Source organism: Bos javanicus, chromosome 13 (assembly GCF_032452875.1).
Source record: "Bos javanicus breed banteng chromosome 13, ARS-OSU_banteng_1.0, whole genome shotgun sequence".
NCBI classification, from domain to species: Eukaryota; Metazoa; Chordata; class Mammalia; order Artiodactyla; family Bovidae; genus Bos; species Bos javanicus.
Window position 1 is genome coordinate 5207460 of NC_083880.1, and position 144179 is coordinate 5351638.

Here is a 144179-nt window from a genome sequence, read left to right on the forward strand (position 1 = left end):
CACAATAACACCAAGATAGATTTGGAGGAGAGAAGCAAAGGAGTTAGATCTCCTTTGGTAAAATCCTAGGTGTTCAGTGAGAGCCTGAGATGGAAAAGGAAGCAGATTGTCTGGACAACTGACCCTGATTGACGTCACAACAGCCCTGCCTTCAACACTGACATTGTTGGGTCTCTGTAGAATGCCTCCAGTATGGCATGACAATAGTGAAGGGATTCACATAGACCCCTCAGGCTGCCCACTGCTGTGGCCCAGCAGGCCTGAGGTGGGGGAGAGCGGGTCCCCTCTGCGATCTTTACAGACAGATCTTAGGACTGTGCAGCAGTAGTCTATAGAACCAAAGATGAGAAGCAAGGTGAAGGATGGCTCAACAGATGCAGACACAGCAGAGGACTCTGTATCCCTGGTGCCACACCACTCAAGCCATGGCACAGTGAAAGCCCTGGGGCTGACATCCAGTCCCAAGAAAGCACGGGGAAATCCTGAAATAATTAAAATCAAATTTGTACTTCATTGTGGCATAGAGGCTCATCATAGAAATTAACTACAGTTACAGGAAATAAAAAGAGCTGACTTTCTTACACACCTAAGTTTGTGAACTTGGATTACTACCTGCCGCACTTTGACTGGATGGGAAAATCAACTTCTGAAAACATACCTACTTTCAGGGCTCTTTTTGGGTTTGTTGTACAATTTGCCATATCAGGCAGAAAGCGCACGCCTGCTGCTTCCAAGGGTCAGCTGATAATAGGCTGTATTGATTGAACTAGAGATTATGACAGTGGCAGTCCCTAAGTGCTCCCGGGCTTTCAAGGGACAATCCTCTGAAAACATAAAAGGGTATTATTAGCATTTTCATGTCATGTCTAATGTCTGGGAAACATTCTTATGCCAGGACAAAGTCTGTGAGGCACCGACACACTTGAAGAAACCTGTATTTTTCCTTCTCTCTGTATTTGGAAGACTATTATTTTTACAAATATTCACTGCCCTTCTGTGATAGAGTATTCTATTTCCCTATTGCGTTGGCATCAGGAAAACAGAAGGCCGCATGACTTACTCTGACAAAGAAACATGGGAGAAGCGATGTGTGTCACTTGTAAGAAAATATTTCCTATGTTCACTACTTTTTTGACCAGCAATGCTCTAGATTTTAGAACACTGATGGCAAAAATGATTCCAACTCTTCATCGCGCCCTACATAATGTGTGATTTTGGAGCAACTTCCATCAAGGGCAGAGTTCCTCTTTCCTGGAATCTGGGCTGGCCCATGACTTGGTTGGCCAATAGAATGTGGAAGAAGCTATGATGTGCTATTTCATAATCTAATTGGCAGGAACCCAGATACTGTCACATGAACAAGTCTGGCTTAGCCTATTGAAGAATGAGGATGAAGAACAAGGGGACCACAGATGAGATGTTTCATCTGAGATGATATTGGACCAGTCCATTACAAGTCAACCACCATACATGTGAGGGAGCCAAGCTGAGATCAACTGAGCCTCACCCAGATCAGCAGACTTGTCCAGCAGCCAGGTAACTCAGCAAAAAGCATAGATGTTTATTCCTGAATACTGCTAAAGATTTGTGGAGGTCTGAAATTGCCACATTAATGTGTCCAGAGATAACTAGTACACAGGTTAGTCAGCCTGCATCTCAAGGTGCAGAAGATGCAGAACAAAGCTATAGACAGCATACAAGTAGCATGAAGTCTCAACAAGAAACTAACCTTTTTTAATTGTAAGTCACTGAGGTACGGGACTGTTACCCAGAATAGCCTAGCCCATGCTGACTGATACATCAGTCAATCTTCCTAACCAAGCTTTCTCTACTTCTGATTTATTTTTTCTTCCTATTTGATTTCTATTTCATAGAAACTGGGTTTGCATAAGGAGAAGGAAATGGCAACCCACTCCAGCATAAATTCCTTATGATACTGCTATCTAGCTGCTTCTCACATTTTTCCATGCGTGCGTGCATTCTAAGTCGCTTCAGTCGTGTCCGACTCTTTGCGACCCTATGGGCCATAATCTGCCAGGCTCCTCTGACCATGGGATTCTCCAGGCAAGAATACTGTAGTGCGTTGCCATGCCCTCCTCCAGGGAATCTTCACGATGCAGAGATCAAACCTGCCTCTCTTAGGTCTCCTGCGTTGGCAGGCAGGTTTGCCTGGGGAAACCCATCTAGTGCCACCTGGGAAGCCCTCTTGTTATTCATCCTAAACTTTTCCTGACTTTAGACCTTAAGATTCATCTCTTTTCCAGGATCCCTGGACCACAAGGTTGGGTTTTAGCAAATTGGAAATTTGTGCACTTTCTTTAGTGATAAGACTTTGCAAGACCAAGGCCAAGGTCATACTTTGGGGGCCATCTGCACGTTACCTTTAGAATTCACTTCCTTTCATTTTGATTCACAAGAGCATTTAAGGTGTAATGTCAAACAACCAACAAAGCATGACTTTTATTCTAGTTTCCAAGTAGCTGGAAAATTGCTACTGAGCAAAATTTGAAACAGTCCATTCATCTTTTCTAGGGAAATACATGTGCCATCAGAACAGTATATAAGATTCTTTATTTATACCATCCAGAACACGCTTAGACATTCAGTCAGTGAAGAGTAGTAGACATAGGAAGTTTTAAAAGGAATTGCCAATCCACTATATTGATTAATGTAGAGTATCATAATTGCTTTTTGGAAGGTCAAATTTGATCAAACACTGTTCCCACTAGCTAGAGAAAAGGGTCTATCATCTTCTCAGTTCCCTGACCACAACTTTCTATTCTTAGGAGGGATATTAGACTCAAGGTTACTGGGGAGCCACTATGTTTAGGAGAAGGACAAGGTCAAACACAGGGATGTACCTGGTTGGAAATCACTGCTGACTGGAGATCCCATGCACTGCCAATGGGACTGAAAACTGGTCCAATCACTTAGAAAAACCAACATATCTGTAGAAGTGCAACATTTGCACCTTCTATGATTCAGCAACCTTATTTCTGGGTATATAGACAATAGAAAGCATATATCTTTGTACCAAAAGATATACAACAGAATATTTATAGCAGCATTATTCATAATAGTCCCCAGTTCAAAACTATCCAAACTCCCCAGAGAAGCATAATGGAAAAAATAATTGTGGTATACCCCCAGAATATTACCTAGCAGTGAACATGAGCAGTCTATGACTATACACAAAGCAGCATAAATCACTTCACAGATGTAATGCTGAGGAGGAAAAAACCTCAGGTGCAAAGAAGTCTATACTGGATGAGTCCATTTTCATGAAGTTTATAAACATACGCAAAACAAAAGTTCAGTGGTTTAGAAGTTGGGATATTTGTCACTTTTAGAGGGCGGTGACTTGGAGGTGGGCGGGAGGAGGGCTTCTGGGGCTGGCAGTGTTCTGATTCCTGATCTGGGCACTGATGACATGCATGGGTTCACGTGTCAAAGTTCTGCGAGTTGTCGTCTTATGCTTTACACATTCCTCTGTACTCATATTACCCTTCACTAGACTTAAGGGGCGGAGAAGGCAATGGCAACCCACTCCAGTGTTCTTGCCTGGAGAATCCCAGGGACGGGGGAGCCTGGTGGGCTGCCGTCTATGGGGTCGCACAGAGTCAGACACGACTGAAGCAACTTAGCAGCAGCAGCAGCAGACTTAAGGGGAAAAAAGACAAGAAAGAAAACAAATCAAGTTACTGTCAATCTTGTTTTCTCTTGGTTATATCCCATGATCTTCGCAACTATCCCTATTATAAAGTCTCCTAGCATTACTGACCTCTCTTCTTTGTATTTGTTTCAGTTAAAATTTTATACTCATTTGTGTGAATCTTGCACATGACAAGAATAGTGCCTGGAACATAGTAAACATTTAATAAACATTTTCAGGTGAATAAACGGAGGTCTATGTTTCTATAACATCACAAGGGTCTATGCAGGTTTTGTTTAGAGACTGTGTCTCATTTTGTTTGCCAATGAACCACATGTCCAGCACAATGCCTGGTACATAGAGGACCCTCATTATATATATGTGTGTGTATATGTATACACACACATATATATATTTAAAAGACAAGAAGGAAGGGAGGGAAGGGGAGATGGACAGAGAAGAGAAAAAGCCTGGTTTCCCCAATGTATAGGAGGGAGCTTACAGCTTTATAGTATGATATTTCTATCATCCTGCTCATGAATATCTCACAGAGAATTTATGATTTTTTTTCCATATTAACTTTGTAGTCATCAAACTCTCAAGTGGAGAAAAATGGACTGACCAGTCAATTCTCAGATCCAAGTAGGAGGACTCAAGACAAATGAATTGGATCTCTCCCTAACCTTCCGACTGTCTCCCCAAAGATAAACCATGGCCCTTGAGAAGCATGGCTAAAGATAAGCATGGCCCTTGGGTCTGCATACACCTCTACAACACAGGCTGTGTTTAGTGAGAATTATAAATAGCATTAATGTAATAACATCCTGGAATGCGAAGTCCAATGGGCCTTAGGAAGCATCACTACAAACAATACTAGTGGAGGTGATGGAATTTCACTTGAGCTATTTCAAATCCTAAAAAAAAAATGATGCTGTGAAGTGCTACATTCAATATGCCAGCAAATTTGGTAAACTCAGCAATGGTCACAGGACTGGAAAAGGTCAGTTTTCATTCCAGTCCCTAAGAAAGGCAATGCCAAAGAATGCTCAAACTACCACACAATTGCACTCATCTCAGACGCTAGTAAAGTAATGCTTAAAATTCTCCAAGCTAGGCCTCAACAGTATGTGAACCATGAACTTTCAGATGTTCAAGCTGGATTTAGAAAAGGCAGAAGAACCAGAGATCAAATTGCCAACATCTGTTGGATGATCGAAAAAGCAAGAGGGTTCCAGAAAAACATCTGCTTTATTGACTATGCCAAAACCTTTGACTGTGTGGATCACAACAAACTGTGGAAAATTCTTAAAGAGATGGGAATACCAGACCACTTTACCTGCCTTGTGAGAAATCGGTATGCAGGTCAGGAAGCAAGTTAGAACTGGACACCAAAAAACAGACTGGTTCCAAATCAGGAAAGGAGTACGTCAAGGCTGTATATTGTCACCTTGCTTATTTAACTTATATGCAGAGTACATCATATGAAATGCCAGGCTGGATGAAGCAGAAGCTGGAATCAAGACTGCCAGAAGAAATATCAGTAATCTCAAATATGCAGATGACACCACCCTTATGGCAGAAAGGGAAGAAGAACTAAAGAGTTTCTTGTTGAAAGTGAAAGAAGAAAGTGAAAAAGTTGGCTTAGAACTTAACATCAGAAAACTAAGATCATGGCTTCTGGTCCCATCACTTCATGGCGAATAGATGGGGAAACAGTGGCTGACTTATTTTGGGGGCTCCAAAATCACTGCAGATGGTGACTGCAGCCATGAAATTAAGATGCTTACTTCTTGGAAGAAAAGTTATGACCAACCTAGACAGCATATTCAAAAGCAGAGACACTACTTTGCCAACAAAGGTCCATCTAGTCAAGGCTATGGTTTTTCCAGTAGTCATGTATGGATGTGAGAGTTGGACTATAAAGAAAGCTGAGCACCGAAGAATTGATGCTTTTGAACTGTGGTGTTGGAGAAAACTCTTGAGAGTCCCTTGGACTGCAAGGAGATCCAATCAGTCCATCCTAAAGGAAATCAGTTCTGAATATTCATTGGAAGGACTGATGCTGAAGCTGAAACTCCAATACTTTGGCCACCTGATAGGAGAACTGTCTCATTTGAAAAGACCCTGATGCTGGGAAAGATTGAAGGCAGGAGGAGAAGAGGATGACAGAGGAAGAGATAGCTGGATGGCATCACCGACTCAATGGACATGAATTTGAGTAATCTCTGGGAGTTGGTGATGGACAGGGAGGCCTGGCGTGCTGCAGTCCTGCTGCTGCTGCTAAGTCGCTTCAGTCATGTCTGACTCTGTGTGACCCCATAGATGGCAACCCATCAGGCTCCCCCATCCCTGGGATTCTCCAGGCAAGAACACTGAGTGGGTTGCCATTTCCTTCTCCAATGCATGAAAGTGAAAAGTGAAAGTGAAGTCGCTCAGTCATGTCCAAGTCTTGGCAACCCCATGGACTGCAGCCTTCCAGGCTCCTCCGCCCATGGGATTTTCCAGGCAAGAGTACTGGAGTGGGTTGCCACTGCCTTCTCTGGTGCTGCAGTCCATGGGGTCCCAAAGAGATGGACACGACTGAGTGACTGAACTGAACTGAACTGAATATTATTAGGAATCATGATCTCAGGAATCATACTAAAATTCCCTGTACATCTTCAGGAAAATTCCAGGATAGGCTGGCTAGTATCATTCCTTTTTCAGAGATGCTGAAGTTAAATGCTTGCCTGAGGTCTTAGAGCTAACTTTAATTAAAAGAATCTTCACTTGAACCCAAAGGTCTTAATCCACTGAGCATCCCCACCAATTAAAAAAATAGCCAATATTGACTAAGCCAAGTCCTTCAACAATGACCACAGGTCACATTTCTTAAGACAAGGTGCCAGACCCTCTTCTAAGTGCTTACACACTCCCTGTGTCACTATTCACCCCTGAAGAGATGAAGAAATAGAGACCCTGAGGTTCAGGGCATGCTGATCCATGGTTGTCTGATGTGTGGGTGGAGAGGCAGCCTGGCTCCAGGTGGGCAGCCTTAGTCACCACACAATCCACCTCTTACATGTTCCATCACTGAATCCAGTGCTTCACAAACTTGAGCCTGACTGGGAAGCACAGAGGGGCTTGTACAGATTTGACAACCCCATCCCTAGAGCCTGGAGTTCAGCAGGTGTGGGACAGACTCAGCATCTGCATTTTGGCACACCTGGAGAGGGCATGAAGCCCCACACCCTCTCCCCTCACGTTTCTCCATGTATTTCTCTCGCTGCTCAGGAGTTATAACCTTTTGTAATAAACTGGTAATCTAATGAGGGGGAAAGGGCACAATATTTTCTGAATTATCCCCAGATGTTGCCACTCCTCACTAAAATATTGTCTCCTAATGTTATCTTATGGACTAGACAGTAAGGTAAGTGGCTTTAAAAATAATAACAAGACTAAGATTTTAAAGATGATACTAAAATATTCTCATATTTGCTCCAATATAGAGATGTTTTTGCTGATAAAAGGGGTGATTAACCCTAGGATGATTTGCAATCTTTGATAGAGAATAAATGATAAGGCTTTAAGAAAAAGAAAGAATCTGCATTTTGAGCAAGTGCCCAGATTTTGTGGATGTTGCTCATTCAGGAACTGCTCTTCAAGGGGAGGTCATTTTAACCTCCAAGCACCCACGATGAGGAAGATGCTATCATCTCCTTGAGTTCCAGGGTGGCTTAAAGGTTACATTGTCTCCAACGAGTGGCACAGGGCAGGTGTCAATCAATGAATCTTGAATAAAGCAGTGAAATGACTTGCACAGCATCATGCAGCTGAATGGCACTCTGAAGACTAAATTTACACTGTCATTCCAGAGACAAAGCATGTAGGGACTCCCCAGATTGCTTTTGAAGAATGTTAGACCAGCAGGACATCCAAGAAGCTGAGATTCAGGTGTCCTCCAGCTCTCACAAGACCTAGAATAGCTTCCTGCATGTAAAGATCACCCAAAAATCATCTGCTAAATTGAACTGAAGTGGTATATTCCTCATTCTTCTCCCTGGAGTAAATATTCAATAATTATGTTAAATTAGGAAATACTTGCTTCTTGTTTTCTTCCAGCATGTGGTCCTTTCTCTCAGGGATCACAATTTAATTTGCTTGCCACAGTGTGCTTTTGTATATACTATTACCAATAGAACTTATTTTTTTTTTTTTTTTCATTTAGACTAACCCTGGAAGACAGAGAAAATGTGTAACGGTTTCTTGTTCATTCCTGGTTAACTTGAGCAATATAGGTATGTGATAAATATCTAGTTCAACTTCCACTGTTAGTAACAATGAAACATTGCCATCCCTTGATATGTTTCCTCAGAGGAAGTGAGAGCATTCAATCACACTTCATCCTATTCACCCTCCTGTGTGAAAGTTAGGTATATATTTTTGGAAAATGGAAAGAAATCAAGGCACTGAGGTGGGAAATGGAACCCTACCATCACAGAAGCTTGGAATTCATACAACTCAGAATGTTGTAGGGCCTTTGCGTCACTTGGAAATTGAGCTGAGCCTCGAGTATTCTGGGTTTCCTTGGTAGCTCAGCTGGTAAAGAATCCGCCTGCAATGCAGGAGACCCTGGTTCAATTCCTGGGTTGGTAAGATCCGCTGGAGAAGGGATAGGCTACCCACTCCAGTATTCTTGGGCTTCCCTGGTGGCTCAGCTGGTAAAGAATCTACCTGCAATGCGGGAGACCTGTGTGTGATCCCTGGGTTAGGAAGATCCCCTGGAGAAAGGAACAGCTACCTACTCCAATATTCTGGCCTGGAGAATTCCATGGACTGTATAGTCCATGGGGTCACAAAAAGTTGGACACGACTGAGCGACTTTCACTCTGGGGTTCTGGATAATGTGTTTATGGAAAAAAGAGTTTTGTACACTATGCCAGAGAGATGCCGCCATCTTCCCTGTCCTCCTTCGTTTGGCCTGATTTTCCCTCCTGATATTTCTATCCCCAGCACAGGCACCTTCATTCTCCCAGGGCAAAGGGCCATGGGGTCTGTGCCGCCCTCGGTTCCCTTCCACTGGTCCACCGTCACATCCCATCAGTGACTCTATCCTCAGGCGCCACTCTATCCATAGTTGCGGCTGTCCGTGAGCCCCTAGACACATGGAGCCGCTTCCACCAGCTCAGCATGCCTATCTAGCAGGGTGTGCCACTTTGCTTCCAGTGGTCCGTACCTGAGGTCTGCTTCAGAAAGCGCCCTGAGACTACAGGAACTCTTCACTCTGGTGCCTGGGGGTTTATATCACTCTAGGCTTGGCCCACCACCAAGGGGTGACCAGGGCAGAAGGAAAAAAGCCCAGCTCCGTACTGCCAAACGAAACAAACTCCGAGGCGGTGCTGATGCTCCAGAGTGCCCCGTGGGGCGAGCCTGGGGCAGGGGCTTCACTGAAAGCTCCCTCTGGCCTGTCTCTTCTCCTTCTCTGACTTGTTTCCCTCCCCATCACTGGTTTCTGCTGAAAGCAACTCCATGGGAAGTTCCTTTCTATGGACCCTTGCCTAGAGAGCCCGCCCCAGAACAGTCTAGTGGAATGTCCGCCTTTCCACTCTGGAAGCTACCACCTTAGTTCATGATCCACCATGGAAGTACCCGGATCACCATCTCAGCTCCTGACTCATCCTGCTCACCGACTGTTCCACATCATCCTAAGGATGTCCCTGAACACTGCACTCCTCTGATCAAAAGGTAGTGATCATTGCTCATCTGCTGTGGGATCAAAGACAAACTCAGCCTGAAGTTCAGAGCCCTCCACACCACGACTCCAATCCATCAATCATTAACTCCGCAGATTAACTCCTGCCATTGTATGAAACTCAATGCGGACAAGCCCCCACCCTACTTTCTCAGCCCCCTCCTTTGCTCAGAGCTGTTCTGTCACCCTAAGAGGGCCTCTCGTTTTATCTAAGTAACAAGTCATTCAAGTCCATCTCAAAGGCCTTTTCTATTATGAATACCTTCCCTTGTTTTTATTAGTTTCCTCTTGCTGTCATAAGAAGTTACACCACAGATTTAATGGCTTAACACACACTGATTATCTTGCAGTTCTGTAGGTAAAAAATCAAGGCAGGCTCACCTCAGCCCTTTACTAAAGATTCCCAAGGAGGAGGTCGATGTGTGGACCAGCTGGGCTCTTACCTGGAGGTTTCATTTATTTATTTTTGGGGCAGGTGGGGGGTGGGGGGATCTATTTTACAACTCCTTTGGGTTGTTAGCAGAATTCTATTCCTTCGGGTTGTAGTAGTGAAGTCCGTGGCCCCTCTGTTGAGAAAGCCAGTCCCTGTCAAGCTTAGGTTCTCTTTGACTTCCCCTTCTGTCATATCCCTTCTGCCTTCAATCAAGAAAGTTCTCTGCTCCTAATAGATCATGTGGTTAGACTGAGCCACCCAGATAATCCAGGACAATTTCCCCTCCCCCATCTCACGGTCCATAACCTTAATCACATCTGCAGAGTCCCTTTCACCAGGTAACCTAACACATTCATAGGTTCCACAGTTGACAGTGTGAGCATCTTTGTGGGGGCGAGTCTGCTAGTCACATTCCCCACCCCCATAAAAATGGTCTCTTCCCACTCTGAAATCCTATTTTCCTTCCTATCTCCCTTACGGTAATTTTTCCTCACAATAAAAAGTAGGAATTCTAACACTTCAGTTGTGCTTACAGGCACTCTTCCAAGCGCTTTTCACATTTGGACCCACTGAATCTTTGTGACAACACTTTGAGGTCAGGACTATCATCATCTCCATTTCACTGAGGAGGAAACAGAGACATAAGGAGACTTATAAGCTGACAAACGGTAGAACCAGGTATGGCAGAGCTGATGCTATGTGGGTGCCAACTAACTGTCCTTCCAGCTCCATGGGAGGACTTCACTTCCAACTGCCCCTGCGTCAAGGTGGGGCCGCATGATCAGTTCTGGCCACTGGAAGATGGGAAGAAGGGCTGACGGTCATTTTTCTAGCTTGGCCCTTCAAATACATGGCACAGTTTTCTATGTGTTTTCTCTTTCTCTCTGGCTAGAAGCAAATGACCCCATGATGCCAGAGCCACACCATGAAGAGCCTGGGCCTCTGAGTCAGTGCTTACAGGATGAGGGGGCCAAGAGGTCCTCTTGCCGGGGCAGTGGCATGTGAGTTAGGTCACCTCCTGGGCTTACGTCACTGGGATTTTGGGGATCTTTGTTACAGCAGCTAGAAATACTTCCTTTGATGAATACACCAACTTTCAAGCGTAGGAAGACTGGCTCTGGAGTCTGTGCCCTTAATGGAAATGCTGTGCCTTCCCTCTTCTTTTCCTGAAGAACAATACCTCTGGGATTACTGGATGAACCCAGCCTTTATGGAGATAACGTAAGGGTGATGTAACGTGTTCACCTTACACTGTGCTGGTCGCTCAGATACTTCTGAGTCTGGGAGGCTGGAGTCTGCTCACTCCCTTTCCCCCTCTTCTCACACTTATGCACTGTTTAATATACAGGCAACAAACACTTGCTGGGTTAAATGTAGAAGATGGGCTTTTCTGAGTACACTGATACATACACATTACCAGATGTAAACCAGACAGCCAGTAGGAATTCACTGTATGATGCACAGAACCCAAAGCCGGCGCTCAGTGACAGTGCAGAGGGTTGTGGTGGGAGGCGGGAGGGAGGTTCAGGAGGGAGGGAATACACGCATATCTGTGGCTGGTTCATGTTGCTGTATGGCAAAAACCAACACAGTACTGTAAATCAATTATTCTCCAATTAAAACTTTTTAAAAAGACGTTTTCTAAACAAATTAGTTATATAAAATAATTTCAGAGAAAATAGTCCATGTATCAATATTTGAAAAAAATCACTCACTTGCAGATAGTCAGAGACCATCCTATTGACACAGAACCTGCTTAAAGGTAAAAGCTAAAGTGCTCTTACCTGTTTGCTTACACCTGCCAGGTGGTACTTCCTTGTAACAAGTTTATCAGGAAGAAACTTAGGTTACATGGGAAATATCAAAATATAGTAGCGACTTCTGACAGAGTATTTTGCCTAATGATAAATGTGGTGATTTTACAGGTTCTGTGTTCTCTCCAAGCAGTGAAATAAAGAAGGTCACTTTCTCTCACATTAAAGGTCATAATATAGAGGAAACCCTTTGGTCTTCCCAATAAGAGCGTTCAAACAGAATAATTATACCCATTTCACTTTGGATTTTTCATCAGTTTACATAATCTGGTGATGTTTGCTAGGCAGGAAAACCAGCAGAAAAGAGTGGGATGACTGAAATAAACAATCCCACTGTAATTCCCCCAGCTTAAGATGACAGATTCTCAGCAGGAGCAAGAAATGGACTTACAAATCAAAGAAACAAAGAAACAGAAATACAAACTGTTTGCTTATTACAATACCAAATGTCGGAAGTCTAGCATAAATACATTCTGGTGTGGCCTCAAAGCAATATGCTTCTAAAATGCTCCTAAATGACTCTAGAGCCTCTAAAATTTATAAATCCCACCTTTCATTCCATCCATGCCCTACATCTACTTACTAACATCCTAGAATGTAAATAAAGCCTTTTAAATTTTACATTTAAGCAGATGTTTTCATATGAGTTTATCTTCATACCTATCAATATATTTAAATATTTAAATATCAATATATCAATATATTTAATATATATTATCAATATATTTAAATATTAAATTTTGTACTTATAAATGTATATATTATTCTTCAAATCTGTGCATATATTTTTCTTTTAAATGCTAATATGGATATATGCTACAACTTGGGTTGCCACATTATAAACATTTGCATAAATGTTTATCTACAGTCATGATGATGAATGCTTTGCCCTCCAGCACCTGCCCCTCACCCCCAAGTTCCAGACCCAAATTTTTACTGTGCAGTAGACCTCTCCTTCTTGGGCAAACTCCAGGAGATGGTGCAGGACAGGGAAGCCTGGCATGCTGCAGTCCTCGGGGTCGAGAAGGGTCAGACACGACTTTGCAACCAACAACAACAACAAAGACCTCTCGGCAAGTATTCTATAGCATACAAGACTCTCACAGCCCCAAATCAATTCCATCATTTCCTCTCCAAAATGTACTCTTCCAGGGATAGTCCTGATCTGGTTGATAGTGCTGGCATCACCCAGAAGCCTGATATAACAAGGAATAAAGGCGCTTTTCTCCATTCCCTCCTTTCCCCTTTCTCCCATGCTTAAACAATCATCACAGCCCCTAGAACTGACCTATGAAACGTTTTCTTTAAACTCCTTACTTAACACTCTAAAATGCCTTAATCAATGTGTACTAGGTCCCTGCCCTTGTGTTTCTGTACAATTACACTGTAATGAGAAAAGCCAGAAAATAGACTAGAAAAAAAAAAGGAAAAAAGGGAAGGGGGACGGGAGGGAGGGGGAAGGGAGGGAGGAATTAAAAGAGGTGAAATGCACTCAGATAAATGCTGTGAAGAGAAGGAAACAAGGATGTGATGAACATGAGCCAAGGTAAGCTCTGGATGGGAAAGGAAAGAGAAGAAAGGTGTCTCTGAAGAGACGACCTCTGAACTGCGAGCAGAAGGATGAGAAAGGGCAGCTGCGGGCGGCCAGCAGGAGGCAGGAGAGCCCCCCGGGTGCGGGTGCGGCAGAGCGGAGCTCAGAGCGGGGCGCTGCGGGCTCAGGGCTCAGGGAAGCAGTGCGAATGCAGGACAGAGGGCAGCGCCCAAGGGGGAGACAGAGGACGTGACACCAGAGAGAAGGGCGGGGCCAGCTCCTTGAGAGCCTTCCACTCCCTGCCACCAGCGGAGTCTGCTAGAACAGGGCTTCAAGCCGGAACAATGCGGTCTGGGTTGTGGTTGGTCGAGAAGGACGCTGGCTGCTCTCTAGCTCATACTAGTCTACGCTCTGCTTCTCTGGATTTGCCTTATCTGGGAAATCAGAGTGGGAAAGGGAAAAAGTCGGAGGCTATCTTCATCATCGAGGCAGGAAAGGCATCAGCTTCGACTAGAATTTCTGCAGCAGATGTAGCGAAGCGTTGCCAGGCTCAGAACATTCCTGCGTGGGGAACCGGGTGTGCTCGCTAATGGAATTGCTGTCTGTATGGGTGTCGGGGTGGGGGCTGAGGGTGTAGACAGAAAAAGGAGAATAGAGGATGGCTCTTTTGTCTTGGGCTGAGCAAACGTTCTCTCTCCCATGGCCCCTGCCTTAGTCAAGGTACCTCATAACTTTAGCCGGGAAGAAACTGAAGTCCTGTCTTGATCTCGAATTGTTTTTTTCCCTGTCTCCCATTCTCCCCACTCAGTCCTCTTCAGAATTATCCTCCGTATTATCCTGTCAACCTCAGAATCATTTCCCTGAAGAACTGGATCAGTCATGCTCTGGTTAGGACGCAAGAATGCACACTAAGTATTGTCAGAGAGGATTTAACAAAGGGAACTTTTTACTCAGGGCGTAAAACGAGGCTTGGAGATAAAATCAGATATTAGCGACTTCAACACGATTGTCAGCTTTAGGGTTAATTAAGATCATGAATATGTGAAAGATACAGTTACTACAGTTACTCCCCTAAAGGCTGAGCTAAACAGAGGGGAAAGTGGGGACCCTAGAACTCTGGAGCTTAAACAGGTTCCTAAATGTCCTAGATTCCAGACTTATTATTCTCTGAATCTATTGTGTTCTTTGGAATCTACTCTCCTTTCCACTCCAGACCACATTCTGTCAGTTGAGCTATTTCAAATCCTGAAAGATGATGCTATGAAAGTGCTGTACCCAATATGTCAGCAAATTTGGAAAACTCAGCAGTGGCCACAGGACTGGAAAAGGTCACTTTTCATTCCAATCCCAAAGAAAGGCAATGCCAAAGAATGCTCAAACTACCGCACAATTGCACTCATCTCAAACGCTAGTAAAGTAATGCTCAAAACTCTCCAAGCCAGGCTTCAGCAGTACATGAACCGTGAACTTCCAGATGTTCAAGCTGGTTTTAGAAAAGGCAGAGGAACCAGAGACCAAATTGCCAACATCCGCTGGATCATGGAAAAAGCAAGAGAGTTCCAGAAAAACATCTATTTCTGCTTTATTGACTATGCCAAAGCCTTTGACTGTGTGGATCATAATAAACTGTGGAAAATTCTGAAAGAGATGGGAATATCAGACCACCTGACCTGCCTCTTGAGAAATTTGTATGCAGGTCAGGAAGCAACAGTTAGAACTGGACATGGAACAACAGACTGGTTCTAAATAGGAAAAGGAGTACGTCAAGGCTGTATATTTGTCACCCTGCTTATTTAACTTCTATGCAGAGTACATCATGAGAAATGCTGGACTGAAAGAAACACAAGCTGGAGTCAAGATTGCCGGGAGAAATATCAATAACCTCAGATATGCAGATGACACCACCCTTATGGCAGAAAGTAAAGAGGAACTAAAAAGCCTCTTGATGAAAGTGAAAGAGGAGAGTGAAAAAGTTGGCTTAAAGCTCAACATTCACAAAACGAAGATCATGGCATCTTGTCCCATCACTTCATGGGAAATAGATGGAGAAACAGAGGAAACAGTGTCAGACTTTATTTTGGGGGGCTCCAAAATCACTGCAGATGGTGACTGCAGCCATGAAATTAAAAGAGGCCTACTCCTTGGAAGGAAAGTTATTTCCAACCTAGATAGCATATTGCAAAGCAGAGACATTATTTTGCCAACAAAGGTCCGTCTAGTCAAGGCTATGGTTTTTCCAGTGGTCACATATGAATGTGAGAGTTGGATGATGAAGAAAGCTGAGCGCCGAAGAATTGGTGCTTTTGAACTGTGGTGTTGGAAAAGACTCTTTTTTTTTTTTTTTTTTTTAAACTTTACAGTATTGTATTGGTTTTGCCATATATCAAAACCACTATGAGGTACCATTTCACGCCAGTCAGAATGGCTGCGATTCAAAAGTCTACAAGCAATAAATGCTGGAGAGGGTGTGGAGAAAAGGGAACCCTCTTACACTGTTGGTGGGAACGCAAACTAGTACAGCCACTATGGAGAACAGTGTGGAGATTCCTTAAAAAACTGGAAATAGAACTGCCTTATGATCCAGCAATCCCACTGCTGGGCATACACACTGAGGAAACCAGAAGGGAAAGAGATACGTGTACCCCAATGTTCATCGCAGCACTGTTTATAATAGCCAGGACATGGAAGCAACCTAGATGTCCATCAGCAGATGAATGGATAAGAAAGCTGTGGTACATATACACAACGGATTATTACTCAGCCATTAAAAAGAATACATTTGAATCAGTTCTAATGAGGTGGATGAAACTGGAGCCTATTATGCACAGCGAAGTAAGCCAGAAAGAAAAACACCAATACAGTATACTAATGCATATATATGGAATTTAGAAAGATGGTAACAATAACCCTGTATACGAGACAGCAAAAGAGACACTGATGTATAGAACAGTCTTATGGACTCTGTGGGAGAGGGAGAGGGTGGGATGATTTGGGAGAATGGCATTGAAACATGTATAATATCATATATGAAACGAGTCGCCAGTCCAGGTCCGATGCACGATACCGGATGCTTGGGGCTGGTGCACTGGGACAACCCAGAGGGATGGTATGGGGAGGGAGGAGGGAGGAGGGCTCAGGATGGGGAACACATGTATACCTGTGGATAAGGCTCTTGAAAGTTCCTTGGAGACTTTCCAAGTCCCAAGGAGATCCAACCAGTCCATTCTAAAGGAGATCAGTCCTAGGATTTCTTTGGAAGGAATGAGGCTAAAGCTGAAACTCCAGTACTTTGGCCACCTCATGCGAAGAGTTGACTCATTGGAAAAACCTCTGATGCTGGGAGGGATTGGGGGCAGGAGGAGAAGGGGACGACAGAGGATGAGATGGCTGGATGGCATCACCAACTCGATGGACGTGAGTCTGAGTAAACTCCGGGAGTTGGTGATGGACAGGGAGGCCTGGCGTGCTGCGATTCATGGGGTCGCAAAGAGTCGGACACGACTGAGAGACTGAACTGACTGAACTGAACTCCTTTGCAAATGTCATTGATGCTGGGATTTCACTCCCTCTGCACAGGAAATAGTTCTGGAAAGCCACTCTTCAAGCAGAGTAAATCACACTCTCTTCTTTGACAGCCTTGTGCTTCCAAAGCTCTACGTCAGCATGTATCATATGGCACTGTCATGGATCTACTTACAGAGCTGGCTCCCCCCCAGGACTATGAATTTCATGCAGGTAATAATTATGAACTGAAGACTTCTCAGCATACCTCTAAAGATGCTGGTTGAATTGATGGTAACCGCAGACAGGCCAAGAGATCCACACTGGTATTTAGTTGAAGTTCAAATTAGAGTGAAAGGGTAAATACCACCCACCTCTTCCATAGAAAAGGATACAGAGTGATGGTAATTTTACTTGTATGACATCTACTGTTAGTTTTTGTGCCATAAAAAACCACTTTGTGGTTAGCTCAGCTGTCTGTGGGTTCAGGGTTTCAGCTGGGCTCAGGGGAGTGGTCCTTCTGGACTCACTAGGCTCAGCCACTCGTCTCTGGTCAGCTACAGGTAGGCGAGGGGCTGCTAGCCTAGGAGAGCTTGTGTCTGTGCAGTATGAAACCTCCCCTCCAGCAGGTTAGGCTGGACATGGATAATGGGCAGGGCCCAAGACCAGGGAAGGCTATGCTTGCAATAGTTCACCATCACTTCTGCTGCAATCTATCAGCCAAAGCAAATCACAAGGGCAGACAAAACTCAAGAAGTGGAGAAATGACCCCATCTTAGTCATTAGGCATACGGGATCTTAGTTCCCCAACCAGGGATCAAATGCCTGCAGAGGAAGCATGGAGTCTTAAGCCCTGGACTACTAGGGAAGTCTCTCTCACTCTCTTCCTTGAGAACTTATGTCGAGCAAGTGAAGTGAAGTCACTCAGTCATGTCTGACTCTTTACGACCCCATGGACTGTAGCCCACCAGGCTCTTGGTCCACGGGATTTTCCAGGCATGAATACTGGAGTGGGTTGCCAGTTCCTTCTCCAGGGGATCTTCGAGACCCAGGGATTGAACCCAGTCTCCCACATTATAGGCAGATGCTTTACTGTCTGAGCTACCAGGAAGCCCTACCTTGAGCAAAAGCCTGTGTTAACCAAAGGGAGAGGCTAACCACGTGGAGCAGAGTCCAGTGGTCCTTGCTAAAATCATCCTAGACTAGTCTACACTCTGCCAGCTCTCACACATGAAGGATAGGGCAGCAAAGGCCAGCAGAGTAGCTGCCCAACCCACAGTGAACCACAGACACATGAGTGAGCTGAGCCAACACAACAGGTACAATCATAAACCCATACTTTCAGTTTTGGGGTGGTTTGTTATGTGTCTGTAGCTAACTAATAGGAAACTTATTACCAACCTGCCATAACGTTAATATCTATGCTGTCCTAAAGTAATTGTTCAGGAGCTGCTGTTTTTAATTTATTATCAACAGTATTTTCTTGAGTCTCCCATCGATACACACAATCTCTTTCTTTCTCATCCTTATAATGTCCGTGGCCAGTTTTGCCTTCATGCTTTTTGAAAGGGGAATATATACAGCCTAGAGCTCGAGTCAGCTATGTTACCTATTTTTCAGCAGAATCAATAGGCAGAGCAGTTTCCACAGCCAGACAGACCCATGATTAATCCTGGTTCTGACACCAGCTGGCAGTGTGTCTCTGGGCAAGTTTTTTTATCTGTAAGCTGAAGATGATGCAAACCTAGCACCCCCACATAAAGCTGTCCAGGTCGAGTACTGTACAAATCCAAATGTCACCAACTGTTGTTCTTCAGCACATCATCCTCATGGCCAGATACAGCAGGCCTATGTTTTGGGGGTAAATAAGAGATGCTTTGTATTGTGTTGACCAAAATGTTCCTTCAATTTTAAGTAAAAATAAAAGATACATTCTTCACTTTCATCAAAAACGTCATTGAACAACATATTCACCATTTTGTTCTACTACCTTCTGCTATTTTTCAGGCAACTTGAATTTACATCTTCCCAGAACTTTTTATCTTTTTGAGCAAAGAATTGTCCCAGGAGCCTTTTGCATTCTGCCAGGGAATTAAAATTTTTTCCATTAAGAGAATTTTATAAAGACCTAAATAAATGGAAATCCGAAGGGGTGATGTCTGGTGGATATGGTGAATGAATCAGAACTTCCCAGCAGTTCCCTTCTAATGGTTTTTGACTGCTTATCAAAGAAATATGCAATCTTGCTTTATCCCGATGGAAGATTATGTGTGTTCAGTTGACTAATTCTGGACACTTTGGGTCAAGTGCTGCTTTCAGTTGGTCTAACTGGGAGTAGCACTTGTTGGAATTAATCACTTGATTTTCTACAAGGAGCTCATGATAGAGGACTCCCTTCCAACCCCACTACAGACACAGCATCACCTTCTTTGGATGAAGATGGGCTTTTGATGTGCCTGGCAGTGGTTGATGTCACTTGCTCCATGATCTCCTCCATTCCACGTTACTGTACAGTGTCCACTTTTTATCATCTATCACAACTTGTCTTAAAAAAAACAACGTTTTTGTTACATATAAGTAGAGAATCACATGTGGACATAGAGTCAAGAAGGTTTTTTCCGCTTATGTGGAACCCAAACATCAAAATGATGAACATAACCAAGCTGGTGCAAATGATTTTCAGCACTTGATTTGGATATTTTGAGTGTGCCAGCTATCTCTCACGTGGTATAATGTTAACTGTTCTTAATCAGTGTCTTGATTTTTTCACTATCAACTTCAACTTGTGTATCTGACCATGGAGCATAGTCCAGTGAGAAATTTCCAGCATGAAACTTTACAAACCACCTTTGACAGAATCCGTCACAGTACCTTCTCAATACACTGCATAAACTTTTTACTGCATTTCAGTTGCTTTTTTTTAACCTTTCTTGAAATAATAAAGCATAATAAGCCCAACATTTTTCTTTTTTTTTTCTTCCATCTTTAATATTAAAATGGCTACACAAAAATTCACCAATTTTGGTAAGTTTGTTTTTTTTTTAAGTGCACATGGATAGGATAGCCTTCACAATTACAATTTCATAAAATTGTTTCAAATGAAGTTAAAGACAGCTAAGTGCTGCTAGAGCCAGCTCACAGGGAAAGCAAATGAACTTTTTGGCCAACACAGCAGGCATTCACTTTCTTTCTTTCTGTTTCCCAACATCCAGACATACTAATAGTACTCAGTGAACTAGCTCCTGAGCCAAATCGGGCCCATTTTGCATTTTATGAATAAAATGTTTTTTGAACACAGCCATACCCATGTTTATGCTTACTTCTGCTTTGTATATAGTGACAGAGATGAATAGTTACATCCCCACACACAGCCCGACAAAGCCTAAAATACTTATGATCTGGCTGGCCCGTTAGAGAAAAAACTTACTGATCCCAGCAATAAACTTCTATACCTCAAGTTTTTGTTGTAGATAAAAAGCACCTGGAAATCTTATTTAAAACACAGATTCTTTGGGTCCTGCCAGCCAGAGACTCTGAATCAGTACGTCTGGGTGAGACCTGAGAAGCCGCATTTCTAACAACCATCCAAGTGATATTGATGCTGCCAGCTTGGGAACCACGCTTTAAGTGGCGCTACACTAACCATCTGCAGTAACTTAATTGTGCTAAATCCCTAGTTTTTAAGTGGTGAGGTATTAGCACACTGAAAACCCAGACAAACAGAAGCCACTTTGTGAAAAGGCTCAAAAAGCAGAAGGAATGGAGCAATTAGCAAACTGTAAGCCATTTTAAGTACAAGGTTCTTTATGGGTAATTCATGTTTATTCACAGAAGGAAAAAGTTAATCTGGGCCAGAGACAGTAACCACCAGCCAAAGTCGGAAGTCACAACACAAAGACAAAATAAGAATGTAAAGCAGGCTCTAATTGTTGGCCAGTGCACAAAATGAAAATGCCGTCTCAAGGTTTTCTTAAATTAGAAGCTTTGGCTCCTCCTAATTGTGCCATTTGTCCAACTCTCTCTAAAATATCTAATAATGGTGCATTCAGTGATAACCACATACTCCATGGCTCAAAATAATTTATATTTTTCCCCACTAATAACAGATTGCAGATGCTTGTCTGGCAGTCCTCAAGATTTCAGACTGATTACTAATGAAGCGACTTACTTAAGATACACCAGGTCAGATCTGTTGTGATCCAATGAATGGTATTTGAAAACCCTCCTATAATGAGCCTTTATAAATTATTATAATTAAGCTGGTTGTTATTAGCCTGCCCTTCCTTGATCTCTAGTTTAATTTCCTTCAGTGATTTCTTTCTTCTATCCATCTCTCTACTTCAGTGCTTAAAATTTTTAAAAAGGTAAATTATTTTCTTTTAAAATTGCATAATGTACTTTAATTTAACTTGATCATTTAGATCATACCACTGTATTAGTAGGAAAGTAACCCAAAACTATTTCGAGTCCATTTTAAATATGGAATAAGCTTCAAAGAGCAAAGGCTCTTAAAAGGGGCTGTGGGAGAGTTTACAGTCACGTCTGTGTCCAGCCCAAAGGCATAAAGTTAAAAGTAAATGCTAGTTTCTGTGATGTGAGCCCTTAGAGGGGAGACCTGAAACCAAAATACCACAACCTCATGTGCAAATTCAAAGATTTATTCAGTCTTATGACTAAACATGCACCCATGCACTCTAACGGAATTGTCCTTACAGCTCATGATGTCTTCCTGAAATAAATCCTCAAGCCAACTACAGTTTAGAAAAAAGAAGTGCTTTGGATGGAGAAAAATCTGGTGTGTGTCTTGGTTCTACCTCCTACTTTCTTCCTCCTCCTTCTCTTCCCTCTTCTTTCTTTAGCTGCAGTCCCTTGACTAACTTTCCTAATGCATTAGCTCTTTCATTTTTAAAATAGATTGAAAATTCCTGCGTTACAAACTTCACAAGTTCCAGTATGACTGAGTTCAGTTCAGCTGCTCAGTCATCTCCAACTCTTTGCAACCCCATAGACTGCTGACGCCAGGCCTCCCTGTCCATCACCAACTCCCAGAGTTTACACAAACTCATGTCCATTGAGTCAGTGATGCCATCCAATTATCTCATACTCTGTCATCCCCTTCTCCCACATTCAATCTTTCCCAGCATCAGGGTCTTTTCAAATGAGTCAGCTCTTCACATCAAGTGGCCAAAGTACTGGAGATTCAGCTTCAACATCAGTCCTTCCAATGAACACTCAGGGCTGATATCCTTTAGGATGGACTGATTGGATCTCCTTACAGTCTAAGGAACTCTCAACAGTCTTCTCCAACAACACAGTTCAAAAGCATCAATTCTTCAGTGCTCAGCTTTCTTTATAGTCCAACTCTCACATCTATACATGACTACTGGAAAAACCATAGCCCTGACTAGATGGACCTTTGTTGGCAAAGTAAAGTCTCTGCTTTTGAATATGCTGTCTAGGTTGGTCATAGATGGGAGCAAGCATCTTTTAATATCATGGCTGCAGTCACCATCTGCAGTGATTTTGGAGCCCACCAAAATAAAGGAGGTCGCCATTAACCCCACCATAGAGCTGCCATAACTTACACAGTATGGGAAACAGACTCTTGGAGGGCACAACAGAACCTTGTGCACCAGGACCCAGGAGAAAGGAGCAGTAACCCCACAGGAGAATGTCCTGGACTTGCCTGTGTCGGTGGTGGCCTCTTGCAGGGTTGGGGGCACTGAGTGTAGTAGTGCATGCATGGGACCTTTTGAGGGAGGTCACCATTATCTTCGTTATCTCCACCATAGTTTCAGTTCACTTCAGTCACTCAGTCGTGTCCAGCTCTTTGCCACCCCATGAATTGCAGCACGGCACGCCTCCCTGACCGTCACCAACTACCAAAGTTCACCCAAACTCTTGTCCATTGAGTCGGTGATGCCATCCAGCCATCTCATCCCCTGTCATCCCCTTCTCCTCCTGCTCCCAATCCCTCCCAGCATCAGAGTCTTTTCCAATGAGTCAACTCTTCGCAAGAGTTGGCCAACTGTCACATCCTTACATGACCACAGGAAAAACCATAGCCTTGACTAGACGAACCTTTGTTGGCAAAGTAATGTCTCTGTTTTCAATATGCTATCTAGGTTGGTCATAACTTTCCTTCCAAGGAGTAAGCATCTTTTAATTTCATGGCTGCAGTCACCATCTGTAGTGATTTTGGAGCCCAGAAAAATAAAGTCTGACACTGTTTCCACTGCTTCCCCATCTATTTCCCATAAAGTGGTGGGACCGTATGCCATGATGTTTGTCTTCTGAATGTTGAGCTTTAAGCCAACTTTTTCACTCTCCACTTTCACTTTCATCAAGAGGCTTTTGAGTTCCTCTTTACTTTCTGCCATAAGGGTGGTGTCATCTGCATATCTGAGGTTATTGATATTTCTCCCAGCAATCTTGATTCCAGTTTGTGTTTCCTTCAGTCCAGCATTTCTCATCATGTACTCTGCATATAACTTAAATAAACAGGGTGACAGTATACAGACTTGACGAACTTCTTTTCCTATCTGGAACCAGTCTGTTGTTCCACGTCCAGTTCTAATGGTTACTTCCTGACCTGCATACAAATTTCTCAAGAGGCAGATCAGGTGGTCTAGTATTCCCATCTCTTTCAGAATTTTCCACAGTTGATTGTGATCCACACAGTCAAAGGCTTTGGCATAGTCTGGTTTTTCTGGAACTCTCTTGCTTTTTCCATGATCCAGTGGATGTTGGCAATTTGGTCTCTGGTTCCTCTGCCTTTTCTAAAACCAGCTTGAACATCAGGAAGTTCACGGTTCACATATTGCTGAAGCCTGGCTTGGAGAATTTTGAGCATTACTTTACTAGCGTGTGAGATGAGTGCAATTATGCAATAGTTTGAGCATTCTTTGTAATTGCCTTTCTTTGGGATTGGAATGAAAACTGACCTTTTCCAGTCCTGTGGTCACTGCTGAGTTTTCCAAATTTGCTGGCATATTGACTGCAGCACTTTCACAGCATCATCTTTCAGGATTTGGAATAGTTCAACTGGAATTCCATCACCTCCACTAGCTTTGTTCATAGTGATGCTTTCCAAGGCCCACTTGACTTCACATTCCAATATGCTACTGGAGATCAGTGGAGAAATAACTCCAGAAAGAATGAAGGGATGGAGCCAAAGCAAAAACAATACCCAGCTGTGGATGTGACTGGTGATAGAAGCAAGGTCCAATGCTGTAAAGAGCAATATTGCATAGGAACCTGGAATGTCAGGTCCATGAATCAAGGAAAATTGGAAGTGGTCAAACAAGAGATGGCAAGAGTGAATGTCGACATTCTAGGAATCAGCGAACTGAAATGGACTGAAATGGGTGAATTTAACTCAGATGACCATTATATCTACTACTGCGGGCAGGAATCCCTCAGAAGAAATGGAGTGGCCATCATGGTCAACAAAAGAGTCCGAAATGCAGTACTTGGATGCAATCTCAAAAATGACTCAAGAATAATCTCTGTTCGTTTCCAAGGCAAACCATTCAATATCACAGTAATCCAAGTCTATGCCCCAACCAGTAATGCTGAAGAAGCTGAAGTTGAGTGGTTCTATGAAGACCTACAAGACCTTTTAGAACTAACACCCAAAAAAGATGTCCTTTTCGTTATAGGGGACTGGAATGCAAAAGTAGGAAGTCAAGAAACACCTGGAGTAACAGGCAAATTTGGCCTTGGAATACGGAATGAAGCAGGGCAAAGACTAATAGAGTTTTGCCAAGAAAATGCACTGGTCATAAAAAACACCCTCTTCCAACAACACAAGAGAAGACTCTACACATGGACATCACCAGATGGTCAACACCGAAATCAGATTGATTATATTCTTTGCAGCCTAAGATGGAGAAGCTCTATACAGTCAGCAAAAACAAGACCAGGAGCTGACTGTGGCTCAGATCATGAACTCCTTATTGCCAAATTCAGACTTAAATTGAAGAAAGTGGGGAAAACCACTAGACCATTCAGGTATGACCTAAATCAAATCCCTTATGATTATACAGTGGAAGTGAGAAATAGATTTAAGGGCCTGGATCTGATAGATAGAGTACCTGATGGACTATGAAATGAGGTTCGTGACATTGTACAGGAGACAGGGATCAAGACCATTCCCATAGAAAAGAAATGCAAAAAAGCAAAATGGCTGTCTGGGGAGGCCTTACAAATAGCTGTGAAAAGAAGAGAAGCAAAAAGCAAAGGAGAAAAGGAAAGATATAAGCATCTGAATGCAGAGTTCTAAAGAATAGCAAGAAGAGATAAGAAAGTCTTCTTCAGCGATCATTGCAAAGAAATAGAGGAAAACAATAGAATGGGAAAGATTAGGGATCTCTTCAAGAAAATCAGAGACACCAAAGGAACATTTCATGCAAAGATGAGCTCGATAAAGGACAGAAATGGTATGGACCTAACAGAAGCAGAAGATATTAAGAAGAGATGGCAAGAATACACATTAGAACTGTACAAAAAAGATCTTCACAACCCAGATAATCACAATGGTGTGATCACTGACCTAGAGCCAGACATCCTGGAATGTGAAGTCCAGTGGGCCTTAGAAAGCATCACTACGAACAAAGGCAGGGGTACCAGAGATCAAATTGCCAACATTCGCTGGATCATCAAAAAAGAAGAGAGTTCCAGAAAAACATCTATTTGTGCTTTATTGACTATGCCAAAGCCTTTGACTGTGTGGATCGCCATAAACTGTGGAAAATTCTGAAAGTGATGGGAATACCAGACCACCTGACCTGTCACCATAGTTTGGCCCCAGGTAAATAGCAGGGAGGGAACACAGCCTCACCCATCAACAGAAAATTGGATTAAAGATTTACTGAGCATGGCCCTGCCCATCAGAACAAGACCCAGTTTCCCCTTCAGTCAGTCTCTCCCAATCAGAGGGAAGACAGACTGAAAACCGCAATCACAGAAAATGAACCAATCTGATCACATGGACCACACACAGCCTTGTCTAACTCAATGAAACTATGAACCATGCCATGTAGGGCCACCCAAGAGGGACGGGTCATGGTGGAGAGTTCTGACAAAATGTGGTCCATGGAGAAGGGAATGGTAAACCACTTCAGTATTCTTGCCTTGAGAACCCCAGGAACAGCATGAAAAGGAATGGATGGATGGAGATAGATAAATATTCTAACACCTTGGGTCAGTTGTTAAGTGCTGTAAATGTCTTCTCCCAGTTTTTAACTTGACTTTTCATTCTCATTGATGTCTTACTTAAAATTTTATCTTATAATACATTTACATAACAATATAACATTTACTATCCAATTATAACTCAATCCTTAAATCAACTCTGTGATGTAGGAACTGTTATCAACTTTATCTTACTCTGGAGAAAAGACAGGCAGGGAGTGTCAATGATCTGCCCAAGTGTAAGGTAGGAAGTGGCTGAGCCAGGATTTAAACCCAGGACATTGGTCTCTCAAGTGTGTGGTCCCAACTCCTGTACAGTGCTGCTTCTCTGTGCACTGAAAAACAGAATTCTATTTTTAATATATCTAAATTCATTAATCTTGTCCTTCATCAACTGAATTTTATTTATTTTATTTAAGAAATCCTTCTTTATCTGAATATCATAAATATGATTATATTATCTCCTGAGAGTCTTATACTTTTGCCTTTTAAACTAAAATTTTTTATCCAATGGAAACTGTGTGTGTTTAAAGGGTCCAATTTTATTTCTTTTCCCATGAGGATAAACAGTTGTTAAAATATTGATCTTTCTCAGCTGATGTGCATGTGTGCTGAATCATGTCCTACTCTGGCCGACCCCATGGACTTAGCCTATCAGGCTCCTCTTTCCTTGGGATTTCCCAGGCAAGCATATTGGAGTGGGTTGCCATTTCCTCTTCAGAGGATCTTCCCAACCCAGGGATTGAACCTGTGTCTCCTGAATTGCAAGCAGATTCTTTACCACTGGGTAAAATTTAGTTCTAGGAGTTTTTAAATTTATTTCTAATTAGTTTTAATTTAGTTTTATTTGATTTATTTTATATTTTTATTTATTATTAGTTTTTATTATTTCTAATAAGTGATGAAGTATCTGCAAATGAAATGAAAAAAATATACTACTTACAATAGCACAAAAATCTGAAATACCTAATGATAACTTGAACAAAATAATATTAATAAGTAATAGTCCTGTACAATGAAATCTCCAAAACACTGCTGAGGGAAATAGAGAAGACTTAAATAAAAGGAGATGTAAACCATATTTAAGGATCAGAGGAATCCATATTGTTAAGATGTCAATTCTAACCAAAACAGATATATAGAATCAAAATGACATCAATCAATATTTCAACTCGTGGTTTTGTGGAAAGTCACAGGCTAGTACTCAATTTCATTTTAAATAGGTTTTTGGTTAATCATCATTTCTCTATCTACTATTGATGGTTTACAGAAATAAAATTAAATTCTCTATACTGATGTCATTCCAGCAAACTTGATAAATTCTCTTGTCTATTATAATAACATGTTGTAGCTTTTTGGAGGGATTTTTTTTTTTTTTTTTTACTGGACAGTCATAGTAGCTTTGAATGATGACAGCTTTATATCTTTCCTTCCAATCCTTATGTTTTATAATTCTTGGCCTAGTTCACTTGATAATATCCAATAGATGCAGTGACAGCAAGCTTTTTTCCTGTCTTCTTTGTTCTTAAACTCATTAGAATTTTCACATAAAATTAGATACTTGTCATAGTCCTTCCTTCTTTCCTCGTAAGATAGTTATCAAACTAACACAATTTCTTTCTGTTCCTAATTTGTTCAGAAGTCTTTCTTAAATACATATAATAAATATAAGCTTAATATCATGAAACTTCCTTCCTAACTCTATTGAGATTTTAGTATATTTTCTCTTTTAACCTGCTATTTCTTTAACCTTTATTTATTCCTTCCCTAATGCTCTTCCTTTCTTTATGAAGATCTGAGTTTCTGACCTATATCATTTTCCTTCTCTCTAACAACTTCTTTTAACATTTCTTGCAAGGTAGTCCTATAGGCAACAAGTTTCCTCAGTTGAGAAATGTTTAGTTTCTCCTTCACTTTCGAAGAATAATTTTGCAGAATACAGAATTCTAGTTTGGTGGGGTTTTCCTCTCAACACTTAAAATATTTCACTGCACTCTTCTTGCTTGAATGGTTTCTGAGAAATCAGATGTAATTCTTATCTTTGTTCTTCCACAGAGTAGGTGTTTGACTTTGACTTCATTCAAATTTTTTGTCTTTATCTTTGTTTTTTGTTTTTTTTTTTTCACTTTGAAAAGATACATTCAGCTGTAGTTTTTTGTTTTATTTTGTTCACACTTTTCCAGTTTGTTATTCTCTGAGCTTCTGAATCTGTGGTCTGGTATTTGTGAAAATTCTAAACCGTTAGTGGTTCAAATATTTATGTTGTTCTTTTCTTTCTTCTCTGTCTGATGTTCCATCATAGGTATGTTATACTTTATGTAATTGCCCCATAGTTGTTGAATAGTCTGTTCCTTTTTTTTTCCCCAGTCTTTTTTCTCTCAGCTTTTTAGTTCCTATTCACATGTCCTCAAGCTCAGAGATTCTTTCCTCAGTCATATTCCTTCTACTAACCAGCCTATCAAAGACATTCTTCATTTATGTTAGTGTTTTAGTTTCTAGCATTTCTTTTTGATTCTTTCTTAGAATATCCATTTTTATGCATTTTCTTGCATGTTATCTAGTTTTCCCATTAAAACTGTTAGTATGTTAATCATGGTGATTTTAAATTGCTAATCTGGTTGTTACAACATTCCTCCCATATCTGACTCTGGTTCTGATACTTGTTCTGTTTTTTTTTTTTTTTTGGTGTTTTTTTCTTTTTTTTTGCTTTTAGTATGCTTTGTCATTTTTGTTGAAATTGGTCATGATATCATGATATACTAGATAAAAGGAAATGCAGTAAATAGGCCTTTGTACTGTGTGGTGAGCGGTTGGGGAGAGGAAATGTCCTGTGGTTCTATGACAGGTCTTAGTCTTTTAATGAGCCTGTGCCTCTGGACTGTGGACTTCACAGGGGCCTCTTGGTTCTCCCCCAACTTAGATGGGGCAGAATGACTAAAAGGGATGAAGACGGGTGTTTTTTATTTCCTCCAGGTCAGCTAGACTCTGATAGAATCCCAGTAGTTTAGGCTCAGGTTAAATAGTTTGCTCTGAGGGCAGGCCTTGCTAAGAACAGAATGATCTGGCGTATTTCAACATGGCTGCTTTTCCCCCTGCCCCCACTGGAAGCAGGAAGAGATTTCTTTCCTGTCTTCTCTGTGAAAACATAACGGAGCTCCAGGAAGTAAAACTCACAGAAGTGTGGCATCCCTCACCCTGCCAAGACTGCATCCCCATGGACTTGTTCACCCTCAGACTTATCCACACTGGGCCTTGAAAAATTCAACTGCTGTTGAGACTTTCCTCCCTCTAAACGGATTCTTAGAGAGGTTTCTGCTCCTTCAAAGTGATTCTCTTTACCTTCCTGACTGTGTCACCAATATTTAGTTCAGCAGTTTGCCCTGCTGGTGGGCCAATTGTCTGATGGATCTAAGAAGAGTTGTTGATTTTCAGTTTCTTCAATATTTTAGTTGTTGTTAGAGCAGAGTAACAACTTCCAATCTCCTTATGTGCCTGACTGGAAACCAGAGTTTTTTGATGTGTAAATATAGTGAGTTTTATTAATATATCTATAATTGTATCTAGGAAAAGACTCTGATGTTGGGAGGGATTGGGGACAGGAAGAAAAGGGGATGACAGAGGATGAGATGGCTGGATGGCATCACCGACTCAATGGACATGAGTTTGAGTGAACTCCGGGAGTTGGTGATGGACAGGGAGGCCTGGCGTGCTGCGATTTATGGGGTCACAAAGAGTCAGACAAGACTGAGCGGCTGAACTGAACTGAATTGTATCTATAGTTTGTTATATAAATAGAATTTAACTGTATATATTTCTGAACCAACATCCTATTCCTAGAATGAATCTAACTTGGTTATGATGTGTTAGCTTTTCTATACTCTGCTCAATTCAGTTTTCTAAAATTTTCTTTCAGATTTTTAGACACATGTTCATGAGTGAGAATATCCTGTAAATCTCCATTCCCTGAGCTTCTTGTTTGGTTTTTGTGACATGATTATACTCACCTCATAAAATGTTAGGGGACAGTCTTTTCTCTTACTGTTCTTTAGAAAAGCATGAGTAATATTTAAATTATTCTTTCTTTGAATGTTTGTTACAACTTGCCTAGAAATCTGTCAGGACCTTGGATTTTCTTTGTGGAGAAGCTTTGAAGTGCTTATTCCTTATAGGGCCACTCAAATTTCCTGTTACTCTTGAGTCATTGCTGATACATCATATTTTGGGAAATCAGTTTCTGTTTACTTTTTTTTGACATTGTATCTTTTTGTGTTCTTTTTAAATAGCTATAATAGCCAGAGTTATGCCTCCTTCATCTTTAGGCTTATTTCAAAGTGTATTCTGACTCTCTGAAGTCTGAAGTATAGGTAGATTTCTTTAGGCACTGTTTGTTTCTACCTATGCTAAGTGCTTGGAATCTATGGAACAGGGCTCATTTCTGTTTTAGAAACAAGCTAGTTGTCCACCAAAACATGTTCTTCCTCATCCTAGGTATATAATGAGACTGTTTCCCAGGCATCCTTGTAGTTGAGGATGGTCTTGGGCCTGAATTCTTGTCAGTGAAATATGTGTACAGTATTTCACATATTTCTAAACCTGTTTAGATAAACCAGTTTCTAAACGTGTCCCATAGAAATCCTGCCACTGAATGAACACCTGTTTCAGCTTCCTGTTGACGTGTGACAAACAACTCCCACAACCTTGTGCCTTAAGACAGCAACTATTCTATTATTTCTTATGAGCCTGTCAGTTGACTAGGCAGTATTTTGCTATCTTACCTGGGCTAAGTTATGCAACTACGTTAGTCTGTAAGTTAATGTGGGCTGGGAAGTCCAAGATCGTCTCTCTCCCGCATCAGGGGCCCATTACTCACGGTAAGCTGGGGCACCGTGACTCTCCCCTTGGTAGCCTGTCTCTCCACTCGATGGCCCCATTCCTCATGGCCTCTGTGTGGCCTTTCTCCCCAGTGGGACCTGGACATCCTTTCTACATGGTGATTGGGCTCCAAGAGGGAAAATGTGGATGCTGCCAACCCCCTTCGGAGGCTTGAGCTCAGAATCCCCAGGAAGTTGCGTCCCCTACATTTCTGTTGGCCAACACACATCTCATGTCTAGCTCAAATTCAAGACGTGGGGAAGTAGATTCCCACCATTTATGGGAGAAGCTTCAAAGTCACAATGAGCAGGGGCACATGAAGGCATGATTCCTTGGGGCCATTTTTCATATTCTGCCACATCACCCATGAATGCCCCCACATAGCACCCTCTGCTTGTCCCCCCACGGATAGATGCAGGTGCTCAGGGAGCCTTATGAACCCCATGATAAAAACAGGGGCTTCTGTTAGAGAGCTTCGCAACCCCAGGTCCTGTTCTCTGGGAATCATATGTGTATAAGCAAGAAATCAACAAGGGTTATGTCAATCCACTAATATTACAGGATTTATTAAAGCAGCTAATCTTACCCTAAAAGTAGAACTTGAAGCTCAATTCACAGCTTGAAATTTTTCAGACCATACAGGTTATAGGAATTGGATTGCAAACCTGGGAGAGGAGTATCCTGTGACTCTAGTCTCTCAGAGGGTATTTTGCCCTTTCCACTGAATGCCATGGTCTGAGATGATCTGCTTGCCTTACTGATCCATGTGGTGTGAAGCTTGAGAGGGTTTGGAAAAGGTAAACAATGAGGACAACTTATTTCTCCATTTATCTTAACTCTGAGGACTTCACTTTACGTGGGTGAGCGCTGGCCTTGTCTCCTGATCCCAGCCAACTCTATCCCCGATTCAGGCTGTGGAAGCCAACAGCTCTCAAATTCCCTTGAACTTGCAAATGCCCTCAGCCTGAAGCTGCTTTGACTCTGCGGGCCTGTCTGGATTGCTGTTCCCAATCAGCGTCTGGCCTCTGAGAATTCCACACTTCCTCACTCACTCATGCTTGCATTTAAAAATAGGTTATTTATATTTTAGTTAGCATTTTAAATTGTTTTCACTCAGAGGGTCAGTCTCGTTCTGCAAATTGCAATACTGCTATAAAAATAATCAGACATTTGTTTGCAGAGACATTTAAAATCTATGATAAATTTAAGTGTTTCTCACGACTTCTACAGATGAACTCATCTCATTCTGCTTGTATGAATTTCCTATTCATATCCCCTGATTTCTTTTTAAGTTGGACAATAGTACCAAATGTACTCCAAGAAATGTCTTGGTGGTATTTCTACTCTCTTTGATCTCTGATGGCTAGTTTACATCCCAGAACCACTAGTCACATCAAAATTAACACTACCACCAACTCTCCCTGCACACAGGAACTTACTGGACAAGTTCATTCTTGCCTTCAAGCCCTGCTTTTCAAAGTTAAGTACTGTTTGTTCCATTCCAGCAAGCTCTGTCCTATTTCCTGGGTAGCCTGTTATGAATTTTAGGTTTATCCATGTTTCCTTCAATTTAGCATTCTCAGCATTAAATCTATGTCTCAGTCTGAGATCTCCCAGAAGCAGACCCTGAGACAAGGATTCAAAGACAAGTATTTATTTGGGAGGTGATCCCAGAAGGCTGGATCATTCATTAAAACAAACTCTGTTTGCACTATAAAAAGAAGAGAAATATTAATGTTCCAGGAGTCAGAATCAGAAGAAAAGAGGATTAAATGAATAGCACCCTGTTCTATGGAGAAGGCAATGGCACCCCACTCCAGTACTCTTGCCTGGAAAATTCCATGGACGGAGGAGCCGGGTAGGCTGCAGTCCATGGGGTTGCTGAGGGTTGGACAGGACTGAGCGACTTCCCTTTCACTTTTCACTTTCATGCATTGGAGAAGGAAATGGCAACCCATTCCAGTGTTCTTGCCTGGAGAATCCCAGGGACGGGGAAGCCTGGTGGGCTGCCGTCTATGGGGTCACACAGAGTCAGACACGACTGAAGTGACTTAGTAGCAGCAGCAGCAGAAACCCTGTTCTATAATCACCTAAAATAACCAAAATGATTATGATGATGATTAACACTATTTTCCATGAACTTTTCACTAAGTTTAATTCATGTGAACCTCAAAAAATCCAATGAGATAGGGTGCGTCCTATATTTCCATTTTACAGAAAGATAAATTAAGGCAGGCATGGATTATTTAGTTGACTAATATCACAATGTAGTAACTAGTGGAACCAAGTGTGAGCCCAGGCACTCTGAAGAGGTCCATACTGTCAAATACTAAGCTATATATAACCTCTCAAGTTTATTCTACAAATGGATGTCCACTGAGGAAAATTGGGAAGTGAAGGAATAAAATTTGACACTTATTTCAGTCAAATTGAGAAGGGAATGGAGATGAGAATGGCAAACCACTTCAGTATTCTTGCCTTGAAAACCCCATGAACAGTATGAAAAGGCAAAAAGATAAGACATTGAAAGGTGAATTCCCCAGGTCGGTAGGTGCCCAAAATGCTACTGGAGGTCACTGGAGAAATAACTCTAGAAAGAATGAAGAGATTAAGCCAAAGCAAAAAAAACACACAGTTGCAGATGTGACTGGTGATGGCAGCAAGGTCGGATGCTGTAAAGAGCAATATTGCATCAGTTCAGTTCAGTTCAGTCGCTCAGTCGTGTCCGACTCTTTGCGACCCCATGAATCACACCACGCCAGGTCTCCCTGTCCATCACCAACCCCCGGAGTTCACCCAGACTCACATCCATCGAGTCAGTGGTGCCATCCAGCCATCTCATCCTCTGTCGTCCCCTTCTCCTCCTGCCCCCAATCCCTCCCAGCATCAGAGTCTTTTCCAATGAGTCAACTCTTCACATGAGGTGGCCAAAGTACTGGAGTTTCAGCTTCAACATCAGTCCTTCCAAAGAAATCGCAGGGCTGATCTCCTTCAGAATGACTGGTTGGATCTCCTTGCAGTCCAAGGGACTCTCAAGAGTCTTCTCCAACACCACAGTTCAAAAGAATCAATTCTTCGGTGCTCAGCCTTCTTCACAGTCCAACTCTCACATCCATACATGACCACAGGAAAAACCATAGCCTTGCCATACTTTTGTTGGCAAAGTAATGTCTCTGCTTTTCAATATGCTATCTAGGTTGGTCACAACTTGTCTTCCAAGGAGTAAGCGTCTTTTAATTTCATGGTGCAGTCACCATCTGCAGTGATTTTGGAGCCCCAAAAAATAAATTCTGACACTGTTTCCACTGCTTCCCCATCTATTTCCCATGAAGTGATGGGACCAGATGCCATGATCTTCGTTTTCTGAATGTTGAGCTTTAAGCCAACTTTTTCACTCTCCTCTTTCACTTTCATCAAAAGGCTTTTGAGTTCCTCTTCACTTTCTGCCATAAGGGTGGTGTCATCTGCATATCTGAGGTGATTCATATTTCCCCCGGCAATCTTGATTCCAGCTTGTGTATCTTCTAGTCCAGCGTTTCTCATGATGTACTCTGCATATAAGTTAAATAAGCAGGGTGACAATATACAGCCTTGACATACTCCTTTTCCTATTTGGAACCAGTCTGTTGTTCCATGTCCAGTTCTAACTGTTGCTTCCTGACCTGCATACAAATTTCTCAAGAGGCAGATCAGGTGGTCTGGTGTTCCCATGTCTTTCAGAATTTTCCACAGTTTATTATGATCCACACAGTCAAAGGCTTTGGCATAGTCAATAAAGCAGAAATAGATGTTTTTCTGGAACTCTCTTGCTTTTTCCATGATCCAGCAAATGTTGGCAATTTGATCTCTGGTTCCTCTACCTTTTCTAAAAGCAGCTTGAATATCAGGAAGTAAGGAATCTAGAATGTTAGGCCCATGAATCAAGGCAAATTGGAAGTGGTCAAACAGGAGACGTCAAGAGTGAACATCAATATTTTAGGAATCAGCAAACTAAAATGGACTGGAATGGGTGAATTTAACTCAGATGACCATTATATCTACTACTGCGGGCAGGAATTCCTTAGAAGAAATGGAGTAGCCCTCACAGTCAACAGAAGCGTCTGAAAAGCAGTACTTGGATGTAATCTCCAAAACGACAGAATGATCTCTGTTCGTTTCCAAGGCAAAGCATTCAACATCACAGTAATTCAAATCTATGCCTCAACCAGTAATGCTCAAGAAGCTGAAGTTGAATGGTTTTATGAAGACCTGCAAGACCTTTTAGAACTTAAATCAAAAAAAAGATGTCCTTTTCATTATAGGGGATTGGAATGCAAAAGTACAAGTCAAGAAACACCTGGAATAACAGGCAAATTTGGCCTTGGAATATGGAATGAAGCAGGGCAAAGGCTAATAGAGTTATGCCAAGAGAATGCACTGGTCATAGCAAACACCCTCTTCCAACAACACAAGAGAAGACTCTACACATGGACATCACCAGATGGTCAATACTGAAATCAGAGTGATTATATTCTTTGCAGCCAAAGATGGAGAAGCTCTATACAGTAAGCAAAAACAAGACTGGGAGCTGACTGTGGCTCAGATCATGAACTCTCCTTATTGTCAAATTCAGACCTAAATTGAATAAAGTAAGGAAAACCACTTTTCAGGTATGACCTAAATCAAATCCCTTATGATTATACAATGGAAGTGAGAAATAGATTTAAGGGACTAGATCTGATAGAGTGCCTGATGAACTATGACAGAGGTTCATGACACTGTCATGAGACAGGGATCAAGACCATCCCCATGGAAAAGAAATGCAAAGAAGCAAAATGGCTGTCTGAGGAGGCCTTGCAAATAGCTGTGAAAAGAAGAGAAGCAAAAAGCAAAGGAGAAAAGGAAAGATATATGCATCTGAATGCAGAGTTCCAAAAAATAGCAAGGAGAGATAAGAAAGCCTTGCTCAGTGATCAATGCAAAGAAATAGAGGAAAACAACAGAATGGGAAAGACTAGAGATCTCTTCAAGAAAATTAGAGATACCAAGGGAACATTTCATGCAAAGATGGGCACAATAAAGGACAGAAATGGTATGGACCTAACAGAAGGAGAAGATATTAATGAGAGGTAGCACGAATACACAGAAAAACTATTTAAAAAAAGATCTTCATGACCCAGATAACCATGATGGTGTCACTCACCTAGAGCCAGACATCCTGGAATGTGAAGTCACGTGGGCCTTAGGAAGCATCACTATGAACAAAGCTAGTGGAGGTGATGGAATTCCAGTTGAGCTATTTCAAATCCTAAAAGATGATACTGTGAAAGTGCTGCACTCAATATGCCAGCATATTTGGAAAATTCAGCAGTGGCCACAGGCCTGGAAAAGGTGTTTTCATTCCAATCCCTAAGAAAGACAATGCCAAAGAATGCTCAAACTACCACACAATTGCACTCATCTCACATACTAGTAAAGTAGTGCTCAAAATTCTTCAAGCCAGGCTTCAACAATACATGAACTGTGAGCTTCCAGATGTTCAAGCTGGATTTAGAAAAGGCAGAGGAACCAGAGATCAAATTGCCAACATCCACTGGATCATGGAAAAAGAAAGAGAGTTCCAGAAAAACATCTATTTCTGCTTTATTGACTATGGCAAAGCCTTTGACTGTGTGGATCACCATAAACTGTGGAAAATTCTGAAAGAGATGGGAATACTAGATGACCTGACCTGCCTGTTGAGAAATCTGTATGCAGGTCAAGAAGCAACAGTTAGAACTGGACATGGAACAACAGACTGGTTCTAAATTGGGGAAAGGAGTATGTCAAGGGCATATATTGTCACCCTGCTTATTTTAACTTATATGCAGACTGCATCATGAGAAATGCTGGGCTGGATGAAGCACAAGCTGGAATTAAGGTTGCCAGAAGAAATATCAATAACCTCAGATATGCAGATGACAACACCCTTATGGCAGAAAGTGAAGAACTAAAGAGCCTTTTGATGAAAGTGAAGGAGGAGAGTGAAAAAGTTGGCTTAAAGCTCAACATTCAGAAAACAAAGATCTTGGCATCTGGTCCCATCACTTCATGGCAAATAGATGGGGAAACAGTGGAAACAGTAGCAGACTTTATTTTTTTTTGGGGGGGGGGCTCCAAAATTATTGCCCAAAGAAGAAAACAAGGAAACTTTAAGGATAATTTGTCAATGTTTCGGAAAGTTAAGGGCTTCCCAGGTGGCTCAGTGGTAAAGAATCTGCCCACCAATGCAGGAGCCAAGGTACACGTGCATTCGATCCCTGGGTCAAGAGGATGCCCTGGAGGAGGAAATGGCAACCCACTGTAGTATTCTTATCTGAAAAATTCCATGGACACAGAAGCCTGGCTGGCTACAGCCCATGGGGTCACAAAGAATTGGACACGACTGAGCATACAGTGGAACAGGAAAGTTAATTGCTTTTATTTTTTATAAAATAAAAATAGCATTATTTATAATAAATGCTATTATCTTATGACCCAGCAACTTCATTCTTTAGAATATACCCTGGAGAAATCATTATTCCCATGCTTCAGGAGATTTATACAAGAATGCTTATGACACTGCCAATACAAAACAAAAACAAACAAAAAACACCAATTTCCAATCAGTAGACTTAGTAAGTTGTGTTGTTCAATTGAACAGCTAAATGTACTGATCTAGCTGACTCTCAAAAACACAATAATAAGCCCCAAAAAGCAAGTCACAGTGAAATACATGCAGTTTGAGTCCCTTGATATAAAGTTAAAAACATGCAATATGAAAACAACATATAAGCATACGTGGTAAAAGAAACGACAGAAGAATGATACAACACATCATTCAAACTAGTTACCTCTGAGGGAAATGGGAGGTATGGGATCAGCATGGGGAATGGGGCACTTCAATTCCAATGGAAATGTCCTGTCTGTGTGCAAATGTCCAGACTGTGTCAATGGTACTAGGGTTTTGCTGCATTATTACTCTTTATATCCTCATATGCTTTATACCGTATTTATTGTATCTATTCAATTTCTGATGGAAAAAACAGCAATCAATGCTAAAGTTATCACTAGTAGTAGAGAATTACAATGTATAACTTTGAAGTGACCTCAGAAAGAAAAACAGGAACAAATACAGTTTTGATCATGTAGCACAGGGATGGAAGAAGAAATCCCCCTCAAAACTTGGAAATCCTAAAGTCAAAATAGAAGGTTTTACAAATAAAATTAGCCAAAACAATTATAAAAACTTATGTTCATTAAATTGCTTATTATATGGCAATGATTCTCAGACTCTTTTCAAAACAAAATTTAACTATATGGAGAAGTATATTCCAGGAAAATACAAACAGAACAAAAAAAGAATAACAATGTTATAGCTATTACAATATATATAATATAGCAGAGCAAGTACTATCCAAAATTAAGCTTTTGAGACAGGAAGTTTTAATTTGGGCAAAGGGATTCATTTCCAAAATTATAAAAACTTCATTGAAAAGATTAGAGTCAGCAATCAGCCAATTAATAATCTCACAGTGTACAGCTGCTCCTTATTGTCCAGAGTCCATATTTGTGAATTTGCCTGCTTGAAAAAATGTATTTATAAACCCCAGATCTATACTTGTGGCACTTTTTTTTTTTTGCAGTCATTCACAAATGTGTACAGAGTGGCATAAAAACTGGGTCTCCCAATGCGCAATTATCTGCGGAAGTCAAGTCGGGTTGTGCTCTGCTTCCCTGTCTCAGATCTCAGACTATAAACCAGTGTCCTTTTCATGGTCGATACACTGCTGCGTTTTTCACATCTCCATGCTTTTGTTGGTGATTTCACTGTTTAAAATGGCTCTAAGCAAAAAGCTCAACTGCCAGTAACGTCTCTAAGCACGAGCAGGCTGAATGCGCCTTATGGATGAAATAGGTGTTAGATGCACTTCATTCAGGCATAAGTTATGATGCTGTTGGCCATGAGTTCAATGTTAATGAACTAAAATGCATATTAAACAAGATGTCTTTAAACAGACACATATATAAAATAAGATTATATATTGATCAATAAACAAAAATGTGATCAGAGGCTTGCAGGAAACTAACTTAAAATTTCCCGTAGGAGCAATGACAGTATTTGTAAATTCAGTTTTCCAGGGACTTTTAAAATGTAAGTAATACAAACAACAAGCATCAAACATACAAAACAAAAAATCATAATCACCTAGCAGGAAGATTTAACAGAAAGCTGAGAAGTCAACAAATCATATAGATTAAATCTATTTAAAACATAGAGAATCTAACAGTAAAGTAAGAGAAGACTCTACACATGGACATCACCAGATGGTCAACACCGAAATCAGATTGATTATATTCTTTGCAGCCAAAGATGGAGAACAAAAAGAAGACCAGGAGCTGACTGTGGCTCAGATCATGAACTCCTTATTGCCAAATTCAGACTTAAATTGAAGAAAGTAGGGAAAACCACTAGACCATTCAGGTATGACCTAAATCAAATCCCTTATGATTATACAGTGGAAGTGAGAAATAAATTTAAGGAACTAGATCTGATAGAGTGCCTGATGAACTATGGAATGAGGTTTGTGACATTGTACAGGAGACAGGGATCAAGACCATCCCCATGGAAAAGAAATGCAAAAAAGCAAAATGGCTGTCTGGGGAGGCCTTACAAATAGCTGTGAAAGGAAGAGAAGCGAAAAGTAAAGGAGAAAAGGAAAGATATAAGCATCTGAATGCAGGGTTCCAAAGAATAGCAAGGAGAGATAAGAAAGCCTTCCTCAGCCATCAATGCAAAGAAATAGAGGAAAACAACAGAATGGAAAAGACTAGAGATCTCTTCAAGAAAATTAGAGACACCAAGGGAACATTTCAGGCAAAGATGGGCTCAATAAATAACAGAAATGGTATGGACCTAAGAGAAGCAGAAGATATTAAGAAGAGGTGGCAAGAATACACAGAAGAACTGTACAAAAAAGATCTTCACTACCCAGATAATCATGATGGTGTGATCATTGACCTAGAGCCAGACATCCTGGAATGTGAAGTCAAGTGGGCTTAGGAAGCATCACTATAAACAAAGCTAGTGGAGGTGATGGAATTCCAGTTGAGCTATTTCAAATCCTAAAAGATGATGCTGTGAAAGTGCTGCACTCAATATGCCACCAAATTTCGTAAACTCAGCAGTGGCCACAGGACTGGAAAAGGTCAGTGTTCATTCCAATCCCAAAGAAAGGCAATGCCAAAGAATGCTCAAACTACCACACAATTGCACTCATCTCACACACTAGTAAAGTAATGCTCAAAATTCTCCAAGCCAGGCTTCAGCATTACATGAACCGTGAACTTCCAGATGTTCAAGCTGGATTTAGAAAAGGCAAAGGAACCAGAGATCAAATTGCCAACATGCACTGGATCATGGAAAAAGCAAGAGAGTTCCAGAAAAACATCTATTTGTGCTTTATTGATTATGCCAAAGCCTTTAACTGTGTGGATCACAATAAACTGTGGAAAATTCTGAAAGACATGGGAATACCAGACCACCTGATTTGCCTCTTGAGAAATTTGTATGCAGGTCAGGAAGCAACAGTTAGAACTGGACATGGAACAACAGACTGGTTCCAAATAGGAAAAGGAGTATGTCAAGGCTGTATATTGTCACCCTGCTTATTTAACTTATACGCAGCGTACATCATGAGAAATGCTGGACTGGAAGAAACACAAGCTGGAATCAAGATTGCCAGGAGAAATATCAATAACCTCAGATATGCAGATGACACCACCCTTATGGCAGAAAGTGAAGAGGAACTAAAAAGTCTCTTGATGAAAGTGAAAGTGGAGAGTGAAAAAGTTGGCTTAAAGCTCAACATTCACAAAACGAAGATCATGGCATCTGGTCCCATCACTTCATGGCAAATAGATGGGGAAACAGTGGAAACAGTGTCAGACTGTATTTTTCTGGGCTGCAAAATCACTGCAGATGGTGACTGCAGCCATGAAATTAAAAGAGGCCTACTCCTTGGAAGGAAAGTTATGAGCAACCTAGATAGCATATTGAAAAGCAGAGACATTATTTTGCCAAAAAAGGTTCATCTAGTCAAGGCTATGGTTTTTCCTGTAGTCATGTATGGATGTGAGAGTTGGACTGTGAAGAAAGCTGAGCACTGAAGAATTGATGCTTTTGAACTGTGGTGTTGGAGAAGACTCTTGAGAGTCCCTTGGACTGCAAGGAGATCCAACCAGTCCATTCTGAAGGAGATCAGCCCTGGGATTTCTTTAGAAAGAATGATGCTGAAGCTGAAAGTCCAGTACTTTGGCCACCTCATGCGAACAGTTGACTCACTGGAAAAGACTCTGATGCTTGGAGGGATTGGGGGCAGGAGGAGAAGGGGATGACAGAGGATGAGATGGCTGGATTGCATCACTGACTCGATGGACGTGAGTCTGAGTGAACTCCCGGGGTTTGTGATGGACAGGGAGGCCTGGCGTGCTGTGATTCATGGGGTCACAAAGAGTCGGACATGACTGAGCGACTGAACTGAACTGAACTGAACTGAAACTTATTTTGGTATCTAGTTTTCCTCTCTGCCCAAAGTCCTAAACGATATCTGTAAAGATGAACTTTCCAACACTCCAGATCCCTAGACCTTATCTTTTCACCACCAATGTATTCTCGAGTCCAACTAAGTCACCACCTCTCATCATATCTTAGATAATATCATCGCTGAAAAGGGCACTGTCTCTAAAATCTTTTTTTTTTTTTTTTTGTCTCTAAAATCTTAAGTTCATACACCCAACTCTGTCCACCACACTTGCTCTACCTACTTCGTTAAGTCACAAACCCTCAGGGACAAAGTTCTTCAGTTCTTCAGAGATTGCCGAAATACTGGCCCCGTAATTCTCTGACTGCGTATTTCTTCCTCCTTTATCTGTCTAATCCCAAGAGCATGACCTTTCACTATAATTATTCCCTTGCAAGTACCCCCAGCTCCCTGTTTCTCTTCCATACTCTCTCCAGGGAAAGCTCTCCCTCCAAACCTTTACCCAGCCAGTAGGCTATGATCCTCTACTACTCTTCATGAGTATAAGTTCCTCTGGAGACCTTTCCTCATCACACCAATGCAAACAGAGTGCAGCCTGCTATCTCTGCCTCAACTCCTTTCCTTAATTTTTTCATAGAACTCACTGCATCTTACAAACATGTCATTTGCTATGTGCCCCCCACTGTCTCTTGCACTAGAATGTAAGTTCCATTGACACAAGGCTACTGTCTCGTTCTCCCTACATGCCCAGTACCCACCATCATTCCTTGCACATATTAGAAATTCAATAAGGAACGGTCGTACTGAGGAATGGTTATCAAATATTCTAAGCCTAGAAAATACACACATAATTTCAAAGTGTCTGTGGAATGATTAAAAATTGATAACATATAAGAACACAAATATATATAAGCATCTGAGTGCAGACTTCTAAAGAATAGCAAGGAGAGATAAGAAAGCCTTCCTCAGTGATCAAGGCAAAAAAATACAGCAAATCAATACAATGGGAAAGACTAGAGATCTCTTCAATAAAATTAGAGATACCAAGAGAACATTTCAGGCAAAGATGGGCTCGATAAAGGACAGAAACAGCATGGACTTAACAGAAGCATAAGATGTTAAGAAGAGGTGGCAAGAATACACAGAAGAACTATACAAAAAAGATCTTCATGACCCTGATAACCATGATGGTGTGATCACTAAAGCCAGACATCCTGGAGTGAGAACTCAAGTGGGCCTTCAGAAGCATCACTATGAACAAAACTAGTGGAGGTGATGGAATTCCAGCTTAGCTATTTCAAATCCTAAAATATGATGGTGTGAAAGTGCTGCACTCAATACGCCAGCAAATTTGAAAAACTCAGCAGTGGCCACAGGACTGGAAAAGGTCAGTTGTCATTCCAATCCCTAGGAAAGGCAATGTCAAAGAATGCTCAAACTACCGCACAATTGCACTCATCTCACATGCTAGTAAAGTAATGCTTAAAATTCTCCAAGCTAAGCTTCAACAATATGTGAACCATGAACTTCCAGATGTTCAAGCTGGATTTAGAAAAGGCAGAGGAACCAGAGATCAAATTGCCAACAACCGCTGGATCATTGAGAAAGCAAGAGAGTTCCAGGAAAATATCTACTTCTGCTTTACTGACTACACTAAAGCCTTTGACTGTGTGGATCACAAAAAACTGGGGAAAATTCTGAAAGAGATGGGATTTACCAGACCACCTTACCTGGCTCCTGAGAAATCTGTATGAAGGTCAAGAGGCAACAGTTAGAACGGGACATGGAACAACAGACTGGTTCCAAATAGGAAAAGGAGTACGTCAAGGCTGTGTATTGTCACCCAGCTTATTTAACTTATATGCAGAGTACATCATGTGAAATGCCAGGCTGGATAAAAGACAAGCTGGAATCAAGATTTCCAGGAGAAATATCAATAACCTCAGATATGCAGATGATACCACTTTTGTGGCAGAAAGCGAAGAAGAACTAAACAGCTTCTTGTTGAAAGTGAAAGAAGAGTGAAAAAGTTGGCGTAAAACTCAACATGCAGAAAACGAAGATCATGGCATCTGGTCCCATCACTTCATGGCAAATAGATGGGGAAACAGTGGAAACAGTGTCAGACTGTATTTTTCTGGGCTGCAAAATCACTGCAGATGGTGACTGCAGCCATGAAATTAAAAGAGGCCTACTCCTTGGAAGGAAAGTTATGAGCAACCTAGATAGCATATTGAAAAGCAGAGACATTATTTTGCCAAAAAAGGTTCATCTAGTCAAGGCTATGGTTTTTCCTGTAGTCATGTATGGATGTGAGAGTTGGACTGTGAAGAAAGCTGAGCACTGAAGAATTGATGCTTTTGAACTGTGGTGTTGGAGAAGACTCTTGAGAGTCCCTTGGACTGCAAGGAGATCCAACCAGTCCATTCTGAAGGAGATCAGCCCTGGGATTTCTTTAGAAAGAATGATGCTGAAGCTGAAAGTCCAGTACTTTGGCCACCTCATGCGAACAGTTGACTCACTGGAAAAGACTCTGATGCTTGGAGGGATTGGGGGCAGGAGGAGAAGGGGATGACAGAGGATGAGATGGCTGGATTGCATCACTGACTCGATGGACGTGAGTCTGAGTGAACTCCCGGGGTTTGTGATGGACAGGGAGGCCTGGCGTGCTGTGATTCATGGGGTCACAAAGAGTCGGACATGACTGAGCGACTGAACTGAACTGAACTGAACTGAAACTTATTTTGGTATCTAGTTTTCCTCTCTGCCCAAAGTCCTAAACGATATCTGTAAAGATGAACTTTCCAACACTCCAGATCCCTAGACCTTATCTTTTCACCACCAATGTATTCTCGAGTCCAACTAAGTCACCACCTCTCATCATATCTTAGATAATATCATCGCTGAAAAGGGCACTGTCTCTAAAATCTTTTTTTTTTTTTTTTTGTCTCTAAAATCTTAAGTTCATACACCCAACTCTGTCCACCACACTTGCTCTACCTACTTCGTTAAGTCACAAACCCTCAGGGACAAAGTTCTTCAGTTCTTCAGAGATTGCCGAAATACTGGCCCCGTAATTCTCTGACTGCGTATTTCTTCCTCCTTTATCTGTCTAATCCCAAGAGCATGACCTTTCACTATAATTATTCCCTTGCAAGTACCCCCAGCTCCCTGTTTCTCTTCCATACTCTCTCCAGGGAAAGCTCTCCCTCCAAACCTTTACCCAGCCAGTAGGCTATGATCCTCTACTACTCTTCATGAGTATAAGTTCCTCTGGAGACCTTTCCTCATCACACCAATGCAAACAGAGTGCAGCCTGCTATCTCTGCCTCAACTCCTTTCCTTAATTTTTTCATAGAACTCACTGCATCTTACAAACATGTCATTTGCTATGTGCCCCCCACTGTCTCTTGCACTAGAATGTAAGTTCCATTGACACAAGGCTACTGTCTCGTTCTCCCTACATGCCCAGTACCCACCATCATTCCTTGCACATATTAGAAATTCAATAAGGAACGGTCGTACTGAGGAATGGTTATCAAATATTCTAAGCCTAGAAAATACACACATAATTTCAAAGTGTCTGTGGAATGATTAAAAATTGATAACATATAAGAACACAAATATATATAAGCATCTGAGTGCAGACTTCTAAAGAATAGCAAGGAGAGATAAGAAAGCCTTCCTCAGTGATCAAGGCAAAAAAATACAGCAAATCAATACAATGGGAAAGACTAGAGATCTCTTCAATAAAATTAGAGATACCAAGAGAACATTTCAGGCAAAGATGGGCTCGATAAAGGACAGAAACAGCATGGACTTAACAGAAGCATAAGATGTTAAGAAGAGGTGGCAAGAATACACAGAAGAACTATACAAAAAAGATCTTCATGACCCTGATAACCATGATGGTGTGATCACTAAAGCCAGACATCCTGGAGTGAGAACTCAAGTGGGCCTTCAGAAGCATCACTATGAACAAAACTAGTGGAGGTGATGGAATTCCAGCTTAGCTATTTCAAATCCTAAAATATGATGGTGTGAAAGTGCTGCACTCAATACGCCAGCAAATTTGAAAAACTCAGCAGTGGCCACAGGACTGGAAAAGGTCAGTTGTCATTCCAATCCCTAGGAAAGGCAATGTCAAAGAATGCTCAAACTACCGCACAATTGCACTCATCTCACATGCTAGTAAAGTAATGCTTAAAATTCTCCAAGCTAAGCTTCAACAATATGTGAACCATGAACTTCCAGATGTTCAAGCTGGATTTAGAAAAGGCAGAGGAACCAGAGATCAAATTGCCAACAACCGCTGGATCATTGAGAAAGCAAGAGAGTTCCAGGAAAATATCTACTTCTGCTTTACTGACTACACTAAAGCCTTTGACTGTGTGGATCACAAAAAACTGGGGAAAATTCTGAAAGAGATGGGATTTACCAGACCACCTTACCTGGCTCCTGAGAAATCTGTATGAAGGTCAAGAGGCAACAGTTAGAACGGGACATGGAACAACAGACTGGTTCCAAATAGGAAAAGGAGTACGTCAAGGCTGTGTATTGTCACCCAGCTTATTTAACTTATATGCAGAGTACATCATGTGAAATGCCAGGCTGGATAAAAGACAAGCTGGAATCAAGATTTCCAGGAGAAATATCAATAACCTCAGATATGCAGATGATACCACTTTTGTGGCAGAAAGCGAAGAAGAACTAAACAGCTTCTTGTTGAAAGTGAAAGAAGAGTGAAAAAGTTGGCGTAAAACTCAACATGCAGAAAACGAAGATCATGGCATCTGGTCCCATCACTTCATGGCAAATAGATGGGGAAACAGTGGAAACAGTGACAGCCTTTATTTTGGGGGGCTCCAAAATCACTGCAGATGGTGATTGCAGCCATGAAATTAAAAGATGTTTGCTCCTTGGAAGAAAAGCTATGACCAACCTAGACAGTATATTAAAAAACAGAGACATTACTTTGCCAACAAAGGTCCATCTAATCAAAGCCATGGTTTTTCCAGTAGCATGTATGGATGTGAGAGTTGGACCATAAAGAAAGCTGAGTGCCAAAGAATTGATGCTTTTCAACTGTGGTTTTGGAGAAGACTCTTGAGAGTCCCTTGGACAGAAAGGAGATCAAACCAGTCAATCCTAAAGCAAATGAGTCTTGAATATTTATTGGAAGGACTGATTCTGAAGCTGAAATTCCAACACTTTGGCCATCTGATGCGAAGAACTGACTCATTAGAAAAGACTCTGATGCTGGGCAAGATACAAGGCAGGAGGAGAAGGGGATGCCAGAGGGTGAGATGGTTGGATGGCATCACCGATTCAATGGCCATTAGTTTCAGCAAGCTCCAGGAGTTGGTGATGGATAGGGAAGCCTGGTGTGCTGTAGTCCATGGGATCGCAAAAAGTTGGACACGACTAAGCAACTGAACTGAAATGAAGGGTGTAAATATGGCTTCCCAGGTGGCTCAGCAGTAAAGAATCCACATGCCAATTCAGACATAAGAGACACAAGAGATGCAGGTTCGATCCCTTTGTTGGGAATATCCCCTGGAGAAGGAAATGGTAACCCACTCCAGTATTCTTGCCTGGAAAATCCCATGGACAGAGGAGCCTGGTGAGTGACAGTCCATAGGGTTGCAAAGAGTCTAACACAACCGCACACAACACAGAACACACACATACAGAGCACACAGCACACAACCAGAACATACACATAACCTTAATTAATTTGGTAATAGGATAAGTTATATCACCCACATTCTTCCACCATAATGTAATAAAACCAAATAACTAATAACTGACTCTAAGCCATTGGAATCAAAATTGATTCTAACCCATTGAAAAATCTAAAAATTCTATTTCAATAACTCTTGGGAAGAAAGGAAAAAATGGGAGATTATAATTAAATTATAAACATTTTACAAATTGAAGAATAGTAGATATTAAAATCAGCTGCATACATCCAAAGTTACCTTTAGAAAAATGTACAGTAATAAATGCTTTTTATTATTAAGCAGGAAAAAATAAATAAAATATGTATTCATGGATAGGTAACTGAGGAAAAAAAAATCACTGAAATGAACAAACATAAATGAGAGTTAAATTAACCAAATAGAAAACAATATATTGGAAATTAAAAGAAAAAAAAAGAATATTACTTGAACATATCAATAAAATAGATAAACTTTTGTCCTGTGCACTCAAGAAAAATGAGATAATACATAAACAAGTAGAGATAAAATCGGGAACAAATGTGCAGGGATATAAAGAAATTTGAGTCTTCTTTTAGCTAAACTTCCCTTTTTGCTTCTGTAGATCTCTGCCTGAACCAAGCATGGCTGGGGAGAGAGAGCTGCTTAACAGTTTACCCAATGGCTTCCCCATAAAGGCGCTGGTGTCAACTTCAAAAGGACCTCCTCAGTGTTCCCCTAAACGGTGTAAGTTTCTCTGTCCTTAGTGACAAGGATTTCATACTCTCCCTTTGGGTCTCCTCAACTCTCTGCCAGCTTCCTTCCAGAAAGAGCCTGACTAACTTCTAAAAAAAAAAAATTGCAGCCACATTCACTTCAGTTCAGTTCAGTCACTCAGTCATGTCCAACTCTTTCTTGAATTGCAGCACGCCAGGCCTCCCTGTCCATCACCAACTCCCAGAGTTCACCCAAACTCCGAACTCATGTCCATTGAGTCAGTGATGCCATCCAGCCATCTCATCCTCTGTCGTCCCCTTCTCCTCCTACCTCCAATCCCTCCCAGCGTCAGAGTCTTTTCCAGTGAGTCAACTGTTCGCATGAGGTGGCCAAAGTACTGGAGTTTCAGCTTTAGCATCATTCCTTCCAAAGAATACCCAGGGCTGATCTCCTTCAGAATGGACTGGTTGGATCTCCTTGCAGTCCAAGGGACTCTCAAGAGTCTTCTCCAACACCACAGTTCAAAAGCATCAATTCTTCAGTGCTCAGCTTTCTTCACAGTCCAACTCTCACATCCATACATGACCACTGGAAAAACCATTGCCTTGACTAGACGGACCTTTGTTGGCAGCCACATTAACACATAAAAAAAAGAAAAAAATATAATAAAGAGAAATGATCAAAATTGACTCTAACTCCATAAGATCTTTGTCTGTGTCATTCATGCATGTATCTCAAGCACCTAAGACACTGCTTGGCTCAAAGCCATTGCTCTAACCCATTTGAGGATAGAGTAGATATGGCTATGCACGTCTCCACCCATTCTAAATCATTCTCTCTCCACCCTCTTCTGAATCAATGAAACAGGGGTCCCTCTTCCCAACCAAGATCAAGCCTTTCCGCCCATGCCTGAACTCCTGCCCATCCCTTCTTAGGGGTCTTACATTATCAGTTACCCTTTTCCTGTTATTCATACTCTAAACCACACTTTTCCCAATAGCTTTTAGACATGCTCAAGAGTCTGTCGCACTGAAACCATAACTCTCCTTCAACCAATATCTCCTCTCCAACTTTCATCTCTCTCCCTCCAGTGTGCTTCCTAGAATTTTTAAAGAGCAGTTTCTATTTGCCACCATATGCTATGGACAATCTCCATCTATCAGCTTCTATAAGAGAAAAAAGTAATCACTACATTTTTTCTTAACAGGATATATTTTATATTATATGAGTAACATATTAATTGTAGAAAAATTTAGGATACAAACAAGGACCTATTTTTTGAATAGAAAATAAAACCACCTACAAATACAAAACCCAGAGAGAGCCACTCCCACTTAACATCTTGCTGCAAGCTCTTCCAGGCTCTTTCCATGCAGTCCCTGATCTGTGTGATGTTGACATGCAAAACTTCCAGCTATCATGGTTTAGTTGTTAGCTGTTTAGTCCCCCAACATCATGGATCTAATTTCAGTTTTCTTGTTCTACTGACCTTGAGTAATTGCACAAAGTGCAAACTTTGCTTCTAGCTCTTGGGCCCACCAACCACTTCACAAATAACACATGCATCATGATCAGTGACCAATGATATTATTTCCTTCAAAGTCTGTCAGGGATGGATCACTGCGCATTTGCTATTCCATTCACACAGACAGCAAAGTCTGTAGCTGTGTTGCCTCTTTGTCTTCCAGGGATAAAATTGTTACATTTTTTTCAAAAAATGAATAATAGAAAGAGGAAAAAAAAAAAAGAAAAGAAAGAGGAAATTGGCCAACAAAGTGAAAGTTAAGCAAAAAAATAATAATAATTTTTTTCCCTGGGATCTTAGTTCCCTGACCTGTGCCCCTGTAGGGATTGAACTTGTGCCCTCTGCATTGGGAGCTCAGAGTCTTACCCACTGGACCACCAGGAATAATGTTAGAAGTGAAGTAAGAATAGAATGTAAATGGACTATGGAAGAAATGGGCTTCCCAGGGGGTGCAGTAGTAAAGAATTCACCTGCCAAAGCAGGAGGCTCAACAGATGTGAGTTCAACCACTGGGTCAGAAAGATTCCCTGGAGAAGGAAATGGTAACCTGCTCCAGTATTCTTCCCTGGAAAATTCCATGGACAGTGGAGCCTGGTGGGCTACAGTCCATGGGATTGCAGAACTTGGACATGACTGAGCAACTGAGCACACACACATGGAAGAAATAGCTGCCCATTGGAATGTTGACACTGCTACCACTGAAGAGGAACTAAATGAAGGGACATTTATAGACAGAAATGAGAAATGTAGTTCTAAGAAGAAGCTGTCCCAAAGTGACGCCAGTAAGGAAACTCTCAGACATATGTCGTGATTCATGATGGAAAGAATAAAATGTTGGAAGATGACCCAGACTTTCAAAGGAGAATGACAATGCACAACATAGCAAAGATGGCTGTTCCATATCATAAGTTATATGACAGAAAAGAAGACAGGCACTATTCAAACCGCACTTGATAACTTTTTAAAGAAATGAAACACTTCAATCCTTAATGCTTCTAAGGTGGCTCAGATGGTAAAGAATCCGCCCATGATGCAGGAGACCTGGGTTCAATCCCTGGGTAGAGACTTGGCAGAAGAAATGGCCACCCACTCCAGTCAGTATTCATGCCCGGAGGAGTCCACAGACAAAGGGGCCTGGCAGGCTATAGTCCCTGGGACCACAAGGACTCAGACACGACTGAGTGACTAACACACGCCCAGACAGATATAAATTTTATATTTTTTTCATTTCTTTATGCAGTTAAAACAGGTGGCAAGAAACAGTTTTCACAGTCCATTCTATAGGCCACACTACTGTGCAAAGCAAAGGCTGCTTGTTCTCTCTCATTCTCTCTCTTCTCTTCTCTATGTCAGATCAGCACATGCCACTGTAATAAAAATGGTATCATAATAGAAATGTTGTGAATCCTACTTTTTTTGCTTCATATATACTATTTCCATGTCAACAAATTTAAATCAACAGTGAATGCAAAATATACCACTGACTGTGTCAACATTTATACAATGTTTTTCTTATTAAGACATTTGAATTACTGCTTTTGCTTTATGATTATGAGCAGTGCTATAATGTGCTTCCTAAAAGTAGAATTGCTAAATCAAAGGGTAAGTGTGCATATTTTTTCATTAGATAGCACAACACTGAACTGAGTTTCTGAAAGTTATGCCAATTTACACTTCTTCCTGAAGTGAAAGAGAACTCAAGACTCAGATCAAAAGGAATCCACATCAAAAGTTATTATTAGTAATTTTTCTAATATTTGCTATCCAAAGCAGTAAAATACTACTTTTCATTTTTTTCAAATTGTGAGACTGAACTATATTTGTATTCAAGCAAAATAAGAGACCTCAAAAATTTCTATTTTATATTAGGAAGTATAAATGTTTAGGTCACATAGTTTAGAGATGGCTGTTGCTAAAGCTGAAGCTCCAATACTTTGGCCACCTGATGTGAAGAGCTGTGATTCACTGGAAAAGACTCTGATGCTGAGAAAAGTTGAAGGCAAGAGGAGAAGCGGGCAGCAGAGGATGAGATGGTTAGCATAACTGACTCAATGGACATGAATTTGAGCAAACTCTGGGAGATAGTGGAGGACAGAGGAGCCTGGCGTGCTGCAGTCCATGGGGTTGTAAAGAGTCAGACATGACTTAGCAACTGAATGACAACAAACACTCAAAGAAGCCTTTTTGTAATTCTCCAAAGACTTTAAGGGTTATACAGCAATCAATGATACCTCTGTCTTCCTGGACAAGGAAACAGAGGTTACACAGGAACAGAATGCAAGTTTTAAATTCTGTTTATTGTTCTTTTCACTTTCTTATTGACTACAGATGTTTAGATGGTCATAGCAGTCCATATGGACAATTACGTACACTAAAGATCCTTCTAACATTGGAACCCCCAGAAAAGAGAGCAGAGATTAACAGATATTGGTTAAGGGATTGGTTTTATATCAGGACTGTAAACATAACACTGAGACTGCAAAGGGCTGAGAAAAAAAGTAGATGTAAGTTAAAACTAAGCAATAAATCAAATTTACTTCAATATCAAAAGGTTAATTATAAACCTCAATATAATAACTTCAAAATTAAGCAATAACTTCAGAGTTTATTCTGTTGTGAAACCATGTCCTTACAATTTATGAGGTTTGGCTAGCAGAGTAGTAGTTTTTTTTTTTAAATAATTGACAAAATTTTTATATTAGAAGTGCTCAAATTTCCATTTTTTATTGAGTCCTCAGAAGGTCTGATAACATGAGGCCTCTCATTACCACATTGCAACTATAGATAGGGGCTGGAAACAGAGCTGCTTCCTTTACAAAGGGCAAGGTCCATAGTTTCTAGCTCACTTTATCTTTTCATTTATATTCCCTGCCTATCTTTTGCTCAAGAGAGTAAATCAATCTTGAATTTCCTTACAAATCTACATTACTAAGGGAAAGAAATGAAAACTTATTAATGACTCTGAAGACTGTATCAATTATACTTGAAAGGGATAGCAGATAAATTTATCACTCTTTTACACATTTTGTTTCAGGGAAATGATTTTTTTCTTTAATATTGTTCCATTAAGTTCTTTATGACTAGCTGCCCAAACCCAGGACCTAATGCCTAAACATTGTGAGTCAACACACCATGTAGGGAATACACAGATTTCCACCGAATTTTCCATGGTCCAGGTGGAAGCACTTATGACAGTGGATGCCAGTGTGATCTGCATTGTAGCTGAGAAACCTAGTCTTTTCATGTATGATCCCCACCAATCCTAGTCCACTTTTCCCTCAGAAAAGTGCATAGTCTGTCTGAAGTCATCCTCAATATTTTCTATCTGTGTGGAGTTACTTCTATCTATTTCAGTGCCCTCTGAGAAGGGTTAGGCTCTTCTACTCTTTTTTAATTTTTTTAAATTATGAGAGCATGATAGCACATTTACAGGAGACTTGGAAAACACACAAAAAGGTCACATATAGTTCCACTATATAATACAATCATTCTTTTAAATTAAGGGTTTTAGTTGGAGTTTCAATATCAAACTCTCAGAAAGTAATAGAATGAATATACAGAGAAGCAGAAGGATATAGTTGACCTAAAAAGCACTGTTAACCATTTCAATGTAATCAAGAATTATATAGTTTTAACACAACAGTAGGATACAAATTCTACTCAAGTTCCCATAGACTGTAAACTAGAATAAACAGGAACATATCCAGGGACAAAACACAGGGTACAAACATTTCATGATTTAAAAGTACTGAAATCACAGAGTCTGCTCTCTAATTACTGTGGAATTACGTTAGAAATCAATATCAAGAGATATGTGAAAATAACTCACATATTTTTGAGTCAATGCAACATTTACCAAGAGAGATCTTTGACCTAGCCATGGAAAGCCTCCAATAGACTGTAAAAAACATAAGGGGTGATTGCAAAGAAAGCATTTAAATGAGAAATTAGTGTCAAACAGACAATTCAGGAATGACCCAAATCAAATCCCTTATAATTATACAGTGGAAGTGACAAATAGATTTAAGGGATTAGATCTGATAGACCTACTGCTTGAAGATCTATGGACACACGCTTGTACCACTGTACAGGAGGCAGTGATGCAAAACCATCCCCAAGAAAAAGAAATGCAAAAAAGGCAAAATGGTTGTTTGAGGAGGCCTTATGAACAGCTGAGAAAAACAAGAGAAGTGAAAGGCAAAGGAGAGAAAGAAAGATATATCCATCTGAATGCAGAGTTCCAGAGAACAGCAAGAAGAGATAAAAAAGCCTTCCTAACTGATCAGTGCAAAGAAATAGAGGGAAACAATAGAATGGGAAAGACTAGAGATCTCTTCAAGAAAATCAGAGGTACCAAGGTAACATTTCATGCAAAGATGGGATCAATAAAGGACAGAAATGGTATGGACCTAACAGAAGCAGAAGATATTGAGGAGAGGTGGCAAGAATACACAGAATTGTACAAAAAGATCTTCATGACCCGGATAATCACAATGGTGTGATCACTCACCTACAGTCAGATATTCTGGAGTATGAAGTCAAGTGGTCCTTAGGAAGCATCACTACAAAGCTGGTGGAGGTGATAGAATTCCAGTTGAACTCTTTCAAGTCCCAAAAGATGATGATGTGAAAGTGTTGCACTCAATATGCCAGCAAATTTGGAAAACTCAGCAGTGGCCACAAAACTGGAAAAGGTCAGTTTTCATTCCAGTCCTAGAGAAAGGCAATGCCAAAGAATGCTCAAACTACCACACAATTGCACTCATCTCACATGCTAGTAGAGTAATGCTCAAAATTCTCCAAGCTGGGCTTCAACAGTCCATGAGCTGACAATTTCCAGATGTTCAAGGGAGACTTAGAAAAGGCAGAGGAACCAGAGATCAAATTGCCAATATCTGTTTGATCATCAAAAAAGCAAGAGAGTTCCAGAAAAACATTTACTTCTGTTTCATAGTCAACAGAGCAGAAATAGATGTTTTTCTGGAACCACCTTTTCTTTGGCATTGCCTTTCTTTGCTCTGTTGACTATGCCAAAGCCTTTGACTGTGTGGATCACAATAAACTGTGGAAAATTCTTAAAGAGATGGGAATACCAGAGCACCTTACCTGCCTCCTGAGATATCTATATGCAGGTCAAGAAGCAACAGTTAGAACTGGACACGGAACAATGGACTGGTTCCAAATTGGGAAATGAGTACGTCAAGGCTGTATGTTGTCACCCTGCTTATTTAACTTATATGCAGAATACATCATGAGAAACTTTGGGCTGGATGAAGCACAAGCTGGAATCAAAGTTGCCAGGAGAAATATCAATAACCTCAGATATGCAGATGACACCACCCTTATGGCAGAAAGTGAAGAAAAACTAAAAAGCCTCTTGATGAAAGTGAAAGAGGAGAGTGAATAAGTTGGCTTAGAACTCAATATTCAGAAAACGAAGATCATAGCATCTGGTCCCATCACTTCATGGCAAATAGATGGATAAACAATGGAAACAGTGACAGACTTTATTTTGGGGGGCTCCAAAATCACTGCAGATGGTGACTGCAGCCATGAAATTAAAAGACCCTTGCTCTTTGGATGAAAAGCTATGACACACCTCCACAGCCTATGAAAAAGCAGAGAGATTATTTTATCGACAAAGGTCCGTATACAGAAAGCCGTGGTTTTTCCAGTAGTCATGTATGAATGTGAGAGTTGGAACATAAAGAAAGCTGAGTGCGGAAGAATTGATGCTTTTGAACTGTGGTGTTTTAGAAGACTCTTGAGACTCCCTTGGACAGAAAGGAAATCAAGCCATTCAATCCTAAAGGAAATTAGTCTTGAATATTCATTGGAAGGACATGCTGAAGGCTGAAGCTCCAATACTTTGGCCACCTGATGCAAAGAACTGACTCATTAGGAAAGACCCTGAGGCTGTGAAAGATTGAAAGCAGGAGGAGAAGGAGACAACAGAGGATGAGATGGTTGGATGGCATCACTGACTTGATGGGCATGAATCTGAGCAAGCTCTGAGCATTGGTGATGGACAAGGAAGCCTGACGTGCTGTGGTTCATGGGGTCGCAAAGAGTCGGACATAACTGAGCGATTGAACTGAACTAAGAGAAATTAATATTAAAGGTACTTCAAACAAAATCCCATGTATTTAGAAATTAAATGTTCATTTTTAAATGTTGGGTATATCTAAGAAGCCATAAACTAGGACATATATGTAATAGAATGAAAATGTAAACAGAATTTACCAGGATTTGTTGCACACAGCTAAAGCTGTGCTGTGCTGTGCTTAGTCACTCAGTCATGTCCAACTCTTTGTGACCCCATCGACTGTAGCCCATCAGGCTCTTCTGTCCATGGGGATTCTCCAGGCGAGAATACTGAAGTGTGTTGCCATGCCCTCCTCCAGGGAATCTTCCCAATCCAGGCATCAAACCCAGGTCTCCCGCATTGCAGGTGGATTCTTTACTGACTGAGCCACCAGGGAAGCCAAAGAATACTGGAGTGGGTAGCCTATCTCTTTCAATGCAATTAAATACAATATGGAGTCTTGAATAACGTATGAAAACAAATAGTGGTCACTAGAATAAAATTTTGTGAAATTGGAACAAAATCTATATTTTAGTTAATAATACTATATCACTTGTTAACTTCCTGTTTGTTTGTTTGTTTTCTTACAACATAGTATTTCTATTATTTCCACAACTGGATTAGATGTTTCAAGTCTTAGTCAAAATTTTTTTAATAACTAAGATAATGAACTTTGTAGACTTTTAGCAGTAATATTAGATGCCAAAATACATGAAACTATATCTTAATTTTGAGTGAATATAAATTAGAAATCAAGTATTCTATTCATACTAACCAAACAAGTAGAATCAAAAGGTTATGTTTTAAACTAGCAAAAATTCATAAAATCTAAAATATATATATTATACAGACATATGTATATGTATGTATGTATATTGTTGTTTAGTTGGTAGGTTTTGTCCAACTCTTTGTGATCCCATGGACTGTAGCCCGCCAGGCTCCTCCGTCCATGGGATTTTCCAGGAGAGAATACAGGAGAGGGATGCCATTTCCTTCTCCAGGGGATCTTCCCAACCCAGGGATTGAACCCTCGTCTCCTAGATGGATGGATTCAGATGGATTCTTTACTGCTAAGTCACCAGGGAAGTCCCATGTATACGTATACAAAAGCTTTTCTACCATGCTTGATAAAGGATTAAGAAATTACAACAAAAAGAAAAGGACAAACTGGAAAACATAAACCTAGATGAAATGGGAACACTGAGTATGAAATAGATAAAGGATAAAGTGAAACAAACTAGATAAAAATAAAAGATCATTGTTTTTAAACAAAAGCCAGTTGTTTTTAAACATGGCTGCTCATTAGAAACACAACTGGACCTTGTAGAAGAACAGCAATACCTGGGCATTTGTATTTTTCAAAAAATTCCAAGATAAATCTGGTATGCATCTAGATTTTAAAAAGTGATTGCAGGTTTTTCTATTAAGTGCTAGTTTTAGTGACATAGAATTCTATTATTTTCTATTGACCAATCATGATACAATGGTATTAAGCCAATAATAGTTACATAATCACAAATTAAAAAATGTTTATCCGTTTTCACAATCAATAGACAAAAAAACAAAAGATAATTATAATTGCAAGCCATACTGTAAACATGATTAACCTAAAAATATGAAATAATTTCACATAATTTGGGGAGTTAAGTAGAGTGATCTGCTAAGTGGAAGTGCATACATGCACATTTTCTTATCCACCCAGCCAGTCTATGTCAGGAGAGCTTTTGATTTCTCTATCAAATTTGAAGGAGAGCCATGATGGGTAGAGTATTTTTGCTTGTAGGTTCTTCCCTTTCATCACTTAGAATATATCATGCTATTCCCTTCTGGCTTACAGAGTTTCTATTGAGAAATCAGCTGATAGCCTGATGAGAGTTTCCTTGTACATTATTTGTCATTCTTTCCTTGTTGTTTTTAATATTTTACCTTTGGCTTTAATTTTCATAATTTTTGATTACTATATGTCTTGCTAGCAGAAGATATTAAGAAGAGATGGCAAGAATACACAGAAGAACTGTACAAAAAAGATCTTCACAACCCAGATAATCATGATGGTGTAATCACTCATCTAGAGCCAGACATCCTGGAATGTGAAGTCAAGTGGGCCTTAGAAAGCATCATTTTGAACAAAGCTAGTGGAAGTGATGGAATTCCAGTTGAGCTATTTCAAATCCTGAAAGATGATGCTGTGAAAGTGCTGCACTCAATATGCCAGCAAATTTGGAAAACTCAGCAGTGGCCACAGGACTGGAAAAGGCCAGTTTTCATTCCAATCCCAAAGAAAGGCAATGACAAAGAATGCTGAAACTACCGCAAAATTGCACTCATCTCACATGCTAGTAAAGTAATGTTCAAAATTCTCCAAGCCAGGCTTCAGCAATATGTGAATTGCAAACTTCCTGATGTTCAAGCTGCTTTTAGAAAAGGCAGAGGAACCAGAGATCAAATTGCCAATATCCGCTGGATCATGGAAAAAGCAAAAGAGTTCCAGAAAAACATCTATTTCTGCTTTATTGACTATGCCAAAGCCTTTGACTGTGTGGATCACAATAAACTGTGGGAAATTCTGAAAGAGATGGGAATACCAGACCACCTGATCTGCCTCTTGAGAAATGTGCATGCAGGTCAGGAAGCAACAGTTAGAACTGAACATGGAACAACAGACTGGTTCCAAATAGGAAAAGGAGTACGTCAAGGCTATATATTGTCACCCTGCTTATTTAACTTATATGCAGAGTACATCATGAGAAATGCTGGACTGGAAGAAACACAAGCTGGAATCAAGATTGCCAGGAGAAATATCAATAACCTCAGATCCGCAGATGACACCACCCTTATGGCAGAAAGTGAAGAGGAACGAAAGAGTCTCTTGATGAAAATGAAAGAGGAGAGTGAAAAAGCTGGCTTAGAACTCAACATTCAGAAAACTAAGATCATGGCATCTGGTCCCTTCACTTTATAGCAAATAGATGGGGAAACAGTGGAAACAGTGTCAGGCTTTATTTTCTTGGGCTCCAAAATCACTGCAGATGGTGATTTCAACCATGAAATTAAAAGACGCTTGCTCCTTGGAGGAAAAGCTATGACAAATCTAGACACTGTAGTAAAAAGCAGAGGCATTATTTTACTGACAAATGTCCGTCTAGTCAAAGCCATGGTTTTTCCAATAGTCATGCATGGATGTGAGAGTTGGATCATAAAGAAAGTTGAGTGCTGAAGAATTAATGTTTTCCAACTGTCATGCTGGAGAAGACTCTTGAGAGTCCTTTGGACAGTAAGGAGATCAAACCAGTCAATCCTAAAGGAAAACAACTATGAATATTCATTGGAAGGACTGATGCTGAAGCTGAAGCTCCAATACTCTGGCCACCTGATGTGAAGAGCCGACTCATTAGAAAAAACCCTGATGCTGGGAAAGACTGAATACAGGAGGAGAAGGGGGCTACAGAGGATGAGATGGTTGGATGGCATCACTGACTCAATGCACATGAGTTTGAGCAAACTCCAGGAGATGATGAAAGACAGGGGAGCCTGGCGTGCTCCAGTCCATGGGGTCACAAAGACTGAGTGGGACATGACAAAGGAACCAAACAATAACAATGGAGCTTACTGTGTCTCCAATGAAAAGTGAGATGGTAAACTATCACTTTAACAGCTTTGTTCTTGGCCACTGTAATGGGCATGACATTTAAGGAGATCTGAGAAAATCACACCAGCTGTGCTGGTTGCTGGTTGAAGTCTCAGATGATCCTGAGACTTGTTTCATTGCTGCTCTTGTTTCACTCTGGGAATCTGGAGAAACTGAAAACTAAATTTGTGTCATCCTGCTATAATAGGCAGAGCCTATTTTTTGTATTGGAAAGATAAATTTCAACATGGAATGTCCAACACAGTCTTATTTATGGTACAAACTGATACCTCAGTTGGTAAAGTATCCACCTGCAATGCAGGAGACCCCAGTTTGATTCAGGTCGGGAAGATCCCCTGAGGAAGGGATAGGCTACCCACTCCGGAATTCTTGGGCTTCCCTTGTGGCTCAGCTGGTAAAGGATATACCTGCAATGCAGGAGACCTGGGTTTGATCCCTGGGTTGGGAAGATACCCTGGAGAGGGGAAAGGCTACCCACTCCAGTATTCTCACCTGGAGAATACCATGGAATGTATGGTCCATGAGGTCGCAAAGAGTCAGACATGACTGAGCGACTCACCTTCACTTTCACTTCATAAAAGAAACCTTGTTTGAGGTGTTTTATTAAGCAAATGGTTTCACTGTTTTCTAATTTTCACATGCTGGTTCCAATAAAGATATTTAATTAATCATGATACACTCTTTGATTTTCTGGGTCATCTTTCATAATTGTGGTATTTTTTTTTGATAGTTCCAAATATTCATGTCTTGCTGCTACTGCTGCTGCTGTTGCTAAGTCGCTTCAGTCGTGTCCAACTCTGTGCTGTGTTTAAATTAAACTACAACTTATCAGATGATGGCCTGCCCTGAGTGGGCTTTAGAGAATGCTAATGTATCTGTGATTTGTGTTATATTTGAAATTATGTTTTTTCCCATTTTAATTGTATTGCTGCCAGTGTTATTTTTTTCTTAAAAAGTCTTCATCCTCTGCACTCTCTGTACCAACAGAGTATTCAAATAAAAGAAATTATGCTTTTTAAAAATTAGACTAAATTAAAACAAAATGCAGTATCTTTATGATGTGATACCACACCTAACAGAAGGAATAAGATGAAAAATGACAGATAAGATGAAGCGTTGGCAAGGATAAGAAATGACTCTCACACAATGACTGTTGGAATTGTAAATTTGTACAACAAATTTGTTGAGTGATGTCTACTAAGATGTCATACACAAATCCTCTGACTCTGCAATCCTCTTTCTAGGTATATATGTGTTAGTTGCTCAGTTGTGTTCGAGTCTTTGCAAACCCATGGACTGTAGCCAGCCAGGATCCTCTCTCCACGGGATTCTCCAAGCTAGAATACTGGAGTGGGTTGCCCTTCTAGGTTTAAGTCCAGTGGAAATATGTCCCTGTGTTCACCAAGCACATGTACATGTACACCACTGTGGCTGGAAAACAGCCACCATGGTCATCAATGGTCACACTGGACGATGAAATTTTGAAATAGTCACACATGGGATGAATAATCCGAATGACCTACAACCAAACCCAAAATCTGAATGGAGTTCAGAAACTTAACACTGAGAAAAGAAAGACAGAAAAGATATACAGTGTATGATTACATTTATAGAAAATCTAAAAATAGGCAAAATAAACCAATACTGTCAGAAACAAGTAAGGTGTTACCCTGGGGAATTGTGCAGTGGTGTTCAAAATGGGTATGTGGTGGGCTTTTGGGATGATGGTCATGCTCTGCATCTTGGTCTGAGTGCTAGTTACATGGATGCTTCTAGGCTGTGAAAATTAATTGCTTTGCACAATTATGATCTGCATACTTTTCCATGCGTATGTTATACTTCGATAACATTTTTAAAATTTGATATTAAACACTGTCAAAGAAATATGATGTGATATGATGTGATAAAAATTTGCTTGTCTTACAAATAGCAACACCGTATGGTTTTGATAAAAGAGAAAGTGTTAGTTGCTCAGTCGTGTCTGACTCCCTGTGACACCATGGACTGTAGCCCACCAGGTTCCTCTAATCATGGAATTCTCCAGGCAAGAATGTTGGAGTGGGTAGTCATTCCCTTCACCAGGGGATCTTCTCAACCCAGGGATCAAACCCACGTCTCCTGCATTGCAGGGGAAGCCTTTACCATCTGAGCCCGCAGGGAAGCCTTAGTGTTTGCTATTTGTAAGACAACCAGTGTTTTTTTTCTTTTTGGTGGCTGCTTGACTTGCAGGATATAGGATCTTATTTCCCAGGTGAGGGATTGAACCTGCACACTCGGCACTGAAAGTACAGTCCTAACCTCTGGACTGCCAGTGAATTCCCGACAACCAAATTTTTATTTCAGTACACTATGTTCTCTGAATTTTAGCTTCCTAATTTTAAAAATGGGAAAAATGATATCTACTCCATTCACAGAGTTAATTTGAAAATCAAGTGAGTTAACAGGTATGAAGAAAAGAAACTCTGTAAACTGTGAAAATGCATACACAAGGAAGACATTCTTGTTGTAATAAAGCAAAGAGGGTTTTAATTTTAATTTTTAAATGATTTTTCACTGTTAAGGATAACTCTCTTTGGCATATGACAGTAATTGTGTTTTAGATCAAGTTTTAAAAAGCAGGTTTGTCAATTATATAATGGTCTTTAATGTACTCAGATTGTTGCTTTTGTTTCAGAAAACAGAAAATTACATGATAGCTTGTAAATGGCACATTCAATTTCACACACTGAGAATGCCTGAAAAGCAAAAGGTCCACATATAATGCAGGAACTCAAATTTAATGGCATCAAATGATCCATAATTTGATTCGTTCAGCCACATTTCCAGAAATTAATCACTGAGTGTCAGTCTCTTTCTGTCCTTCGTGACTTGGTTTGTCAAAAGAAAACTGCCCTTTTTGCCATATCACTACTAATCGGCATTAGTTGGTTCTTTGGATTTAACATTTCAATTCAGTGCCCAGCATCTGAAAACATTTGAAAAGGTCAGAATGCTATTTCTTTATTCATTTACTCGAGTTTCACAAACATAATGAGCCTCCCAACATGCTTAGAAACACCTTTAGAAATCAATGGAAACTTTGTTAAAGCAAAAATTGGGAGTAAAAATTAGGAGACAAAATTGGAATGAACGACCTGTAGCTTCTTCCTTTCTGACTGATGTTTCTTCTCTAGATCAGAGTTCCTGAAGGCTACCACAACTGAACGTTTAGGATGGCTAATTCTTTGTGGCATGGGAACTGCAATCCCGTGCATTGTAAGATGTTCAGCAGCAGCCTTGACTTCTAACCATCCTCCCCCCATGATGAGACAAGCAAAAAGGTCTCCAGCCAGTGCCAAACATCTCCAGGAAGGAAGAGAGGGTTAAAATTTCCTCCAGGTGAGAACAACTGCCCTGGATGGAAATTGCCTAATGCCCTTTCTTCAGATCATCTCCAAGTTGTTGATACCTTGGTACAATTTTCCCAAACTTTCTGCAAACAATTTGGATGTAAGGTGCCCTGCTCAGGTGTGCAAATAACTAGGTCATTTGGCAAACCCATGTTGTCCTGGGCATGAAGTGTCAGTCACTCAATCAAGTTCGACTCTTGTGACCCCATGTGAGCCTGCCAGACTCCTCTGTCTATAGAATTCTGCAGGCAAGAATACTGGAGTGAGTAGCCATTCTCTTCTCCAGGGGATGGTCCCACCCAGGGATCAAACCCAGGTCTCCCACACTGCAGAGAATTCTTTACCATCTGAGCAACCAGGGAATAGTGGGGTCACTATCTGCTATGCATATCATTAGGGCATACCTCTACTGAGAGGTTGAGGAGATCAGAGAGGATCAGAGAAGAACTCAAGGGACAAGAGACTATCATTGAGGGAAATTAAAACAATATTGAGCCTCCCAGGCCTCTGGGACGGGCCTGATGATGCCCCTCTGTGTCCATGTATAACTGACGCACGTGGACCTACCCTGCTCACATCCCCTCACACTTACTGGTGCAAGATACCTGGCCTCCAATTGCCAGCAATTGAGATTCCTTGCCTTTTTTTCTGGTCACTGAACCACCTTTTCTTTGGCATTGCCTTTCTTTGGGACTGGAATGAAAACTGACCTTTTCCAGTCCTGTGGCCACTGCTGAGTTTTCCAAATTTGCTGGCATATTGAGTGCAGCACTTTCACAGCATCATCTTTCAGGATTTGGAATAGCTCAACTGGAATTCCATCACCTCCACTAGCTTTGTTCATAGTGATGCTTTCTAAGGCCCACTTGACTTCACATTCCAGGATGTCTGGCTCTAGGTCAGTGATCACACCATCGTGATTATCTGGGTCGTGAAGATCTTTTTTGTACAGTTCTTCTGTGTATTCTTGCCATCTCTTCTTAATGTCTTCTGCTTCTGTTAGGTCCATACCATTTCTGTCCTTTATTGTACCCATCTTTGCATGAAATGTTCCCTTGGTATCTCTGATTTTCCTGAAGAGATCTCTAGTATTTCCCGTTCTGTTGTTTTCCTCTATTTCTTTGCATTGATCGCTGAAGAAGGCTTTCTTATCTCTTCTTGCTATTCTTTGGAACTCTGCATTCAGATGTTTATATCTTTCCTTTTCTCCTTTGCTTTTCGCTTCTCTTCTTTTCACAGCTATTTGTAAGGCCTCCCCAGACAGCCATTTTGCTTTTTTGCATTTCTTTTCCATGGGGATGGTCTTGATCCGTGTCTCCTGTACAATGTCACAAACCTTATTCCATAATTCTCCAAGCCAGGCTTCAGCAATACGTGAACCATGAAATTCCTGATGTTCAAGCTGGTTTTAGAAAAGGCAGAGGAACCAGAGATCAAATTGCCAACATCCGCTGGATCATGGAAAAAGCAAGAGAGTTCCAGAAAAACATCTATTTCTGCTCTGTTGACTATGCCAAAGCCTTTGACTGTGTGGATCACAATAAACTGTGGAAAATTCTGAAAGAGATGGGAATACCAGACCACCTGACCTGCCTCTTGAGAAACCTATATGCAGGTCAGGAAGCAACAGTTAGAACTGGACATGGAACAACAGACTGGACTCCTTTTCCAAATAGGAAAAGGAGTACGTCAAGACTGTAAATTGTCACCCTGTTTATTTAACTTCTATGCAGAGTACATCATGAGAAACGCTGGACTAGAAGAAACACAAGCTGGAATCAAGATTTCCAGGAGAAATATCAATAACCTCAGATATGCAGATGACACCACCCTTATGGCAGAAAGTGAAGAGGAACTAAAAAGGCTCTTGAAAGTGAAAGTGGAGAGTGAAAAAGTTGGCTTAAAGCTCAACATTCAGAAAACGAAGATCATGGCATCTGGTCCCATCACTTCATGGGAAATAGATGGGGAAACAGTGGAAACAGTGTCAGACTGTATTTTTCTGGGCTCCAAAATCACTGCAGATGGTGACTGTAGCCATGAAATTAAAAGACGCTTACTCCTTGCAAGGAAAGTTATGACCAACCTAGATAGCATATTCAAAAGCAGAGACATTACTTTGCCAACAAAGGTTCGTCTAGTCAAGGCTATGGTTTTTCCTGTGGTCAGGTATGGATGTGAGAGTTGGACTGTGAAGAAGGCTGAGCACTGAAGAATTGATGCTTTTGAACTGTGGTGTTGGAGAAGACTTTTGAGAGTCCCTTGGACTGCAAGGAGATCCAACCAGTCCATTCTGAAGGAGATCAGCCCTGGGATTTCTTTGGAAGGAATGATGCTAAAGCTGAAACTCCAGTACTTTGGCCACCTCATGCGAAGAGTTGACTCATTGGAAAAGACTCTGATGCTGGAGAGATTGGGGGCAGGAGGAGAAGGGGACGACAGAGGATGAGATGGCTGGATGGTATCATTGACTCGATGGATGTGAGTCTGGGTGAACTCCAGGAGTTGGTGATGTACAGGGAGACCTGGCGCGCTGCAATTCATGGGGTTGCAAAGAGTCGGACACGACTGAGCGACTGATCTGATCTGGTCTGAACCACCTTTAACTCATGAACAAGAGTTGAATGGAAGTGCAGAGAAATCAGTTTTCCTGGGAGCTCAGATCATGAACTCCTCATTGCCATATTCAGACTGATATTGAAGAAAGTAGGGAAAACCATTAGCCCATTCAGGTATGACCTAAATCAAATCCCTTACGATTATACAGTGGAAGTAACAAATAGATTCAAGGGATTAGATCTGACAGAGTGCCTGGAGAACTATGGACAGAGGTTCGTGACATTGTACAGGAGGTGATGATCAAGACCATCCACAAGAAAAAGAAATGCAAAAAGGCAAAATGCTTGTTTGGGGAGGCCTTACAAATAGCTGAGTAAAGAAGAGAAGCTAAAGGCAAAGGATAAAAGGAAAGATATACTCATCTGAATGCAGATTTCCAAAGAACAGGAAGGAGTGATAAGAAAGCCTTCCTCAGTGATCAATGCAAAAAATACAGGAGAACAATAGAATGGGAAAGACTAGAGATCTCTTCAAGAAAATTAGAGAAACCAAGGGAATATTTCATGCAAAGATGGGCCCAATAAAGGACAGAAACAGTATGGACCTAATAAGCAGAAGATATTAACAGGTGGCAAGAATACACAGAAGAACTATTGAAAAAAATAAAAGATCTTCATAATCCAGATAACCATGATGATGTGATCACTCACCTAGAGCCACACATCCTGGAATACGAAGTCAAGTGGGCCTTAGGAAGCATCATGACAAATAAAGCTAGTGGAGGTGATGGAATTCCAGTTGAGCTATTTCAAGTCCTAAAAGATGATGCTGTGAAAATGCTTCATTCAATATGCCAGCAAATTTGGAAAACTCAGCAATGGCCACCTGACTTGCCTCTTGAGAAACCTGTATGCAGGTCAGGAAGCAACAGAACTGGACATGGAACAACAGACTGGTTCCAAATAGGAAAAGGAGTACATTAAGGCTGTATATTGTCACCCTGCTTATTTAACTTATATGCAGAGTACATCATGAGAAATGTTGGGCTTGATGAAACACAAGGTGGAGTCAAGACTGCTGGGAGAGATATCAATAACCTCAGACAAGTAGATGACACCACCTTTATGGCAGAAAGCAAAGAGGAACTGAAGAACCTCTTGATGAAAGTGAAGGAGAAGAGGGAAAAAGCTGGCTTAAAACTCCACACTCAAAAATGAAGATTATGACATCCAGTCCCATCACTTCATGGCAAATAGATGGGGAAATAACAGAAACAGTGTCAGATTTTATTTTCTTGGGCTCCAACATCACTGCAGATGGTGACTGCAGCCATGAAATTAAAAGATGCTTGCTCCTTGGAAGGAAAGCTGTGAAAAATCTAGACAGCATATTAAAAAGTAGAGACAATACTTTGCCAACAAAGGTCTGTCTAGTCAAAGCCAGTTTTTCTAGAATTGATGCTTTTGAACTGTGGTGTTGGAGAAGACTCTTCAGAGTTCCTTGGACTGCAAGGAGATCAACCAGTCAATCTTAAAGGAAATCAGTCCTGGATTTTCATTGGAAGGACTGATGCTGAAGCTGAAACTCCAATACTTTGGCTACCTCATGCGAAGAGCCGAAACATTGGAAACGACCCTGATGCTGGGAGGGATTGGGGGCAGGAGGAGAAGGAGATGACAGGATGAGATGGCTGGATGGCGTCACTGACTCGATGGACATGAGTTTGAGCAAGCTCCGGGAGTCGGTGATGGACAGGGAAGTCTGGTGTCTGCAATTCATGGGATCGCAAAGAGTCAGACACGACTGAGTGACTGAACTGAACTGAACTGGGAGCAGAACCTCATTCTTTATGGTCTAGAGGAGAATCAGTGCATAATGATTCCAGTTCCCCCACCCACAGCACCGAGCTCCCGTTCAGTGTTTCACTTCCCCGTGTTTCACGTCCCCATCAGTGTTTCCTTGGACCACCTCCAAAGACACTACTTGCCCTTAAATTCTGTTTGGAGGGCTTGTTTCTGCGGAAAATCAATCCAAGACTGTCCAGTAGGATACAACTTCTTGCTATCACATTCCAGAATATTCCCAACTTACAAAGCTAACCTTGGAAGAATTAGACTCCTCAGGGCTTCTTCTATTCCAAGTTATTTGATCAGCAATAATACCTTTTCCAGCTTTATGGGGAGCTGCTCAGTAATAACCCTTTTGAGAATAGCAAACAGAGCAATATAAGTAGGTGGTGTTTTCTTCATCTATTTTTTGTCATTACTCATGTAGGCTTAGAATGTTGCATGGTAATTCACAGCTCCATGAACTGTAATTTACTCTTGTAAGGTTATAGTCTAGTAACAAACAACTTACAATGCCTGTTTAGAGAGAAAAAGGATAAAGGTTTCTATAGGACTCTGAACCTCCAAATAAGCCAAGTAAGTAAACCCAGAGAAGGAAATGTACTTGCTTATATTTCTTAAAAACACAGCTCAGTCATATAACCAAGTGATAAAATCCAATGCCTTTTACTTTAAAGTCTGGTTTTAAGAAAATCTCTCTATATTACTCTTTAGCATGTTTTCCTGAAAATTCAATCAGAAATTATTTTATATGATGAATTGAGCCATTAATTACAAATAAATACATTGGAAAACACACATGTGAACTACAAATGTTAAATGGATAACAGACAAGTAGGGAGTATTTATCAACACTGTATGTACATAAGCATTGGTTCACTTAATGATTTTGAAATCAGGTTAAGAATTTTGATGAAATATAAAGCATTTGAAACATTTTTGGAACTCAATACAATGCACAGTCTTTTGAACATATTATATCAGTTTACTGATTGTTGGGCTGATCAAAGATTGTATTTGTTTTTCCTATTCATCTATAGAATCAATTTTAAAAAGAGGTTTTAAAAGTATAAAAATGACTAAACCCCAAAGAAAAGTTCTATAAGACAAAAGGATACTAGCAACACTCAGAGAAAGAGAAATCCTATCTACAACAGGAGGAGATATTCAACACTGCAATACCCAGAGCAGATTTATAAAAAACAAACAACAACAACATACCCTGCAGAGTAAGAGCAACTGGAAATACACAGAATCAAGTGTGATAAGACTAATCAAATAGGACCAAGGCATGGCAGATTGAATGAATCTACCTGTATCCCCTCTGGGCTTGCCAGTGGCTTACTTTGGCCAATGAAACAGTGTCAACTTCATGCAGTCAGATGCTTTAAAATATGCCTTCATACTTTTAGTTTTTGGAAGGCCACCACTGCTGTGAGAACACACTGGACTAGCCTGCTGGAAGATCAGAGACCACGAGGAACAGCGCTGGGTTATTCCAGTTGTCCAGTCTAGACCAGCTAGCCTCCAGACACCCACCCTACCAGCTAAATCAGGATGCTTGAGATTGTTCAGGCAAGATTAGGCAAGCCTGGCCCAGAGCAGAATTGCAGAGCAGACTCAGAGGCTTGATGGAAGTATTGATAATAAAGGTTGTTGTTTTAAATTCACTAACTCTTAAAGTGGTTTGTTACTAAGCAGTATTAGAATATATCTAATATATGAAGCACAGATAATCAACAATCACAGAGTAGAAACCAGGAGGGAAATATTTGTCATGAATGTGGGTTAGCTCTTATATTTTCAGTAAGAAGTTGGACACAAGAGTTAAACATATTAAATAAATGCAGATATCATAGAAAAATTTTGTGATTCCATTGTCAGAGGTAATTTCTCTATTAAGAGATTTGCTAAACAAACATAAAGTTAAAAATTCCAGGGAACAAATACAGAAATGTCATACTTAACAGTTCTCATTAAGAACTGAAGTTAAATCTTGACTGGAATTGTCCATGTTACAGCTGAATTCATGGCCAGATAACCAAAACTCGAAATCTTATTAGCAACCGTTAATTTTATTAAGAAATACTAGTGGACTTCCCTCAGAGAAGGCAATGGCACCCCACTCCAGTACTCTTGCCTGGAAAATCCCATGGACGGAGGAGCCTGGTAGGCTGCAGTCCATGGGGTCGCTAAGAGTCAGACACGACTGAGCGACTTCACTTTCACTTTTCACTTTCATGCATTGGAGAAGGAAATGGCAACCCACTCCAGCGTTCTTGCCTGGAGAATCCCAGGGATGGGGGAGCCTGGTGGGCTGCCGTCTATGGGGTCGCACAGAGTCGGACACGACTGAAGCCACTTAGCAGCAGCAGCAGCAGTGGACTTCCCTGCTGGTACAGTGGATAAGAATCCACCTGCCAATGCAGGGGACATGAGATTGATCTCTGATCGGGGAAGATCCCACGTGCCACAGAGCAGCTAAACCCAGGCATTGCAAATACTGAAGCCTGCACGCCCTGGAGCCCATGCTCCGCAACAAGAGAAGCCATCACAATGAGAAGCCCACACAGCAACGAGAGAGCAGACCCTTTCTCTGCTGTCCAAAAGCAGAGAAAGCCTGCAAGAAGCAACAAAGATACAGTGCAGCCAAAAATAATTAAAATTTAAAAAAATACTAGTGATGCACATGTGCCATATATGGCACATCACTAGTATGTTTCAGCATGATTTTTAAATTCTATTGGTTTCAAGGACAATTGACACTGCTTTCATAACATTAAAGTTTTGATAATGTCTTAAATAAAACTGCTGCTGCTGCTGCTGCTAAGTCGCTTCAGTCGTGTCCGACTCTGTGCGACCCCATAGACGGCAGCCCACCAGGCTCCCCCGTCCCTGGGATTTTCCAGGCAAGAACACTGGAGTGGGGTGCCATTTCCTTCTCCAATGCATGAAAGTGAAAAGTGAAAGTGAAGTCGCTCAGTCGTGTCCAACTCTAGCAACCCCATGGACTGCAGCCCACCAGGCTCCTCCGTCCATGGGATTTTCCAGGCAAGAGTACTGGAGTGGGGTGCCATTGCCTTTGTTGCATGTTAGAATCACCTGAATTTGTTTTTGAATTCCCAATGCCCAGCTGACACCCCAGAGCAAACACACTAGAATCATGGGACCATGACACACGTATCAACATCTTTTCATCTTCTCTCAGGTGATTCCACTGTGCAGCCACGTTTCAGAACCAATGACCAAGTCCTAGATCTTTGCTGTCCAGTTCTATGGCACCTAGTCACAGGCAGCTACTATCAAGGACTATTTGAAACTGCTGTCTGTATTAGGATGAGCTATAAGAGGAAAATACGAACCGGATTTTGAAGATGCAGTATGAAAACAAATGTAAAATAGGCCATTAATAAATTTTTTACATTTATTACATGATGAAATGATAATATTTTGAATATCTGGATTAAATAAAAGACATTATTAAAGTTAATTAACCTAGTCTTACTCTTTAAAATGCTACTGGAAAATTTTAAATTTCATATGTAGCTAGAATTTGTGGCTACCACGTCTTTCCATTAGACAGCACTCACCTCGACTCTCCCACTAAACTAGAATATAAATAATTTTAATATTCATGTGACTTTACAAACTGTTGCTTAATGAAGTATGTGTTTACATTGCAAACTAGATATAATATTCTGTAGGCAGTTCATTTTTAAAGAAATAACCCTCTGTAACCCAGTCCTGGGTTTGCCACACGGTTTTTATCATTGCTTATGCAAAATAATTTGTTGTTGTTTAGTTGCTAAGTCTGGAGAAGGAAATGGCAACCCACTCCAGTGTTCTTGCCTGGAGAATCCCAGGGACCAGGGAGCCCGGTGAGCTGCCGTCTATGGGGTCGCACAGAGTTGGACATGACTGAAGCGACTTAGCAGCAGCAGCAGCAGTTGCTAAGTCATGTCCAACTCTTTGTTACCCCATTGGCCGTAGCCCACCAGGCTCCTCTGTTCAAGGGACTTCCTAAGCAAGAATACTGAGTTGCCATTTCCTCCTCCAAGGGATCTTCCTGCCCAAGTATTGAACCTGTGTCTCCTGCGTCTTCTGCACTGGCAGGTAGATTCTTTACCACTGAGCCATCACAGGAGCCCTGATGGAAAGTTAACTTAGGATTTAAAATTACAAGTATAATTAAAATGTGCAAACTCATCATATTGAGAAGCTATGTGTCAATCAATGACATTTGTCAGTGGGATAAAATATTAAAAGGGAAGAGGAAGGTAGGATCTGAAAAAACAACAGCAAATGTGCCTGCTGGGCATTCTAATAAATTTTGATTTTTGATAATCAAATATTCTTATAGTAAGAAATAAGTTCACAGGTGGCTCAGTGGTAAAGAAGCTGCCTACCAATGCAGGAGACTTGTGTTCCATCCTTGGGTTGGTAAGATCCCCTGGAGAAGGAAATGGCAATCCACTCTAGTATTCTTGCCTGGGAAATCCCATGGACAGAGAAGCCTGGTGGGGTACAATCCATGGGGTCGCAAAAGAGTTGGACACCACTGTTAGTGACTAAACAACATTGACAACAAGAAATAAGTATACTGCAATTCTCTTTATTGAATAGGCAACACTCAGGATATTAATCAAGTTGAATATTTTTAAAATAATAATTTTTTAAAATCACAGAAAAAAGACGCTGTGTATGAAACTGTAGTGTAGAGCTAATTGTGTTTTCAGCTAATTTTAAACCATTTAATGCCAGCACATTGCTTAAATTTGCAATGCAGCATTCCAGGGTTGGTAATTTTTTTTAAAAATTAAAAAATTTGACTCAGCATGTATTTTTTAACTTATTTCACATGTCCTATTATTATCATTATTATTCATCAGATGATAATTAACACTCATGGCTGGAGGCCATTCCTTTCGATTTTATTAAAACTCTTCCTTTTCTAGTATAGAGTTTCCTTTAATCCCAGATTAATTTATTTCCCATTCACTGTGGCAAAGCTCCTGAAATGAATATATTCACAAATTCTTATGATAAAATTTAACATCCTGATTATTTAAAAATGACTAAAATTGCTGTGTATTTTCCCCAAAATCACTTGCTTCTGTCAGTCCTACAGTTGGCTTATTCTCATCCATGGTGGAATCTTTTATTCTCAGCCAAAAGGAAAAAGGAGGTCACATCATGGCAGCAGCTACAGGTAAACATGATGGCCATGTCTGGCCACCTGGTTTATAGTTTCCAACTCAATTATTCCTTGTCATTTTAGAAACACCAATCCCCACCATTTGCTATTGTCATGTTTTTTTTTTATGTATTTTCCTCATAAATCTTCATGAGACCAGGGGAATTTACCTTAGGTTTGTTTTTGTTTTCTGTTTTTACCTCTAAAGTAAATTCCCCTTTAAACAAAACAACAGCTTCGACATGAAAAGAAAGACAATGAAGAAAAGAGGAGCTTTCACCTCTGAATGGCTTGAAGAGGCCTGCCGCACCCTTTCTTATTATACCCTGTAAGCTCTGGAGTGAGTGAGTCAGGGGAATCAGAAGGTTATTTTATTTAATATTCATCACTTTGCTCAAAACGTTTTTAAAAGATACTCCTCTGTTCCACTGGTTTGCATCAAACCAAATTGTGCAAAACTGGGGCTCACAATGGAGGCAGGATGGAAAAGGGAGCCCCCAGCATCAGCCTCTTGAACGAGGTAACAAATAGCTCAATCATCTATGTTCCTCCTGAGGCTCTTGCCACATTCTGCCTTAAATTACAGCTATGGTTACTCACAGGCTATTTGATCAGTTCCCCGAGGTCAGGAATGTTGCCTAGTATGTAATAAATGGCAATATTTGTAGATTAAATGGGATATCTTATCCATTTTTGCATGCTCCTAATAGCTATAGGCTTGTCCCAAAAGGGATTCAATAAACGCACTGATTGAGTGCTATATCACGCACCTACTCTGAGGTCGGGAAGTATTTCCAGTGTAAACACTTTTAAGGTTTCTCTTTCCTAGTAGCCAGTAGAGTTAATTGAACTGGCACTTGAATTGAAATAAAATGCTCAGATGTGAATTCATATCTTTGCTTTGCATGTCTGGTACAGTGATCTTTAGCTAATGACTTATTAGGCATTTATTTGCAAATAATTAAAATCTTCATATGTTATCACCTTTTTGGTGTATCACCTTTTTTGGTATATCACAGCTAGAGAGACCAAAATTTTGTTATCTCTTAAATCAATTTTTAAAATTTAATAATATTACCCAGGGAACTGAGGAAAATCTCACAGGCTCAATAGCCACTTTCTCTCCTTTTTTGGTTTTTACCTTCGGTATTCATTCAAAAGTAATAGTAGTTGCCATTTATTCAGACCCTAACATCTGCTGGGTGCCTTACTCATCTTTATTTAACTTTTCACAACAGTATAAATTAAAGATTATAATATCCACTTTTTAGATTCAGATGATAATTATCTTCCGTTATATTCATAACTACACAAGGTATATTACCCAGGGTTCTTTAGAGAAGCAGAACCAACTAGAGAGAGAGAAAAAGAGAGAGACTCATAAGGAATTGACTCACATGATTGCGGAGGCCAACAAGTCCAAAATCTTCAGGGTGAGCGGGAATGCTGGAGGCCCAGGGAAGAGTTGCAGTTCAAGTCCAGAACTCTTTTTTTTTTCAAGGGAGTTCAGTGTTTTTCTGTTGTATAAGGCCACCCACATTATGGAATGCAATCTGCTTGACTCAAAGTCCACTGACTTAAATGTCAATCTCACCTGAAAAAAAACAACTTCACATAGACATGCAGACAATATTTGACCAAATATCTGCGTACAGTGGTGGCCTAGCCAAATGGACACATAAAATTAACCATCATACAAGGTAAATATTATGATTCCATGCTACTGCAGGGGAACAAAATTTGCCATCCCAAATGTCTCTTTAGTATGCAGATTTTTTTCAAACTGAAAACAATAAAACCCAAAAGACTCAGGAAGAAACTTTGACCTTCCCCAAAACTGCAACAAATTTTAGTTAGGCACTTTCCTGGTGATCCAGTGGTTAGGACTCCACATTTCCAATGCAAGGGGTTTGGATTTGATACCTGGTTGGGGAACTAAGATCCTACATGATGTGTAATGAAGTCAAAAAAAAATTTTTTTAATTATTTCAGATAAAAGGCATATTCCAGGAATAGCGCTATTACCAGAGACACCAGCCAAAAAAAATATGTGCTAAGGGTGGTAGGGGAATAGAGCTTACAGACTAGAGTCTACTCAGTGTCTTCTTGTCTCTGCGGGGCCTAGAAAACATTTATTTACCAAACATTTGCTTTTCCACCTTCATAAGAATTGTCTTCTTCCCCTCTGAAGTCCCAGCCACAACTGGTAACACCTTTTGTCTTTACACTGAAGATACTTAAGGTGGGGTTTGAGCCATTTTGGTGAGTTACTCAGTTTTTTTGGCTTTCTCCCATGAATATGATATTAAACTTTTGTTTTGATTTTCTCCTGTTACTTTGTCTCAATCTAATTCATGGAAAAAGTAAGAGAGTTCCAGAAAAACATCTATTTGTGCTTTATTGACTATGCCAAAGCCTTTGACTGTGTGGATCACAGTAAACTGTGGAAAATTCTTCAAGAGATGGGAATACCAGATCACCTGATCTGCCTCTTGAGAAATTTGTATGCAGGTCAGGAAGCAACAGTTAAAACTGGACATGGAATAACAGATTGGTTCTAAATAGGAAAAGGAGTACATCAAGGCTGTATACTGTCACCCTGCTTATCTGACTTATATGCAGAGTACATCATGAGAAACGCTGGACTGGAAGAAGCACAAGCTGGAATCAAGATTGCCAGGAGAAATATCAATAACCTCAGATATGCAGATGACACCACCCTTATGGCAGAATGTGAAGAGGAACTAAAAAGCCTTTTGATGAAAGTGAAAGTGGAGAGTGAAAAAGTTGGCTTAAAGCTCAACATTCAGAAAACGAAGATCATGGCATCTATTTCATGGGAAATAGATAGGGAAACAGTGGAAACAGTGTCAGACTTTATTTTTCTGGGCTCCAAAATCACTGCAGATGGTGATTGTAGCCATGAAATTAAAAGACGCTTACTCCTTGCAAGGAAAGTTATGACCAACCTAGATAGCATATTCAAAAGCAGAGACATTACTTTGCCAACAAAGGTTCGTCTAGTCAAAGCTATGGTTTTTCCTGTGGTCATGTATGGATGTGAGAGTTGGACTGTGAAGAAGGCTGAGCACCAAAGAATTGATGCTTTTGAACTGTGGTGTTGGAGAAGACTCTTGAGAGTCCCTTGGACTGCAAGGAGATCCAACCAGTCCATTCTGAAGGAGATCAGCCCTGGGATTTCTTTGGAAGGACTGATGCTAAAGCTGAAACTCCAGTACTTTGGCCACCTCATGCGAAGAGTTGACTCATTGGAAAAGACTCTGATGCTGGGAGGGATTGGGGGCAGGAGGAGAAGGGGATGACAGAGGATGAGATGGCTGGATGGCATCATTGACTCGATGGACGTGACTCTCAGTGAACTCTGGGCGTTGGTGATGGACAGGGAGGCCTGGCATGCTGTGATTCATGGGGTTGCAAAGAGTCGGACACGACTGAGCGACTGAACTGAACTGAATTCTTAGACCAGCCATAAGACGGGTAGAGTGAAATTTCTTCCTCCCTGACATAACCAACGAATACAGTAAGCACTGAACAATTGCACAACATCCAACAGTTTACTATGGAGGATCTGGAGTTTATAAAAGAACTTTTTGTTTTCCAAAATCCATTTATTTTTCATTTTGTGTACTATCTCCCAAATTAATGTTGCTATTGTTTTTCAATTAAGAAGAAGTATATTCTCCCAAGGCCAAATTCATTTTAAAAGAAGTATTGGGTTGGCCAAAAATTTTGTTCCGGATTTTCTATCACATCTTATGAAAAACCCAAATGAACTTTTTGGCCAACCCATATTTAGGGTTTGTAGCTGTATATTTTGGCAACCCACTCCAGTACTCTTGCCTGGAAAATCAAAGGAGCCTGGTAGGCTACAGTCCATGGGGTCGCTCGGAGTCGGAGACGACTGAGCGACTTCACTTTCACTTTCATGCATTGGAGAAGGAAATGGCAACCCACTCCAGTATTCTTGCCTGGAGAATCAAAGGGATGGGGGAGCCTGGTGGGCTGCCGTCTATGGGGTGGCACAGAGTCGGACACGACTAAAGCGACCTAGCAGCAGCAGCAGCAGCAGCTGTATATTTTAGAGGTCTAATTTATCCACTAATAAATATCTACCAAGGTTGATGATCAAGTCTAATGAAGTAGGTATCGTCATGAGAAATAGAGAGCTATTTCTCAAACGAGCAGTGACAAAAACTAGGCTGTGACAGAACAAACAGTGACAAAATCTAGGGAATTCTCTCTTTCACAATCTCTGAAAACTTGTCCATGCATTCCCTGAGGCCAACACTTGAATTCAGGACCCTACTACTTCAAGAGAATTTCCTTTCTGGTCTTCACTTTATGTTCCAAAATTCGGCATTAATCAGACCCCGACACCACCGGACCCTTCTCCCCGACATCTCTAGTAGTTACCAATCGTCTACTGAAAAAAGCCGAAAATTTGAAGTGAAGCATCAACAGTCTTTTCCAAAGGAGCATCAATTACCTTTCTAGCCACCGTTTTTGCCCTTCACTATGAACAAGACTGGGAGGGATTGGGGGCAGGAGGAGAAGGGGACAACAGAGGATGAGATGGCTGGATGGCATCACTGACTTGATGGACGTGAGTCTCAGTGAACTCCGGGAGGTGGTGATGGACAGGGAGGCCTAGCCAGTGCTGCGATTCATGGGGTCGCAAAGAGTAGGACACGACTGAGCGACTGACCTGATCTGATCTGATCTGATGAACAAGACATTCAGGTTTAATTTTGGCCCCAAGAAAAGTTCATGTATTATTTGATTTTGTGTGTATGTGTGTGTGTGATTTCTGCCTTTGCCTTGACCCAGGTGATCTTATCTTCTGACTCCATCTCTTTCCCCTTTAGGCTTCTCAAAGTTTTCTCAAGACCCCAGCCAGAGGGAACTCTCATTCTCCAAATTGCTTAACAGTGTCGTTAAGGTTTGCAGGTTCAGGTACTGGGTAATACTCTGGCCACCTGAGGCGAAGAACTGACTCATTTGAAAAGACCCTGATGCTGGGAAAGACTGAGGGCAGGAGGAGAAGGGGACGACAGAGGATGAGATGGTTAGATGGCATCACTGACTCAATGGACATGGGTTTGGGTGGACTCTGGGAGTTGGTGATGGACAGGGAGGCCTGGCGTGCTGCGGTTCATGGGGTCGCAAAGAGTCAGACACGACTGAGCCACTGAACTGAACTTAATCTCTATTTATGCGCTTTTCTCATCTGGTCAAAGAGAGGGCTTGAACCAGTGTCCGAAAAGGAATCCCAAAGCCAAATGCAATAGGTTCCCCATGACCTGAGTATGTCCCGCGTTCTGCACGAAGGCTCTACTACCAATGTAGGTGCTCAATAAATATCTAACACCTTAATTGACAAATGACACCGAGTAAAAGACTGCAACCTGTGGGATAAGGGCTAACTTGCCTCTCCGTGAAGGGTGCCTTTTGGCGCTCGTCCACCGGCCTAGGTTTCACTGGTCCAGGGTCAGCGCCCGCCGCCACCAGGGCAGGGGCAGGCAGGGCAGTGCGCATGCCCGGTATCCAGGGGCGCCTCGGAGCGCGCGGACCGCTCGGCCCCGCCCCCGGCGCTCGGGCGCGCGCACTTCTCGGCCCCGCCCCCCGCGCTCGGGCGCGCGCGCGGCCCCGCGGAGCGTACCCTGCGTGCGGGTCCCCGCCGAGCCCGCCGGGCGCCGCATCCCCGAGAGCCCTGGTCGGGGCCTGAGCAGCGGCCCCCGCCCCGGGCGGCGAGCGGAGTGCGGTGTGCGGTGCGCACGGCGGCGCCGCCTGCGGAGACGGGACCGGCGCGCGGTGAGTGAGGGCGGAGGCGGGCGGGCGCCTCCGCGCGTGCGCAGCGCCGGGCCGCCGAGCTGGGGCGCGCGCCCGACCGCGGGCCGCAGGGGCAGAGCGCGGTGGGTCGAGGCCGGGCTGCGGGCGCGGCGCGGGGCGTGGGGGCCGCGGCTGGCGGTGTAGGGGGCACCGGCTCTGGGGGCGCGGGCCGCGCAGGCGGCTTCCGGACGGGCTCCTCGGAACGGCGCCGGTCCCTTGCTGGTCCCGGCGTCCGGCCCGGGGCAGGGCCCGCTGCAGCCCGGGATCCCGGGGAGGGCCGAGGCGAGCCCCCCCAGGGCCCTGCCGGCCGCTCGGGCGCCCGTCGCGAACGCGACCCCGGGAGGCGGCCGCGGTCCGGGAGGGGCCGGCGGGCCGGCGGGCAGGTGGCGGCCGCGCCCCCCGCCTGGGAGCCGAGGGCTGAGCGCGAGCAAAGTTCCCCGGAGTGACTGTCCCGGGGCGCCGGGGGTCCCGGTGGCCGACACCCGCCCTCGGCCTCCCCGAGGGCTGCGGGGCCCAGGCGAACGCTGCTGGGCTTCTGCGAGTTCGGTTTTCTTGTGGTCCTGCAGCTCGTCCTCCAAGTTCTGAGCGGTGTTCACGGCCCATTCGCTCTTGAGATAGATGTGCAGGTTTGGTGTTTTGTTAAGAAGGGTATTTGCTCTCTTGGGAAAAAGAGACTTATATTGCCTGGTCTTGTTATCTCAAAGAAAGTATTGTTAGGGCATGCCGGGGTCTCCTATTTATCAAGAAACCTATTGTCCCGTGTGCGCTTGGAGAAAGCCAGCTAATTTCTATTATTAGCCGTGAAAAGACAAAGAGCGATGATTGTGCTTTCTTTCCCCCTTCTCTCTCTCTCTCTTTCATCCTTTGATTTAAATACTCTCGGCCACATCTTGGAATACTGTAGTTATCAAAACTGGCTGCACGAAAGCGTCACCGGGGAGTTTTAAAACTCTAGGCTCAAAACTGCAGACCAATTAAAACGCAGTATGTAAAGTTCCCTCAGTGATTCCAGCAGTGCAACAGAGTTTGGGAAGCACCGGTTTAATATAAGAAAGTCAAGTTTTGAGTTTTGCGAAGTAGCAGTTTGATACCGCTGAGATGAAACGCTAGCTTCGTTCTCCATAGGCAGGAACTCACAAAGAGTAGCTTGTTCCCCGCCAGGGGACGGAGGGAAGCGTCTCTAAAGGTTCAAACTTTGGCTAAACACGACTCCGGCGTCCAGGCATTGTTCTAACTACAGCGTTGAATTTCTTAGTAGTAAGGCCACCCTCTCCGACCGCTGCCTTGGCTTCTTCCAACTCGCTCTCAGCCTCCTTCCCCACCCTTCCCCAGCTCCCGCTTTTTAGCCATCCATCTCACAACCTCTGGGAGGATCCCCTCCCCCAATAAGGTCTGACTCTTTGGGGGGGGGGGGTGCTGTGAGATGCGGGTTACCATAGCAACGGGTCTTCCAGGGGAAGTGGGCGGGTCCACCTTTGGTTTGCTGAATAGGACGCTTCCTTTTCTAAAGAGTTTGAATCTCCCTTTTCTTGGCCTTGGCTCAGGTAAAGGTGTGTTCACACAGTCCCAGTTTTTCTTTTTAAGTGATTACAGAATTATTTATCAATGCTGTTGTATGGAGTGACAATACGAGCGGCTCTGCTGTTCTCCCCTGAAGAGATTCTCTTTACCAATCTCTGCACTAAGAACTTGTGTAACAAAAGTTCTAAAAGAGATGAAAAGCACCTTTAAAAAAAAAACAAACCTTGATTTTCCTTTGGGGCACACGCATCTTCGAAGGGTAAGCGTCATTTTCCTAAAGTCTGAAAACATACTTAAGAAGTTTTAAAAGTGAAATATAACCCTACATCCTTGCCAAAACCTTTGCTAGTTTGTGACCAGATACTATTGTCAGCTTGTAAATTGTTTCATTCCTAGAAAGTTCTTTGCCATGATTCTTTGCAAAAAGTTAGACCACTTGTAATGTTATACTTTAAAATAACGAAGGAAAGGCAGAGTTCTACAGATTCACCCACTCCTTCCCTTCCCCAACACACACATATCCAAAGACAGGTTTTTTTTTTTTTTAATGTTTGTTCTTTTATGCACAAAACAGTTATTCCCTCCCCAACTCATTCCAGTTTATTTTGCAAGGAACTCTTAAAACTGTTGATGTAAAACAGTTTAGACGTGTCTTCAGGCTTGTTTGTGTTTTGAAATCTTTAAACTTTGCTGTGTAGATGATCAGAATTTGATCAGTCAATCCAAAATACTTATGGTAGTACAGAGATTTCCAGCATGTATTAGGGATTGAAGAAGTTTTCTCTACTCTGGTGTTTTGTGCTAGTTAACTTTTGGACTATCAAGCAAATTCTGTAAGGCTGATTTTCCCCATTTTACTCTCAGCAAAGAAAAATAGTGGAAAACCCTTTGATCTGATGGACCTTGTAGTTCAGCAGTAATGCTGTGCAGCTAAGGCGGTAACTTCTCACCTAATCTTCAGTTCAGTTCTGTCGCTCAGTCATGTCCAATTCTTAGCGACCCCATGAATCACAGTATGCCAGGCCTCCCTGTCCATCACCAACTCCTGGAGTTCACTCAAACTCATGTCCATCGAGTTGGTGATGCCATCCAGCCATCTCATCCTCTGTCTCCCCATCCATCCTTCTCCTCCTGCCTTCAATCTTTCCCAGAATCAGGGTCTTTTCCAATGAGTCAACTCCTCGCATGAGGTGGCCAAAGAATTGGAGTTTCAGCTTCAGCATCAGTCCTTCCAATGAACACCCAAGACTTATCTCCTTTAGGGTGGACTGGTTGGATCTCCTTGCAGTCCAAGGGACTCTCAAGAATCTTCTCCAGCACCACAGCTCAAAAGCATCAATTCTTCGGCGCTCAGCTTTCTTCACCTGATCTTAAGGACACAAAAATCACAGCAGTATCATCCAGAAATAAACAGCTGTGCATGGCATGATATGCTTCCATTTGTCCCATTTTATGTGTCTGCATAGATACACTTTTAAGCAAAATTGGTACTTTAATTTCATTTGTAGTTTTAAATATTGCCCCTTTGCGAATATATCACAGACATTTCTTGTGCCCTTAAATCGTCCTCAGAAGTAAAATTTTAAATGATGGATATGTCAAAGTTTGTTTAACTAGGTTTCTCTTGTTTGACATATTCCATTTTTAGTGTTTGGGAATATGATATTAAACTCTAGTTGCAAATCTTGGCCCTTTCCATTAAGTGACCTTAATTACCTAATTATTTGATTGTGCTTCCTTTATGCATAGAATGGGGGTAATAATTGTGCCTGCAACATAGAGTTTTGGAGCAATGGAATGAACCAAATAGAGCAAGGTCTTCAGCAGAGTCTGGCAGAGGAGGTAGGTAGAAAGTAATACACACACAGGTCGAGCTGGGGTAAAGGCACTTGTCTGAAAGCCTGGATGTCTGTGACGCCTCAGGCTAGATTTATAGCAGAACTCCTGGGGCAAAGGTGAACTCCTTTATAACTCCTGAGGCCTGTTGCCAAATTGCTTATCCCAGGACACACTGATTCCCTTACATGCCGGATGGCCTTCCTGTAGTGTCAGCACTCCAGTGTTTAATCTTGCCTAATTTGCAGGAAAAAGGTGGCCTTATTTTAATTCATATTATTTTGGTAGCTAGAGAAATTAGTAATTTGCTTTTTATTCATTCATTTGCCTTTTGAGAGTTGTCTGTTCAGGTACTTTGCCCATTGTACTCTTAATTGATGAATAAAATCATTTAATAAATGATTTTATTTATTTAATTTTTTTTTTAATGATTTTAAAACGTCTGTTTAATATATATTAGATTTGTACAATGGCCTCCCTGGTGTCTCAGTTGGTAAAGAATCTGCCTGCAACGAGGGAGATCTTCCCTGGGTTGGGAAGATCCCTTTGAGGAAGGCATGGCAGCCCACTCCAGTATTCTTACCTGGAGAATCCCCATGGACAGAGGAATCTGGCAGGCTACAGTCCATGGGATCACAGAGTCTGACACGGCTAAGTGACTTAGCACAGTACAGGTTTGCACATTTAATTTTCTGTTAGCACACGGGTGTGAACTGTCTTACAGCACCCTCTCCTCCTGAGTCAGCCCTGTCTACCAGCAGATCTGTTAGACAGTCCACCCTTTCTTCACTGGGTTGTGGTCTTCCATTTTATATTTTAAGATCTTGACTAACTTTTGGGTCTGATTCTGTTTTAGGTCTTACTCATCAGTGATTGATCTCTAATCTTAATCCATGCTAAATCTTTTTAATTGTACATTTAGAATATATGGAAATATCTGCTAGAGGAAGTCACACTATTCTTTTAAAAATCCCACTTACAGACATCTGTCCTTTCAGATAAAAATGATCTTATTATCTTTATAGTAGTACATGCATGTAATTAAATGTAAGAGTACTGAAATACTTAAAATAAGTGGCCATCTCTCCATCCCCTCAGGCTCCTCAGTGGCAGCCTTTAGGCTCTTGATGGGTTTTTGAGTTTTTCACTGGGGCCACAAGTACCATCTTTTCCTCTTGGGCTGGTCAGAAGCTGGTCCTCTGGTGACACCCTGTGCTGGGGAGAGGGTCCAGCTGCCAGTGATCCTGAGGCCTCTGGCTGGAGTCTTAGCATCCTCTTCACTTTGGGGAAGGTTCTGGTGCTCTTGCGGTCTGAAGACTTAATCAGGTCCAGTCTGTTAGGGCTCTGGGACTGAGGGCCAGAACTCTACAGTGTGCAGGTGGGAAGGGCGTCCAGGAAGTCGGGCTTAGTTTACCCCGCCTTGACCCTTTCTCCTCCATTCTTGGAGCAAACTGGAGTGCTTCTCAGCTCTCCTCACGGGCGGTGGGGCATCTCACTCTCAGGTCTGCTGAGTTGCTGTTTGTCTGTCTGCTTTTCACTTTTGTGATTTTGTTGTCATCTTCACTACAGGTCTTTCTGTGCTTGATGCGTGTGTTCTGGAAAGATCTCTTTACTGACATCTATGTGGCATGTAGAAAGAGGATGTTTGAATGCTTGATGTTTTGTTAAACTTGCCGTCTTAACCTGGAAGCCTCTGCAGATGAATCCTTAGACCTGAGAAGTATCCAGTGATTTTGGTTCTTTGACGAGAATCGTCACGTATACATAGAGTAGTCTGTTTTCCTGAAGGGATGTGAAAAGTTACACAGACCTGTCTGTTAGCGGAGGTGTTTTGTTTGCTTGCTTAATCTTTATTAAGTCCTAACATTTCTTGTTAGGGTTCTCTTAGGTATTTATGTTTTTGTTGCTATTGTGAAGGGTTCATCAAGTTGGCTATTGTTGGTATAAGATGGTTGTTGATTTTGTTCTTTGTATTATACCTGGCTGTTATTCTAAGAGCTTTCCAGTTTATTTTTTGGGGGTTCCTAGTTATATAATCAGTTGTATATAGTGACACTTGTATCTACTTCTTTCTAATAATTATACCTTTTATTTTGGTTTTATGGCAGACTGCTCTAGTGTTAGCCTTTTGGAATATTATAAAATACTTTTGGAACATTATCAAATAGTAATGGCAATAATGTGCAAACTTTTGTTCTTTAATAGGAAAAACAGTAGTACAGTATTGGCTTTTGTTTATCATAATTTCTCATCAGGACAGAGAAAATCTATCCTTTTATTTCGAATTTACCTAGAGGTTTTTTGTTTTTTTTTTTTTTAAAGAGATAGGACTCATTTGAAAAGACCCTGATACTGGGAAAGATTGAGCGCAGGAGGAGAAGGGGACGAGGATGAGATGGTTGGATGGCATCACCGACTCAGTGGGCAGGAGTTTGAGTAAACTCCGGGAGTTGGTGATGGACAGGGAGGTCTGGCGTGCTGCAGTCCATGGGGTCACGGATAGTTGGACAGGACTGAGCGACTGAACTGAACTGAGGAATGGAATATTAGCAGATTACTGTTAGCAGCTACAGTTATCACTAGTATTTCTTAACAAATCTACTGACTTGAGTCCCAAATATTAAACTGGAGTAAATCCTTCCCTTTTGAATAGTTCTTTAGAAAAATAAATTCCGTTCGTGACGAAACTGAAAGGTAACGTCACATTCGGGGCTTCGCGGTATCTCGGTGGTAAAGAATCCGGCTGCCAGCGCAGGAGGGGGACGGGTTCGATCCCTGGTCCCGGAAGGTTTCCAAATGCTGCTGAGCCGCTAAGCCTTCGTGCCGCAACTACTGAAGCCCGCGCGCCCTGAACCCTGTGCTCCTCAACCAGAGAAGCCCGTGCGCGGCCGCGCGCGAGGATCCTTCGCTCGCTGCAGCTGGAGAAAGCCCGTGCAGCAGCAGAGACCAAAGTAAAAACAAATACATTATTACACAATTATAATTATTATATAATTATAATTATGTAATTATTATAAAATAATACATTATTTTTAAAGTCTTAAAAAAAGACAACGTATTTAATACAATACTCATGTTTTCTGGAATGGGGGCTGAGTGGGATTTTTCCAGGGATTTTTCGAAAGAAAATATTGCAAATTGCAACAGTCATCTCTCATCTTTATCTCTTGGCAGCATTTGATATAATTGGTCATTCCCGTTTTCATTTGACGTTCTTCAGTTGATTTTGAGGACACCACAGTCTCCTGCTTTTCCTTCTGTATCACTGACTTTTCAGTCATTTTTAAATTCTAATGTGTGCTTTTTTTCCCCCCACACAGCCGTTAATTTGGAGTGCTGAGGGCTCAGTTTTTGTAGGACTTCTGTCACAAACAATTGTAAGATTTTAATAAAATACCATGCAGCTTAAGACTCTCAGTATATACTTCCAGCTAGGGTGGCACTCTTAAACTCCTAATGTGTGTTATCCATCTCCTTTCTTGACTTGAATATGTAAAAGATACTTCACTTTTAAAGACTAAAGCAGAATTTCTGATCTTCCTCTGCAAACCTGTCCTCCCTGTAGCCTGCCTCAGTTACTGTGTTGGGGTGGTTCTATTTTTCAGGTTATTTAAGTCAGAAACCTTGGAATCATCCTGACTCTTCTCTTTCTCTCCCACTCTACATCCAGGCTGTTAGCAGATCCTGCTGGTTTATCTTCCAGATGTTTCCACAATCCTGTCCTCAGAATAAACCCAGGAGCTCAGCCTATTTTCCCACCTCTGCTTCAAGCGCCTTCCTGCAGGTCTCCAGCACCTCCTGCCTGGGTGGTTTCAGTGGCCTCTCCTTTCACCATCCTGACGTCCCTTTAGAATGTTATCAGCCTAACAGCTGGAGTGATCTTTTTAATACATAGGTCAGATATGCTTCAGATTCTTCACCTGCTTTCCATGTCCCTCAGAGTAAAAGTCAGAGTCTCATGATGGTTCACAAAGCCCAGTGCATTCTCTTTCCCCCACTGTGACCTCCCCTCCAGTCCTTTCCCTGGAATGGAATGCTCTCCAGCCAGCCAGCCTTCCCTCCTGACTGACCCTGGAACCCTGCAGGCACATTCCCCCTTGAGATCTTTGTGCAGGGTGTTCACTCTGCCTGTGTCCCTCTGCACCTTCAGGTCTTCACTAAACTGCAGTCTCAGCAGTGATGTCCCCGCTGTTTACAGCTGCAAACTATGCCTCGTGTCCTTCGTGGAATGCGTTATGTTTCCATTTTTTTGTAGCATCTAAATTACTGTATGACTTATTTATTGTTTTTGGTGAATCTCCCTGTCCCTGCTAGACAGTAAGTTCCATGTGGCCAAGTATTTTTATGTCTGTTCATTAATGTGTCTCAAGTGTCTGATACACAGAATGTAGTCAGTAAAATTTTTTTGAATAAATGAATATAGTCTACTTTATTTTTTTCCAATGACTTTCTTATAAAGCAGGGTAGTTGTATAGCATCTTTGGATCCAACACTGGTGATTTAGCATCCCCCCAGCAAAACAGAAGTTGCAGAACATGTATAATTCATAATGGATATAATAACACAGAGAGTGGTTATGAGGATTAAATAGGGTACTGTCTGTAAAGTGCTGAACCCTGCTGGAGTGTAGGAACAGGCCACTTAACTGTCAGAAAGCCTTAGCCAATTGCATTAATTCACATCTGAATGATATGAATTAAATTCTAGAATCTGCTCTCTTTGGCTTTCAGTTTTTAACCAATGGGGTGAGGAACATTTCAGAATAAAGGGGTCTGCTCTCCCTGGTGAGTATCAGCGATCTACGGTTTGTTTACTCTCTAACCCATCTCAGAATGGGACGTAGCCACTTGTTTTCGCTTTTCTGTGTTTTCTTGCTGTTCAGACATCTCCCCATCTCTAAGCCCATCTCTCTCCCCATCTTTAAGTCGTTTTTCCTCCAATGTTCCAGCTGAAATAAGTTCTTATATAAGATGGTTTTGAAGTCCTTCAGAGCCACAGAGAAGCACATAGTTGAACATGGTATTAAATCCACAAAATCAAAGGCAGTCAGGCCTTTGGCCTCAGTTTCCCCGACAAGCGTGCGTTGTGGCCATCCCTGCAGCAGAGCAGTCATTTACAGTTCTGCATACAGTCTCTTAGTGTCTTTGCTGTGCTTCAAATATCAGTACGTCTCAGAAACGTCAGACTCACTCTCTTTCTATAGGGCACGAAATGTTCGTGTGTTTTATACTATTGGAATTGCTGTGCAATTAAGTGGTGTCATGTGCCAGAAGATGATTTTAGGGATCATGTCGGCAGCCAAAGAATAGACCATAAACCAAAACCATGATGTGTGTCATCTCTAGAAATGCATAAACCCAGTACCAGTGAGGTAAACACAAATATGAACATTTGCTTCAATTTCTAAATTGTTTCCTACAAAACATATCTAGTTCCTTATTATTTTTTAATCTTAATTTTTCAGTAATAGTAATGTGAGCAGGGTAGGTCCCCATATTTAGAAGGTGTAAACATTTTAGCCATGATTACCATACATATTAGAAATAAAATGTCATAAGCACCACTGTTCTGAATGCATCACTTGATGAATTTGTGTTGTCTTTGAAGCTCCGATCATTGTATTTGTGTTTCGTTAAAACAAAGATTCATTCTTTATGAGTTATCACTGTTACAGTTTATTTTATTTTGAACTCTTAAAACAGTCAGTGCTGTTGGCCAAGGTTGAATGGAAAGCACTGCTTTTCTGCTGTTGAATTACAAAACACCCCTTAGTTTAGGCTGTTAATGGATAGCCCACTTGGAAAGCACACCTTGCTTTTTACAGTTACACACCTGGGCTGGGACCTGGGCAAGTACAATGTTTGTTTTCTTTGTGAAGATTTTCTTTTTAATTGCCACCTTTTCTTGTATTTGCCAGTTTTTTAGAAGTGGTGATTTTGCCTGTCCAGCACCAGCAAACACACCTACTCTAGCAAGGGGCTGGTTTTGGCCATCAGCCATTGTACTGTGAGCCTCTGCAAAGACAAGGGCTTACATCTAGACCATCACCTATTTTCATCCCTGTGTTCATGGGATGTGCAGTGGCAAGTCAAGTGTAGTAGTCAAACTCCATCTAGATATGTTCCTGGGAAATGACCTATATTCCTAGAAAGTTGAGAGAATAATAAAATTCTTGACTAGGGTTACAGCAAGCCTCTCTTCTTAAAATAATGTTAACGTCCACATTAAAAGTGTGAGAAGCTGCTCCCCTTGCAGGTTCAGATACCCAACAGCTGTTCTGGCTTTTGCTTTCTCTCTGACACAGCCCTTGCCCGTCTCCAGCCCCGTGTAACACACCCACTGTGTGCACCCGAGGTCTCCCCCCCCCATCCCCCGCCCCTGGTCTCTTCCCTTAGTCCTCCTGCAGCCTCAGGAGATGAGCTGAAGAGCTAGAAGCTGGCCTGGCTGCAGGAGCGGGTCTCTGGCGGCCGACTCCCCACCCCTCCGCTGGAGGATTTCAGCACATACTAGTGAACGCTGGAGAACGCCTTTATGGGAATGAGTAGATTTTCTAGTTAATGTAACACTATTGAACAAGTCTTTCTTTGGGACTATGGGATCAGCCCATGTGTACGTGAGACTCTGAGCTGTGTTGTTAGCCTCTTTCCGCTGTCCGCACCAGGAAGGATGCCTCAAAATGCCAGAGTTGGGCCTGGACTCCAGGACAGCACACAGCTCCCGACACATTCTCAAAATCCTCACCAGATCGCCATGTACTTGACCAGGAGGGTGTCGATTAGAGATGTCAAAACCTAATGGTGTTTGGATTGGGCTATAGGAAAATCAGATTCTTGAGATCAGATCAATCTGTATTTTGATTTTCTAGTCTTTCTTTAATAATAATTACTAAATGTAAGGTAGGTAGGAGAATCACAAACCTACTGACACAACCTCTAAAATCTTTTGAGAAAGTGAACACCAGCTCTTTAAGGAAAGGCAGTTTTTAAATGAAAAGTCACAGCTAGTAGATATATTCCCTTTGTTTGGACTTCTGCAGAGTCCTAACCTAAATTTTATTTCCATCGCACTGTTTTCAATTATTTAATATAGAGGAATATTTTGATACTACATAAACCACAATTAAAATGGTGTGTTGGAAGTGGAGGCAGTTTCTGTCTAATGTATCTTTAAATGAAGGCAAATGTGAACAAATTCTCCTAAATGTTGGCAACCATGTTACTACTTCTCATTTTCCTGTAGCAGAGAGCAAACTATCAGAGAGAAACTTGCTTCTTTCTTGCTGGTTTATGTGACGCTACTGGAGACAATAGTCTCCTCAAAGCTCATTTAAATTTCTTTCTTAAGATCTTTGAAGAAGATGTCTATATCTTGCAGCTTGCATTTGAATTTTCTGAGGACAGGACAAAGTTAAGGTGCCAACCAATGTAATAAAACATGGAATATTAGCTCCTTGACTGCTGTTTATTTTTTGTGGCAGAGATTGTCATTTTCTCATGTCTTCCATTCTGTCTACCTAATAGTTGAGAATTATGCTCTGGGAATTAATTATTATTTTCTGGAAGAGTAGAACCAAAAAACAGGTATGTGTAAAACCCTGACCCTGATCACTTAAAGTTTTTTTTTTCTTTTTTTTAGGAATCTTCACTAAAACTGCTAATAGCTTACCACAATTACACTCAGAGTAAAATCCAAACTCCTTATGTCAAGTGGGCATCAATGGTTCTTATACTTTTTGACTTCAGGATTCTTATACTTTTGAATATTTCAAGAAACCCAGAGAGCTCTTGTTTATGTAATATTTACTGAAATAGAAATGAAAACAAAGAAAAAATTTAAATATTTTGTTTAAAAATAAATGTTTTGATTGAAGCTTATGAAGAAAATATGGCCTCACACAGATAGCAGCTGAGCATTTTAATAGTCTTTTGAGATAATTGTGGATATTCTCTGATACCTCATTGAAACTTGAATGATAATTTCTTAAAAGTTGATTGCTGTGTGGAATCAACTGATGAAACCATCAGTGAACTTTCTGTATTACTCTTATACTAAAATCCACTGGTTTGCTGTATACTTTGAATGAACGTTTTACCAACATGCATGATTCTTTAATGTAATTGCAGTACTATTAGAAAATATTGGTTCACTGAATTATGCAAATCTTTAAAATGTTGACATGTTTCTTTATACAGTGTTAAAAAACTAATGTCACCAACTGTTCATCAGAAATGGTCTTTCAGAAGTCGGTGACAGTCTTGGGAGGCTATCAAGCTCATAGTGGCACAATCAAGAATTCCAAAATTCCAACTTTTGCTCGAAGTTTGAATTTTTTCATTTGCAATAAATAGTCGGCTCATTGCATTCATTTTTAAGAAATGTCTTTTAAATACCTAAGTGTGAATAAGCATATTTTGCATATTTTCTCAAGTGCATTGGTGTTCCATGAACTAAGTGGCTGGTTCAGTTCTCACACAATTTTTTCTTTTTCCCATGCCAACCATTCTGTTTCAGTTTCACCAGAAGTGCTTTAAGCATACTTTCCACTTCATCACATAAACTGTTAAGAAAATGTATACTCAAGGATTGAGATTTAATAAAATCAAAAGTTTTTACTGCTGCATCTCCCGGAGATTCCCCATGAGATGGTCCATTGATTATGGCAGAAGAACACACAGTAGCTAATCTGCCTTCACACAAGCTGTTTCATCAGGGTTCCTAAGTCCCCCAAGTCCCCCAAGTATGAGTTGGGGAGGCATGGGGAAGTCAAGACCACTTGACATGCCTTTCGGTGATGTTCACTCTGGCTGCTGAGGGTCCACTGGAGTGACCATCCAGGTTTAGGAACCAGCAACTTCAGCTGTGAAAGGAAAGAAGAGTCCCCGAGCCTGGTGGTAGACCCATCCTTATGTGTTTGAAGCCCCCTTTTCTGTTTGGGGCAGAAGGCAGGGCTTTTGGTGATGCGTCACCACCGCTGGTATCACAAGGCAGTTTCAGAGGGCTTCAGTACCTATGTCAGTTACCGTCTGAACCAGTGCAATTCAGACCTGCTTAAAATACTTAATATGTTAAAACACACACACTTTAACCAACAGATGCAAAACAATGTGTTTACTTCATCCCACCTTCGAAAAAAATGTGTTCTTCCAGCCAGTTGAACTTGTTATTTAGAAATTCAAGCTATATTTTTTGCCAGTACACAATACAAGCCATTACTTCTTAGCAGTTTAATCCTACTAATGCTTTTAAAAATCGCTGCTGGTGGTAAGACGAATAAACACACCAGCAAGAGACTGCAGCCATGGCTAGGCTGTTCAGCTCCTCCACTGTTGATGGGATCATTTCCATTAATGCTTACTCCAGTAATGTCAGATAGTATGTAAACTGAAGTTGAGAATTCTTTATTTTTGGAGGAAAAAAACAAACACATGATTACTTAACACTCTAGTTCTTTACAGTAGAGTGTTTTCGTGGAGACACGCACATGTTAAGAAGTGAGTTTTTCTGCTTGTGCCTGTGCTGTGCAGTAATCTGAAGTGTGACATTGCCCGTCCCTAGCTGTGTGGCTTGTTTGCAGGATGGGGGTGAGTTTCCAGACTATTCATATACTCAGCCCTAAACACACAAGCCTGTTTTATTACTTTGTTTGAAAATTGGGTATGTCTAATGTAGTGGAAATTCACCCATTCAATGTTAAGTACAAACGAAACACATTTCAAAGCCACATATAAACGTCTTTTTAATTACCCATTTTTTAAGATTATTCATATGACTGCTTTCCTCCTTTCATGTGAGTCGCTGAGAATTTATTATCCTTCCTAGTTCATTAAATCACTAAAATTCTCTACTGGTGCTATGAATAAATATGCTAGACCATGAGCTGAGACCAGTTGATAAAGGCAGCTTTGTCCCGGTAACGGAGTCTTGCTCCTCATTAGCCCACACTTCTCTCTGAGTGTGTGAAGATCTGTCTTCCAGTAAGTTTTAGATGGTAATGAAGCGAAGCCTTGGTCTGAGTGCATGTGGGGACTTGCTTTAAGTCGAGCTTTAATAGTTTCAGTTGGACTAGATGCTCGGTGGATGCAGGGTTATAAAGCAGTGTTTATGCTCAGACATGTTCAGGAAGCCTCAGGACACTGTTGCCCAGATGTCTCAGTTCTTTACTGGTGTCTCTTGTGGCTTCACCGCCCTCCGCTTCAGCCCAGGGCCAGTTGCACTCCCTGAGGCAGTCTAGGGTTCCAGGTGGATTGAGAAGTGCTGCACTGGCTCTGTCCTGCTGTAGAGCAGCTGGAAGGCGGCTGTGGGACTGGTGCTGTTGGGTCTTGCTGGGAGGCCCTCGGAGAACTCACCTCATCAGACCACCTAAGGCAGTTGAAACGTGAGGCAGTGCGTCTTGGGGAGGCCCAGAGACCCTCCCTGTCGAGGAGTCTCAGGACTGCATTGTGAAGGACGAACGGCTTCTAACAGTGAGGATGGCAGGAAGCAGCAGGCTCATTTCAGTTCGAGAACAGTCTTGTTTGTAAAGGGAGTCAATGAAGAGGACAGGTCACAGGCCTTGGAGGCAAGTCGTGGAGATCCAGAATGCACTGCAAACTGTGGCTTTCCCTCGCCGAGAAAGGTGAGGCAGGATTTCGGTGCTTGGTGCGCACTTCGAGCATGCTGATGCAAAGACAGGCCACCCTTCTTCCCCTGATGACCTCTTTAGGAAGAGCAGCACAGAGCAGTTGGTTAAGACCTGGCCACATGCCACTTAGATAGCACTTTTCATTTCCTTTTTATGCCATATTTTAAATTGTTTGGAACAGTGCTGCATTAAAGAAATGCTGACCGCGGCCAGGTCTCCTGTACTGAGCGCTCAGGGGATCGCGGCGTCCCTGCAGCTGCCTAGTGGAGTGCTTATGCGGAGGCCTGGCTCTTGTAAATTTGATCACCCTTTTCAGAGACTGTCAGCTCTGCCGTGGTTTGGTTCCAGTCATCATCATAACAGTGGCTCTTGTATGAGTCCATGCAGTTCTTGACTGTGATGAAATGGTTGCCTCTCCGAGTGTTAACTAAAACAAAAATCCCAAACCAAAAATTTGAGGTACTAACAGTTAAGTTGCTACTTTTTGAGGATGTATTTTGACTTGAATGCTTTTAATTTGTTCATTGTGGTTAAGGTGCATGTGTAAATACTCTGCCTATTTTTATGTGGTGCGGAGTTTGGGGAGACCCAAATTTGAGTACATATTTTCATGAATAGTCTTGACTTTCTAAGTGAGGCTTACTTGAGCGTTGTTTTATAAGCAGTTGTTTTATTCTATATCTCTGGGTAGTTCAAGTATTGACCTACTTAAAGAGTAGCTTTTAATTAAAAAAAAACTTGCTGAATATATTATTAGAATGGAATTTTTGTTTGAAACACCTTATTTTCTTAGTTCTGACACAGGCAATGAAACTAAGTATTCTGCTAAGTCGCTTCAGTTGTGTCCGACTCTGTGCGACCCCATAGACGGCAGCCCACCAGGCTCCCCCGTCCCTGGGATTCTCCAGGCAAGAACACTGGAGTGGGTTGCCATTTCCTTCTCCAATGCATGAAAGTGAAAAGTGAAAGTGAAGTCGCTCAGTCGTGTCCGACTCTTCACGACCCCGTGGACTGCAGCCCACCAGGCTCTGCCGTCCCTGGGATTCTCCAGGCAAGAGTACTGGAGTGGGTTGCCATTGCCTTCTCCAATGCATGAAAGTAAAGAGTGAAAGGCAAGTTGCTCAGTCATGTCTGACTGTTTGTGACCCCATGGACTGCAGCCCACCAGGCTCCTCCGTTCATGGGACTTTCCAGGCAAGAGTGCTGGAGTGCAGTGCCATTGCCTTCTCTGAAACTAAGTATAGAAACCCTTCAACTTTAATTCTGATTAGAACAGCGTGAGAGATGGAAGCAACAAGGGGTTCTTCAGTGGTGCCAAACAATTATTCCTGCAGCGAATGGTGGTGGTCTCTGAGTGTTACTTGGTGTTGATACAGTTACGGTTATGCCAACATTTATAGTCAGTATGCCTTTATACTGTGTCCTTCAAAACATCGTGGGGGAACTGTAGACTTTAAAGCTAATTAAAAGTAGCATAAAACATATTTTTTTTATTTGGACTTAAAGCAGAAACAGATTTTACTTTGAGTTTTTGCCAGAAGCTGGTTTCTATAATAACCCTCTGTCACAGGCTTCTAATTCTATTTGGATTATTTGTTAGAAGATATTTTTGTGGCTCAGTATAGAAATGCATGTGCGTTTTTCATTTTCATTTGGTGGTCTCCACTCCAGAAAGATAGGGTAAAAGTTGGGCCTGAAGGTGCCTGGTGATTTCAGATGTGTTTGTGTTTTCCTGTAGCACAGTTTCTCTCTGTGTAGCACATCTCTTATTTTTAGATCTTGTATTGTTTGCCTAAAATAACTATATTTCATTCTAGTCACATACATTATAAAAATGAAGGAAGGCATTTCATTAAATAGTAATTAATTGAGGCCCTTGTGGACATGTGTGGTGATGGTCAAAACACAAAACTGATAACTAGTCTTTTCTGTGTGGCTTTGCTACAATAGGAAATGAAATTTTTTTCTTTGAATCTGCCTTGCCTTTATCAAGAGTATCCTCCTGCTTTTACAGTGGTGAAAGTATTTAAGGTGACACATACCCTTACTTCAGGTGTTGTGTAGTGTGTTGAGGGAGCAGAGCTGTGCTGTTGTTGCTGCTGCTGCTTAGTCGCTAAGTCGATCCAGCTCTTTTGCGACCCCATGAACTGTAGCTGGGCAGGCTCCTCTGGCCACGGGATTTCCCAGGCAGGAATACTGGTCCGAGTTGCTCTTTCCTTCCTCAGGGGATCTTCCTGACCCAAGGATTGAACCCACATCTCCTGCATTGGCAGGCGGATTCTTTACCGCTGAGCCACCAGGGAAGCTCTGGGGGAGAGGAGAAGTGAAGTGAAGTCGCTCCGTCGTGTCTGACTCTTTGTGACCCCATGGACTGTAGCCCACCAGGCTCCTCTGTCTGTGGGATTCTCCAGGCAAGAATACTGGAGTGGGTTGCCATTTCCTTCTCCAGGAGATCTTCCCCACCCAGGGGTTGAATCTGGGTCTCCCGCATTGTAGGCAGACGCTTTGCCGTCTGAGCCACCAGAGCAGTGCTTATTTCTAAGTGTCATTGAGTGACTTAGGGCAAACACACATGGTGATGTGACTAGTATTTGGGAATCTTATTTTATCTTGAAGAGCATTTTCACTACCTTGTGGAGGTTGGGGAAGTTGGTTTGCAACACCTACCCTGTTAATAGGCCTTCCCAGGTGGCACCAGTAATAAAGAACCCGCCTGCCAACTCAGGGGTTGGATTCAGGGGTGATCCCTGTCTCGGGAAGACCCTCTGGAGAAGGAAATGTCAGCTCACACCAGTATTCTTGCCTGGGAGATCCCGTGGCCAGAGGACCCTGGCGGGCTACAATCCATAGGGTCACAAAGAGTATGACTGAGCATGCATGCACTCACCCTGCTAACAGCCAGAACTGATACAGAACACCTGGTTTGAAGGCTGTTGGGATTTCTTCTTCCTGTTCCATGTGCCCTTCGGGAAAGGGTGACTTCATCTGATAAAGCCACACATTCCTTAGTTAAGTGCATAAATGAAGAGGCCTTTGAATTTTAATGATCTGATTATGGAGATATTTTTGGTTATTATCTTCCAAATATCAGAAAAAATAAATATATGCTAGCTAAAGTAAAAAAAAATACTTAGGAAAAATTTTTTTTCTTTTGACTAAAACATTATTTTCCTCCTCTGTCAACTAAAGCCAACAGTAAACCTGGAGAAAGTTGCAACCATGGTGGGCAGGGCCTTCCCTTTGGCATCTCCGATGGGATTAACGTCCCCTTTGGGGTCAGAGCAGCCCCCGCCTTGGGCCTTCTCAGAAGACATCTCCTGAGGCCTGGCTTTAGTTTATCCAAAATAGGCTTTACCATGTCATCGGTTGTCAACAGTAGTAGTTGTCAGTTGAGGATTTCGATTATATATTAATACTTTATCAAATGACTACTTGATGAAAGCTCTATTATTCTGATGTAGTTCAGCCAGAATTCTGAGCCATCATCTTACCTGGTTAGCAGAATAATTAGCCAATCTAAAGAAGAGAGCCCTTTTTTTTTCCTTTTGAATTATGTATATTTTACTTTATTTCACTGACTGTAAGGAGCCATCAGTTGTAAGGTATGCCTTTATGTACCAACAAGAACATGGAGGAGCTTAAAGTTATAGAATGCCATCAATTATAAGATTCAACCCAATTTCAGAGATGTTAAAATGTTGGCGGGGCAGTGAGAGAAAAAGGAATGTTACAATCAGTAAACTGTAATACATGTCTATATAATATATAGAGTTTTAGGTGGGTTTTGATCATAATCATAATGTTAAAATATAAAGAAGACTATATTAAATAAATCATTATTTCTGCCAAACATTATACAGATTCTTTAATTCTAGAAATCTAGATAAGAGATTATGTAGTCAGCAAGTTTACACATGAGGAAACTTAATATGAGATCACCCAGAGTACATGTAAATTAGCAATTGATTACCTGGTGTACTAAAGTATCTTAAACTTTACAAAAGAGATCATAGTAGTAGTCTTTTAAATATCTATCCTTAGAGTATCTTGTATGATATATTTTATATGGTCTTTTTCAGGATCACCTCATTTAACATATGATAGAGAATGATTTGGCATTTAGATGAGTTAATAGTGCAAACAAAGTACACCCAGACACAGCTATAATCATCAAATATCGTGTTAACTGTTACATGAAATTTTAAAAGAATCATTGTTTTTGCCTTCACAGAATTGTCACATTCTGCCTTTGGACAGTTTACCCAAATGTAACGTACAGTTTAAGGTTGAATGGGACTTGGTGAGGAGGAAATGACACAAAGGAAATAGCCCACGAGCTTCCTCCCTCCAGCCACATGGAGACATGCCTTGCCCGAGGATTTGTCTTAGCTTCATCATACTTGGTGCTAGAATGCACGTCGGGTCATTGTTGAGAGGCCAAACTGAGTTGCTACTGTGGACATTGCTGAGTGGCTCTGGACTGCCTGCTGCTTTGGGCTCTCTCAGGAGGAGGGCACAGCTGGGCATCTGCCAGTAGGTGGTCTTGAAGTCCAGGGACACTCAGCCTGGAGTGTGTCTTCCAGGGGCACAGTTGAGAGTTGGGTGGGACCTGGTCACAGTGCACCCCAGACATCCTGATTGAGCCTCACCTGCAGCTTCGGAAGGAGAGGTGCAGCAGCCCAGGGCCATCGTGGTGGGGCCGAACGAGCCTGCAGATGGATGAAATGTCCATGCTGTAAAGCAGGAAGATGAGGAGGGCAGGGAGCCAGATTAATCTTTGGGTGTTTGTGTTTTGAAAGATTGTATCACAAATGTTCCCTGCTTTGGGTACCATTGTTGCTAATAGTGGAAATTTACCTTTGCAGAGTGTTTTCAGCTTTTATCAAAGTGCTTTCACAGACCTGTAATCTTGCCTTTCAGGATCCTCCTGAGAGGAGTGAGCTGAGCGGAATCACCCCATTTGACAGACTAGGAGAAGGAGGCTCACAGATTCTGAGTAACTAACCCTAAGGTCATGTATTATTGGCACTTACTTTTTTCACTATACTGTGTTGCCAATGCTTGACTCAATATTTATTTCCAAATTTAGCACACATATAGTCTTGTTTTCCAGCAGCTGCTGCTATCTTTAGGAACTGTCAACATTTTGTCACTTATATATGTACTTTTCCCCCTCCAAAATCACAGGCATAACTTTTGCTCAGTATTGAAGAGAAAACTAAGCAAAACCAAACACTGTTCCATCGTAATGTGTCATTACTCTTCTCTGTTAGGTTCTGGAAATGTCCAGCCTACCTTCTTTAAACTTCAGTCTTGCAGTAAACCAAATACAGGTCCAGGCAGGAGTGCAGGGTTAGAGCAAGTTAAACAAGAGTTGCCAGCGCGCTTAGTTGTTGACATAGGATTTGTTGGTGCTAACCGTGAATGGCTGGTTTTCTAATTTTCATTTTGTTGGAGAGCCTGTTCTGTTACTGCTTCCCCATGACTGCTGTGCTCCTGGGTTCCTTCCTGTTACAGGTCCTCTGCATTTCTTTCCAGAAAGGGGCTTCACATTTGTCTAGCAGTTTCTTCCTGCAGGGCAGAGAGCATGTGTATGTTCATGGTTTTAATAGCTGTAAATTTGGACCTGTAGTTTTCTTTTAAAATAGATTAGAAATACAAAGATAAAGCATTACATAAGGATGTGGGGTGATTACTGTGGGCGAAAATTAGAGTGAATAGAACAGACACAGTTGAAAAAGCAGTCAGGGAATCTGTACCCTAGTCCAAACATTGCCCACAACCTAACTGTGGAGTTTTCTCAAATCCCTTCATCTTCTGGACCCCTTGCATTAAGTCATTACTCTCATATTTTTAGTTCCAAACCTTACTCAAGTCCCCCAACTGAATAAACTAGTTCAGTTTAGTCACTCAGTTGCCTCTGACTCTTTGCGACCCCATGGACTGCAGTGCACCAGGCTTCCCTGTCCATCACCAATTCCTGGAGCTTGTTCAAACTCATGTCCATCGAGTCAGTGATGCCATCCAGCCATCTCATCCTCTGTTGTCCCCTTCTCCTCCTGCCTTCAGTGTTTCCCAGCATCAGGGTCTTTTCCAGTGAGTCAGTTCTTCGCGTCAGGTGACCAAAGTTTTAAAGTTTCAGCTTCAGCATCAGTCCTTCCAGTGAATATTCAGAACTGATTTCCTTTAGGATTGACTGGTTTGAGCTCCTTGCAGTCCAAGGGACTCCTTTCAGTCCAAGAGATATGAAGGTAGGGTGTCTGGCAAACCTTCCAGTGGTAAGGAAGATGAACTAAGTGAGTTTAAATCCTGTTCATAGTTTTATTATTACTGGGAATTGGATGGAAAGAGATAAAAGTGATTGAACTTTCTGGCAGTTATAAAATTATCTTAAATCCACTGCTGTTAGCTAACCTTTTAAGCTTGGCTTCTAATCTTGGTCACCCTTGCATGCCTGACACCTAATATACTGCATGATCAGCATATTGTATTTTGAGAATACTTTCATAAAAAATTGATGGGCTTCTTGACTTGACCTATTTATTTACTTTATTAGGGCAAATTAACCATGTCTCATAACAGCTTTGAAAATTCAGGACATGTAGGAACAAGTGATATGCTAGACAGAAAGAAATTTTAGAGGTGAAATTTGATGGTAGATACTGGGCTGGTATTCTTTATTCTTCAACCCAGTGGGTATTCAATATTCTTTATTCTTGTAACCCAGTGTTTCTGGGTTACAGATTCAATAGAGGGAGTTTTAACTATTTGAAGTTAATTTCAAGGGAAGGAAAGAAGCCATTATTTGTGTTTAATAAATAAACTATAGAAATAAAAGCAGAAAATAAAAGTGATATGAATATTTTGACTATTCAAATTAACCTGAGATTTACATAACATTTTATGGTGTTCTGCATCATAAATTATTCTAAAAGACAGATATAGCTTCTCTTTTCAAAAAAATAAATACAAACTCCCAATTTTGCACGCAGTTTGAGGGATTTCATGGGCCCCATTAGGTTGATGCAGGCTTGTATTTTTCCTTATCTGGTGGCTCTTAATCCAAATTCCCGGTAGGAAAAAACCCTGGATGTTAAGCCTTAGAAGTCCTTAGAAATAATCTAGACCAGTGTTACTTCAGCTGTGGTCTTTAAGTCAGGTGACTGTATCAAAACCAATATTTAAAAGAAAAGAATAAAACAGAAAATATCATAGTGTTTCATAACATGCCAAGCATAAGTTTAGTTTTGTGACCTGCGTTTTCCTTTGTGTATAGATCTCTGTGTGTTTATGTGTGTCACTGCTAGGTCTGAAGACAAAAATAGATTTCTTATTGTGGATTGAGGGTAAAGTTTGAGAAACACCCATCAATTCTGGATGAACCTCTTCACTGTGTAGGCGCTTTAAAGGCTAAATGATTTGTTCAGACACTCTCCCTGCCGGCACGCATGCACACACACACACACAGAGCTCTCATTTGTAGTGGCTAACCAGGACTGAAGCAGACTATTTGATTGCTAATTGTGCTGCACCACAGTGCTAATTTTTTGAAAATTAACTGTGAGATAGATTATTTTAAAAATTAAGTTATTCATCTGTTCCACACTTGGCTTTTTTTTTAATCCTTCATTTTTCCCACTAATTGTCTCTTTCATCACCGTTTGAAATAATTTGGGCTTGAGCTTCTTTTCCTGAGTATTGAAAAGTATTTGGGGGCCTCCCCATTGGCCCTCTTAGTCTGCACATCTGAATCATAGAATCTGACTCTTAGGGGCTAATCAGAATTTCAGAACCAGACATGAAGGTTCAAAATGAAGTTATTTTGAATTATTTGTCCATTCATTTGAAAATGGAATGTGATATGTGGCCCCAGATGTTGAGAAGACCTTACAACATTCCCTTATTCCGTTATACAAACCTCATCTGTATGAGGTTTTCTCAGACTTGAATGTCATGGAAATGGCTTGGAGGGTTTTGTTGAAAACGCAGATTCTGATGCAGAAGCTGGCCGAGACCGAGGTTTCCAGCAGCACCCCCAGGAGATGCTGCTGCTGCACCCCGGACCACATGAGCAGGCGCAAGTGCCATGTATTAACTGCCTCATCATCGTGGTAAGAGGGAGCTCTCGGCAAGCTTTTGTCATGGTTTTATTAGCATTTTCATGCCTTTCCAAACTGGCTACAAACATTAAAATGTCTTTCTTGTTTTTTAAAAACTGGATTAGTTTTTGTAGTGAAAGACACGTCTTGAAAACAGCCACGCTCCTCAGTCCCCACGGCCGAGAGGAAGGGCAGGGCCCCTCTTGGCAGCGCTGTTCTAGGTGATTCCAGGTTAACACACTTTTCCAAGCTTCTCCGCAAAACTTAACTTTCTAAATAAAGAGCATTTTCTAAAATATTATATAATTTTCTTTCTTAAATTATTACGTGCACTTTCTCCTTTATTCTAGCCACATAAGAGCAGTGTTTTTTTGTAGGCACAGGTGAAGGCTGTTGAACTATATGCAAAAAATGAATAAAACCCACAAAACTACATGCTTGTGTCTGCCTATTATACTTTTTCTATTTTGTCTTTCCAGCTGCTGGTAAGTCTGTCTCAAAAGCCTTCATTTCCCCTCCATTCTAATAGATTACTTCTGACCTAAAAAGCCAGCTACTAGATTTGTTAGAAATACGCAGGGAATTATCCCCAGTCAAAAGGAGCTGCCTGGCATGGAGCCTGTTCCTGGGAGGGTGGTGGTCAGGAAGCTCAGTAGCGCGGAGCCTGCGCGAGACCCTCTGGCTCTAGTTGTATTCTGAGAAGGCAGCTCTGGAGGAACGCGCTCGCTCCTTCTCCGTGCCCTTCTGCATGAGTTTTGCTCCCTCCCTCTCTGTCGTTCTGGCTCACACACACACTGGTGAAGTGAATTGGAAGTGTGTTTGCGTGGGCGCACGTTCATGTGTGTGTTCACCCTGTGACTGAGAAGGCAGTACATGTGGCACAACAAACCAGGGGTGAAGAACCTGTGCTAAAAAGGCCATGGTTCTCTGCTCACAGTCTGTCCTGCAGAGGCTTTGTAAACAGGTCTGAGAATAAAATGATGACAGTAAAGAGGGCATTCCTCGATTGACTTTAGTGATTCAGAGTCCCAGGGATTTAAAGTCTGGTTTCCATTGTGCTCTGTGTAGTAGATGGTTGGTTATAACCATGACCGAAGGGCCCGTTCACTGGACCCTCGCTGTCAGGCACTGGCTGTTCGGATGGCAGTGGTGCAGCGCCGGGCTGTGGTCCTGCAGGGGCGGCAGATGGGGCGTGTGTGGGGCCTGTCCTTCCTCAGCAAAGCTAGAAACTGTTGGAGGGTTCACGTCTGTGGAAACCACACAGGAGTTGGTATTATTCTGATTCAAAGCAGAGGGAACCTGTTTGCGTCTCAACTACACAGCATCAGAACATACATCATTTTGGATAGCCTTGTTAATGTGTGTTAGAATTTGAGGATTATACTCTAAAATTGTGATGAAGCTAAATGTAACCATACCATTTAGTTTGGATTTTTCGAAGTTCTGAACAGGGCCCCATTTCACATATTTTTAGTGAGTTGTAACCTTTAAATGCTGATTACCAGATTGGTCTCATTTGAATCTTATTTTTACATCTAGAATGAGTTTTATGTTTCAGTGCAGCTAAACCTGCTGGTATCATTTTAGTCTAATTAACAGTATTTTGTGATCTGGGGCTCCTATCAAAGTTCATCATAAGAGCTAGAAAACCCTGGGAGGTAAAATGAACACATGACCTCATCTCCTGTTTTGCACTAGACTCTAACTTGCATTAAAAGAGACTAAAAATGAAAAAAGAAAATTTTCATTCTTTTATTACATTAGGCGTTAATAAATGTGTTTAATATGACTTCTCTATGTGTAATCCCTCTTAGCTGGTAAAATGGAGGGCTTTGTTTGAAGTACTAGAAACTAAATGCTGCCAGGAGAAGGATTTTACTAGAAACATAGAGTAGATATCAGTCCCTAAGCTTTGTTAATTGATCCTGCTTGTTTAACCGGGGAAATAAAAATGCACGTCTGCTGAAGAGAAGTCTGTGGACATACACTCTTCCTGTTTTCAAATATGTTCCGTAGGTGTTTATCTTAGTTAAACGTACAGACATATAGTAGCCAAGAGAATGCAACTGCTGCTCCTTTAACGTCAGAACTGTGCACGCTGCAATAGGTGTCACTGTTTGGCTTGGCCCAATCAGGGTTGGTGACTTCAGCTATTGGCTCTGAGCACTGGCTGTCTGACTCCATCTGCAGGGCTGTAATACCTACTCTCCTCCGGTCCATTCACCACACAACTTCAGCCGGCTGAACAGACTCACGCAGCTCCAGCACATCTTGATAACCTAATTCAGAAAACAAGCACTACGGCTCTCTCTGCCTGTCGTCTCCTCTCAGTGTAGCATTTTCAGGTCATCTAGGAAACTGGGTTATTTTTATGAGCAAATAAGAGAAACAGGAATCATGATGGGGATGTATTTAACAGACCCAGTACTGGATAAAACTTAAAACCTGTGTCTCATTCAACATAGTAAAAAGGTCACCTTGCCTGCCTGAGAAAAGAAGCAAAATATCAGCTTGTTGGTTTCTGTTTTCATCTCAGCTCGTGCTAGCCTCTTTTCCCTGATGCTCGCACCGACTTGGGATATCTGGCTATAAAGAGAGACCTACTGTACTCATGGTAGATGACAAGGAAAGGAACATGAAATGTCTCACCTTCTTCTTGATGCTTCCAGAGACGGTAAAGAACAGGTCCAAGAAAAGCTCGAAGAAAACAAATCCAAGCAGCAGCAGCAGCAGCAGCAGCAACAGCAGCAGCAAGTTGCCTCCAGTTTGTTATGAAATAATTACCTTGAAGACTAAAAAGAAGAAGAAGATGGCTGCTGATATATTCCCCCGCAAAAAACCAGCCAGCTCCAGCAGCAGCACTGTCCAGCAGCACCACCAGCAGAATCTCAGTAACAACAACCTTATTCCTGCCCCCAATTGGCAGGGGCTCTATCCCACCATTAGGGAGAGGTAAGTGCCGGGCCAACATATTTACTTGAAAAGTTTTCCTGTGTTGAAGTCTCTGCTTTTACACAACCTGTAATGTATTTTAACATAAATCTGTGTTTCCTCTTTTCCCAGCAGCTTTATTGGTAATGGAAAACTGCCTTGTATCTTTTCCAGAGCAGTACAGCTGTTTTCCTCTTAGATAAAAATGTTTTTGTAAGCTGTAACATTTAAGTGACAGGGTTGTGTCTTTGGGTTATAGGAGACAGAAACCTCTTATTTGTCCTTAAGTCTAAAAAAAAGTTTGGATAACTTTTTCTTCTTAAACTTTAGTTACTTCCATGTGTTTGCAGTGACTACAAATGCAGTTGTATAGTTGGAACCTTTATTTGTAGTTTTACCCCGAAGTTACTCAACGGTTGTTTATCTTGTGACTCTTTCCTGGGTTTTCTATGTTAGGGAGGGGGTGTTACAATGCTGTGAACTAATGAATTGCCTCTGTTTATAGAAATGCGGTGATGTTCAATAATGATCTGATGGCAGATGTACATTTTGTGGTTGGGCCACCAGGTGGGACTCAGCGGTTGCCAGGACACAAAGTAAGCAACAGCTGCATTACTGGTTTCGCCCTGAGCTCTCCACAGAGGGACCCTCTCCCTGATCCCGGAACGGGGCTGGGCAGCTCGCAGGCAGTGCTTGGTTTCCCCCCATCACAGAGTAGGCACAACCTTTCCAGAGGGCCCTGGCCACGCTTGCTTTTTTTTTTTTGCCTTTGTTTCCTTCTACCCTGCTTTATATCCCCCACAAAAGCATGCCCTCTTCACTCCCCAGTCATGGGAAGTTGTTGTGATAGGTTTGGAAAGTCATATGCTGACCCTTCTCCTAGAAATCAGTTAGATATGCTTTTATTTATTTTATAATGAGGGACCTTGTGTATTAATCTGTGAAAGCCTTGATAATTAGCAGCACAGAGACTAGTTTGCATGAACTTCTGTCTTTTGCTTTCACAGCCAGATCCTCTGGACCTTGGCTTTGTCAGTAGAGCAGGTGTTAGGTACTCTGTGTTCACTAAAGCTGATCACTTTAGAGTGTTTTTCTGGAATAATTTGCTGAAAATGTTTTCAATTTGGTGCATGAAATAAGATTTCCCCTTCTCCACAGTACGTTTTAGCTGTTGGGAGCTCTGTGTTCCATGCAATGTTTTACGGAGAACTTGCCGAGGACAAAGATGAGATCCGAATACCAGATGTCGACCCTGCTGCTTTTCTCGCCATGCTGAAGTAAGCATCACACGTATGTTTGCAAAGAGTTTGTTTGTGCTGTGTTTGTGCTCTGCTGGCTTCACAGTTAAGTGTAACTTCCAGGTAATACAAAAGGGAGGCCGATGAAGAAAGAGGGTGCTGCTTTACCTAATACATGTTTTCAAAGAAAACTCCTGTGTGTCTTTCCATGGGAAGCATGTGGAAGGAAGCAGGAGTTTGTAATCACACCTTGGCGTGGGATCTGGGAGCAAGAGGCATACAGTGATTTCATCTTTAATGACTTATAATTAAAAATAGCTTTCTGGTTAGGGATTATCTAATAGAGTATGTTCTCTCTGTGTGTGAAGTCTTTAAGAACACATAAATTATATTTTGGTGTCACAGTTCCGGAAATTGTATGCATTATTTAAATCCTACCAGTTAGGAGGTTTTTAAGTTTTCTAGGAGTTATTGTCTCCTATAAGCAAATATAAAATTAATTATCTGATCTTGATGCACATGTACATACACATGCTCTCACATAAAGTCACATACCATTTCTCAGGGGTAAGAAGCATTTGCATTTTGTAGTAAAGGAGAAATTTTTGAAAGATTTGATTAATTTTCTATAGTTTTATATGGATTTGTTCCGAAAAACTTTAATTGGTCATTCAGAAATACAGTTATAAGATATACATTTATTTAAAAAATAGTTTTCTATCTCATGAATCTTTTTCAAAATCCAGTACATGTTAACCAGATAAACAGAATCTTCTTCTCTGACATGGGTTGATGCTGGAGAGTGTTATAGTCTACAGTGTGTGATTAGAGTCCAGTGATTATTCTAAGTGATGTTTAGGTGATTTTTGTTGAGCCTTATTCTAGCAGACCCAAGTGTATCAGAGTTCAAGGTTATATGCTCCTGTGGGGATGTTGAGTCATTGGAGTGCATTACAATGGATGTTGAAAAAAAATTATTCATTGGGTCAAGTTGGACAGTAATCCCACAAACAGTTAAAATGTTAATATATATTGTCTTCTGCCTACTGAAAAATAAGTATTATAGTTAATTCCTGAACTTTAAAGTGTTGTAATTCTTTATTTATAGTCTAGTTTTGAAATCCATCTGCTACTCTTTAGAACTTTCACAGTGGGAGAGGTTGGAAAATTAGAGGCAAATGAGCATGTAAAGTACCAAAACATAAACTAATCCACCACTTTCAACCAACAGAGACTTTATGACTTTTGTAATCTCTTAGAGATCTACTTGCAGAAACCTGTCTTACCTGTAGGAATTTTTGTGTGCTGTTTTTCCCCCGTGAAGTTAGCTTTGTATGTTTGACATTGTTTCTGTTGCAGAGGAGAATGCTGACACTAGTTTGGTGTTTCAGCGTCACTGTAGTCAAGTAGAGTGTTCTGTTGCTGCAGAAATATGTACATAATTAGAAAGCCCGAGTACTAGTCACAAAGTTCCATTTCACCAAAGCCGTTTGATTCATCATTTGACAAGCATCTTTTCTTATAAATGTGTTGCCTAGAATATATCTTGACACAGCTTTTAAAATTATACGTGCAGTCCACATGAAGCGGCGAGAATCAGAAGAATAGCAGGTGCCGTTTACTGCCGTGCCATGCTGGATCAGCACTGCATGATCACCTGGGCGAGCGGAGGCCAGGCTTGCTTCACCCCTGCCTTGTGGGTGAAGCACCAGGACTACTGGGAAGGGCATTGTCAGGAAGGAAGAGAAGACTGCTCACTTGCCCATTCCAGGGTGAGAGCTGCAAAGTGCTGACCGTGCTGCAGAGTCCTCCTACGGTCCCCGTGCTCCGGGCAGAGCATCACTGCTGCGGGTATTTTGTCCAGCAGTCTTGCCATCTTGCCAGTAGCTGTCTTAGTCTCAGAGACAAGGAAGGGCTTCCTCGGCGCAAAAATGCAGCTTCCATTTGTGATTGCGGTCCTTTTTCTCATTGCCATCCTTATGTTTTTTGTATTTTCTTCCAGAAGCCCTCTAATTTCTTGTTTCACTAAGGAAAACTTAATAGCAAGTTGCTAAACACCTTAGCTAGAAATTTTAAAAAAATTATGTTTATTAGTATGTATTTTTCACCTGTGTGCAGTTCTCACTGACTTATCTCTTGATCAACAATAGAATATGAAAGAAGCAGATGATTTCTACCTTGACATACCATCCTGGGAGATTGCCACTGTCCCCTAAAACAGTAAGAAGTGTCTCCTGAAATACAGACACTTGAGAGAAGCACACAAATAGTGCATATTTAGACTTTTTTATTTGTCTTTTAATTAAATATATCTAGAAATAATGTATTCTTTAATTCTGAAGGTGGAAGGAATGTGTGGAGGAGAGGAAAGAATTTAGAGTTTAAAAAAAGAGCAGATACAAAGCCTGCATTGGATTCTACATAAAGTTAACCGTGAGATAGCATCAAGCATCGAAGCCCATACTTAAAAATCCATTGAACTTGGGACTACTTCAAAAATATCTTTTTAAGATCAGATTTTATTTTGTGCTTCAGGAAAATCCAAGTCATTCTTAATTAAAAGCATTAAGATGCAATCATTGCTAACATTATAGTATTAAAGATATTTGTTTCCATCTGAATGCACAGAAACACTTTTAAGTAAAACTATATACATATATTTCTCCTAAAACATGGGGATTATTTCTAATATAATACAGTATATATATATATATATATAATTTTGCTATTTTTTCCCTAATATTAACTGTCTTTGATCTCAGTCCTTTCTCAAACAGTTCTCGAATCCTCAATTTCTGCCCGCCCCCCCCCCCCTTTGAGAGGACAGGGAACATAGCTTTAAAATAGAGGCTAGAATAATTACATGAAGTTAATGTCTTTAATTATACACACTTTCTACTAAATTGAAGTGTTGATGATTTATGAATGTATTTCAGATGTTGCTGTAATGTCTAATCATTTTTGTAATAACTGTCACTTAAAGATGATTTTCTTGGAACTAACTTGAAAGTAGCTGCATCTTTTCTTGCTGGACACAGTCATTTGGTGAAAATTCGATTTACACGCCGGACTCTTTCTTGCAGATACATCTATTGTGATGAAATTGACTTGGCTGCTGACACGGTCTTGGCCACTCTTTATGCTGCCAAAAAGTACATCGTCCCTCACCTCGCCAGGGCCTGCGTCAATTTCCTGGAGACCAGCCTGAGTGCCAAGAACGCTTGTGTGCTCCTGTCCCAGAGCTGTTTGTTCGAGGAGCCGGACCTCACCCAGCGCTGCTGGGAGGTGATCGACGCCCAGGCCGAGCTGGCGCTCAAGTCCGAGGGGTTCTGCGACATCGACTTCCAGACCCTGGAAAGCATCCTCCGCAGGGAAACTCTGAATGCCAAAGAAATTGTGGTCTTCGAGGCCGCTCTCAACTGGGCTGAGGTGGAATGCCAGCGACAGGATCTGGCTTTGAGCATTGAGAACAAGCGCAAGGTGCTGGGCAAGGCTCTCTACTTGATCCGCATCCCGACCATGGCCCTGGACGATTTCGCCAACGGTGCTGCACAGTCCGGAGTCTTGACTCTGAACGAGACCAACGACATCTTCCTCTGGTACACGGCGGCCAAGAAGCCCGAGCTGCAGTTCGTGAGCAAGGCCCGCAAGGGGCTGGTGCCTCAGCGCTGCCACCGCTTCCAGTCCTGCGCCTACCGGAGCAACCAGTGGCGCTACCGGGGCCGCTGTGACAGCATCCAGTTCGCCGTGGACAAGAGGGTCTTCATCGCGGGCTTCGGGCTGTATGGCTCCAGCTGCGGCTCGGCCGAGTACAGCGCCAAGATCGAGCTCAAGCGGCAGGGCGTGGTCCTGGGGCAGAACCTCAGCAAGTACTTCTCGGACGGCTCGAGCAGCACGTTCCCCGTGTGGTTCGAGTACCCGGTGCAGATCGAGCCGGACACATTCTACACGGCCAGCGTCATCCTGGACGGCAACGAGCTCAGCTACTTCGGGCAGGAGGGCATGACGGAGGTGCAGTGCGGCAAGGTCACCGTGCAGTTCCAGTGCTCGTCGGACAGCACCAACGGCACAGGCGTGCAGGGCGGCCAGATCCCCGAGCTCATCTTCTACGCCTGAGCGCTCCGGCTCCCCGCTTCACGCTCAGCTCGGCCGCAGCCAGCCATCGGCGCGGGCTGTTCGTAAGGAACAGAGCTATGCGCCGGTTCTGATTTCTTTCAACCTTTTTCGTTATGTACAGGCAAAAATGCAGCACTCAGCTTTTAACTGTATGTCGGAAAGCCAAATTCTTAGCAAGGCTTGTGGTTCTTAGAGTTGCACCTATCCACCCAGGGAGATTTTGCATTCTTTTCCGACTGCCCCACTGACCTCCCAGTTTAAGAAGATTTTTGGATCACCTCAGATTTCCTTTTGGGCTTTATTTTGACAAAGAGAAAGAAATACTCTAAAGTAACAGTAGCAATTATTTTTAAACGGAAACCCTCCCTCTCCCCAAACAGATAAACCTCAGTGTACAATTTTGAAAGACATTTTGCTTGATAATAAGTAATAATTTAGAAAGTAGACAGTAGTCATCTTTACCTTCTTATTTCCTTTTAAATATTTTGGGCATTTGCTTTTGGACATTGCTTTTTCTTAAATCCTAAATTCATAAGTTTGTCAAGTTTTTAAACTGCAGCTGTCAACGGAAGGTAAAACAAGTAAGAAATGGAAGTTTTAGATCACGACTTTTGCTACAAGCAGATTTGTGTTCTTTTAGTTTAGAAGACAGGCAATTCCAGTACAGAGGCTTCTTTTGGAAGTAACTAAATTGCAAAACTTTATTGTCAACTAGAGAAAAATTGCAGGTCTGTTAATTGAATCTCAAATAGTCTTAAAAGGAAGCCTGAAAAAGTCCCACATGACAAATAGTTTAATTGATGGCACATTATAATCCAGAGTTTGAAAAAGTCAAGCTCTTTTCTCCCTGCTTAGCTTCTGATCCCTGCCACTTGCTGGTTTTCAAAAGTTGTACTGTATAGAATTCCTATTCCCCCATTCCCATGAAAAGAGGACCAAACGATTTCTTCAGATGAATAGAATAACAGTTAGTTTTGTAGTGCCACATGTTAATGTAATAAGATACTTTATGCATTGATTTTTTATTTTTAATCTGAAATATATTTTACTTAATCTGCTTTGACCACACTGTCTCTTCTTCGTTAATTATGATTCTGTCCCATTCCTGGACTGCTAGAATCTGGCCTGTGACCATCTGAACGAGCCATATATGCCTGCAGGGTTTTTAAAAAGTGGTCTGGAGTAATAAACTCGATGATACCTTAATGTTCAGTGCCTCAGCATCACATCCAGTTCTCTTTTTTGTTTTTTTCCCATGGATAGTGTAAACAAAGGCGGGAAAAGCTCGTCAAAACATTCTCCTTCACAAAGGCTTGTGCTGGCTTAGTGCCCGTGACCCTAGTGGTGTACACTGTGGTCGCTCCCAGTTGAAGTATCCACGTGTTTCTGGGCAACTTTTCTGCCCAGTGTGATCCTGAGATGGCTTCCCCGCCACCCAGAGTGTGGTCCCTGGCCACCTCCTTCTCCTGTTCTGAGCCCGAAGCTGGCTCTGGAGCGGGGGCTAGTCCCGGGGTGGGTGTGTGCGTGGGTGCCCGTGCGCATGCGGTGCGCGCCGGCTCAGGAGCTGTCTCCTGCTGCCCGGCCAGCGGGGCTGGGACAGAAGGGGCCCCCTGCCGGGCCCACCCGGCCCGCAGAGGGGGACTGCCTGTGCTTCCGGGCCGCTTCTCTCCCGTAGACGTGGGCTGCTGCTTCGGCCAGCTTCCCCGATGGAGAAAAACACTGGATTACAGAAATGTTTTAATCATCTTTGCCCCTACCCATGTCTGTTAGCATGGAGGTTCAGAAGCTGTTACCAGTGATTAACAGATGCGTGCTCCCAGGACAAGCTTCCCAAATTATCTAACAGTTTTTTCTTATTAGCAAGATGACAGGTAGTAGTGGCAAACCGTCTATGAAACGGAGGTAGGTTTTCAATTAAAAAAATATTTCTACAAAGGGTTTTGTTTATAAATTATGGTTAAACATTTCGGTAACTCATAGCTACCTTGCAATTGGTAGACTGTAGATTTACCTGATTGGAAGGCACTTATTTATAAGCCAGAGGAGAAGAAACTTTTTAGCACTAATTTCATCATACTAGATTGTTTTGGAGGGGAGTGTGATAACCTTGTTCATTCAGTAACACCCACGATCAGTGCTCCTATTAGTAGCTACCCTCCAGAGGCTGGGAATCTGCTGGGTGAGAGCCCCATGAGATCCTATATACTGGGTATGGAAGAACTTAATTTTATGATAATTGCTGTCACTTGAAGAAAAATAAACCGTCATCTCATTGGCTGGTGCCAAGAGCTGTGGTATAAATTTGAAGATTGTATTTAAAATAAGAAAATGTTATCTTTTAAATCCTATTCTCCCGTCTGCATTTTCAATGACATGGAATTAAGGCTAATATGCTTGCTTTATTTTCTTTGGTAATCTCAAATTTTGTAGCTTTCAAAACTAGAAACCATTGTTCTGACAAGGCAGGCAACTGCAATGCATAAACACAATTTTATTAAACACTGCCCTGTAGATGCTTTTCCCCACGTATCTGGCAGTCTTTGTTGTCGTTTGTATCCTGGGGATAAGGGGAACTAGGCTAGCAGTTCTAATGTAACATTCTTTAAGCATATCTTAATATAGTATTTAAGTAAATGGTCTAATTTCTACATAATTATTGCACTGAACTGTCTTTTTTTTTAAGGTGTCTAAATAAGCTTGCTAATTCAAGACACTAGCCAGTTGTGCATCAGAGTGCTTGAATTCAGGAGCTTACCGCATTATTTATGAAGGAAAAATATATAAATATGAAGTACCTCATGTTGAATGTTATTGTACTGTATTTTTAATGTAACAGTGCAGATCTTGTTAGACACATGAATGTGTGTAATCATGTTAAATGCAAATAAAATAAAACCGGTTCATATATTTGTCTTCCTTAACATTTTTGTAGGTTCCTTAAAGTAGTAAAAAAACCCATTCTGGCATTTTGGTGCCACTTAACCATTTAGAGATGGTTTTTTCAGGAGCATTTGTTTGCTAAGTTACTCACATATCATTGATCCCTAAAGAAGTAAAGATCCGGTAAAGAATAATAGAATAATGAATATGTTAATTGGTTGCATTGTTGAAAACCTGAGTGTTAAGTCGATGCACGAGAGTGAGTGGATACGTTTATGTTCCAGTTGCGGAACTTTGTAGTTGGCTGGTATTCTGATGGCTTAGTTGCTCACATGCCTGTAGAGCTCCCTGAGCTCACTGCTGTTGATGGCAGATCACATCTAGCATTAGCGTGGCCAGTGCTGCTTATCCCTGCTGTTATAATAGCTTACACTAGGAATAAAGATCAGTGTGACATGACAGTGATGAATATAATTTTATGTCTTCAACTGGTTTTCCATTATATTTCCCTATATCAAGTACATTTATATACACACATAACTATATACATGCATTTTTTTTCACTATAACTTTGTTACTTATATACTAGAGTTTATTGTAAAGCCCTGTGCATTTGCTTAACTACTTCATCTACCCTTAGTTCAGTTTCTATAACATACCTGCTCAAAGAAATTTTGGAATTATTCCATAGAATAAGAGAACTGGAAATACCCATTCTCATCAGCTTAATTACCACCTGAATTGCAAAGGTCTTTAATCCAGCAGAGTCTTAGCCTTTATGTCCTCTCTGGCGCTCTTTAAGCTTAACCCACATGTGTTTGTTTTCAATATCCCAAGACAATTCAAAATGATCCTCCTTTATTTTTGGTACTCAGAATCAACACTTCACTGAAATTACACTTTCTTCCCAATGACTCTGACTTCCCTACAAAAGCCATAGACTTAACGTTGAGGAGGAAAAAACAAAAACACAGAACAGGAAGGAGAAAAATTACTCCTGAGGAAGTAAGTAGCATGAAACTTAGAGGCCAAAACAAGCAAGTGACTCTGAGAGCCTGCAGTATCTTGATTAGAGAGGGCTTTGTGTGCCTTTGAGGTGCTGCAGTAGAAGATGAGTGTATTTTTTGATTTCTAATCAATACGTTTCAGCATATTTTCTAAGCCATTTACATTTATTGGTTAGCTACTTTCTTTGCTCAAAACTTCATGTTATCCTCCATTTTTTTAAGAAAAGATCATCTGACAAAACTAAAACCAGGGGGAAATTTCCACAATAGAATCACTTTGTTTATTTCTATAACTACCCTAAGGGCTGGTGAGAAAAGTCTCTCAACCAAGATACAGTTCGGTAAGTGTAAAGAAATTATTTGTGAGGAAGACAATGGTTGCCTTGGTCACACACACACACCACGCAGTATATGACGGTAGCATCTGTAGGTGAGTCACTGAAGAGTCTGGGTGCGTTTGCCTAACGTAGGCACCCCCTCTGTTGTTTCATCTCGGCCTTTTTGAGTGGGAGCGGTGGGGAAGGTACCATTCCTATTTATGCAGATCTTAAATGTCCTTATAATGGTAGTTTTCTATTTGCCTGTTTACTTAAATGTCCATTGGACAGCAGTTGTACCAGCAGATGCTACTGTTTTATACTTGGCCATCTGAAAAGCCAAATATCAAGAGAGATAGTTAAACAGAAAACCCACCATTTACTTTGTCAAATCCATACTTTGTGTATAGGATATAGTTAACGTTTCCTGTTAAACTGCTACCCCTGAATCGTTGGTTTGTTCCCACTAACTCCAGTAGTAACCAAGCTGAGTTGTAAGACGAGGGGCTGTGCTTTAGATGGCAGGGATGATTTTTTCACTTCATGCAGCAGCAGTACAGAAATTGTTTCAAAATGGAGGTGTATTTTTTTTGTTTTTATGACTTTGATGAACAGTTTGTATTCAGTAGACCATCTCTTTCACATCAGTTTATTTTTAGAAGAAGGAAACTATACCTGGAAAATTTTTTAAAGTCATACTAGTGGGCTTGTTAATTTAATTTTGTACTTTTTAACTTATTGAAGTATAGTTGATCTACAGTGTTATTAGCTTTTGCTGTACAGCTACAGTCACACACACATATGTGTGTGTATATATATACACATATGCTGCTGCTGCTGCTAAGTCACTTAAGTCCTGTCCGACTCTGTGCGACCCCATAGACGGCAGCCCACCAGGCTCCTCCGTCCATGGGATTTTCCAGGCAAGAGTACTGGAGTGGGGTGCCATCGCCTATATATGTAAATATACAAATGCCAAAGAATGCTCAAACTACTGCATGATTGCACTCATCTCACATGCTAGCAAAGTATTGCTCAAAATTCTCCAAGCCAGGCTTCAACAGTATGTGAACCGTGAATTTCCAGATGTTCAAGCTGGATTTAGAAAAGGCAGAGGAACCAGAGATCAAATTGCCAACATCCACTGAATCATCAATAAAGCAGCAGAATTCCAGAAAAACATCTACTTCTCCTTTATTGACTATGCCAAAGCCTTCGACTGTGTGGTTCACAACAAAGTGGAAAGTACTTAAAGAGATGGGAATACCAGACCACCTGACCTGCCTCCTGAGAAATCTGTATGCAAGTCAGGAAGCAACAATTAGAACTGGACATGGAACAATAGACTGGTTCCAAATCGGGAAAGGGGTACATCAAGGCTGTATATTGTCACCCTGCTTATTTAACTTATATGCAGAGTACATCATGAGAAACACTGGACTGGATGAAGCACAAGCTGGAATCAAGATTGCCAGGAGAAATATCAATCACCTCAGATATGCAGATGACACCACCCTTATGGCAGAAAGTGAAGAGGAACTGAAAAGCCTCTTGATGAAAGTGAAAGAGTGAAAAGTTGGCTTAAAGCTCAACATTCAGAAGACTTAAGATCATGGCATCTGGCCCCATCACTTCATGGCAAATAGTTGGGGAAATAATAGAAACAGTGGCAGACTTTATTTTGGGGAGCTCCAAAATCACTGCAGATGGTGACTGCAGCCATGAAATTAAAAGACGCTCCTTGGAAGAAAAGTTAGAACCAACCTAGACAGCATATTAAAAAGCAAAGACATTACTTTGCCAATAAAGGTCTGTCTAGTCAAAGTGATGGTTTTTCCAGTAGTCATGTATGGATGTGACAGTTGGACTATAAAGCTAGCTGAGCACTGAAGAATTGATGCTTTTGAACTGTGGTGTTGGAGAAGACTTGAGAGTCCCTTGGACAGAAAGGAGATCCAACCAATCCATCCTAAAGGAAATCAGTCCTGAATATTCATTGGAAGGACTGATGCTGAAGCTGAAACTCCAATACTTTGGCCACCTGATGTGACGAGCTGACTCATATGAAAAGACCCTGATATTTTATGCAGATATTTATGCAGATCTTAAATGTCCTTATAATGGTAGTTTTCTATTTGCCTGTTTACGTAAATGTCCATTGGACAGCAGTTGTACCAGCAGATGCTACTGTTCCCTGATGTTGGGAAAGGTTGAGGGCAGGAGGAGAAGGGGATGACAGAGTATGAGATGGTTGGATGGCATCACCAACTCAATGGACATGAGTTTGATTAAACTCTGGGAGTTGGTGGTGGACAGGGAGGCCTGGCGTGCTGCAGTCCATGGGGTCACAAAGAGTTGGACACAACTGAGCAACTGAGCTGAACACATACATTCTTTTTCCATTATGGCTTACTGTAGAGTGTTGGGGAATACAATTCCCTGTGCTATACAGCAGGACCTTGTTATTTATTCGTTCTGTATAGCAGTTTGCATCTGATCATCTCAAGCTCCCAATCCATCCTACCCCACTCCCTTCCTCTTGGCAACCACAAGTCTGTGCTCTATCTGTGAGTCTATTTCTGTTTCAGAGAGAAGTTCACTTACGTTGTGTTTTAGATTCCACATGTAAGCCTTATCACATGGTATTCTCCTTCAGACTTGATTTGGTATGATAATCTCTAGGTCCATCTGTGTTGCTTCCAGTGGCATCATTTCATTCTTTTTTATGGCTGAGTAGTATTTCACTGTGTGTACACCACATCTCTATCCACTCGTCTGTTGATGGACAGTTAGGCTGCTTCCTTGTCTTTGCTATTGCAAATACTGCTATGAATATAGTATATTTTTGAATTATCTTTCTTTTATATTTTACTATTACAGTTTTGTCCAGATACTTGCTCAAGGGTGAAATTGCTAAATCATATGGCAACACTAGTTTTTTATGGAAAATTCCACACTGTTTTCCATAGTGGCTGTACCAGTTTACATTGCCCCCAGCAGTGTAGCGGGGTTCTCTTTTCTTCACACCCTCTCCAGCATATTGGCCATTCTGACTGATTTGAGGCGTTACCTCATTGAAGGCCTTGTTCATTTTAACAAGAAGTGTTGCAGTAAGTCTTCATGACCAGTATAGAGCATAAAGACTGTTTTGCAAGAAACTAGAAAAGTACAAAATAATATTTTGATATGTAGCAGTCTTCACTGTGTCTGTACAATTTGCATTTTCCTTCCTAAGCTATTATGTTCAAAAGGTAATCAAAAGGAAGATAATAACTATTTAAGGAAGCTTCAAATAATCTTTCAAAGCTTGAAATGGAGAGTACCACCTTCTGCTATATAGTAGAATCCATAAAATCACACTTCTGAGATTCTTTACATCTTAGAGAATTTTCACTTTTGTGCTTCCCTTAACCAGCTCCAAACTTAAATTTTTTTTCTGCACCTTGTCCAGTAGTGCAGAAACACTCAGAACACCTGAGCCTTATCCAGTTCAAAACTCAAGAAAAATTTCAATTCTGAGAATATTTGGAGGCATTAGTGGACTAAGGAATTTTAGTATTGTAGCTTCCCAGGACGGAGAAGGCAATGGCACCCCACTCCAGTACTCTTGCCTGGAAAATCCCATGGACAGAGGAGCCTGGTAGGCTGCAGTTCACGGGGTCGCAAAGAGTCAGACTCAACTGAGCGACTTCACTTTCACTTTTCACTTTCATGCACTGGAGAAGGAAATGGCAACCCACTCCAGTGTTCTTGCCTGGAGAATCCCAGGGACGGGGGAGCCTGGTGGGCTGCCGTCTATGGGGTCGCACAGAGTCGGACACGACTGAAGTGACTTAGCAGCAGCAGCAGCAGCAGCTTCCCAGGAAAGATAGGTTTAATGAATCATTCGGGGGGTTAACTCAACGTTCATTCATTCATTGACCATTCATGGATCCTTGGCTTCATCCCAGGCATAAGGTGCTAGGAAACAAGTGCTTTCAGCGGCTTCTGGTTCAGTGCAGTGCTGCCCTCCTGTTAGCGCCAAGCATTGTGCACGGCTGCCTCCACCCACAGAAGTGCTGATACGGTGGCTATTGAGTGGAGCCTCGGAAACTGCCTCTCCTGGGAGCATGCACACGATGCTGACTGACAGCCTTGTCTGCAGATCACACTTTGAGTAGCTCCCACCTACCTCTGGTAGAAGAAAAAGCGATGCTGAGCTGGACTTTGAAGGATGTGTTAGAATCATCTAGTGAAGACTCATGACACAAATTAGAAGGGAAGGAATAAGGATTGGGGCTTTCCATGTGGTGCTGATGGTAAAGAACCCTGTTAATGCAAGAGACATGAGACGCGGGTTTGATCCTGGGTTGGGAAGATTTCCCTGGAGGAGGAAATGGCAACCCAATATTCTTGCCTGGAGAATTCCATGGACAGAAGAGTCTGGTGGGCTACCATCCATAGGGTCACAGAGTGGGACACAACTGAAGTGACTTAGCACACACACACACAGATAGGGACGAAGGGAATTCCAGAAGAGAGAGCAGAGGGATAGTATTGGAAACAGCTTAATACAGCTCACATAAAGGGCACCTATGAGAGAACAAGAGCGCCTCCTGTGTGCCAGCTGTGGTACAGGATAATGAACTGGGCAGGCACGGGGAGCACTTACACGTTTGGCTGAATTACTGGCTTTCATCTGCAGAATAAAGCAGTGACACTGAAGATATTTGAGATAGATAAGGCAGCAGTTTCTTGTTTTAAAACCATTTTTCTGAACTTAAGGAAGGCCAGCCTGGATCAGATTAGAGGCAGGAGGAGAGGGTGGACCTATGAGTAATGCATGCAAAGATCAAAGAAGGCTGGGGAATGGAGAGGAGGATGAGGATTCCAGAGGAACAGAGGAGAGACAGTCAGGGTCCAGTGGCTGCAACATCCAGGCAGAAGTGGGCTTGTGAGACTGGAGTGAAGCCTCTTGTCTTATATTTACCTTTATGGAGAGGGAAAGAAAACAGCTTTTATTCTACCATCCTCTATAGATGGTTTATAGGTACCCATCCTTGATTCTAAGATTCTTTTCAGTTCAGTTCAGTCGCTCAGTCATGTCCAACTCTTTGCAACCCCATGGACTGCAGCACACCAGGCCTCCCTGTCCATCACCAACTCCTGGAATTTACTCACACTCATTTCCATCGAGTTGGTGATGCCATCCAACCATCTCATCCTCTGTCGTCCCCTTCTCCTGCCTTCAGTCTTTCCCAGCATCAGGGTCTTTTCCAGTGAGTCAGCTCTTCACATCAGGTGGCCAAAGTATTGGAGTTTCAGCTTCAACATTAGTCCTCCCAGTGAACACTCAGGACTTTTTAGGAAGAAGAAAAACAAGAGAGTCCACTTAGAGTGCTGGTTCATAACAGGCTGCAGGAAGACTACCTGGATTTGAAGCTCTAATTGCATGTGGCTTCAGGCAAGTTACTTAACCTCTCTGAGCCTCAGTTCTCTTAAGGCAGTAATAACTGCTTCCTCACAAAGTTATGTTGATGATTAAATAAATTAATATTTCTAAAGAGCTTATGACAGTACCTGGCAAACAGGAAGCATCATTATAGTATTATGTGAAACCAAATATAAAAGGCCACAAATGAAACCCATGCATTTTCCTCTTATGTACGCTTGTATGAAAACCAGTTTGCACACACTTTTAATAAGTTGTCAGTGCTGAAAATTAAAGTCATTTTGTTGCTATCCTTTAAAATATCCAGTGACTAGGAGTATATAAAGTTACAAGGAGCTGTGTTGTTGTGAAATTCTCATATTGTAACTGAATTTTTAATAATTATTTAAATTCTGTGATGGTAATGAGAGGCAAATGAGATAGATGGATTCTAGTGTATCAGTGGCTTCTGTGCTAGGAAATTATCTAGGATTCTTCAGAAAAGTACCCTGGAAAAGCTGGGTGTGAGAGTACTTGGTAAGTTTTTGAAAGACCTTTTGAAGACATTTTCCAGGAGGAGTCTGTTTTGCAGGTAAAAGAATAGCCCCCTTTCCTAGTTCTGCTAGAGTCAAAGTAAGCTCTTTTCTTGGCTAAGAGTCTTAGACAATTTTGGACATAACCCCTTCTCCAAATATTTGGGAATTAAAATGGGTTTTAGCTTTGACATTATTTGCTGTGTGTTGAGAGCAGGTTTGACCTTTATTATGAGTGATGTGACTATTACAGGGACTGTTTCAATGGCTGATTGTTTTCACTCGGGTAAACACAGGTGTGTCAGGAGCCCTGGCAGCTGAGTCGTGTCCCCCGAGGGTGGCACTCCACCGCCCCCCCACCACTATACACCCATCTGCAGGATCAGTGCTAGGCCCTGGTTTCCCAGAAGTTCATTTCTGATCCCTTTCTTCTGTATTCTCTGTTTTACAAAATATTACTTCAGGAGCCTCACCCCCAGAGATTCTCTTTTAGGGGCCAGTCACTTCTTTGCAAAGCTGACAGCATGAATGAGTGACTCTGACGCCCATGAAAGGTTGAGAACCCCTGGTGTAGATAAGTTGTGCTAAAACTTTTACACACGTGCACGTCTAGCTTCTGCACTCTGTTCCCTGCTGGGGACTCCGGCATCACACATGCCCTGAAATCGGTCTGATGCTTATGTTCTGAAACCATGGGTGCTGCAGTGAACCCCAAATGCAACCAAACCACTGTTGGTGGCGTTAGTGTATGAAATAAATGCGGGCTTTCAGAAGGCCCAGTCTCTGATTCCCTGACCTCTTGACCCTGACCTCTGCCCGTTGGGCTCACTCGTGTCAATCTCCCTGTACCCCAGCCCTCTAACCTGTGCCCCAAACTTTAGAGACCCAGCTCTTTCATCAATGTCTGGCTCACGGACCATGCCACTTGTTTAAGTTCAGATCACCATTAACTGGTGTCAGTGCCTGCCCTCGTTTGGGATTCCAGTTCTCAGCCCTTTCTCTGGAACATTCCACCTCCTTCAGGAGTATGCTGGCCACTCGGGCTGACATATCCTCTCCCAGCCTCCAGGCTCAGGCTGATCTCCACTCCAGGCCCAGTGGATCGGGAGATCCACTCCCTGGTCCTAGGGGAAACTCCTGTCCAGCCTGTCCTGTAGCTGTTGCTCTCTGTTCATTTCTTCGTACCTCTGACCCGACCCCCTAGAATGGCATACTTACAATACCACAGAAATCCATCTGTGCTCCCAAGTTTTGGAGCTATGCGGGCAGTCTGGGCAGCTCTGCACACTGACGGCCTCACGTGTGAGGGCTGGCCACCTTCGGCTGGGCAGCTTTGCTCTGTCTGTCCTCCAGCAAGCTAGCCTGGGTTTGGTCCCATGGTGATGACCGAGGCCAGGAAAGTCACCTGCTGATGCAGGAGGAAACGGGGGGCCTCTCAAGGCTTGGGTTCAGAATTTGCATATCATCATTTGTCTATGGGGTCGCACAGAGTCGGACACGACTGAAGCGACTTAGCAGCAGCAGCAGCCAGAATAGGTCAGAAGACCCCCAATACGGGGGGTAGGGGGATTTAGGCTCCATCTCTTTACTGAGAAGTGCAGCAAAGGCACGTGGCGGAGGCTGTGAGTAAGTAGGGGTGGCTAATCAGACCATTTATTTATGTTCACGTTTCCTTTTAAAAATTTTTTTAGTAAATTTTTAAAATTAAGTTTTACTGGAGTGTAGTTGCTTTGGATTCCCAGGTGGTGCGGCAGTAAAGAATCTGCCTGCCAGTGCAGGAGACAAGAGTTTGATGCCTATGGGGAAGATTCCCTGGAGGAGGAAATGGCAACCCACTCCAGTATTCTCACCTGGGAAATCTCATGGACCGGGGAGCCTGGCGGGCTACAGTCCGTGGGGTTGCAAAGAGTCAGACACAGTTGGGCACGGCACGGCATAGCATTGATAGTGCATGTGTGTGTCAACCCCAATTGCACCCCCCGCCTTTCCCCCTCGGTGTCCATACGTTTATCATCCGTGTCTGTATTTCTGCTTTGTCAGTAAGGTCTTCTATATAATTTTTCTAGATCCCACATATATGCATTAGTGTAGGATGTTTGTTTTTCTAACTTACTTCACTCTGTAGGACAGGACACTCTGTGTCCATCCATGTCTCTACAAATGACCCAGTTTCATTTAATTGGACCATTTATGCCATCAGGCAGTGAGCACATGTGCCTGGAATGTGGGAGGGGCCCACACGAGCATACAGTGCTGCTTCTAACTTGGCCCCAGACTCAGTTCCTGCTGAAGTTGTCCACAGAGACTCCACTTGAGCAAAAGGCACTAGTGAACATGATTATTTCATAGGGGAGAGAAGAAGGAATCCCTTTCGTGCCCTTAAACTGCCAAAACATTCCCTTAGCAGGTCTCCTCCCCAGGTAACTAGTTGGTTGTTCTACCAAGAGGTGCCCAGTCCCCCAGGCACAACTGTGTCTTCTCCCCAGACCACTTCTTGCCCGCTAGCTCCAGCTCCTCACCCTGGAGTCTTCACCTGGAGCTAGCAGACACCTCAGTGTCAGATTTGTCTTGTCACTTACAGCATCCCTTCTGCTCTTGTATACCTGCCCTTGGCATTGCTGTGCAGTTGTACTCAAAAGCCAGGCCTTGGGAAAACAAGAAAGAGCTGTGGAGGTGGGTGGGAAGGAGCCTTTCCCTTCTGTGTGGTTGTTTTTTTTTTTTGGTTTTTTTTTTAAGGTTTTTTTTAAAAATATGGATGTGGGTGGACCATGTTTAAGATCTTTATTGAAGGTTACAATATTACTTCTGTTTTATGTTTTGGTTTTTTGGCTACAAGGAATGTGGGATCTTAGCTCGATCTTGCACCCACTGCAGTGGAAGGTGAAGTTAACCACTGGACCGCCAAGGAAATCCCCTTTCGAATGTCTTCATCATCATTAACAGCAACACCCCAGGAAACCTGTGCTGGTCCAAGAGCTTCGCCCAGGAATGAAGACAGGCAGTGTTGGCCCTCAGAGGGTCAGGAAGGGAAGAGGGATTGGACTGGGATATCACAGCTCAGCCAGTCCTGGGGGGATATAAATAGTGGGGCGTGGCAGGAGCAGAGAGGAAGCATGGGGTCTCAGGTGAGCAGGAAACGTCATGTAACTTCTCTCCTGGGAGCTGCTCACTTCCATGTCTCCTAGAGAGTTCCTGACCGGGGGCCACCCGGGAGAATCAGCAGGTGGAAAGGTTTAGGAAGAGCCCAACAGCTGACGGGCTGGCTGTATCACCTGCTTTCCTAAGGCCTGTGTGGCGAGAACCTGCTTAATCTGCTCTGTCTCGTGGCCTTAGTGAACAAGTGCTCGGTGTGGCCTTTGTAACACTGCTTTGTCACCTCACACGTGTATTTGTCAGTCCGCTCTTTCCTCTCTGGTCTTTTGGGAAATAAGGCAATGCCCTTGATTCTGCTTCCATTCCTTTCCTCTCTGAGGAAGCCCTCCCTCACCAGCATTCCTGCTCTCTCTCTGTTCCTCTCCCGCAGTACGGAAAGTTTTCACTGGTGGAGTATCCTAGATCCTGTGTTCCCCACTGAGGAATTATGCTTGATTACTGTTAGTTACCAGCCAGAGCCTCAGTTGCTAAAAGAGTTGCTATAAATCTGGGGGAGAATTGCATGCCTTCCCCGAATGTCAGATTTATTTGCCACATGAGTTTATCAAAAATTCAGAAAGAAGCAATTCATGCCCTAGAAAAATCAGTCTTCCCCTTAGGAAAAGCCCCGTGACTGTAGGTCCAGTTTGGTTTGGAGGGAGCATCCAATGTGAATGGGTGCCTCAGGCCCTGGGGGCTTCCCAGAGATTGGCTGCCATCCACCAATCAGAAGCCTGGGCTGAACATGAGCATCTCCTGGGCAAACTTCTGCCCAGCAACGCAAGGTGAAAGGTTCCCATCCCCCTTTCCTCCCCTCCTCACACTCAGGAGCAACATGCTTCCCTCTACAGACAGCTCCTGAGAAACCAAAGAGTTGACTGCAGCCATTTCTGGTAAGATTCCCGTGTCCAGACTGACCAAATGTGCAGAGAACTCTTAATTTGGGGTGGATTTCGGGTGTCTGTGGTGGGTTTTATTGCCGTTCTTCAGTGTTTATTCAGACCAAGTTCCGAAGTCAGGAAGGAAATGAACGGAGCTCTTCCCTGTAATGGCAGAGAAACTCCCTCCTTTCCAGGCAGACAGTTATCAGATGGAGAAAACCAAATCTTCCATCTACACGTGACCTTGGCCTCCAACTCCTGACGGCTTCAGAAATGAGCAGGAAAGTGACTAGAAACAGGAAGGTGCAGCAAGATTAGTCAGGAAAGGAATGGGAGGGAGGGAGGGAGAGACTGATGTAGAGCTTCCTCTAGAGGCCAAGTCTTTGGAAGGAGGAGGAAGGGAAGCAGTGCTACTGAATCTTGACAAGCCAGGAAGCTCTGGGACCCTCCCTGGCCCGCCTCCCATGCTCCCCAAGGAGCCTTTGAGGCTTGCCAAGCCGTCCATTAGAGTTCTGTGAATGGCCTCCCCAGGGCTTTTGCTCAGAGGCTCTTCAGCTTCGGGGCCTCCAAATAGAGCCCAGAGTGCAGGGCGGACCCAGCAGCCATCTGAGGATGAGAGGGAGACAAGAAACCGGCCTGCCTTGACTCATCTTTGTCAAGCATTGCCCTCGGGCCCTGGAGGCACTGAAAGGATGTGTCCTGCACCAGAAAGAACCAAGTCTGTACAAAGTATGCATAAAATAGATAGCTAATGAGAACCTACTGTAAGGCACGGGGAACTCTGCTCGGTGCTCTGTAGTGACCTAAATGGAAAGGAGATCCAGAAAAGAGGAGACATACGTAGACGTAGAGCGGATTCACTTTGTTCTGCAGAGGACACGGAGACAACACTGTCAAGCAGCTACACTCCAATAAGAATAAATTTAAAAAGAAAGAAAGAACCCAGTCTGGCTCGGGGTAGCCCCAGAATACCTGGAGCCTCTGATGGTGTCGAGTTTCCTGAAGTCAGCCTCATCTGGAAAGTCTGAGACCCTTCTGGCTTGCGCATGTCCCTCTCTTTTCTATGTCTTTCCTCAATGGCAGTACCCCCTTGCTCCCTGCCTTCCAGCTTTCACCCTTGAGCTCAGGCAATCCATCCCATTCCCGTCCCACCCCATGCCCACATTCATCAGGAAAGGTGGTGGGGTGAGAACCGCCCTAGCCTCTCACAACACAAGAGCACTTCACAACAGTTGAGGGAGAGAGAGGGGCAGAGACCCCCTGAAGAGGCCACAGGCCCCCCGTCCCATGATGAGGGCAAGTGGGAACCTGGGCGACTGCGGCCAGACCCCTGATCTCCAACCAGCCAGTGGACAAGGAGAGGCAGCACACGTGGCTTCTTGCAGCCTAAAAAAATAAAAGGAGCTAGTTCTCAGGCTTTGCCATGTGCCTGCCATTTACAAGGAGCTGTGCCGTCTTCTTAAACTCCTGCTAAGACGCCCTGGTTAGAGAAACAAATTACCAAGTGCAACCAGAAAGCGGTCTTTCACAGGTCATTATCAGGGCCTTGTCAGTGCCACGCCTGATTGGGAGCCACTCTCAGAATCATGTAGATTCTCTTGTCAGGGGGAGCTCTTTCTACTGCTTCCTGCTGTCCTGTCATTTTGTGCTAACCCCCAAAGGCAGTGTTAAATTGATGTCATCGTTCCAATTTCTTCCTGGAAGCATTTTTCCTTTCTGGTTAACAATGGGAACATTTGCACAATAATCAGGAGAGACTAGTAGCCAAACAAGAATTCTGTGAAAACCCCTAACTGGAATGAAGGCATTCATTTCTGCCCTGGTCCCAGGCCCCATCATTCTGGGGCTACAAAGAAGGACGAATCACACAGGTGTTAAGATAAAGAAAAATAAAGAAGTAAAGTAAAAACATCTGCTTTATTGACTATGCCAAAGCCTTTGACTGTGTGGATCACAACAAACTGTAGAAAATTCTGAAAGAGATGGGAATACCAGACCATCTGACCTGCCTCTTGAGAAACCTGTATGCAGGTCAGGAAGCAACAGTTACAACTGGACATGGAACAACAGGCTGGTTCCAAATAGGAAAAGGAGTATGTCAAGGCTGTATATTGTCACCCTGCTCATTTAACTTATATGCAGAGTACATCATGAGAAACGCTGGGCTGGATGAAACACAAGCTGGAATCATGAATGCTGGGAGAAATATCAATAACCTCAGATATGCAGCTGAGAAGGCAATGGCAACCCACTCCAGTACTCTTGCCTGGAAAATCCCAGGGATTGCGGAGTCTGGTAGGCTGCAGTCTATGGGGTCGGGAAGAGTCGGACATGACTGAGCGACTTCACTTTCACTTTTTGCTTTCATGCATTGGAGAAGGAAATGGCAACCCACTCCAGTGTTCTTGCCTGGAGAATCCCAGGGATGGGGAAACCTGGTGGGCTGCCATCTATGGGGTCGTACAGAGTCGGATGTGACTGAAGCGATTTAGCAGCAGCAGCAGCAGATATGCAGATAACACCACCCTTATGGCAGAAAGTGAAGAAGAACTTAAGAGCCTCTTGGTGAAAGTGAAAGAGGAGAATGAAAACGTTGGCTTAAAGCTCAACATTCAGAAGACGAAAATCAATCATGGCATCTGGTCCCATCACTTCATGGCAAAAAATGGGGAAACAGTGGAAACAGTGACAGACTTTATTTTGGGGGCTTCTAAATTACTGCAGATTGTGACTGCAGCCATGAAATTAAAATACTCTTGCTCCTTGGAAGAAAAGTTATGACCAACCTCGACAGCATATTAAAAAGCAGAGACATTACTTTGCTGACAAAGGTCCATCTAGTCAAAGGTGTGGTTTTTTCCAGTAGTCATGTATGGATATGAGAGTTGGACTAAAAAGAAAGCTGAGCACTGAAGAATTGATGCTTCTGAACTGTGGTGTTGGAGAAGATTCTTGAGAAATCCTTGGGCAGCAAGGGGATCAGTTCATCCTAAAGAAAATCAGTTCTGAATATTCATTTGAAGGACTGGTGCTGAAGCTGAAACTCCAGTACTCTGGCCACCTGATGTGAAGAACTGACTAATTGGAAAAGACCCTGATGCTGGGAAAGATTGAAGGTGGGAGGAGAAGGGGACGACAGAGGATGAGATGGTTGGATGGCATCACTGACTCAACGGACTTGAGTTTGAATAAACTCCAGGAGTTGGTGATGGACAGGGAGGCTTGATGTGCTGCAGTCCATGGGGTCACAAAGAGTCAAGACACAACTGAGCAACTAAACTGAACTGAATGGAAAAGCAGTTCCAAAATGAGAAAAAACTTATTGCCTTCAATCAGGAAGAGGATTCAGTTTGAGAATTATGGAAGTGTAGAATTACTACCAAACTAAAAATTGAAAAGAATGTTGATAATTGTTGAACTGGGTGAGAGATACATACATGAATTTCACTGTACAATCTGTGTTTGTGTATACTTGAAAATTTCCATAATAAAATATTAAATTGTGGTAGGAATCGGATCAAAGAGGTCATGCATGGCACAGTAGTTCCTAGGCAGAGACCATTTGCCCCCTAAATTTAATTAGCTAGGCTGACAGGACCCATTCAGTCAGTTACAGCTGAAAGCATGTTTGAAAGTAAACCTGGCTTATTCAGACACACGTGGGCAAAGGGGTCCCTGATCAGCCCACCTCTCGTATCATATAATGCAGCCTAAGGTTTTCATAAATGCTGGATTTGGGGATTTTAAAACAAAATGTACACGCACTTAAATGCAAGGATTGACATGTATACTTAGTTGCTTAAATGAGGACTCCTACTTCATAAAATTCTTAATTAAATGGGAAAAGTGTTCTACATTCCTGATCTTTGTTAATCATATCTGGGAGAAGCCTGGACGTTTAGGTCGTGATTTCATTAGGGCATTCTTACAGTTCCCTGGGTGGCAACCTAATCTAATTTTAGCAAATTTTAATTGCAAGTGCTGTGAGTGTTTGAACTGGAGTTGAGTCTGAGATATTCTGTCTTCTGGAAGTAGCACAACCAACCCTTCTACTCCAGACCCTCCATTGAACCAAGCCCAACCTGAAGAGTTATACAGCCCAGGACAGTTGTACAAGTGGCAACCTGAGAATTATGTGTTTAAATATGAAAAGTTGTAAGTCCAGCTAACAAATCGCTAAATAAAATATATTCTAGTATTCTACCTTGACAAGTATGACTTTGTAGCAGCCTGTAAGGCCAGGCTCAAATTTTGAATGCTTGGTCCCTGGGAGGCCTGCCCCAGGGAACGTGGGGGTTGAGGCAAGGTGGTCCCTGGCTCCTAGGCTCCTGGCCATAGCCCACATCCTTTCTCCAGAACCCTGTCTTTATCTCGCAGCACAAAACAGGGGCCTCCTTGCTCATGCGTGGTCTCCTTAGCCCATACATTCAACTCCGTCCATCCCAGTCCAACCCCAGTTACCCTATGGCCAACCCTGGGGCCTAGAGGTGGACAAGTCCTCGCTTGCCCTGTCCTCATGAAGAGGTGAGCTAGAGGCCACGAGGACAGAGAATTCCAGAAAACCAGATACTACGTGATCCAGAGACTGAAGCAAATGTTCTAGAAAGACATGTCCCCTTGACCGATTTTCAGGGCTTAAGGGAATCCATAGGAAAGAGCTCTGTCTCTTCCTCTTCCTCTGTCAGACCCCAGATGTTAGCATGTCCCCAGGGGCTCAGTGTTGAGCTCTGTAACCCTCTAGTACTTTCTGGTACTTTCTTCCTAAGTGATCTCATCTGTTTCCATGGTTTTATATCCCTATTCATTCATTTAACAAATATTCCTATTTCTAGGTACTGGGGATACAGTAGTTTAAAAAAGGGAACAAAAATCCCTGGATCACAGAGCTTTCTTTCCACCCAGGAGACAGATGATGAGTAAGATGTGGCAGTTTTAAGCATAACCCTAAATTCTCTGTTACTCCATTTAGTGTGAGATAGGGTCAATGGCTACTTGCTTGAACTCCAGTGGTCCTTGGAGTCCGACAGAAGTGATGCTGTGTGACTTCAAAGGCTATGTCAACAAAGGACATGACCTCGTTCAATGGAAATGCTTACTCCTAGAGCCTTGCATGGTCACATTGGAAATATCCTGAGACCACCATACTGGAGAGTCTACATGTTGGCGTTCTGGTCGACATTGCCAGCTGAGTCTACCCTTCCGCCCAGGCATGAGATGCGAGAGGGAAGCCAGCTTGGAAGTGGATGCTGCAGTCCTGCTGTTCTGGCCCCAGCCATTTCATCACTTCCAGCTGAGGTCCCAGATATCAGGGGCAGAGAGGACCTGTGCTCACTGTGCCTCCTCCAGTACTGGCCCACAGAGTCTATGAACAGGATAAAATGTATAAACGGCAGGCACATGGCAAAGCTCAAGAGCTAGCTCCACTATTTGGGGGCAGGATGTATATACTGGGTTCTAAATTCATATCTCCAGCCGAGACCTGAGTTCCAGGTCATATGTATAGCTACCTTCTTACAACTTCATTTGAATCTTTAAGCAGACATCTCAAAATTTGCTCTTCCACCTTCCTCTGCATCATAGTAAGAGGGAAATGTAGACCGATTAAAACAGGGAAATGCATTTCACACGCCTCTTTTGTTAAATTATTTATTTATTTATTTGTGGTTGTGCTGGGTCTTCGGTGGTGCACCTGGGCTTTCTGTAGTTGCTCAAGTGAGGGTTACTTTCGAGTTGCAGTACGCGGGCTTCTCACGATGATGGCTTTTCTTGTTGCAGAGTGCAGGCTCAGTAGTCATGGCATGTGGGCTTATTTGCTCCACAGCATATGGGATCTTCCCAATCCAAGGATCGAACCTCCTGCATTGGCAGGAGGATTCTTTACTGTTAGACTGCCAGGGAAGCCTCCATGCACATCTGCACACAAGCACATACATACACATGCACACATGACAAAAAAGAAGGTTCCTTCCATTCAGCCAGAGAGGTGAATACCAGAGCTCAGAAAGTGGCTGGTGACCCACTGGAATTCTCTTCAACATCAGAGCATCTGGAGGTATCTGGGAATGGGAGTTCAGGTATCAACAGCAGTAGCATCAGAGAGAACAGGCTCCGAGGACAGCTCCATGCAGAAACGGCCATGTGGACCAGTCGTGTAAGAGAAGCAACTGCAGTTGACAGAAGCAGGGGTTAGAAAGAATTAAACGTGAGACAAATACAACTATCATCTGCCAACGCTGCTGGCTGCCGGAGAGACACAGGAAAGGGACAGACTGAGATCTCACCATCTGGTAGCCAGTGAGTCTACAGATTTCAGGGTAAACCACTGAAGTAGCATTCCCTGGATCCTACAAGCTGGTAAGGTGAGCAAACATTGGGTAATACAAGAGACTAATCTGGAAGGACACATACGGTTCTTTGAGCACTGGCTTGCAGATCAAATCTATAAAATCATATGCAGATGTTAGCCTCTAAGATGTCCTCATATTCAAATCACTGTGAGGTTCCACACACATGGAATGGAACTAATCTGAGAAACCAGTAGAATATCACAGAAACAATGGTGTGGGATTCTGACAACCAGGCCATGGAAGACACCATCAATTCTGAGCTGCCGTTTCGGGCCATTCACTCTGGGGAGGCCAGCAGCCATGTTGTGAGGAGCCTCAAGCCATGCCGGGGAGAGATCCACATGGCTCAGGACTGAGGTGTCCTGACAACAGTCTTGCAAGTTAGTCATCTCAAAAGCAGGTGCTCCAGGCCCAGTCAAGTCTTCAGCTGCCTGCACCCATCTTAGCTTCAACTCCATTAGAAACCCCAAGCCAGACCAGTCCCATTAAGCTGGACCCAGATTTCTGACCCATAGCAACTCCATGGGATAATAAATGTTTATTGTTTTTTAATTACCTACATTTCAGGGCAATTTGTTATGTCTCAAGTGATAAGTAAAACAGGTTTTGGCAGCAGAGGCGAGGTCAGACAAAAGATTCTTTAAAGATTTAATGACTGTATCTTCTCCCAGATTTTCTGGATGCAGTGTTTTCACGAGTTCAAGCCCCATGAAACTGAGGTGACTTTGTGGGCTTCATGGACTGACTCCAGCAGGCAAGGCTGGGCTTGTAAACACAAGAATGATAGGAATCGAAGAGACAAAGAGAAAACACACGAGCACTTCTGAAGCGTCTGTATGTGTCAGGTTTACTGGTTTCGTTAGAAAGAGCATCACATGTCCAAGCGCAGGGTTTAGGGAGGCTGATACTGAAGGACATGGATACAGGCAATTGTGATGAATCGAGGCTATCAGTATGGTTAATGCACCACAATAATCTACTGAGGTCGCTTTAAATATGTCAAGTTATAGGAACATTTTAAAGATGAAAGGCCTCTTATTCACATGTCCCTGTTTTCCACAGCTGTTTAATCTAATCCAATTTTCCATAAGTTTTAATGAGTGAGTCCTTAAATATCCACAGGGTTTTTAACATTAAATCCACTCCAGTCCATTTGGCCAGTTTTCACACCAAAATTCCTTCTTTCATCAGTTGCCAGAGGCCTCCCCTAAGCTTTGATATGCTGTCTAGTAATAAAAGTCTGACTGCTTACAAATACAATTTTTAAAATGCCTTTAAATCATTTTCTTAGGACTGCAGCTCACTTCTCCCAGTATATGCATGCAATAGGTCTTTTTCTTCCAGAAGCAGAAGGGAGATTCAAGAGAGAAAATGCAGTGCATGGGATGTGGACTCACAGAAACCCCATGATTATCTCTTCCCCCAACTGGAAAGAAATACCATCCTCCTTCCTTAATAGTAGCTCTTGGCCCTTTGAAGTTCAACTGCCATTGCTGATTTTGTCCTGGGTGATTCTTTTGCAACATTTATACCTGTTGGGTTAGCATGCTTATATTGCATATGCTTTCTTTTCCTTTTTAAAAAATATTAAGCATAATTTTTATCTTTTTCCACTTGCATAAAGAAAAAACACCTAGAACAGAAAATTTGAAAGGCATATTTAAACCAAATCTGATGGTGTTTTAATTTAACTGCAAAAACAGTTGTTACAAGGCAGTTTCGTGGCACTGATCTGTATTGCAGGAGGAAGCCTCAGCTGCACAAAGCTCCTGAAGAAAATGATGTGTGACTTATGGGCCTTGAAAGTCTGCATCAGATACTCGTGGGGAAATGTGCCCTACTTAGTGCAGTCAGCTCTCTTCTTTGAAGGCTTTCTGAACTTAAAAGATGTGGAATTTGGCCTCTTTATATATATATATTTGTAATATATATATGTGTGTTATATATATTTGTAATGTATATATATATATTTGTAATATGGAGTGTGAGAAACCATTTGCACTTAAAATGTTGACATTGGTGGATTTGGCATATTCATTTCAAGAGTTTTCAAGCAACTGGAAGTTTCAGGGCTGTTAGTAACTTGTAACTGTGTGGAGGCAGATGAAATATCTGAAAGTACTGTGAGGCTGGCTTTTGGGTAAGAGCCACTCACCCCCCACCCCTGAGGGGGGCGGGGCGCTCCTCATCCTCCCGTTCCATCCTCGCCCACCTGGGAGCTCTTTTGAAGCTATAGTGGTAGCCAGGGTGTTGCCACTGCCTAGCCATCCCCAGGCTTCACTGCTCAGCTGGTAAAGAATCCGCCTGCAATGCTGGGGACCTGTGTTGGGAAGATCCCCTGGAGGAGGGTATGGCAACTCACTCCAGTATTCTTGCCTAGAGTATCCCATGAACAGAGGAGCCTGGCGGGCTACAGTCCATGGGGTCACAAAGAGTCGGAAGCGACTGAATGATTAAGCACAGCACAGCACAGCCATCCCCACTGTCCAGCTGCCTTCTATCCCCTTTCTAATAACCTGTGATGTTCTTTCTGGTTTCCACTTCTGTTGGGTTGGCCCAAAAGTTCGTTCAGGCTTTTGTATCATCTTATGGAAAAACCCAAACCAACTTTTTGGCATCACAGCTCAAGGTGGCCTTGCTTGGATTAGAGTCAGTTATAGTGATTGGCTGTGGGTTGACCAAGTGATTTAAAAAGAAGATCTGCATGTCATTTAGCTATTGCTATGTAACAAACCACCCCAAAACTTAAGTGATGAGCTTTTGTTATAATTCTGCAAGTCAGCGGTGTGGTTCTTCTGCCCTCGGATGGGCTCACCTACGTGTCTGTAGTCCGCTGCAGATCAGGGAGCGGCCCTGCTGCTCCTGGCCGGACTCTCACATGTATGTGGGTGGTTGGTTGTAGTTTGGTTGAGGTTGTTCCCCATGAAGATGGCTTATCTCTACTCTGTGTGGTCTTTCATTGCCCCTAGTTTGTTCTTATGGTGGAGACAGAATTCCAAATGAGAGTGCAAATGTTTCTCATGAGGCTCAACGCTCAGAACTAACCTTGTCACTTATTCCATATTCTGTTGTCTAAAGCAAATCAGGAAGCCGGCCCAAATTCAAGAAATAGAGATATAGACTCCACTTCATGATGGGAGGAACTATAGGCTCACATTGCAAGGGGCATGGTTTCAGGGAGAAGTGGAGAATTGGGATCCTTTTTATAATCAGTCTACTGGAGCCAGAGTGAAATGTCAAGATTGACTATCACTCTGTCTGTCTCACTTCTCTTTCTCAACAAGGAAGTAGATGGAAGAGCTGCTTGAAGCCAGTCTCAAAACAAGGACAGAACCACCAGATTTGCAGAAGCAAAGTTCCACAGCCCTCATGATGGTGTGGACATCTGAATCAAGCCAACTCTCCTCCTGGACTTTACAGATACTTAAGCCAAATTAAGTAAATTCTGATATCGCACCAGCCTGTATGATTGGGGTTTTCTATGTGGAACAAAAAGATACCTAAATGATACTGCAATTCAACTGAACAATAGCTTTTTTTTACTACCTTAAAACTGCCCTTACCCCCAAGAAATTCAGCTGCTAGTGCATCTATGAAAATCAAAAGAATGCAGAGATACGCGGGAGACTGTTCTTAGTTGGACAAAGTTTCCTATAAATTAAAGAGTAAAATATCTTACTCAACAGAAGCTCACATCTGTGACTTTAATCCTATATTTATGGAATATTCAAGAGTCTGAACGGGTCACTTAAAATTTTCAGTTATAATTTACTGTCTCTTATGGAAAAAAATTACATGTTTCAGTAGACAGTTACTCAAGCTGTTTTTTTTTTTTCTTTTAAATTATGTCTTTTGAAAGGCATTCAGCTTATTTTCTCTCTCTTCCCACCCATCGATTTTGTTGACCTTTGTGTTCTATGGCTTATATAAAAAATATCGTTGGTGTGTTGAATATTCTTTTCTTAAATGATACACAATTTCTTTGTGATTCCAACAAAAATGTCTAGGGGCATTGACTTCAAACTTCCCCACCTAGTTTGAGAAGTATAGCTTTAATAGTATTTTAACACTTCTAGATTTACAAAGGACCTTGGGACATTTTTTCCCAAGTCTCAAGTGTCTACTCTATTTATCATTCCTTTAAGCAACAAATGGATATTTGTAAGTCATCATTGTCTAAATGATGTATAAGTAGTTTCAAACTCCAAGAGCTCTGACAGGATTCCCAGGCATGAAGCTTCTAAGCTCAGTCGTGCTGCTGAAGGAAGCCTTAGGCAAGTCACATAAGGACTTCCTAGGACAGTTGTCCTGTTGATCAAATCAGAGTCAGTCCTTTCCTTCACTCACTCGCAGACTTCAACAGTTCAAGTGAAGACTAGGAAGACATACTTCTGAGTGCCTTGAACTCTAGCTGCAAGCAGTTTATAATACAGCATTCACATCAGCAGTAGCAGTGATATAGCTGGGAAGACACAGGCCGTCGTTTCCACTCCATTGTGACGGGAAGGCAAGCATGGGATGGAAACACTCTAAAAAGAGCCTGGGAATCATATACAATCTCACACCTGCCCAAATTCTCAGGAAAAAAAACTATTCCAAATGTTCGATCAAGTTTGGATTAAGCCCTCACCGATAGAAAGCTGTTAGTGTTTCAAAGGACTAATACCAAAGGAACTTACAGAATCTTCACGTTAGCTTAATAATTTACGAAGGTCCACCTCAGCAGGGCAGTCACGTACAGCTGTGTGGTTTGTCTACTGCACAACGTCGGAGAGCAATGTTTGCATAGTCTGTGAGGTGAATGGCTCCCTCAGGTACAGTATACACACCTATATATGACATCCCTACACTCAGGTCCCTGTGTCATTTGTTAATAGAGCTGGCACCGTCTTATCCAATGTCAGAAACTGTGTGTCTCCTTTCCCTGGCTGTTCAGTCTCCCAGCACAAGCTTTTCCCTATTAAGGAAAAACATGGCTCTGAGACATCATGACCCCTTTGTTGTCCCCAGCCTGAGGACCCAAGCCCTGAAGCTTGTTGTCCTCAAGCCTCTCCTAGGAGACGTGACCAGAGAGGCTGGAAAAGGGGAAGGGATGCGTCCATCCCAAACCCACCAATCAGCTCTTTCTTTCACGGACTGAAAGAAATCAGTTATCAGTCAGATATGTGTGTTTCCTCTCCTTCCTGGGAGAGGCATTTCTTCATCCCACTAAGCTGTTGGCTTAAATATTCATCAAGCCCTTTCCCACCGTCAGTAAATAAGCTCCACAAACTCCTGCCACTGCTAATGGGTCTCTCTGCGCCACTCTATCCTCATCCCTCCTGCTCTTCCATTTACCTTGTCTTCCCAGACAATAACTGTGATGGTAAAGGCTGTGAGTGACTCAGTTTCCAGTGCATGCTTTCCGCCTCCCCTTTTGAAGATGAAGACACTAAGTCAGATAGGTAGGAACTGACTGGGTTCCAGGTCTGTGTGGAGAGCTGTGCTCTGAGTCATGGGATTTCATGATGGGCTGGGCCTGGGGCAGAGAGAACCAGCTCTGGACCATGACACATGGGCACGAGGGCCAGCTCACTGTGTCTTTCCTTCACTGTGCTATTCTTTGAATATAGGATCAACGCTAATTGAAAAGTGAGCCCATTGGTGGGTGCGGAGGAGGCCGTTAGTGACTATTCTCCATTTCTCCTCCATCGTCACCCGCTCTCCCACCTCCTAACACAACCAAGCCCTGCAGCTAACTGGTCCTGGTGCTGTAGAGGGCGGGTCCCTGCTGACGGCTGGGTCACTCTGAGTGCCCGCCCTCGCTGTGCACTCAGCCATGTGGTCTGCCTTCGCTGGAAGACACAGCAGGGACTTGCACAGCACGGGGACATTTTCACTCCTCTTTGAGAGAACATGCCCGATTCCCCTGGAGAGGCATCTAAGATACACATCGAGTGGAGGCAAGTCATCCCAGCTGAGGCCACGCTGGAACCGCCAGCCCCCAGCTGACCAGTTAGCAGAGAGTGGACCCACCCGCAAGCCTTGCTGAGATGGGCTGAACCCAGCCCAAGTCAACAGAACCACCCAGAAACCCAGAAAAAAAGCAAAGATAGCTCTAACAAGTTGGTTACAAAGCAGTAGAAAACTGGTACAGTGTCCATGGATTGTTACTGGACTTTAGGCGTAAGTATCCTCCCCAAGTGTCCCTTGGATGTAGGGATGTTTTCCAAGAACAAAGTGCATGCAATCTTTAGCATTCACCTGAGACCACCCCATGGAGATCTTGCCTTGAATGAGGCTGCTCCTTGCTGAGGCGGTAATAGTGCTTGCTTCTCAGGCCCTGATCCTTGGCTGACTCTTGCTGTCTACGTGGCATAGAGTCAGGTTGTGCCTTGTGACCAAGGTTAGCACCTTCACTGAGACCTTCACTTTTGCTCACTGTTTTGCCTCCACAAATAAGTCTACCCACTGATGGACAAAGCCTGTGTCAGAATGAAGTCTTGTGGGGCTGGCACCGGAGGCTTAGGGCCACCTGCCTGTGTCATGCCACTGGGGACCCATGCAGAATGAGACAGTAAGACAGCCAAGCCCCAGGACCCGCAGAGGCATCTGGAATTTCTGTGTCCACCCACCTACATCCTGAACTTCTCTGCCACCAGAGTAGGGATGTGACCCGCCAGTGACATCCCTTGATGTTCTTCCAGGTACCTAGAGCACTCCTCCACTAGCTACAGGTTTTCAGAAGGGCACCCATAAAGACTATCCCTCCTCCCCACCCAAGTTCTGAAGCAACTGCTGCTGCTGCTGCTGCTGAGTCACTTCAGTCGTGTCCGACTCTGTGTGACCCCACAGATGGCAGCCCACCAGGCTCCGCCATCCCTAGGATTCTCCAGGCAAGAAAACTGAAGTGGGTTGCCATTTCCTTCTCCAGTGCATGAAAGTGAAAAGTGAAAGTGAAGTCGCTCAGTCGTGTCCGACTCTTAGAGACCCCATGGACTGCAGCCTACCAGGCTCCTCCGTCCATGAGATTTTCCAGGCAAGAGTACTGGAGTGGGGTGCCATCGCCTTCTCTGGAAGCAACTGAGAAGTGAGATTTTAGAAATGTCAGGTGGAGGGGACTTCCCTGGCAGTCCAGTGGTGAAGACTTTGCTTTCACTGCAAGGGGCTCAGGTTTGATCCCTGGTCAGGGAACTAAGATCCCACATGCCACATGGCACACACCCCGCTCCCCAAAAAATAAAACTTTAAAAGTAAAAATGTCAGATGGATGTGGAGTTTTTAAAAATAAAGCTGATATTGGAGAATATGACTTACATTTTGGGGAAGGTGACTTTCTGTATACTAAGCCTCAAGCTTGGAAAGGCTTAATCACTGAGTTGTGGTTGGATTCACTGGGTAGGCTCCCTATTCAAAGGACTGGACACAATGCTTGCTTCCTGTAGGCAGTATGTTCTGTGTCTAGAAAGCACTTCCCCATATTGTTGTATAGATGGCTTTCTGGTCACTTACATCTGAGTGACTTTTGAGTGTGGCCTTTTCTGACTTCCTGGCCACCATCACATTCCCTGTGTGGCAATTCTAAGACATGTCTACAAACTCTGCAACACTCCTCTTATCCTGAGATGGGACCTAAGTTCTTCCTCCTTGAATCTGGGCCAACCTTAAAGATGTTGTTAAAACCAATAGGACACAGCAGAAATGATGGCATAGCTCCCATACTTTCTGAAGTCAAGTCATTAAATAAAGGCCATGGAGTTTCTGCCTTGCCTGCTGAGATGCTTGCTTTTGGAGCTGTGAGCCTGTGTGCATAAAGGTCGGCTGCCTTGAGGCCGCCATGCTGGAGGAAGCCCAAATCACAGAGCAGGTGCCCCAATCGGTGCCCACAGCCCAGGTCCCGGGTGACAGTCAGCATCAGCCACCAGACACCTACACTAGATGCCTGAAGCCTGCAGAAGTCATGTGCCCCCGTCTCAGAATCTTCTCAGATGAAGCCCTAGGTGTCATGACAGAAGCAATGTATGTCTACTGTGCCCTGCCAAATTTCTAAATTACCCAATCCCTGAACATAGTTAAACGGTCTGTTTAATGCCATTAGCTTTTGGAGCGGTTTGGTATGACATATTTGGAGGAGGAGATAGTATGACATAATAATAACTAGGACACTCTGTTTTTCACTTTTCATAGCACGGTTTATCACTGTCAGAAATCACATTGTTTATTTATTGGTGTATTTACTGGTCCCTGTCACTCCTCTTCACGTGTAGGTTAGCTCCGCTAGTGCAGGGGTGTGTCTGTCTTAGACCTGGGACAGTAATGGCCCCTGGGAGGCAGTCAATAAATATTTGTTGAAAGGATGAACAAACGAACATCTTTCCCTTTGCAGAATAGAAATAAGACCTTCTGGGAGAGTATTTCAGTCTTTTTATTCTTGATCTCTAAGCCCTGGGCAACAACACTCAGGCTATTTGTGTGAAATAGAAAATAGACAATTCCTTTTATAATATCTGAGCAAACTATCCTGTAAAACATTCAGTTCTTCATTCAGTGATATGGGCTCAGCAGCTGCCCTCACCCCAAAAGCCAAGCATTGTAATTCCCACTAGAGACATAGAGGTGGATAAGACACAGACTGCCCCTGCCCGGGACAATCCTCAAGGAGGGGCATGGATGAACTGAAGGGTGGAGAGGACTCTGGAGTAGAACACAGCCTCAAAGGCAAAGCCCTTGAAAGGCAGGGGCAGTGACTGCCACTCACACATCACCTCACCCCCAGACCCTGCTCAGAGCCCACCCACGACAGGTGCCGTAAGTATGTGTTGGCTCTTGAGTGGAGGAAACAGAGAGTGTTCCGAGCTGGGCAAATGGCAAAGGTTCGTATCAAAAGAGAAGCCTAAGTGCCTTTGCGAAAAGAAACTTGTTAAATGTCTAAGGAACATCTAGTGCTCAACTGGCCTTGCTCCGCCAGCATAAAAAGTCATTACCGAAGCCATGTCATATGGAGTGAAGTAAGTCAGAAAGAGAACAAATATCGTATGTTCATGTATATATGTGGAATCTAGAAAATGGTACTGATGAACGTACTTGCAAAGCAGAAATAGAGACACAGACAGAGAGAGCAAACATATGGGCATGGAGGGAGGGAAGAGACAGTGAGGTGAGCTGGAAGGTTGGGACTGATGTATATATACTGCGAACTATGGATGAAATAGTTGACTGATGAGAACCCACTGTGTGGCACAGGGAATTTTATTCCGTGCCCTGTGATGAGCTAAATGGGAAGGAGATCCAAAAAAAGAGTGGATATATGTATACATATTGCTGTACAGCAGAAAATAACACAGCCTTGTAAAGCAACTATACTCCAATAAAAATTTTAAAAAATAAATAAAATACCAAGGACCCCAGCACAAACACATCGCTATTTTTTCAAAGGAAGCCCATTTGAATGACATGAAAAAGTAATGAGATCTGTCTCAGGTTTCTACTTGGAGAGGATTCATGCAACCTCAGCATTTTATCTTGGGCAACTCCCCCGAGAAGAGGTGCTGGGGAAGCAATTTGTATCTCTTTTAACTAAGACGGGAAGCCTTGATGTCTGTGGGTTGTCCATTTCCGTAAGACTCCAATCCAATCCCACGGAAAGGTGCCAGATCTGAAGCTTCTATATGCTGTTAACTGCATGTGGTTTTTTTCCCCGCTGGTATTTACATCTAAAGCAATGCAAAGCCTCCAATTTTACAGCCAAGTTAGGATGCTGAGAATATTCCTGAGTAGAATGTGCCTGAAATTAATTAAGATAGGGAGAAAAATCGAGCACATCACCAGGAACAAAGGAGGTATTATTATTTGTTGAATGAATGAATGAGAATAATGTATAAGATCATTCTGTAGTTTCACATGTTTCAAATGTAGTCTCATCCAGCCAGGCTTTACCAAGACAATTCCATGGAGGGAAAAAGGTAGTTTAAGAAAGCAATGCCAAGAGCAGTCACTCAGTACAAGGACGCAGCAGTTACCGTTTGATGGAGTCCTTAAATGGGATTTTTTTTTTTTTTTTTTTTGCACAATTTGGCACAATTTGGTAGCTACAGGACCTTTCTGGCCCCTGAAATATCACCATCAGAAAAGTCCAGGATGGGAATCCGCCAGCGCACAGACAGAAGCAGCTGAATCAGTGGGTGGTGGCGCCCAGGGAAAGGGTGAGTATTGAAATAGTCGGTGATCTCTGAACATCCCCAGCAGTTCAACAGTGCTCTTTTGTGCCGTTTAACCCTCAATAACCCGCCTGACAGTTGTTTTTATTTCTTTATTTTTGGCTGCACTGGATCTTCGTTGCGATGCGCAGGCTTCTCACTGCAGTGGCTCCTCTTGTGGCAGAACACTGGCTCTGGAGCACGCGAGCTTCAGGAGTCAAGGCGCATGGGTTTAGTTGCTCTGCAGCATGTGGGATCTTCCCAAAGCAGGGATTGAACCCATGTCCCCTGCATTGGCAGGCAAAGTCTTTAACCAATGGGCCGCCAGGGAAGTCCCTGATAGTTTTTATGTGTGCATCTTACTTTCCATCCAGGAAGCAGTATAACGTATTGAGGGAAACACAGGTGTTAGTCAAAAAGTTCTGTTTCCTGGACTCCATTAAGCCTTGAGTCCCTCACTAATAAATTAGGGACTATGACACCTATCTTGTAGGATGAGTATGATGACCACATGTTCTAATTTCTATAAAGTCACGTATCCATGGACGGCCACACAGGAAGGCAAACAAACATTAGTAGCCTGTCCTTATATTTAAGCCAGCGTATAAGAACCTTGCAGGCAGAAAGCCAGCACAGAACCTTGCATATGAGATTTTATGAATATTTATTGAATGAGTGAACGCATGAATAACCATGGGATGAAATAGCATATTAATCAGGGTAACTCCCACAGCAGAAACAAATATAGTCCAGTGGCTTATCATAATGCAATGAGTATTGCTTACTCACCTGAGATCCCAGCTGGGGTGTTCCAATCAGCAGATGGTTTCCTTGCCCATGCTGATTCCTAGACCCGGGCTCTGTATGGCTGATGTGTCTTGGGTCTTGATGTCTTTGAAGACCAGCTCCAACTGCTTCTTAACCTCAGAATTGGAAGGGAAAAGGATACTCACCACTCTCACTCAGATCGTATGGCCATCCCTGGATGCAAGCCAGGCTGGAGGACATAATCTCTCCTTAGCCAGCTGCCTTCCAACCGCCCACCAGGGAAGAGGGATCCAACTGTTACTGCCAAAATCATTTAAACAAAGGAGAAACAGAGAGATGGACACATGGCAGTGTTTTGAATAGAAGTTAGTTCTGAAACACACTTTTTTTTCGTCCGCGTTGGGTCTTTGTTGTGGTGTAGGGCTTTTCTGTAGCTGCAGGTCACGGGGACTTCTCTGGCTGCAGCTAGAGAATCCATAGGCTCAGTGGTGGCAGCACGCAGGCCTAGCTGCTCTGTGACACGTGTGATCTCACTTCCCAAACCCACACACCTTGCATTGGAAGGTGGGTTCTTCATCACTGGCCCACCAGAGAAGTCCCTCAGAGATGCGTCAACCCATGGCAGTACTTTGAGTTGAAGTTCCTTCTAGAACCTGCTTTAATAACAGACATCCTTCAATAACTGGCAAACTCAGACGCCTGTAGGAAATAGGCCCCTGACATCATGAGTCAAGGGTGAGATGATGGGGTGAGCGGAGAGCTGACTGGCCGGGGCTGAAACCTCCTTTCTGTCTTGGGCTCCTGGAGCAGGGAGTTAAATTCATCAGGCCCCTCCTTTTGTGTCATAGGTCCTATTTTAACAAATTTTACTTTATTTTGACTTTTAATTAAAGTAAGGAATATCTACAGAAAAGAGTAAAATCTTAAGTGTATAGCTTGGTGGATTTTGACAAACTAAACACTCCGTTCCACCGCCTCCCAGAGCAATAACCAGAATGTCCTCAGCATCCCAGAAGGCCTCCCAGAAGGCCTCCTCATGCTCCCTTCCATGAGCTCTTCTACTATTTCACAATGAGCTATAAGTCTGAAGTTTAAAATGATTTCCCCCACATTCTTTTTTCTTAAATATTTATTTGGCTGCAGCAAGTCTTGGCTGCAGCACGCGAACTCTTAGTTGCTGCATGTGGCATCTAGTTCCCTGACCAGGGGTCAAACCCAGGCCCCCTGCACTGGGAGCACAGAGTCTTAGCCACTGGACTATCAGAGAAGCCCCCTGATTCTTCACAAATTGGGTGGTGACCAGGCAAGAGACATCTGTAGGCTAGACCTGCTAGGCCTTTAAGCACCCACACTGCCCACCAGCCTCCTCCCAGGGAGCGGGTCTGTGCTTAAGAAACCACCCCAAAATGTAATGGATTGAGTAACCATGTGTGGTTCCTCCTGAGTCTGGCTAGGCTCATGCAAGCATTTGTAGGCATCTGGTAGGTCACCAGGGGGCTGATGGTCTGGGGTAAGCTCAGACATCTCACCTCCACTCCACACGGGGTCCCATCCTCCAGCAGCCCAGCCCGAGCTGGCTCACATGGTGGCAGAGAGGAATTGGCAGCTCAGGCTTAGAGGCAGGAGGGAGACAGGAGAGAGGCAGGAGGGCCAAAGTTGGAGAAAGAGGAGTGATCGTAGAGCAAAGGTCTGATGGATGTGACTGGGAACCAAAGAGAGTGGGGCAGCCTCTAGAGTCTGGAAAAGGCAAGGAGTGGATTCTCTCCTCGAGCCTCCATGAGACATGTTGCTTTTGACTCATTTCAGTCTTGGGATCTCCAGCGCTCCAATATAAACTTGTGTGTTGCTTTGCTGCTAAGTTGGTGATAATGTGTTGCAGCAGCAACCACCAACCAGTATCACGTGTTCTTGCCATGTGGCAGACTCTGCCTTTCCCAAGTCCTGGAGTGACTCTGGACTTTCTTGCATGGCTGAGAACACACCACCCAAGAGCCAGGTAATTGGGCCCTGCTCTGGACCCTGCAGCTCAGAGGCAGCCCCTCTCTGGCCCTCCTCCTGCGGTGCCCCTCCCCATGGAGCCACAGGACTTCTAGGCCCACGCTCCTCCAGCTGGATCTGTACAGCAGCGTTGTCTATGTGTTTGTTAGGTGCCAATTCCTGAGTCCACCCAGACCTACTGAATCAGGACCCTTCAGGAGTCTGTGTGTTTTGTTTTGTTTTTAATTTTTGGCGGTGTGGCCATCCCCAACTAGGGATCAAACCCTGGCCCTTTGCATTGGAAGTGCAGAGTCTTAACCACTGGACCACCAGGGAAGTCCCAGAACCCTGTGTTTTAACTGCCCTCCAAGAATTCTGAAGGAAGAATTCTGAAGGAGACTTAAGATTCAGAAGCATTGCTACCTGGGGTCTGTGGGGGTCTTTTCCCAGGTTTTGTTCTTCTAAGGATGGACCATGCTCTAACATATGCAGTCTGGGCCCAAGGAGATGGCTGATTGGAGAAGGGTAGGGAGAGGACCAAGCTTAGTCATATCTACAAATGTGTCTGTATCATTGCCAGGGGAAGGAAGAGAAGAGGGAGTGGACTGGGGTTTTCATTGAATCCTTGTTCCCAGAACATCTGATCTTAACAATGGACTGTCAGAGAGGAAAAGGTAAGTGCTTTGAAAAGTGCTGGAGAAATTATGATCATCACCTTACTTAGGATTTTAAATTAATTTATGGCATAACTGCAAAAATAAAGGGGCTTCCCTGGTAGCTCAGATGGTAAAGAATCTGCCTGCTAATGCATATTTCTTCCTGACCTGAATCTCCATGGGTCAGGAAGATCCCCTGGAGAAGAGAATGGCTACCCACTCCAGTATTCTTGCCTGGAGAATTCCATGACAGAGAAGCCTGGCAGGCTGCAAATCCAGTGGGTTGCAAATAATAAAAGTAGTTATCCTCATCATCATCATCATTATTATTCCTGTAATTGCTACCATCCTAGGTCTGTTTCCTTGGAAGTGGAGCCTGAGCTAAGGATTCCTGTGCATGTGGGTTACTGGGAATTGTTCTCATGGGGGTGCTGGGGGGCAGCGGAAGCCGGACAGAAAAGGGGAAGGAGCAAGGCAGCAATTACAGGCAGAACCCCAGCCTCAGCCCGATCCCGAGGGCAGCACTCACTGTCAAGGGAGCTGGGCTTTGTGACTGCTGCCCAGCAGTCGCTGTCTGCTTGGTATGACACCTGGCACCAGGCTGCCTGCGTGAGTGGGTGCCATGGCTCTGAGAGCTTAGGGGCAGGCCTCTGAGAAAGGATTCGGGTGCCTGTTGTGAGCAGCGGAGCACAGAGAGCTAGGGTGTGGGCGCCCCTAACCAGGACCTGGCTCCCGGAGGGCCTGGACGGCGCACTGACATGTTCGGTTCTTGCCCTGAACCAGGCGCTGTCCTCAGGGCTTCTCTTGTATTCATCCATCAAACCCTTACCACGTGAGAGCAGCTGCCACCCTCCCTTAATGAATGTGGTCCCCGGGCACAGGAGGACAAGTCATGAGACCAAGGATGCAGCAGAGGCAGGAGGTGGCTGCATTGGGCTTCTAAGACGGCAGCACCGCCCCCAGCATCCTGCTGATGGCCCCGTCTTGCCACCACTGTCTCGGGGCTTCACCTGCCCCCCTTGCCTTGGGCTCCTTGTATGGACAATGCTTCTTTGAGGGGCAGCAGGAGGGTGGTTCTCTGAGTCTCCTTTATCCAGGACATAGGAAAGAGGCTTGTGAAGAAAAGGGAATTTTTTATCAACCAAGAGAGAAAAATCTCAATCTATATGCTTAATTAGGTCAGATAACCCCTTTTCCTCTGAGTCTTTTCTGGTTCTTTGAAGTCAGAGGAAGCCCTGGGCATTAGAGAGGGGAAAAAAGTGGAAAGAGAATTGGGAGGAAACCTCCAATGTACACACTTACACCCACACACTAATCAATCATCAATCCTCTTTAAGGACTGAATGCAGATAAAGTCAGTTATCAACCTAATCAACATGGAAAAGAAAAAAAAAAAAAAAAACACTTAAAATAAAAACTAGGACAATCCCCTGAAGGAGGGAAAGCTTGCAGTCTTGTCTGAAGACTTTCCTATATGGAGAGCCTCTCTCCCCCCGTCTTACTAAAATTCTGAATTTGTTTGCAGTCAGTCCAAAGACTCCTTGATGTTTCAGAGACTTTAGGTGAAGCAGAAGACTCAAAATATAGATGTGAGTGTTTCAAGGGGATATGCAACCGCTTGCCGTGGAGCTGTGTGCTGGGAGCGCCTGTGTAGACGGTGGGGTCAGGATGTCCGGCCGGCCTTGTCGGATCCGCAGTGAGCCTCACTCTCTTGGCTGTTCCTGCCAGCATCTCCAGGACAGTGCCCTGTGATCACAGGCATGTTTTGTACCTGCTCTCCATTCAGTGACCACTGGCCACACGGGACTATTAAACACTTGAAATGTGGCCAGCGTGACTAAGGCTGTCAGTTTTTCGCTTTGATTTAATGTCAATTAATCAAGTTTAAATTTACATTGTTGCATGTGTCTAGAGGCTACCATTCTGTACAGCTCAGCTCTGGGTCTTAAC

The 144179-nt window shown here is 42.5% G+C and overlaps 1 protein-coding gene and 1 long non-coding RNA gene across 4 annotated transcripts; one reads left to right on the forward strand and one right to left on the reverse strand.

The window, feature by feature from the left end:
• Positions 1-15995: 15995 nt before the first annotated feature.
• Positions 15996-73524, reverse strand: LOC133258912 (uncharacterized). The gene is made up of 3 exons (XR_009740194.1): positions 73332-73524; positions 19087-19207; positions 15996-18510 (listed from the first exon to the last, which is right to left on the reverse strand). It is a non-coding gene; the product is annotated as an uncharacterized LOC133258912 (long non-coding RNA).
• A 4048-nt stretch (positions 73525-77572) lies between these two features.
• Positions 77573-111051, forward strand: BTBD3 (BTB domain containing 3). Of its 3 annotated transcripts, none has more exons than XM_061435619.1 (5): positions 77573-77766; positions 102531-102813; positions 103298-103388; positions 103951-104069; positions 107114-111051. In XM_061435619.1, exons 2-5 carry the CDS (start codon positions 102671-102673, stop codon positions 108144-108146), a joined length of 1386 nt encoding a protein of 461 aa, XP_061291603.1. In that variant the 5' UTR covers positions 77573-77766; positions 102531-102670; the 3' UTR covers positions 108147-111051. The 3 variants fall into 3 exon arrangements, with proteins under 3 accessions (XP_061291603.1, XP_061291602.1, XP_061291601.1); XM_061435618.1 differs by lacking the exon at positions 77573-77766 and adding an exon at positions 84177-91756; XM_061435617.1 differs by lacking the exon at positions 77573-77766 and having other exon boundaries at positions 97329-102813.
• The last annotated feature ends 33128 nt before the right edge of the window (positions 111052-144179 follow it).

Bases quoted from the DNA above. Each gene is read 5' to 3' on its own strand.
- BTBD3 (XM_061435617.1), top strand. From the start codon at position 102,473: ATGGTAGATGACAAGGAAAGGAACATGAAATGTCTCACCTTCTTCTTG. The intron at 102,814-103,297 runs GTAAGTGCCGGG...CTCTGTTTATAG, and splicing joins TATCCCACCATTAGGGAGAG to AAATGCGGTGATGTTCAATA. The intron at 104,070-107,113 runs GTAAGCATCACA...TCTTTCTTGCAG, and splicing joins GCTTTTCTCGCCATGCTGAA to ATACATCTATTGTGATGAAA.